This window comes from Ammodytes marinus (genome assembly GCF_949987685.1).
Source record: "Ammodytes marinus genome assembly, chromosome: 1".
Lineage (NCBI taxonomy): Eukaryota > Metazoa > Chordata > Actinopteri > Uranoscopiformes > Ammodytidae > Ammodytes > Ammodytes marinus.
The window spans coordinates 13,184,433-13,328,611 of NC_137230.1; the positions used below are offsets into that span (position 1 = coordinate 13,184,433).

Genomic DNA, 144,179 nt, shown 5'->3' on the forward strand with positions numbered 1-144,179 from the left:
CATTGTACGAAGCATTGTCCTTGACTTTCACCTTTATTTGATAATGCAGGGAGGGGGGACTGACACGCTAAACAAATGCGGCTGGAATCGAACTGGCGACATTTCTATTATATGGCATGATCCGTTCCCACTCGGCCATGGTGCTCCGTATTTGACTATCTTATTAAACAGGACTTATTCTGGGTAAATTAGATTTTTGTTTTTCAAAACACATGGACGATCCATCAATGTTGCTGCACCAAATGGTTCACTCCAGCAGCCTTCTGACCAAGGTCGATGTGATAAATAGCCCTACCTTGGTTTGCTTAGCACATATAGGAGTTTGTTCATATGGACTGGGACGTGATCTCGGGATGTGACAGTATTTGTGGTGTTATCTGCAGTGACGTGCTTGTGTAAACACAGTGGGGGGTGGGGGGGGGGCTGTGGGGATAAACTATACGTGTCACACTGTTTTTCAACTGTGTAAATGCCACATGGACTTTGAACATGCATGCAAACACACATGTAATTGCAAATACAGCACACACACCTCATCAGCTGGTTTTTATGGAGAGCGTGATGCTGTGATGAGCGTTGACAGAAGACAGGGGGGGAGGGGGGGGGACACAGAAACAGACCGAGAGAGGGAAGGAAAGAGTAGTGTGTTTGACAGGAAGAGACAGAAATGAATAGACAAAGAGTGATAAGAAAAGGGAGGAAGGGAATAGGAAAAAGTAGGTTTGTTTGAGAGCAAGAATGGAATGGACAGCGATAAGGGTGCATTCAGGCAGCGGTTTCACTCGCTCAGTACAGATTCCAGAAGTGTTTGTCAGTCTGTTGTTCAGTCAACTTCTGTGTCTGTGTGTGAACTTATTAACCACACTTTGGCGCCACATGAAACCTCTCTTCAAATTGCCACAATTTCAGCACTCACCTCCCTATCCTTGATTTTTTTTTTGTTGGCAAGTTGAGTTGTTTTTGCCTTTTGCTTCACTCTCCGGCTCAGGAAAAGGCGGCAGAAACCGTAACTGTGTGTGTATTTTTGATATAGAAATGGGCAAGGGTCCTTCATCCAGGTTAATTAAGCTCAAACACTGTGTGTCAAGGGGAGCAGGTCAAAAGATAAACTGTACATAATCACTAAATGAAAAACGAAATACATACTGTAAGGAAACCAGAAAGTGCCCATGATGGTCACATATGTATTTGATTTTCTAAAATGACATAATGTGTAAAAAATATAGTGTGCAGCAAAACGTGACAAATAAACAAGTCCCAACAAGTACACATTTTATATTTTTGGCAGGAACAGTTTTTGTCACCTTTTCTTGAGCCGGAGTGTGAGGCAAAAAGCTAAACATAAAACATTTTGTACTATTCCTTTAAGAATCATGTATATTATTGTCCTTTTTTGTTACCAATAGGATGAACTATGCCTCTGATCTATTCAGCGTGGCAGCATGCAAAATAGCAGGACCTTTAAACTGAAGCAGCAAGGCCCGTATGTAAGACAGTCTAAAGAACACAACGTTAACAGGAGGAGGATTTCAACTTTCACTGACGATGGAGGTTGTGGATCAAACTGGTGCAGTTTGAATGACCACGAATCAGTGTCACAGTCTGATGAATGGAGCAGGAGGAGCTTCAACAGTTGTAGTCGTCTGTGAAGTTTTGTTTCTCTCTCCTGTCACCCTTTCAATAACATAATTTATCTCTTAGTTTTCTCCTCTCTCTCCTCCTCTCCCATCTGTCCCTCCACCCCACGCTATTTTTTTTACTTTCTCTTGACACACACACACACACACGCACCCGCACCGAGCAGCTGTCCACACACATTGATTGGGTTTATAGCTTGTTAGGAAAGGGGAGATTGTGTTTCAGTTCTGCTCATTAAGAGTCAGCACTGATGTCACTCTGGCCCCTCTCCATGTTATGCAACACTCACTGAGACAGACATAAAGAGAGAGAGAGAGAGAGAGAGAGAGAGAGAGAGAGAGAGAGAGAGAGAGAGAGAAAGAGAGAGCGGCAAAGGGAATGGACTGGAGTTCAGCCTCAAACTGTGTGTATGTATGCAGATGTGACAGAAATGTTTCGCAATGACGCTCTCAACACAAATAAACTGCATGTCACATTTGTTTGAGCAAGGTCCCTCTGTGTCTTCCCTGTTTTCCACCACAATAATAAAAACGTCTATCTAACTGAGTACAAGTTTTTAATAAATCTACTGAAGGTGCAATTCTGGAGAATGTCAAAATCTGTGAATATCTCCTCAGGCTCCACCTGTCCCTACTGTGTGTGTGTGTGTGTGTGTGTGTGCAGAAAAGAAAATCTAGTGTTTATACGCAGCCTAGGCTCTGTAAATGAGTATGTAAATTAAGGGAAAATACATGTAGCATGTGTTGTATGTAGTAGCCTACTGTAGCAAGTGTGACACTAAGCCAGTACATATTTAAATAGGTGTTGAAGCCACATATTTATCAATGACAAAGTATAAGCCGTTCAGTAGCTTAACCATTGAGAGCATTGTTGCTAAATACGTGTGTCTGTTCGAGCTTCTTTGTTGAAATACCCATTAACAAAACCAAGGCTGTGTATAAACTGCAGCGGACGTGAGGAGATATTCACTGATTTCAATAAAAAAGTGATTTTGGCAACAAGCGATTTCCAGAATCGCTGACTCCACATTTAATTGTTGAACGGCACATTCTTTTTGCACAATATAATATTTACCACAGTTTTTTTTAAACGGGTGTCTTTTCACAATGATGAGTCTTTTTGATGGTGTGATTTAACATATTGATGTAAGCAGCCACTTCGGAACTCAATAGACTTTTCAACTTTCATAGCAGCTCAACAGGTGGCGTTACATGGTTCATTTATATAGCCCGGAGTATATAAAGGGCAGCATTTCAATACATTTGGACTACACATTTATTTATTTTTGGCATTCATATTAACATTTTGAGTCAAGTCAGGGCATGCTTCCCCTCGCCACCTCCAAGAACAGAGATGTGCTACTAACCAAAATGTCACATGGCATCCTTCAAAATAAAGCTCTTGCATAACCATGAGGGCCTGGAAGCGGAGAGTCTGTTTACAGTGATCCAGTCTGACGCTGGATGACTTTCTGAGGGCATCTGAGTGTGTGTGTGTGTGTGTGTGTGACTTGTCTGTTGTGTGTGTGTGTATTTCTCCATGCCCCCTGAACATCGCTCACATCTTATCCTCCCTCTTTTGATGTCTATCAGCTGAGCAGAGCATGGTTGTTGCACTTGGTTATCACTAAGCGCGCTGTCCAATTCCAAAACATGACGTAAGCCAAAACAACTTCAAAAAGAAGTACACAGTCAATTTGAAGTCGACACACAGCAACATGTTACTAAACAGACAACAACTTGCTCCTTTACAGCCCCTGGGCTCTTGCAACATGGTGGAGGTGAGAGGTTACATACGTCCAGGAGTTATATTTAACACACACACACACACACAAACACTTATTCCCAGTCCCTGAGCCATGAGCCCTCAAAATCATCAAAACACACAGCACGTATTATATCAAATATTCTTTATTTCTCAGGGTATACAACTCTTGTACAAACACATCTTTGATGCCCTCAGTTAAACAGGGAAGACTGCTGCAGAGCGCTCTCTGCTACAATGTTTTTTTCAACAAGCAGGAATAATGGAAACATGGTGCTGGCCGAGGGGTTGGGTTTCCCTAAGAGAAGTTCTCAGCTGGTGTCCCATGTGAGAGAGCTCAGGTGGGCTTTAGGGGGGCCTTAACCTTAATAAAACAATGTAATCTCAAGGCTGAAGCCTTCTGTCCCTTTCCCGCACGCTGTCTGCTTGTAATTAAACTCACTGAACTTCATGGGATATTCTTATGCAATAAACAGTCGGAGACATATGGGCATTTAGTGTCAAGTTAAAGTCAACTCAACACCGGTTTGCTTACAGTCAGTCCCTCATTCAGCAGTGTCAGTATAGGTGCTTGGCAGATCAACTGTCTTCGATTTCGATCCACTTGCAAAACCCATTCCAACACCAAATGAATCACCATTACTCAAGTCAGCCATTGCAGTAACTGTGTATCTTTCAAACCTCCCACAGTATATGTCATACACACTACAGTCCACATCCAGACTTTGCCCCCGTCCCAAACACTCAACATTTACATTTTCTTTCTGACCTTCAACAAAACACAAGACTTTGCAGCACAATGCTCACCATCACTTCTATTCTCTGACTGTCTTTATATGCCATGGTTCACTTTCAGGGACCTGTCTGTTCAACATGACCGAGCCATTCATCTGTCACACAGGACATGCACTGCAGCCTATTCCTCGAAAACAACTGGAACACTAAAGCAGGACTATGTCAGAAAAAAAAGAACGAACACAATCTTGTACATGAAAATATGAATAAACTCTTCATAAATTGGTGAGATTTGGTGCTAACACATTTCTTGGTCTGGTATGTTCGCTAGCTTGCTGTATGACTAACATCACCAAGTCAGCTGACTCTGTGACTCTTCTTTACTTGTGCTACTGTATCACATATTATTGCTTTTTTGCTATGCTGCTTTAAGGTATTTAAACAGAGATAACTTGACACGGGTTGATACTTTTCTTAGTATGAATGCAGGCCCGAATCACACACTAGACTATTGTACATCTTCAACGGCACCATGGGGAGAAACTTGCTGTGCTCTCCATAAATGATACTTAGGCCTTTAAGCAGGTAAGGATGAGAAAAGGCCGGCAGAGGAAATGCCAGCTATCATAAGGGTCTTTGTGTGACCTTTACTCTACTAAAATCCACCCTCAGCCAGGACTGCACACAAACAGCAAGACAAGCAACTTATTATGCCTTTTGCCCCGGCGAGAAACAATGCATTTGCTGAGTAAAACATGGACACAGTGAACCCATTCAGTCGCGGTTGTAACATCTTCAGCCAAAAAGCTACCAAACATCGCTGGCAATCGTCAAATCAGAAAGTCACAGTTTTATAGTTGGCACTGAACTTGTCATTGACAAACATTAAGGGGTGAGCTACAGTATAAAACAACACTATATGCACATTTGTGAGAAAACAACTTGTTGCCAGGTTGTGAAAAAAAAAACAGCTTAGGTTACACAAGGACATCTTCGCAGAAACGTCTGGTAGGAACCAAATTCTGGTGCCGATATCTGTCTGTGGAAACTTAAAAATACCCCAGTATGATTGTACAAGTTCTGGCGGTCTTGTCTCGGTTTGAACTGACCAAACAGAAAAAAAGGCTGCATGAACGCCAAACTGTGAAATCTGTTTAATTTTCATTTCTATTTTGTTACTTAAATGTTATATTACCGGGTGCGTCAAACAACATGTTTCCTACACAGTATAGTTGAATGTAAAATGTATTATTTATTCATTAAGTTTCAAGACCCACCACAGCTCACCACATTTCACACCAGAAGAGAACTGACATTGACCCACTCACTAAAAATAATGAATTGATGCTTGAGTTCATAGCTTCCTTGACTCTGAGCTAACAGCTGTTTCACACTCATAATTTAAAGCCCCCCACCCTGAGCCCAGGAAGGATCTAATAAATCCCCCTCAAGAGGAAAAATATTGATGACTTCTTCGGGAAAATCGTCAGAAACACAGAGTTAAAATAACTGGTGCGATTGACTTTTTTCTACATAGAGATATACCCAAGGCACTGTAGAGAAATAGCAGTAAATCATTGTGTTTCTTCTGTTTTAGTTACTACAATGTACAAAGGAAGGTGTGGCAGCTGGGGGTTCGACAGCCACACATTTTTATTTCTGTTGTGCAACACATAAAAAGCTTTAATCTGTTGGAGAGAGAATGGTTTAAAATGGCCAATGGTTCCCAATGTAATAAAACAGAAGATCATATTTTCTGTAGAGGGAACAAATGCAGAGCGACAAGATTAATCAAACTATGGCTCAAAACTACTTAAAAGGGATGTGTACATAACTCAAACTTCACAGTATTAGATATACAGTTGCACTGAAAAGCTAAGACATAAACCCATCTTTGTTTTTGCAAACCAACACAAACAAATAGCTGACTCAGTGCCATAGATTTAAACACATGCAAAGAGCACTTGGTTGATCTAATCCCGTTAAGTGCTCACAGTTAAGGCTGGTTGAGTGTCTGGGAGGATAAATCAAACGCATGGCAAACAGAACAAAACAAACGTCTGAAACCGATAAAGCATTTGCCTGCCAACAGATCCAAGAGAAACGTTTCGAAATCGTGGCATTTTCAGTTTTGGACTCAATTCTTTCTTTGCGTGTGATAAAGTCCTCCTCTACAGTAGCTGCTTGGCGATCGTACAGAGCAAAGTTGAGGGCTTGTGGAACAATGTGGTCATGATGTACAGGACAAAACACTAACATTACAAAAACTTCTCCCTGCCTGGTTAAGTGCAATACTTGCCAGAAGTCTGTGGTACTGCGGTCCACAGTACACCACAGTTGGATTATTGCTCTTTTTTTCTACATTTGTACGGCAAAGGCTGTATAGTTCCTCAGTACTGAATGTAGAATGGATGTGGGCAATGAAGATCAATGGCCAGAAGGGCTTTTTACCTTCACAGGCAGAAAAAACATCTGCAATTGTTCGGTTCGACATAAGATATGATAGGACACTAAAGACTGAGACTAACCAAACGTATCCCCATTCTGGGCTAAACAGCGGCCGAACATGAACACTACAAACCAAGGTAGACCTAGTTCAATACATAGTTCAGATCAAGACTAAAATACAAGTTAACCATTTCAGATGAGCTGTATGGGCCTTAAAGTAAATTGTAGGAAAAAAAAAAGCTCTAAAAAATCAACCATGAGCTGGATTTGTTGACTGAGTCCTGACTTAAATCATGTCCAGTGATTGTGTCATACAAAGCAAAAAGACTTCTTCTTTTCATGTAAATATGGACAAGTTTGGTCTGAGACTTGCTCTATATTCGGCCAGCAGTTCCTCTCAATCATGAATGTTGGAGACCAGACCAATTTTAGAAACAACCTCCAAGTCACATACCAAGGCTACAGAAATCTACAATACGTTGGTAAAGTTTTTCACCAGAACACCAGACTTAACACTATTCCAAATAACATTTTAAAGTTAAGCAAGAATTTCATAGTTCCTGTTCTTGTTCATATTTGGACTGGTCTGATCATAAACAACATTGTCACATCCACCATGGTATGAAGATGGTCTTCTGTTAGTCCCAGAGAATGTTTCAGACCAGTTAAACTCCAGGAAAGGAAGGAGAACCTTGTCCTGCAGAGGGCTCAAACTGGAAGCCGGCTAAGATTCAAAGGCTTTTGGTAAAGGGACATGGCAGGACTGCTGTGTTTTCAGAGCAGGATCTGCTAGAACCAGGCCGGGCTCAGTAGTAAAGCTTGATAAGACTCACAAAACAGAAAGAATCACAAAAAAAAAAAAAGTTTTTAGATCTGCGACAGTCTTACTATGGTTCCCTGCCACAGTCCGGTCGAGGTCCTGCTCAACATCAGGCTCCACTAGAGAGAGAAACCCAAACTGAAAGCCAGTCCAGACAGAACACTAACCCAGCTGATTCCAGACCAGGATAGAGTCAACAGAGGGTTGGAGTCTCAGACATTAGATTCATCCCAGATCTGCTCTAGGCCACGCAGCAGTACCTTTTCCACCACGACTTGGACAGACTCTTCATCTTGTCCGGTTTCTGCCTTTGCTTTTTCTGACGTTTCTGTTTCCCTCTCGGGTGCTTATGGGAGTTGTGGTTCTGCAGGCTGGCCAGTATGGCAGTGTCAAACACCTCTTTCAAGTTCTTCTGGGTCAGGGAAGAGCACTCCATGTAGGCCACAGCTCCTATCTCCATCGCACAGTCCCTGGCATCTGCGGGGTCCACTGGTCGCTCCCTGTACTTTGCCAGGTCAATGAGAACCTACGGATAGTAGTCGACACTATGTTAATACACTGCTTGAGATCTTGTATATGGAATTAGTGATTTATCAGTCATCAATGACCATTGTATTGGATCTTTTTTGAGCATTTGTTAGGCATCCTGCAAATAGATGGATCCTCACATGTGCTGCTAGATTGGCTTCAAAAAACAAATACAGAATTAAACATGGTTAAACATTACATAACTTGCAAAATATTGATATTGTGTATAAGGTTCTATTATTAAGGTTGCACTGTCTCACTGTGATCTCTCACTGGGACACTTGAACAGACCTTTTATGATTTTCTGTTCTTTTCTGACCCATAAATGTTGTTGTTAAAATGTTGGATAGTCTTACTCATGTTAACCAATGCCAAAGTGTCAAATAATGAAGTGCGCTGTTTCAACTCGGGCACACAGTGACATCATAGTGTTTCGGACTTCTTTATATGGTCATGTTGCTGCGCTGTTCACTTGGCTTCACATAGGACTGTTTTCTCAACCCAGTATGCAGCTGGATGAAAGGCTAAACTGTTGCTTTTTTACACAAAGACATGGATAGACAGTAGCAAAACAACATCCTCTGTTCAAGGACGGTGCTGTTGGGACAATAGCTTTATGACACATTTTATCAGTGTCCTACCTATGTTTATTTTTTATGTCAGTTATCTGACAAAGGGGGTTTTGAGTGTCAGTGTATTACTGTGCTTTTACTATATGAACAACTTTAAATGTTTGCTGTAAAAAAGGCCTAATATCAAAAAGTGATACAATAATCTGAACATTTATACCATGAAGACTTAAAGCCTGTATTTAATGCCAGTGGCATTGGTTTGTGTTGGTAAAAATAAAGTGATTCTTTGTCTGGCGTAGGGCAAGTATTTCTTATATGAGAGAAAGTCGATGCTCGTTCCTCCTGCCCTTACAGGTGCTACAAGGAACATTTAAACATTTCTGAAACAGTCAAATTTTTCCTCTGATGATCATAAATGACATGTAGCAAACGAGACCATCAGTGCAACTTGTGCTCATCTTATATATAGTTTTTCATAATGACTTTGTCATGGGTATACACGCTCACCCAGGAACTACAGCTGGCGTAGTAAAAAAAATACTTGTCCAAAGGGGTTGTGAGAATGAACACAAACTGAAAGTTCCTCGGAGCATCTTGAAGTGCTGCATGTATGACATTTTTATATCTGTTTCTCATCACACACAACCCCCCCCCCCCCCCCCCCCTCCAATAAAAACCCACCTTGACATCTTCTCGGAGGTCGCACTGCGTCCCGACGAGGACCAGCGGGGCGAGGGGGGCGTGTCTGCGGATCTCTGGGATCCACTTCTCAGGGACGTTCTGGAAGGAGGCGGGGCTGACCACACTGAAGCACAGCAGGAACACATCTGCACTGGTGTAGCACAGAGGCCGCAGCTTGTCAAACTCATCCTGGTGAAGGTTAAGGGGGAGAATTGGGCTTTTTAAGTAGCCTATAGTATTTGGACCAGAAATGAGTGCAGCAACACCATGTCAGTACAGTCTATCATTCTAACACAACAGAAGGATCTACTTTTAATGACGGATGAATAGCAATGACAGTTTGCCTCATCACACACTTTAGTCCTCTGCCCTCATTTCATACCTAAAAACTAAAAATTATACACACAAACTGCTGTTCCTCCACGGAAAAAACCTGGGTATACAACGCAATACAGTTAATTATCTGTTGTTGTTTTTTAAATCCGTTTGAAAAGATAACTATGACTGCTTTTGAGGTGAACATTTAGCTCTCGATGTAACCGTCAGTCGTAAGCAGAATGTCCTCCTATTGTCCTTGTATTATTTTCCAGACAAACAGCTGCTGTGGCTACAAACAGAGACGTAAGCTGCATCACTTCCTGTGTGCGAGATAATTTTTTTCCTAGGAAAAGACCCAGCAGATGGTTTCCTGGACAGAGACAGAGCCCACCGAGACTGGAACTAAATTTAACTGAGATATACTGTATTGTAAAGCATGAACAGTCTGGGACTAATTCTCATATGTGAACCAATTATCTATGAATCTTTAATATCTATTAAACTGTATTGTCAAAGATCTGTTGTGTAAAATGGTGCGTCCCCATGACAAAATATGTGGGAGTCTGTAAAGTTTTGGAAAAGACTATAGTTTTCAATTAAAAAAGGCTTGTGTGAGGCCTTGCTGTCTATAGTGATACCTCTTTTTCTCCCAACACTTCCTGTGTAGCTGTATCAGTTAAAAAAAAAAGATTTGACCCCCCCCCCCACCAAGTCAGAGGCATTGTTTCAGACACAAATAAACCTACAACAGGAAATGCTGCCTCTCGCTGTGTGTGAGTGTGCTCTTGTGTGCGTGTGTGTGTGTGTATGTTTGTGTGTGTGTGTTAGAGATCACTGACCTGTCCAGCTGTGTCACAGAGCTGTAGTTTCACTGGCTGTCCGTCCACTGATACCACCGCTGCACACACACACACACACACACACACACACACACACACACACACACACACACACACACACACACACAATGAGGAATAATTGAGCTATTCACTGAATAACACATTTCACACACAAGTTCCCTCAGTCACCTAATTGGTCATCGACATAGCCTAATAAAAGTCAATTTAATTTGATGAGCTTCTGTTTCAGTGATAAACAAAAACAAATCACAAAGATTTTGTATTCACAATCACAACTTTAAAGACATGGACTGTTTGCCTAAACTGAGAATGCTTATTTATGTAGGTTACAAGAAATAAACTACTGAAAAGTTTTTAAAAACACACATAAACAGTTCAGCAAAAACTATTGATAGCTGGACTATGAATACATTACCACAATACACACATTTTGTAAATTCTAATTCAAGATTAAAGCAGTTCTTCCTAAAAAGTAGGCCTATCCTATCTCCAGCTGATCGAAAGTCAAACCAGCAGCCTATTAAATAATTTTTTTTTTTATTATTTTACCTGAGAAGTTGTCAAAGGCGGTCGGGACGTACTCGGTGGGATACCCGTTGGTTGTGTAGCTAACCACCAGGCTGGTTTTCCCCACAGCTCCGTCTCCCACGAGCACACACTTGGCGCGCCTCTCCGCTGCCCCTGTCCCGGACCGCCGCGTCCTGCCAGTGCCCCTGTCCCGGCTCCGGAGCCTCCTGGGCGGGACAGGCGGAGCAGGGGACACCGGCGCCGGCTTGTAGCCCCCGTCGCCCCGCCGAGGCATCTGGCACGGAGAAGAGGGTGACATGGAGCTCGGAGTGACCCGGCCAGGAGGCTCAGTCCCGGTTTTGGCCAGTTCTTCTCACATCGCCCATTCTTCCGTTATCAGTCGGCGGGCCACGGCGAGGTTTTGTCAAATGACTTTTTTTGTTGTCGCTGCTGTCCGCCTTCTGTCACTTTCCATGGTTCAGATTAAAACTATTTGAACTTCTGCTCCCCCCCACACAACCAAAACACTGAAACTGTGTCCATTTCAAGTTCCGAGGTTAATTAAAACATGGATTAGCCTACTGTAAAGAGCATGGTTCAATTAGGCTACGTCAGCCGTTCGTTACAGTCTGTCGGTCCGGTTGTCCGATGCACAAAGCCGGACTCCCCTTCAGATGACATCACGGGGTGTGTGTGTGCGTGTGTGTGTGCGCGCGCGCGCGCGTTGATTTCCCATCCTTTAAAAGGCAAACCATCCAATGTTTTAACAGTTGTGAATATTTATGCTTCTGCCTATAATAAAAGTTTCCTCTCAGTTTCCTTCTAACTGTCCTTTCTTTTCCCCTGGATTTTATTCCCATTAGGAATGATAGCATAGGCTAATTATAACCATCATTTTCCACTGACTCTAGTCAAGTTCATTTAATACGAGGCTTTTGTAGTTTTGTTTGTCATCTGGATCAACATTATTTTTTTTATAGGCGAAAATACAGCCTGTAATATTATATTAGGGGAGAACGGGGGAATCTGAGGCATCAGGTAATTTGAGCCACCCCCTGTAGCCTATCTAGGCAACGGAAAACATTTGTGGTCATGTGAGATATATGTTTTCAAGCCCCTCTCATTTCCCCATGGCCCTGAAAGAGAGGACCTCATGGTGCTGTGGTAAGCATGTTTTTTTCACCAAAATAGGTATTTTGCATGTAAAAGTAAATTTTCTTGCTGTCAACTTAAAGACGACCTATGATACTTTTTGACTTTTATGACCTATACACGTTGTTATAATGATTTATAGTCATGTTTAACCATACTAGCGTATCAAATAATTACGTATATGCATTTCGACGTATTCCCTGCTGACCGTCTGGGGTGGCTATGCAGAGCACTAAAAACTATGGCAGCCGGTCGAGAAATAACTTGTTCAAATTTCCGGGTAGTTTGAGTCACGCACCCGCCACCCGGATGTTTCCATGTATTTTAATGCTGCTCAGGCAAGCTCCAGCTGCATGCCCCCACCTTCCTGAAAATCTCCCGCTGCTGGAAGGAAGGTAACCAATCACAACGGAGTGGGGTTTGCAGCAGGGGGGGAGGGGCGGAGAAGCTCAAAGCAGTGTGTAGAGAGAGACTGCTGTGCTCGCTAGGGTAAGAGGAAGAGTGTCCCGAAAATCTACATAATTTTTTGTGATGTGATTCGTGTCAGGTTGCTCTATAGCAGTTTTTAACAAGAAATTAAGACCAGAAAAGTAGTATAATAGGATCTCTTTAATCAACTGTTGTGCCAAAGCAAATGTATTCACGTAGAAAAACTTATATCATACGTGTTGATGAACTACCAACATATAAAACCATGTGATGATATTAGCTAAAGATTAGCCTGAAATGCTAAGAGAGGTAGTTTTTTCTCAAATTGTGGTGGTGGGGGAAAGTGAGCCAAATGCTGTTGGGGAAAGTGAGCCACTGTCTCACTTTTCCCCACCATGAGGCACAAGTTAAGTTTAGTCTTAAACATATTTTAATGTAATATTACATGACGTGTTTTATTTTAATGTCATACACATTGTAGAAAAGCCATCATGCCAAGGAAATACACCAGGAAGACGACCTGGGGTAACCACACGGAAAGAGCACCATCTCATCTTTCCCTGTAACCTTCAGGGCTGGAATGTAGAGTAGGCCAAGTTGTAGAGTATGACAGGCTGATGTTATCCAGTTGGGTCTTCTCCTGTGTTCTGAATCCCAGGCTGTTCTCGCTGGTTCTGATTTTCCTATGCTTTGACGCCCAGACACAAGCTGGCTCTAAGGGTCCTGTGTTCTGACCCCCAGACTGTGTTCTAATCTAACTGGTTCTATCTTTCATTTGAATCTTATTAAAACCTTTAGAATTATAATATTTTGTATTTGATTTTGTTCAGAGTTACTTTCAAGTGTTTAGAAAATTTGCTTTGCTTAATTGACCAAACCCCATCATTCTTTTACTAGTCCGACATTAGTTCTGGAATGTGAGGCTAGCTTTCAGGATACTTACTGTTACAATATGTGTTGTTATGGTAGTTTCAGAGTGTAAAAAGTAAGTGGATCAGTTTACCCCACAGCTGGGGTAAAGTGAGCCACATGACAACTTTTTTTAAAACAATCATAATTTCACTGCCCTTTGTCTTGAAAAAATTCTGCTAATGCCCATTTCTAGGAAACATCCTGAATTAATGGGAAATGTGTAAATTTGAGTGATAAATCATTTTAGCTCGCTTTGAGGGGAGCAAATGTAAAAAGTGTCTCAGATTACCCTGTTCTCCCCTATATATATATATTTTTATATATGGCCAATAATGGGCCTATATTGTGTTTTACTTTTAACATAATATAGCATAGGCAAAATATAGGAAGCCAAGTGTGTCGAGTTGTATAGGCTACAAAAATGCATCATGATTGGTATGAATAGGCTACAATATTTTGAATAACAAGTCTTAATCTGAAATGTAACAATGACACCTGTCAGTTAGATGAATGTAGTGGAAGTGTAGTGTGAGTATAAAATGGAAATATTCAATCAAAACACAAACACTTTATAATGATAGGCTACTGTAGTAGACTACAGTCATAGACTAGCTTACTGATAGGCCGTTTGCGTCATCTAGTGGACATGGTGAATAGGCAACTATGACTACACAGCACTTGTTAATACATTTCAATTAAAACCTTCGTTTTCTTTATTTCCCTATAAAAAAACAAAAATAACAACTAAAAACAAAATATACAAAAGAAGTGGCCTACTGTAGCCTTCTTGTTATTGTAGAGCAATGATAGCGTGATAATAGGCGCTACTGGTCCAATCATGTGGGTGGGGTTAACAGGTGCTAACAGCCCAATCAGGAAAGTGGGGTTTTGAGATAGATGACACCGCTTAGCTGATAGTCACAGGTGTTCAATCAATTAGAGCAGTCGGCTATTAACTAAAAGGTTGGATGTTCTGGCCCGCAGCATGGCAGCTTCATGTGACACAGTAGATTATCCCATGCCAATTGAAAATACAAAACAAAAAGAAGATAAATGCAGCTAACTAGCTTTCAAATAGGCCTACAACTGAAAGCTAAATAAAAAACTAACCATCATCTTCATCCATTCAAAATGTCTGCGATGAAAAAGATTGATTTACTCAATGAGATGTATTCCACCGATAAACCGTGTGCTGTGGACAGAGTGGGGAGAGTTGAACGATATGCAGTCCTTTGGCTCTCCAGGAGAGGGCACCACTACACTGACGAAGCATGTTGTGATTTATGGAGTGGAACTAGGAATGAGTTAAGGCAGTGGTTCTCAATTATTTTCTGTCATGCCCCCCCTAGGGGACAGACATTTTTTCGCACCCCCCCCCCCCCCTTCCTAAATTGAAATACTATTGAGAACCTGCTAATATTTATTTATCTATCTGTACAAAACCACCACTGTATGAGTTTCTGGCACGAGCATTCTGCATACAATCACCTTATTATCAAATTAGATAACAAAAATTAGCTGACATAACTTCTGCAGCAAAAAAAATCAAAGTTCAGTTTATTAGCTCAATTTGTAACATTTAAACAAGACTGCTCAGTCTGTGTGAATCTCAGGACAGAGAAACAAGAGCAAATGATTCACTGAGGTTTGCATTTCATTCAAAACATTTTTAAACTGTAAACATAGTTAAGTTGGTGTTTTTTTATTATTATAAGCCAATAGGCCTTCTGTGATGCAATAACCAATAATTCATTAATGTTATTATTAGTCTACTTGCTTGATTTCTTTTTAAATAGCCTGCAGAGACACTTGGAGTCACATGTGGACATTTATTTACTGCAAATCGCGGCCTTTCACGGGGATATGACCATACACAAGCACACATCGCGCATGTATGAGGATTTTCAATAATGAGGAATTTAGATAAATTGTGAAGCATACAAAGATCTTTAATATACTGTGTTAACAATATGCAAATTAAATAGAAATAATTAAAACAATGAAATGAGTGATTCTGTGAAAACAAGTCAAATATGAAATCTGTTATGCCTATGGAAGCTGTCAACTGTGTGACTTGGTCAGCCTATATTATTTATCATGTCATTTACATACGTATGATATGGGCTATTCATTCTGACTTTGTTTAATATTTTAAGCGTTATCATCCAGGGTAGCTGTCTGAGGTAAAAGCCTTATTTTTGGTAAATTCTGAGGGGCGGGTAGGTAATAACATAGCTGCTTCCAGAAAGAGGATGAGGTGGGCATGGAGTGTTTGCCTCTCCAGGTGACACAGTCTCCAGCCTCGCAGAGAAGCTGCAAGTCCTCTGGTAACGAACCCTGTCTTCAACAATCCTGTTGACTCTGTTTTGATAAAAACCAAGTAAGTTTGACTCTCCACAAGGGCTGTTTGGATGGCACTCAGCAGGCTGGACCCTCCTGGGCAGGGATGTAAAGAGTTGGGAACCAGAACCATGCTCCGACTTTGGTCTACACAGTCTAACACTGCCTCAGCTTCAGCTGCAATCAATCAGAGTTCAGATTGTACGTTACTATACTAAGATGTTATTCAAACTTTACATAAGCCATTCATTTCATGATTGATATTTTTGTACAAATATTGCATGCATTCTTTCATTATAATAAATTCAATACCATACCTTTCCCTGGTGAGATGTCACGATCAAAAAGACAGACACTGTAACCAAACTGCTCTTCCAAAACACTCTCCAGCCTTTCTCTTTCCTCTTCATTTAGTCCTGTGTCTGTGTCGCTCTCGTAAAACATCAAGAAGGCATCGTAGCTCTTTCCATCTAAGCAAACAAAATCAAACAGCAACAGCTTGTCAGTGCCGTCACATATACTGATGCAGTCATAGACTACATGGCTGTCTGCTTTCTTCAACAGGTAATCATGGGGTTATATATGTACCTGTTACACAATCGTTATTTCAAACAAATATACACTTTTTTTTAATCCCCACCTGAGGAGCTGCAATAGCAAGTGTTTCGCAGGAAAACGGTGACGTCCATTTTAATTTCAAACAAACAACTACTGTTAAAAAAACAATTATCACCACAAAGCCCACAATGCAGAGAGCCATGGAGAGGGACAATGGATAAGCTGTGGGGACATAAAGGACACACTACGTTGAAAATTATATTCGGTAGCAGATATGCCAGATGAAATTTTGCCGTCAAATTTAATGTGTGGAGTAGATATTTTCAGAACAAGTCCAACTGAGTGGATCAACAGCTGATAAGCCACTAACACTATTGCCAAAGCTCTGCCTATCCATTCATCTCGTTTACCTTTTTTGGCCAAGGTGATGGTGACAAAGTTTGAGGGCTCCGAAGCAGACTCAAGTTTACAGGTGTAATTTGTTGATAAATCGTCTTCTGACACTTGTTTGAAGACTAGAGATGCTGTCATGTTTATTCCTTCGCCATTATTCTCCCTGGAAATGAAAGAAAAGGACCAAGGAAGATTCAGTAACATAACAGTTCGCTATGATAGAACATGTCCACTTCCTAACCTACACTTGTAAGAGTGGGTACATCTGTGTGAAGAGTTTACCGTGTGTAATTGTAGAAAACTGGGAAGCTGTCGTCAGTTTCCACAAATGAGTTTCCACTCAACCAGAACACCTCATCAAATTCTGAATATATAACGGCTTTGCAATCAATCACCACAGTTGAGCCTATAGAAAAAGCAGAGTTTACACAATTTTTATTATTAGTTATTATTTTCAAAGCTATTGGCCATTGTGTATTGTAGACTGTCTGTTTGTACACATAAACTCACCCAAAGCTACATGAAATACATCATTTTCAAGAGGTGTAAGTATTATTGGTTGCCCAAGTATTTCTGTGCAACAGAAGGAAAACAACATGGAACACTTAAAAAGACAAACATGGGTGAGACTTTACAATAAGGGCATATCAATTAAATGTTAGTTAATGATTTGTTAATGTTATTAACAATTAGTAAATGCGTAGTTAATGATTATCAATCAGTAACTAACTGTTAAGCATTAGCTATGCTAAGTTAGCTAATACTTAGTTAAGCATTAACTAAGTATTGCGGTAAGTGAATGCTTAGTTAATGCTTATCAATCAGTAACTAACTGTTAAGCATTAGCTATGCTAAGTTTACTAATACTTAGTTAAGCATTAACTAAGCATTGCGGGAAGTGAATGCTTAGTTATTGCTTATTAAGCATTAACTTAACAGTTATTAACCATAAGGTAATGGTTAGTTCATGCTTATTAAGCATTAAGTAAGCATTAACCAACAGACACGTTAAGTGTATGAAGTATATGAAGATAAATATATGTGTTTTTTCATACTGTTTGGTTGGACGTCAAGCACCACTGTAAAGGTCATGTTATATGTTTGACCGTGATACAGGTAAGATCTGGTGCATGTGTAGACACCATGGTCACTCTTCTCCACACTTGAATAGTAAGCTTCTTCTGACAATGACTCGCCTTTCTGCAAGATGGAATATTAAGTCGGATATTTAAGCATTAAGTGAATGAAAATCAGTTTTAGCTTGAAAAGGTTGAAAAGCACTTTTATACATTGTAAAAAGTAATAATGTAAATTAGACAATATGCAGCTTCGTATGTCACAGTCAAATTTAACAATTAAATCATCTGATGTGTTTAAATACCTTGTGCCATATAATGCCCTTGTTGGTGATATTCTGAGTATTAACATCAGGGGTATTTACAGCAGGGCAATTCAGTCTGCAGGTTTCTTGTGTGTAACATATCACAGAGTATGTGGTCTTCTCTTCATACTCTCTGCTCAGTGTTGTGTATACTGTCAACCTGAACCAGAACTGGCTGAGGTCATTCCTGTCATGCCAATACAGAAAAGGTCCACATGAAGATTTAACGTTTAATCTTTAAACATTTGCACAGCATTTCAATGAGACTGGCTATACAATGATCAGTTTTAGAAATATATTTGTTCTTCTATCTGGTGTGGCAAGACAACAGTGAGAAAGTGTTAAGCAAGACCTGCTGTAGGTATCTACAACCACCACATCACAGCAGACCTTTAATTAAATTTTTCGTTTACTGAAACAGTGTTGTAGCCTACTGCAACACCCACATTACATCAGAACAATCTGGATGTAGGATCACAGCCCTTTTTGCGTTGTTGACTGGACCGATTTGGTTCCCATGAAATCTGATACAGACATCTATGCTCCCCTCAGAAGGAATTGTATTCACTTACGTTTTATCTGGAGTCCCCATCATGTCAAATGTTATCTTGTTAAACACTCTGGTTTATGACCAAATAACGACAAAAGTAACTATCCCATCCGCCTCCTATACTGTATGTGTTCAGTGCAACTTTAGGTCAATTAAGATTAAGATGTGCTTGGTAAACATTACTTGCTAAGCATCAACATGTTAAAGCATTGTTTTTTTTAGAAGGTTAGCATTCTGATGTTGGCAAGTACAGCATCATCACAGAGCTGCTAGCATGGCTGTACTTTTAACCTTGTTTACCATAATGGCAAACAACAAGTTCAATGGCTCACTGGTTGCACAGCATACTATAAGCGGTTGTTGATTGACTACTAGGGTAATCACAAGACCTAGGGTAAAACTATAACTCTGCGTTCAATAAGATGTACCTGCTAATAGAAGTAATATGCCAGATCTCATCCATCTGAGCTTTTACTTAGCCTAAAGCTTAATTAGCTCATTTGAGAGTAAAATATGTTTACATGCCTGAACTATTTACGCCACTTGTACAGTCTTGTTTAATGTCAGACTCATAAATGAAAGCCTCTGCAACTGAAATGTGTCTCCCGGGAGATAATGTGTTTTCCTTGTAAAAGAGGAATGCTGTTTATCAATTAGGAAATGTTTGTACTTTACCCCAGAGAGCATGAGTAATTCCCCTGATGGTTTGCAGAAGCCCTGAGAATCACAAGGCTCCTTCCATCAAGCAGCATGCCTGTCTGCCTCTGTTCAGCCCATGACATGTGGCTGGTCAGATTCCTTCCTCGGCTGATGCCACTGGTCCATATCAGCTCAACATCACCAGAGTTATTCCCTCTGTAACAAGGGCAATGCAGCGCCACCAGCTCACCTGCCTTGACATATATGTCTATGGGTCTCCGGGGACACACACCTGTGAATACGTGTCACAAATTTAGGTTGATTTAACGTTTTGAAACTACATAAACTGGTTTGTGAGGATGACATGTCCAAAATATCTAAATTGTATGCTCACAACGTCACTCAAGTGGGGCTAGTTATAGGCTTGTAATCAAAAAATCTGTCAATGGACAAAAGCTGGCTGTCAACGAATGAGAGAATTGTTCTTATTCTGAATGAACAAGACGTTAATTCAAGGGAATAGTTTGACATTTGTGGCCAGACGATTATAAATAGTCCTACACATAACTTGTTTACACTTGAATTACTTAAATGTATAGTTACAAGTAAAATCAGTTTAACAGGTTGATTTGTAGCACATTTTTTTACATGTTGAGATGACAACTTGGGTCTTTACACCACATATAAATATAAAATATATTGAAATTTCAGCAACAGTGGTGTTGGTAACAGAGTCAGTATCATAATACACAAGTATTAGTGTATTGTTAAGAATCAATGTGAGCAATCTGACCACATCCCAATTCCTTGGTAGCAATTTGATCTTGTGATGAATGACTTTATATAGGGAATGTGGTCATTTTTTGTGGAACCAGCACTGACCAATGCTTTGTTTGTGACATGTGTCATAACCATGTCGATAGTGAACAATGTGCTTGGCATGGCACAGAGTCACAAGGACAATCATCAGTTGATACAAAAAAAATCACAAAACTTAAGCATGGACTGTCTCTCACTTGTAGATTACAGATATGGTAAGTCTCTTGACAGTCCACAACCACATACAAAAAACGTATATGTGGTATGAATATATTCCTTGTGAAATATGTAATACTTTGAGCTTCATGTGTGTCTGTAAATAATTTACATTCTGACAAGATAAGAGGGAGAATGTATCAGTAGTTTATCGATATCTGAGATATGACCCAGGGCTGAGTAGGGAAGCACTGGTTAAATCTATTTTTGTGTACATGATTTGGTAACACTTTACAATAAGGTACACAAAATTGTAGTAGCTACTACATAGATATGTGTTACCTACTACATAGGTTTTTTTTGTGTTACCTACTACATAGAGTTTTTTTTGTGCTACCAAACACATAGGGTTTTTTTTGTGTTACCTACTACATATGGTTTTTTTGTGTGCTACCTAACACAGGGTTTTTTTGTGTTACCTACTACATAGGGTTTTTTTTGTGCTACCTAACACAGGGTTTTTTTTGTGTTACCTACTACATAGGGTTTTTTTTGTGTTACCTAACACATAGGGTTTTTTTTGTGCTACCTAACACATAGGGTTTTTTTTGTGTTACCTACTACACAGGTTTTTTTTGTGCTACCTAACACATAGGGTTTCTTTTTGTGTTACCTACTACATAGGTTTTTTTTGTGCTACCTACTACATAGGGTTTTTTTTGTGTTACCTACTACATAGGTTTTTTTTGTGCTACCTAACACATAGGTAGCACAAAAAAACCTATGTGTTAGGTAGCACACAAAAAACCCTATGTAGTAGGTTACACAAAAAAACCCCTATGTGTTAGGTTTTTTTTGTGCTACCTAACACATAGGGTTTTTTTGTGCTACCTAACACATAAGTTTTTTTTTGTGCTACCTATGTGTTAGGTAGCACAACAAAAACTATGTAGTAGGTAACACAAAAAAAACCCTATGTGTTAGGTAACACAAAAAAAACCCTATGTGTTAGGTAGCACAAAAAAACCCTATGTAGTAGGTAACACAAAAAAAACCCTATGTGTTAGGTTTTTTTTGTGCTACCTAACACATAGGTTTTTTTTGTGCTACCTATGTGTTAGGTAGCACAAAAAAAACCTATGTAATAGGTAACACAAAAAAAAAACCTATGTAGTAGGTAACACAAAAAAAAACCCTATGTGTTAGGTAACACAAAAAAAACCTATGTAGTAGGTAACACAAAAAAAACCCTATGTGTTAGGTAGCACAAAAAAAACCTATGTAGCAGGTAACACAAAAAAAACCCTATGTGTTAGGTAGCACAAAAAAACCCTACGTGTTAGGTAGCACAAAAAAACCCTATGTAGTAGGTAACACAAAAAAAACCTATGTGTTAGGTAGCACAAAAAAAAACCCTATGTGTTAGGTAGCACAACAAAAAAAACTATGTAGTAGGTAACACAAAAAAAAACCCTATGTGTTATTTAGCACAAAAAAACCCTGTGTTAGGTAGAACAAAAAAAAACCCTATGTGTTAGGTAGCACACAAAAAACCCTGTGTTAGGTAGCACAAAAAAACCCTATGTAGTAGGTAACACAAAAAAAACCCTATGTGTTAGGTAGCACAAAAAAACCCTATGTGTTAGGTAGCACAAAAAACCCTATGTAGTAGGTAACACAAAAAAAACACATATCTATGTAGTAGGTATGTAGTAGCTACTACAATTTTGTGTACCTTATTGTAAAGTGTTACCCATGATTTATCTAGAAAAGTATTGAGCTTAATAAATAAAGACTACAATATTGAGTACAGTTGAAGTGAATGTAGCAAAAAAATACCTCAAAACATAATTCATTCTAAAAAATGTATTATTTGTGAATTTATATGACAATTGAAACACACCTAATGGAACTTTGAATTGTGTAGGCCTATAATTAGACCTACAATAACAACATGTATACGTAGTCTGAGTTATTTATAACAAACAGATTTACACATTATTCAACCTGACGCTGAAGCATAAATGACAAAGTGTAATGAAGTGGTCATTGTCTTACCTGTGAATAGTGTTAAAAGAAGAAGCAGAAGGGACATGAATACTCTTCCATTCATTATGATGATAACACCTCAAAGGATTCAGAGGAATGGTGCGGTGCCTTACCGGATCAGACATGCTTTATATACTCTCAACAGTTTAAAGGCTGCCTTTCACTTCTGCCTCAGTGTCAACATCATGCTTGTGGAAAACAGAAACTAAAAGTGCAGATGGGAGATAAACACTGGTAACTGCATGCAAAGTCCAGTGACCTTTCAAATTACAGTGATTCATATCTTCTGTTCCTAAAAACACAAATATGTTTTTAGGAACAGTGCATGCAGACCGCGATGGCTCTGTCTCCTTCCTGACTGGTGTGATTTGAGATGTTACAAATGTGTCATGATCCTGCTTTGGCCTCAAGCCCTTGTGTTGTTTTTTTCCCCTTTCCCCTTGTCTGTGTTCTGGTGTAATTGCAGGGTTGGAGTCAGGTGTGCTGGAGTCAGTTACCAGCATTCACAGCTGCCATCAATCAACAATCAACTGCTCTTCATATACCCGGCCCTACCTTCCAGACACTGCCAGATTGTAAACTCTGTTACCCAGTCAGTAACTCTCCAGACACCTAGACCTTTTGTAGTTCCGCCTGCATTTAGCTTGCTGCTAAATTTTGATCTTTTTTGCCACAGTCTCCCAGCCTGACTCCAGCCACCAGCTCCAGCCCTCGTCAGCCAGCTCTCCCTCCCTGGACCCCTCTGCCTGCCTGCTCTTGCCTGCCTCTGCTCGTCTCCCCGGATTCTCCCCTTGGCACTTGACACTCCTGCTGATAATTACATAAGGGATTAAAAAAGCAGGCTACAGTTAGCAATTTCCCCTATATGAAATAGGCTGTGGTGTATAAGTAGTCTACAAAGTGGCAGGAAATAGAAATGCTCAAGTAAAGTACACTTAGCCTGATTAATATGCATTAATAATAATCCATTATATTGTTTATGATTGACAGGATGAGACGTGAAGCTAGGGGAGGTTAACATTTTTATTGTTTACGTTTTTAAATCAGGCTAGCCTACTATTAAAAAACTCTAATAACCAATATGCCCACAAGCACTCTCCTAAATTCCTTTTCTGGCGTTTCCAGATTGCATAGTGTTCTACATTATACATGATGACACCTGCTGCGAGATGATGAAACTTGAGCTAAAACAACTTCCTTTGTTGTGGTTTCCTGTCCACCGCAGTGACGGAGAGGCGTTAGGACGCACCGCTGCGCTGTAAAGAAAAACCCGGGTCACTGCGTGCCCTGCGGCCGGGGAGCTCGTCCTGATCTCTGCCAGTTCCAGCCACGGAGAGGAGAGGGAGAAGACATTTACCTGGAAAAAAAACTTTTTGAGAATTGTTGGTGATGACTGACATACTGCGACTGGTGTCCAAAGCGGACAGACGGACTTCACCCACACTCGCCCAGCACTCTGAAAACGGTCGGACAAAAACTTAATATAGGCTAATTTATTTATGTAGTCAGTGGCAATGTGCTAATAACACCGCTAATGAAGCCACAATGTCGCCATCTAACCAAATTTCAATATTTTTTTTTACAGATATTAGCTGCATTTGGGCTGATGTATCCACCTATATTGAACGTCAGATGACCTTACAGAAGGTGAGTCTATCTATCTATCTATCTATCTATCTATCTATCTATCTATCTATCTATCTATCTATCTATCTATCTATCTATCTATCTATCTATCTATCTATCTATCTATCTATCTATCTATCTATCTATCTATCTATCTATCTATCTATCTATCTATCTATCTATCTAATCTGAAATGGATTGATCCACGGGTATAGGGCGTCCACCTGGCAGGACTGGGGACCTTCACCTTCTCTCAGCAAAAGTTGGACATAGGACACAAGTACACAATGATCCAACGACCCATCTTCCTCCTGTCGGGGAAACTTGTCCAGTCCCTGGGTTTAAAGCAGGTCAGGCCACTGGCTGCAGGTGAGCCCATTCTACTGTATAAAGAAGAGTCAAAGGAAGTAACGCAATAGGGTCCATGAAGTCCCCATAGTTGTATTAGTCTTAATAAACAATAACTAAAGACAAAGTTTTCAGTGGCTTTAAGTCAAACTGAGTAAAATTGAATATGCTGGACATCTGCACTAAGAGATAGACTGTACAATAATTTGATTGGACTTTAAAAATGGAGTGGCTTTAAGAGGAATGTTTTTGACACATTACAGTTTTTCTCAGTCGCTTTGGTGCTTTTCTCACATCACTATTAACATTTGCACAGCAGTTAGTGCATTTCTCAAAACAAATAGTGCAAACTGCAAAACCTAGTGGATAACCTGCAAAAGTACGTCACTTGCTCAAAATGGATAGTCTATTCCTCAAAAGCAAGTATTCATGTCAATGAAACTGCCAGTGTCATCAAAATGAGAAGTCTTGACACCATCATTTATGAACAAGATAGTCAAATGGCTTTGTCATGTTTTCATTATGACAGTCTATTCTCTCAGTGTTTTCCAATGCAAAAAAAAGGTCAGAACTCGGTGACACTACCTGAAAATGCCCAACTTGTACAGCCATTTGAAAACTACAGTAAAGTTACAGATTGGTGTAGTTAGGGGAGTAAGTGAGTACAATGAACTGAATACGTATGTTTCACATTTTTACTATAGGGGAAGGTGGGGTGATTTGTGCATTTTGGAAGTTGCAAAACCCCTTGTTTCTAGAAAACCGTGGAAGAAATTGGAAATGTGACCACATATTTAAGAAGAGCCATCCATTTGACTCATCCTGTAAAGAAGGGAGACACAAGGAATAAGATATAAGCACATTTAAGCTCAAAAAACTGTGTTTTGCCTTTCAAAGTAAAATTTCCATGATCAAGGTTTTTTGATTATTGTGTCTGAACAATTATAGACACGTTTGAAAACATTTGACACATGTTTTAGTGCTTTGGTATGCTACACTTTGAGTCTATATAGTTAGCACAATGTCAACCCTAAATTGCTGCATCATGCCTATTATCCAAAATTCTGGGGATGGGGTGATTTGTGCTAAAGTGCCTAGGTGAGTTATAAGTAAGTAAGTAAGTAAAATGTATTTATAAAAGCACATTTATGACAGTTTGCACTGTCCAAAGTGCTGTACATAGTGCATTCAGTAGGTAAACAATGAAGGTAAAATAACAATAACCAAAATAAAAGACGTAAAGCCCATACATCCACATAAACACAGATAGTAGTGCAGAGGTAAGTAAGTAGTGCAGAGGTTAATGGGGAGGAAACACCAGGGTGTACATATGGGTTTTGAGCCTTGATTTAAAGGCAGAAATGTAGGGGGAATCACATTTGTCAGGTGGCAGTTGGTTCCACAAGCACGGAGCAACTAGTGCAAAGTACATTTCTGAGAGTCGTGCCAGTGGCATGGCTGTATACGCTGGTCACCAAAAGAAAGTGATTGTCTACAGTAGCTCAGAAGAGAGTGACATCTCAATTCCACTTAACGACACCACTGATGAGAGTTCAGATGGCCAGAAAGATGATGATGGTGACTTTGTCATTGTGACACAATGACGCACAAATCACCCCACTACGTGGGGTGATTTGTGCGACAAGACAACTTTTTTTCCGAAAGCTATATTTCTTAAACAGTTTATTCCAGATCCAAAGTTTTTATTGCCAGGGATGCACAACATCCTGAAATATATGTACATATTTGAGTTGGAGACATAACTGTCAAGGCCTCACTTTAAAATCACTTTGAGTAAAAAGTTGCACAAATCACCCCACCTTCCCCTATATGCTCTTTGCAATTCTACAGCATTGTGCAAAAGATAAATAGACTTCAGTCACTTATTTAGAACAAACATAAAAAAACACCCTTTTGGTAGAGCTGTGCACAAATGTGAACAATATAACAGGACATAGTGTAACTGAACTTATATAGGTAAATCATTCTGGCACATCCAGACGTTCCTGTCTGTCTGGCCACATATTTTCATCTACATCACAACAGATATTATCCCTTGCAATAGAAAGTATCTATGATAAAGAAAAGGTATACAATTTGCTTAACAGAATTTGATAACTAGTTCAACAATGTTGTATGTAATGACTCAAGCAATGAAATTAAGACAATTAGTTTTATTGGGAACGACTATTCAGCATCCATAAGTATAGTTCATTTTGACTGACATGACATAAGCAAATAACAATGTTGTAAAACAGCAGAGAATTGTATGAAAGCAACTGATACATGTCCAAAAGCATTTGCAATTTGTTCAGAGGAAGGAAAAATTGCTACTATGATGTGCTCAAATGACTAAATGTTGCGGAGGTTGAACTAATAGTTATGAGAATTTTCATTCTGATCTGAGAAAAGCACCAACGCAACTGAGAAAAACTGTAAGAAAAAAGACTGATGCGGATGTGTGTATTTGTGTGTCCCTTGCAGCAACACACCTACCAGTGGTGCAGCTAAACTTTGCAGCGGTGTCACAAGAGACTGCATTCGGTCGAGACGTGGTGGAAGGCTGCATTAGAGAAACTCTTGTGATCCTCTTCAAAGCCTTGGCCTCTGAACAAAGTGTATTCCTCACCTTGCAGGGAATTGGAGTTTTGTCCTTTAAGAACAACAAGGTGGCTCTCCTGCTCATATACTGTATGTATTATACTGTGATTTGTATTGTTTCTGCAGTTAAATGGAGTCTCATTTGATGTCATTCAAAGGCTCGGATGAAGTTCAACAGAGATTTTATCAACGCCATGGATGGATCTGGCAGGCTGCTGCTAGCCTTTAACAATGTGAGTATATGGAAGTCCATGTGTGTTTGTACGTTAGGCTACAGTACATACATTTTCAGTTTACATTCCCAAAGTTCATTGGTATTTTTGCCCCTGCAGAGACCGGGGAGCAGTGTCTCTTTACTGTCTGGTGGACTGTCCAAACCTCTGAGACCGCAGACTGCCAACCCCGTCACCCTGCCAACTGTCTGCTCTCCTCAGCTAGAAAACAAAGCCGCTAACAAAGATCTTTGGTGCTTGTCACCAGCTACAGACCAAAGGAATGCGGGAGGTGAAAGAGCTTCTTCTTTTTTTTGCACCAGGCTGACAATTTGGCATTTGATAGCCCTTTAATGAGTCTAAATGAAGTACTGAATCAAATTCAAATCCTTTTCGATACCTCTTATCAACTTGCTACAAAAAGAAAAAGACACGTGTTCCTTGCTGTGAGGCAGTAACTGTAGAATCTGAAATAAACACAATGAGGTGGAAATAATGGTAATTCTCATTTAACATATTGACAATGTGTATTTATTGTTTTATCTTTTTTGACGGAGCAGCTAAGTAGTTTTCAAATTAGGCTTATTTAATTTCTGGCGCAAATGTTAGCTGACTCTTGTATCTACAGCCTCAACCAATTAGCTTAGTTTAGTATGGACTGGAAGAAACTGGAAACGGCTAATCAGACACTGTCCAAAGATAACAAAATCCAACTACAAGCATATGTTAAAAACGCCAATTAAAATGTTATATGGTGTTAGTTTAATCTGATCAAAAAAAACCCTGTGTAAAAATTACAATTTGAAGTGTTGCAGTTTAGTTATGTGCTGAGCTATTTCTTGGTGCGACTGTCAGACTTTTGACAGGGAGGCAAAAAATTGTTTGCTTAGGCTCAATTCCCCTTTATGAAATAGAAACACAGAATATGTTTGTAACAGAGGTTGAGATAAAGGAAGGAAACAATAATCACCTATTGAGTGCAGTCTGACAGAGACAGTGTTGTGTTTCCCTACAGAATCTAAATCCCATCAGCCACTGCAGCCTGCCAAGAGGAAAGCTGTCAACCTGTCAGAAGAACTTAATCCAAAACCCCCTATGGAGGCCACAGACAAGTACTACAGACACAAGAGAACAGAGATAGATGAGCACACACACACACACACACACACTCACTCACTCACTCACTCGCTCGCTCTCTCTACGGAGAGGTTCAGTTTGCAGTGCACAGAGTTTGCAGGTAGACGAGACAGTGTGAGCTGAGAGCTCAGTGGTGGTCTCATATTGTTACTGCCCCACTGCAGCTTCCAGCACCATAAATGATGCACTACTACCTGTGGGACAGATTCCTTTTCCGTCAGCACATCTATGTCAGCTTACACACACAGACACACACACACACACACACACACACACACACACACACACAAACACAGGAAAATAATGTGTGAAAGGATGTGTTCACAAAAACAGATCACACAACATCGAAATAACAACCAATGATGAATTTCACAAGGAAGCTTTCACACTGGTCATACAATCCACTTTAAATAGAACACAACAAACTGCACATGCATGATAGAGTCATTCTCTCCTTTCCCAGGCCCACCAACTCCACCTCACCACCAGAGGTCGCTCCCACACTGGAGGTACCTGGCGTGAACATTCCCTGCTCTGGCCACACCAGAGCTGGACAGGTGAGTGTGTGTGGGTGCGTTCATGTGTCTGTGAAGTATAGGGGCACAAGTGTAGATGGAATCTGGCTTTTATAGTAGTCTCCATGGGTTAAGGGGTTCAAGGTGCATTCACTTCTTCACTATAGGGAATTATGTTTTATTCTTATTAATCTATTAGAATGACATTGTCATGGGTGTACCCTTTCTCTGATCCAATGTGTGCTCTGGCAGAAAACAGCTGTGGAAGAGAGGATAGGGATGTTCCTAAACCACAACAAATGCATTATAAACAAATCACTTACATCCAAACACCTGTGAGAAAAAAAAAACTATATGTTTAAATAACAAATGAATTACAGTGTATACTTGTTACTGTCTTGTGGCCTTGTCATCATAGGAGCTGTGCTACGTGTGTATGCAGCGAGGCCAGAGAAATGTTCCAGTTTACCTGAGGGAGCAGCAGCAGGCAGAGGAGAGAGCTCAGGAGAAGCTCTTACTGCTCAAAGAACAACAGAGAGACAAACAGTACATGGAAAAAGAACAGGTGTGCGCTTGTTTAGTTTTTTTTTCCAAGATAATTTTTTTGGGGCATTTTGCACTTTATTAGACATATTTGGAGAGACAGCGTTGAAATGGGGCAAAGAGGGGAGGACCCGGGTTCGCTGCGAGGCATTTTTTTGTGGTTCCTAGTCTAGACAAAAAATGGGATCAGAAATCACCACATAACACTGATTGAGGATGTAGAAACTGTTACACACCACCAGAAGCAGAAGTAAGACAAATCTCAAATCATTATTTCAAGAGCAAGTAAAAGCTTCAATCAAAATTCCAAACAACAACAAAACACATCTCAACAATGGAGGAGTTAAAGCTGGTTCCAAACAGGTTGAGGCCTTAGAGCTGCAAAAACAGTGTGGGACAGCAGTGTGATGACATGTGGAATATTTAAAATCAATATGAAACAACTTCAAGTGTGTATTGTTTTTGCCAACATGACATCATGGTTTCATAAAACAGCTTTTAAAACAGTTTCGACAATTTCCCAAGGCATCGATTATTAGGGGGTGGAAGAAACTTGTTTCCCAGTATGATATGTAAGGCTCTCAAATCTGTTTTCTTTTTCAGTCACTGTTATAATGAAAGGCGTGGGTGCATTTATGTGTTTATCTGGCAGGAAAAGCTGAATGAGCAGCGTGAGCATGCGAAGCAGGTCGCTACATTTAACCTGCAAATGTCCGAGAAGAAAGAGAAGATTTTATGTCCTGTCTTTCCTGTGAGTAACCCCTGGACAAGATGTCACCCTTAAGTCCTGGTAGCAAACACTCCTTGATAAGCTAATTTGTGGGAAATACGATAGAAGAGCAACTATCTGTTTCATGCTGCACACAATTTGTTTTAAAAATGATTACCTTAAAGCTATAGTGCGTAACTTCTGTCCCCCATGAGGAATTACAACAACACTGAGTAATTACAACATTACTGTTGCCGCATCTACAAGAGGTAGGTTTTTGTGATTGCATATGGATTTAATTCATTCTGCTGTACTTCCAGGTTTTTTCTTGGCAGTAGATTCGACAACTGATACATTTTGTGGGTGCTTCCTTCTTTCGTGAGCTCCTGCACCAGTGTCGAGGGTGACACATGTTTCGTAAACATTGCCATACTGTGACATTTAGACAGAAATTTGGGGAGCTGATATGTTTCAATCAACTTCAATTCATTTTGTTATGGCTTGAATTTAACCAACATTCATTTATATGAAAAAGTTAAGCACTATAGCTTTAACATCATGAAATAACACTTTTCATCTCTTGTCACACACTAAATCCTTTGGGTGTAACAGTGGCTTGTTGAATTTGAATGTCTTCCCTGGTCTGCGTGTGTTCAGACTTCCTTCATCTTCCCTGGTCGACCCCTGACTCCTGTCAGGGGCATTCAGCAGCACCGCTACATGGACGAGCTCCAGGGCCAGATAGAGGGCCGAAGGGGCCGCGAGGCTCGAGACCAGCACAACCGCCTTGTCTTGGAGCGTCTTGACCAGGCCAAGCTAGTACAACAGTGTGTTTCTGCTCAGGCATTTCAAATAATCTCTTTTTCAAATAACTGGCGTGTACACATAACATGTGTTTGTGTGTTTTAGGATGGCTTTGCAGAAGGCTCAGCAGCTTCAGCAGAAACACGAGAGAACTAAGAGCTACAAGAGCGCTCTGGACACTCAGGCAAGAAAGTTGACAATCAGGCCAGATCTTTGTGTTGTGCCTTTCATGTATTCCTCTCTGGTCGTACTGATTCCTCAAGAATCTCAGCTTGATCATTAGATCATGGATGTTGTAGGTCAAAGGAGGGCAGCAGAGTAAGGCTGCCACCCTGTTGGCCAGTTCATGCAGGCGGACTGCCAGACAAACCACTTGACATGTTTTTTTCTCTTTATCTCACAAGCAACGGCACACTTAGGGATGAACAAAATATCAGATATCTGACACTGTACTGTACTGCACATATGATGTTTTATTTAAACTTTAAATGCTGCTATTTAAAATATGGTTATGGTTACCTGGTTTATGGCACAATTTTTTTAACTATACATCAGTGTTATAGACGTTTTTTTTATATGAAGGACCAAAAGGAAGCTTGTTTGTTATTTTCAGCATGCACAGATGTTGAATGCACCTCTTCTCCAAAATAATGTAATTACGTACTTTATTATTTACATCTGGTGACTATGGTCGGCTCTGTGATAACCATACAATTACAATGAGCGTGTTATGTCCTTAAGATGGGAGATAAGAAGTGTGCAGACCCTCCAGAGTGCCAGGCTGACAACTCCGGGTTTGACCGCTGCGAGACACCAGCCAGCAATGCAGAGAGCCGAGAGAGGGCACACAAGGTCATCTCCGTTTCTTATTGCAGTCATTATCAGCAAAGTGTACTAAATGTATCCGAAGTAATTGTTTTCAATAATGCAGAATCCCTCCTTTCTGAGTGTTATGTTGTTACATACTATGTTATTTGATTAATATTGATGCATTGACATATTGTCAGTTACTGTAAGTCTCTAATCGAAATAGTTCTCCTACATATTGAAGTTGATGTGATGTTATTCTATGTGCTAGCAGCTCTTTCAGGTAAATTATAGTACTGCCACTCAGAGGAAGAAGAAAGAACTGCACAACCGCCGAGAGCAGCTGGAGAAAGAGAGAGAGACTCTCAAACACAACACAATGGAGTAAGTAAAGGTAGAGAGGGTAATGGGAAAACAATTTGAACTACGAGGATGTTAAGGGAAAAAAGAAGCCTGAGTCCAAAATATTTTCTCTCCATGGAATCTATCTCATATTGTCTTTTTATGGTACTATGTTTCATGTCCAGGTTAATATTGGGCCGCATTCACCGCTTTGAGAAGAAGCAAGAAATCGGTAAGTCACTGGAGGACGAGTGGAGCCGCAGTGCTAAGCTCAAACACCAACGAGAGGCAGAGGAGAGGCGCTTCCTGAGGTGTGTGGGTGTAGGATCAGCATTCTATTCATTCATATATTCATTCACATATCGAGAAGTTGGTTAAGTTGGTGTTTAATGTGACTGGCATTACAGTTGGTGTATGCTTGGGGAAACTGGCTTTAGGTAATGTTTCCCATTTTTAAGTTGCAATTTACGGACATATCTAAAACAGGCCCATTTTGTCCACATTTTCAACACTATTTTCAATTAAAACCCCAACCAACCAACCCAAAAACTGATTTTATCTAAGAACCATAATTGCACCTAACACTTCGTGAATATGCAATATTAGGATGAGTCGTGCAGTGAACGTCTTGTATTTTATGTATTTATTTATGTTGTGTATGATTTTTGTTTCTATTTGCCTGCTTTGCACTTTTCTGATGTTTGCACTGATTGGACTGCATCCGATTTCATACATGTGTACGATGACAACAAAGACTATTCTTCTATTCTTACATTCAAGAAATGAACGTTAATTCTGATCAAATTCTCTCCTGGCTTTTTTGATGTTTTTTCCTGGTAATTCATCCATCCCTCCATGCTTTACTGTGTCTCCCTTTTGGACAGGTCTGCTGGTCAGCTCCTGGTGGATAAGCTTGCAGAGTACAGGCGCTGTTGCCAGTGTAAGAGGAGGACAACCAACTGTGGAGAGAGCAACATCTGGAAAGACTCTCATTATCTCTCTGGCTCGCAGTTCATGATTTGATTAATTAAGTGTACGGGGACAGCAGCACTTGATCAATACCTCACAAGCCTTAACAAGACCTCAACCCTTGTAACTCATCTTGTGAGTTATACTAAAGATTCAAATATGAGAAGCACATGTGGATTTGATTGTGTGTAGCGTGTGTAATCCTCTGTTTTAATGAGAGATTTATTTTCTTGCTCCTCCCCTTAATAAATCCTTGGAGTTCAAGCTTGTTGTACTTTCATTTTATCTAGTACACTGTATGGTTGTAAGTTGGTGGTATTTATATGTCAATTTGAATGCATGTTACAATAGTCAATGTTCAATCAGTAAAATACGACACACACAGTTGATGGCGGCACTGATTCAAATAATTGTGTTCAGTTCTGGTCAAAGGTTTGTAATCACGGACTAGTTCACGTTTTCCCTAAGTTATGCACGTCTTCAGTACATACATCAGTACACTGTTCATTATGCCACAACATCCAGCACTGATTCTGACTTTACATTCAGTCATATAGCTGGGTCATAGTCAGAATAATACAAATACCGTTTACAGGATTAACAATTGTGTAGCTTTTTTTTTGCTACGTCAACTCATTTTAATGATTTGGCTTTCACAGTCTTGGAATAAGCTTTTTAACCAGAAGATTACAGCTGGGCTGACAACTGGGCTCTCAGCTGTGATTTATAGCAGCAATAGCCCTGAGTTAAAATATCGCAGAGGGCTGTGTTGGTGTTGGCGTGATGTTTAAGGTACCAGACAAGGATATACAATCCAGGAAGTCTAAAGGCGAATTAGACGTCAAAACAATCCAAAACTGTTTTTTTATATGCACAGACTTGAAAACACATGGCAACTATAAAATCTGTTGTTTGATCGTGAGGTAAATAGTATTATACTCCACCAACTGAGCCATGTTCAACATTTTTTGCGGGACGACCCTGCATTGTTTTGCATAGTAATCTGCATTGTGGACTAGTCCCATTCAAATAAGAAGGCTGTGGTTTTTCCAGTCTTAAGGCAGCCATAGTCACTTTTAGGGAAGCTAAAAGCAATGGATTCATAGAATATAGAATATATCTTTATTGTCATTGTCACAGGTACAACGAAATTAAGTGCAGTCCTTGTCATTCAGTGACAATGGATACAAACACATTTTAACACTTCTGTTTGTACATGCAAACTATTAGCTATAGTGTTTATGTAAGCTGATGTCAGTAGATCCCATTTGGAATGCTTATGTTTTGCTCAGACAAAGTAAAACAAACCAACAAAGCTATTACCTCTGAAAGGGGGATTTTTCACTTCATTACACATTTCCTCTTTGAAAATTAAAATTTTTCATCAGTGAAGCATAATGACAAAGAGTGTACTTGACCTAGTGCATAACATACTTTGAAGTCTGTCTGTCCCATATCTGACCCTGACAACTGATGGGGGAAGTTGTCTATATGATACAATACAGTACATACAGAGGAGATCATTACTTACACAGACATGAAAAGCAAGTGGGCCCCAACAGGGCCCCATGTTTGTTTAGACCGTCAGGGTATTACAAAAAAAACCTTTGGAAATCATTGCAGGTTTTTTCTGAAATCATTAAAGGCTGCGAAACAAATTGGAGAAAATAGAAAAGCAAGGAAAATATAACAAGTTGAGGATGAAAGTAGGTATGTGGATTTGATAAGGGAGGATGGGTTCATGCAATAGGGAGTTTCTACATGATAAATGTGTTGCAGGATCATGACAATATTCTGGCCCTGGTCCCAGTTCTCAGTGAAGCCAGAGCTCTCTTAATGAGCTCATGGAGGCCTTTTTAAGGTCTTTGTACTGAAACAGATGCACAGTAAACTGCACACTCTGGCTGATTAATGTACTCACTGACAGAAGGTTGTGTTCATAGACAAAGAGATGTCTGTTGTTGTGTAAATACTGTATTATGGCACAGAAACACTATCTCACTATGCAGTGTCTCAGGAAAGAGACATGTGATCTAGAAGAGGACCCACCCTGAAGCACATCTACAGACCACGGCACACACTGAGCCCTTTAACACATCATTAAACTTACTGCCAAATATACTGTATATTACTGCTGCAGACCTATACTGCAGGTCATTGGAGCACTTCAAAAACAATACTTCAGATATGTAGCAAAGTCAGCAAGGGAGACATTCCTGAAAATATAACACCACTGTTCTCCAGTCTCTGTGCTGCTCTGCCTCAAGTGTTTACATGCTTTCTGGGAATGACCAACCCATCGCTTGCAAATTTGTGTGGTGTGTTCAATCAAGGATTTAACAAACCCCTGTTGACTTCCCCTCAAGTCTTGTTCCAGTACGCAAAAGATTGATCACTGAAGAACTGATAGAGTCCTTAGCTCAGTTGGTAGGGCTTCCCCCCCGGGCCGGGCCCAGCAGCAGACCCGGGTTCGATTCCCACCCGCGGTCGTTCTCTGAATGTCACTCCCCTCTCTGCCCCATTTCACCTCTGTCTCTCTGCACTGTCAATAAAGCATAAAAATGCCAAAAAAATATCGTAAAATTTTTTATGAAAAATAAACTTGTGAACATGTCAATATGCCGATGTTACGGCTTTTGCTCAAGGGCAGGGGTGTTTCATTTTTAAACTCATGTCTCCCCGAAAATAGTGAACACGCCCAATGTAACACAAGCTTCATGCCTGTTTCATTTTTGCTTATCCTATTTTCTAGCACAGCTTACTTGCTCTCTGGGTGCCTTCTTGGACTTGGATGTTGAATTACATACTAAGGATTTTGGAATTGGAATCAAGGTTTGATGACTTAACTGATTTTGACTTTTATTAGGCTAAGTGAGGTGACGATGTAGTAATTGGAGTGCATTGTGGGATAAACAGAAGGGTTGAGGGCACTGCCTCATGATCCCCTATGAGACGAAGACAGCATGAGATCAATGACAACATACTTTACATTTGGTTGAAATGTGAACCTGTTTCCTCTGGAGAAAAACTGTGAAATTTAAGAAATGTATGAAACATAGGGAACACCCTCTGTTTTCCTTTGTCTCTTTCTCTCTTCCCTCAGCCTTTCTTTTGTGCGTGTGAGTATGTGTTTCCAGATTCCCAAGCTAGTAGATGTAACGAATATCCATCCTAGTTTTATTGGCAGTCAGATCATGGTTGGCTTTTTTACAGTAAGCGTCCAAGCTTCATTTCACCTTCAGATGTTCCCACCCGGCCCACCACACGCCATCCCACAATGACCAGAGTACAATCCCAAACAAACCCATTGTGAAAGTGGGTGGGCTTTGTCGTTGAATGACAACCGCCATAAAATGAGTTGTTTACACTCTGGGAGAAACTAATGTGGAACGACACTGTGTGTAAGCAGGCCTGCCCAGACAAATGACTGGGCCCCTGAAAAGGTCCAGTCATTGGGCCCCCTTTACTCATACTGAACTTGTATCAATGTGCATGATGTGCTTATTCCTACATAAACACATACATGTACACAGGGCTGGTTCTAGCCAGTTAGATTAGGGTGGGCTACTGGAAATAATAGTGGGCAGAGATACCGACGATGCGAGCGCGCACAGTGCGCAAGCAGAATTTTTTTGCCCTTGCAAGATCTCTGCACCTGCTTTTTGGCACATTTACTGTAACATTGACTGTAATGTAAGCTTTTAGACACACCAATGCTGTTAACCATGATAGCAGCACTGCTACCAGAAGCTTTCCTTATCAGTAGCCTATAACAACCATCTGCCACCTTCGTTTGAAGGCTAAATAGGGGAGAACGGGGGAATCTGAGGCATCGGGTAATGTGAGCCACCCCCTGTATCTAGGCAACGGTAAACATTTTTGGTCATGTGAGATATATGTTTTCAAGCCCCTCTCATTTCCCCATGGCCCTGAAAGAGAGGACCTCATGGTGCTGTGGTTAGCATATTTTTTTCACCAAAATAGGTATTTTGCATGTAAAAGTACATTTTCTTGATGTCAACTTAAATAACTGTTGTGCCAAAGCAAATGTATTCACATAGAAAAACTTCTATCATACGTGTTGATGAGCTACCAACATATAAAAACCATGAGATGATATTAGCTAAAGATTAGCCTGAAATGCTAAGAGAGGTAGTTTTTTCTCAAATTGTGGTGGTGGGGGAAAGTGAGCCAAATGCTGTGGGGGAAAGTGAGACAGTGTCTCACTTTCCCCCACCATGAGGCACAAGTTAAGCTTAGTCTTAAACATGTTTTAATGTAATATTATATAACATATGTTTTATTTTAATGTCATACACATTGTAGAAAAGCCATCATGCCAAGGAAATACACAAGGAAGATGACCTGGGGCAACCACACGGAAAGAGCACCTTCTCATCTTTCCCTGTAACCTTCAGGGCTGGAATGTAGAGTAGGCCTAGTTGTAGAGTATGACAGGCTGATGTTATAATCCAGTTGGGTCTTCTCCTGTGTTCTGAGTCCCAGGCTGTTCTCGCTGGTTCTGATTTTCCTATGCTTTGACCCCCAGACACAAGCTGCCTCTAAGGGTCTTGTGTTCTGACCCCCAGACTGTGTTCTAATCTAACTGGTTCTATCTTTCATTTGAATCTTATTAAAAACTTTTGAATTGTAATATGTTGTATTTGATTTTGTTCAGAGTTACTTTCAAGTGTTTAGAACATTTGCTTTGTTTAATTGACCAAACCCCATCATTCTTTTACTAGTCCGACATTAGTTCTGGAATGTGTGGCTAGCTTTCAGGATTCTAACTGTTACAATATGTGTTGTTATGGTAGTTTCAGAGTGGAAAAAGTAAGGGGATCAGTTTACCCCCTTGATTTTTCTGGTCTGTCTCAGTTTACCCCACAGCTGGGGTAAAGTGAGCCACATGACAACTTTTTTTAAAACAATCATATTTTCACTGCCCTTTGTCTTGAAAAAATTCTGCTAATGCCCATTTCTAGGAAACATCCTGAATGAATGGGAAATGTGTAAATTTGAGTGATAAATAATTTTAGCTCGTCTAGAGGGGAGCAAATGTAAAAAGTGGCTCATATTACCCCGTTCTCCCCTATGTAATTTTCAAATTTTCTTAGAAAATAATAGATAAAATATACAGAAAAATTTGCAGAACACCCTCACATAGACACCTCAAAACTTGATGAAATATCACAGTATCTCTGAATTGAAAATCCACTTCTGCTGGCAGAAATACTGATATTAAGGAATTTTCCGGGGTTCTAAAGCCCTTGAAAGTTCCCTCTTTTTTTTCCTTTCTTTTCTGGTACCCTGATGTATGTCCAGGTCCTGGCATCACTGAACTTGCTAGGTTAGCTTGCTCATCATCAATACATAGCTAACGCTTGTTTTGGTTGAAAAACTATATATATTTTGAGTTTTTCAATATAAAATGTGATATATTTTACCCAAGCAACAATTAATAAAATGTTTTCTTTTAAAAAGTTCTCTTGCGAATATAGCGTTCATAATAAAGGTTGGCTAAGTTAGGTCATCTTTCACACTTTCTACCCCTTATGTGTGTAAGTAAGAAAATGTGTTATGTATGAAGTGCTGTTGGAATTTAAATGAACAAAAATTGGTCCTTGTATTTTCATTTTCATTTAACTTTTATTTATCCTCGAGAGACCAATTGAGGGGTGACCCTCATTTTCAATGACGTCGAGTCAAAACAAATTCAAAACAACAATACAAACAAAATATTCAATGCAAAAACATCAAATACACAACAAGTGAAGAGAAGAAAAAACAAAACGATTGAAACATTTACAGAGTGGGGAAGAGTGGCAGCAATTAAAAGGCATAAAGTACAATATAGTCTAATTAAAACAGTTACAAGTAGAGTTTGGCAGATCCAAGATAGTCTGTTTAAATTGGCCAAAGGATATGAATGTATTTAGTTTAATTTTTAGCTGTAAGTTGTTCCAGGAGTCAGGTGCACTGAAGCTAAAAGCTGTCTTTCCCAGCTCAGACCGGGCTTGTGGGACATAAAGCATGAGCATGTCAGTGGAGCGGGTCTGATAAAGCCCATCTGAAACAAGCAGCATTTCTGTTAAATAACGAGGAAGCTTCCCAGTCAAGGCTTTGTAAATAAAAACATGCCAATGTGCATCACGTCTCTCTTTAAGGGAGGGCCACCCAACCTTCTCATATAAAAGACAATGGTGTGTGTCATAAGCATCTCCTGTGATGAACCTTAAAGCAGAGTGAAAAACTGAGTCTAGGAGTTTTAGACATGAATGTGATGCATGCCGGTAGACCACATTACCGTAATCAAGGACAGACATAAAAACTGCCTCAATAATCCTTTTCCTACTGAACAACGGGAAGGTGGCTTTATTCCTATAAAAATATCCAATCTTTTGTCGCAGACGACAGACAAGATTTTTTATGTGAAATGTAAAAGAGAGTTTTTCATCTATCCAGATGCCAAGATATTTATATTCAGTGACTCTTTCAATATGAGATCCATTATTTGTGTGAATAATAAGATCATTAAAATGTATAGTTTTTGCTCTGGAGAAACACATATATTTGGTTTTGTCTGTATTAAGAACAAGCCTGAGGTCCACTAGACAGTCCTGCAGGGTGTTAAAAGAGCTTTGTAGGTTCTCAATAGATAGTATAGTATAGTATATTCATGTAGTTCAGAAATAACCATGAATTCTGTAGCCTATCCACATGGAGAATTATTTTTTATTTTTTTGCTCCAGCAGGACATCTTTCTGGGTGTCAACCTATAGAGATAAGTGTTAGCCGCCGCTAGCCTACGAGAGCTAACCCCCTGTTAGTAAGTGCCTTATAATTCTCCGTGCCGCAGGGCCACAAAGCATGACTAAGCGCCAGGAACAGTGCCTTTGTCAACAGATGTGACCCTTCACACCAGGCCCCCTGGGGCGTGGAGCTCCATAGATGGATCCTGATCTGCAGCAATGGTTTTGGCGTGCTGTTTGGCCCTGCCATTATGCAGAGTTGGCTTGTTTTCAATTAGACAGGTAAGCAGCTTACTAACAGGGGGTTAGCTCTCATTGGCTAGCTGGCTAACACTGATATTTATCTCTATAGAAGACATTATTCATCGCCAGCTAACTGGAAAGTGCCTACCCTCGAGCAAATTACCCAATTATTCAGTTGCTGACAATACATATTTAAAACAACCAAAAGAAACTCCAATTAACATGACAATTGATCCTGAGCAGTGGCTGGCACTGGCAGTATGGTAGGAAACCCCACTGAACAATGTGTGTTTAAGAGCCAGGTTCGCTGGGGTGGATATGGTGAATCGCCACAGGCATCTGGTTGAAGATTAGCAAGTTGTGTATATGGTAGGCAGGATTCATTGATTATCAGCAGTCTGTCCTCAACGTAAACAGACTGCTGACTTGCTTGAAATGTGTCCTATAGAAATGAAACAAATGTAAAATATTAAACTGTATTATTAATTAACTAAGTTATAATATGTTGTCTTGTTCTCTCCCTCTCCCTTTTACCCTTTCCCCCAGGAGGTAATTCACCTCCTACCAGGCCATTGCTTAAATAAGACATTGTTTCTTAGCAATTTTTGCCTGTTTAAATAAAGGTTGATGATGATGATGATGATGATGATGATGATGATGATGATGATGATAATCATATAATATCCCAAAATATAAATAATTCGTATTAGCAGCATTGACTATAAACATAAAATACAACAGACTAATTACCATTTCACTTATATAAATAAAATAGGATACAATCAGCAACAATATTAGTTTGAGAGAGCAGGGGGAATATAGACATATTTGTACCACACTCTAATAACAAGGCAGCATGTGATATCTGGTGGACACTCTAGCATGTTACTTCCACAATAATGGCAATTACTATCGTAATAGCCTGACCGGTGAGAGAAGCTGCTAACCTTAAGCATCTAAAGAAAATAACAGGATTGCTTATTATATTCACTAAATAATACAACAGTATATCAGTAGCAAGGACAGATACTTACAACTAAAATGTACTCATCTGAACAATTTAACAGGTACAATACTTTCTAAACATCACTCCGCTCAGCATCAACTTGTTAATGCCGCTGTCGGCTGAGGCACGATCTGGAACGATCTAGAACTGCCCACGTATGGGCAATATGGCTGCTCTACCACTACACAAAACAACCAATAGAGGGAGCCTTTTCCACACCCACGCACAAACAAATGCAAAAAAAACACAGAAAATTAAACCTGATTCCGAAAACTTAAATGAAAGGCGAATATTTCGGGGGAAGTGTATAAAGGTGATTGACACAACAAGAGCTTCTATTTATTTTTTTAACGTGCGAAATTTCATACTAAAATTATACGGACTCAGTGTGCAAGAGTCTTTAATCTTGTGTTTCCAAAATACAACTGACAAATCTTTCTGTGCTGTATGCCTTCAACAATAGATCAAATGACTATGTGTAGCCTGATGTGAGATATGCTTATAGTAACAAAGCCACAGAGCTCTGCGTTTCAATATCTTTCAGCTCACTGTTTTGGTTTTTACGGCCTATGTCTTTAACGTTTTGTTTCGCTCGGTGCTCTCATGAGCCTTGACTCCAGCTGCAGCAGTCGGTTGGAATAAGAAATGACAAAATATCAGAAAGAATTAATGATGATAAAGAAAGGAATTCTTACTTCTCTGTTATTGATTAGAGGAAATCTTTCAGCATGTCTGGAAACTAAAAAGCTGTTGACTGGGGTGAAACCAGTGCAGTCCAGAGCCCTGAAACAACCACGCCTGCTCCCTCAACAGCATGTCTTACACATGAACACACTTTCTCCCACACACCAGAGGACCTGTGATCTGGTCAAACACTCGCCAGAGAAAAATGTTATTTCCTGATAAAAATACACTTGTACTGTTCTATTGAAGCCTCCTCCTTTCCTGTTCCTCTTGCGGTCATCAGGTACATCCTAATGGTTCACATATGAATAACCTCAATGGCACGCATACGCACTGAGATACAAACACAGAAATAATTTGTATTGTTTGAGGGCAGCAGTACATGTGATTTGGACTACATTCAATGCAGTCTGGAGATTTGATTTCTCCTCTTTGGATTTCCCCTCTTTTCTTGACTTCACCTCTTCCTGTTTTACCCACATTTGGCCTTTTCTCTGACCAGCTATAAAATCAGCCCTTCCTTGTCCTCTGCTTCTTCTTCTCCTGCTAATTCTCTCCACTTGTTTTACTGAATTTGAATGTTTTCTATCTAGATGGCTGCCTTTCATCCAGTGTCACTTCTCTACATATTGATCCCATCTTTTCACATGACTCCTCTGTGTTTGCCAGTCCCCAGTGTGTCATATCTGAGGTTCCTGTCCACCTTAACACAACTCACATGTCTTCAGTTATGAGCATAAGGACACAGCTGCTCCATGGAAGCCCTTCTTGGCAGCAGAAGGGAGGCCGACATGGATGAGCCAAAGTGTGCGTGTGTGTTGTGGTTTGTGGTGAAATGCCTTTAGATTGTACAGCACAGTAAAACGTGTTGTTGAAAACTATTTCTCAAGCTGACAGTTGCTTCTCAGCACTTTTCACTGCTGCACCACACACATAGCATAACGACTTCCCTATTAAGCGAAAGATAAATACACTTCTCAAACAGTATCCAGGCAGCATGGGTGGCATCTTGTTTTCCTTAACTTTTTTCTGCTAAAGGTTAACGGGTGGAATTTGCATTTTAAAGTCCTCAGAACTAAAAAAAGTAATTGTTTGTACTGTGGGTCTTTAAGGATGTAGTATACGTGCATTTACATGGCATGTTTGTGTGGAACTAAGGATTCAGCCATCTCTCATGCCTGTTTATGGTCAAACTATGCAAGTAGGGTATGTCAGTGTGCAACCAGTGGACATGGGAAAAAGGGGAGGGAGAGCTTGAGTGATGGAGAGAATGAGAGAAAATATAACCAGTGCCTATACCGTTTAGATGCCAAATGTCACTTCAACCTCAGTTCATCCAAATGTGTCATCTTGCCCCAAAACGTACAAGATACAAAGCTGGTTATACAACTCTAATTCCAAAAAAGTTGGGAAGTTATGTAACATGGGAATAAAACAGAATGTGTTAATTTCCTATAATGTGATCATTTCCCTGTAAACTTAGTAAACATTTCCTCATCCTCAGACAGGTTACGAGACTCCTGTCTATTGTTTAGTGTAAACCAGGGGTCCCCAAACTACGGCCCGCGGGCCAAATGCGGCCCGCTTTTTATTGGCCCGCGGCCGATTTTAAAAAGATAATGTAATATGGCCCTTTGAATTTTTTTTTTTTTTTTTTTTTGCATTTCTTAGTTAACCCACTAGTGCAGGGGTGTCAAACACTGATTGATTGGCCCGTGGCACATTTTAAAAATATAATGTAATATGGCGCTTTTAATTTTTAAATAATTTAAATGCACTCATTATATTACAGAGAAATATGTCCCATAAAAGAAAATGAGCAACAAGCCCATCCCAGAGGACCCTGCATAATATTTTATTTTAAATTAATATTATTATGGAAAATCTATGTGTCCTTCTCCAATAGCTTCTAATTCATCTGACACAGTGTCTCCATTTTTTTTTCATACAAAATTCTTCAGATTTAGCCTCTTAATTTCCCTCTCAAAGTGCACCAGATTCATGCATTTCGCTTTAAAAACTTTAAAAAATCTCCCGGGGGGGCATACCCCCGGACCCCCCTAGGAGGGTCGGGACCTCGGCTGGATACTATTTTCACCCTGATGGACATTGGACGCAAAGGCAGAAAACACTGGGTGTATCATTGGCATATAAACAAGAGGGGAAATGTGTGTTTAATGTGCAAGGAAAGTGTTGCCGTGAAGAAGGATTACAATTTACGAAGACACTATGAAACTAAACATCAGAGCAGCTACATGTCCTGATAAATGTGTTATTTTTGCAAAGTGGCCCGGCCCTTCGTAGATTTTTCTGTATGTGGCCCTCAGTGAAAAAAGTTTGGGAACCCCTGGTGTAAACCATGACATGACAAAGATGGTGTCATGTGATTAATGCTTTGTGTAAATGGTTTAAATAACTGAAGAGTATCTTTTCGTACTGTAAGCTCTGTCTGTACACGACGGAAAGATCCCCGCGAGAAACTATTGATTTGAATTAAACTCTCATGCTTAATCTTGATACAGCAAATGTTGTCTGGTCTAACTTTCTCACTACAATTGTTAAAGCAACAATTGTATGTAACAACATAAAAAGGAAACACTGTGATAACAATTCTATGTCCTATGGCTTGGTATTTTGAAATGAAATAAAAACTGAAACAAAAATTACTCAAAACACTGTGTGACTGTCATCAAGAAAGATAATGCCTTTTGAACACAATAACATAACAACCCTTGATAGAAAACAGTCTTGTGGCAATTAGGTTAACAAGCAAAGTATAGAAAGTTATTGGACACACACACACACACACGCATACTACATTGCTTGCATGCCAGTCTATGTGTCATCACTCGGTAATCAACGACAGTTTATTGGCCAAATCCCTCTGCACTCTTTCTCTATACTTTAATAACCAAGACAAAGGGTGTCCCCTGATATTATGAAGGAACAGGTCTCAGTGAGCTTCATATTCAGGTTGTGAGTGACAGCACACATAGGAGACATATGTTTTAATCCAACATGTTTGGCAGTTACTGTAACACAGGGAGGAGCCTCTGGAGATTTACCTATGATCCAGCTGCAAACTGTTCATGGTAAATGTAATGTAGCAGCATGGCTGATTAACTGCTGCTCTGCCTGAACACAAACACCTCCTTCAATGTCAGTGTGTGTGTGTGTGTTAGCTGTGTTTGAATAGGATTCAATACAATACTTTCATCCCAGTCCCTTAATTGTCTGCTGCTACCAAGTGGAGTCATGATAGATAATAACAGCTGGGAATAGAGGGAAAATCTAAAAAGATAGAATTAATATTGATAACAAAAACAAGAAGCGAGGCCACAGTGTGTGTGTGTGTGTTACAATGAGTCTCAAGAGACAAAAATGCTACCTAAAGCTGAGGGGCGCTGCAGAGTTGTGTGATAGTTCTCTGTGGGTTCCCGAGTGAAAATGAAATCAGCTTTAATAACCTTCGACCAAAATTAAATTAAACTAAATTGAACATTTAATGCTCCAGTGTAATGACCAAAATGTCCTTAAAACTTGAAACCACTTTAGCAGCTACTGAAGTCTGCTTGTTCTGCTCCCACCAAGTGGCCAAGGAGCGGCCATATTCATACATTTCTACAAGGAATAACTTTTAATATACCCTTTCATCGCAACTATAGTAAACCCCGACTGCATTTGTGTGTGAACTTGCGTATGTTTGTGGACTGTAGCTCAGGTCCAAGATCAGCACGGAACATATAGTTACTCGCTGACCTGAAGTTGAGCCAAACTGGCAGCAGGCCATTCCCTGCCGCAGCCGCTGATCCAGACTGCATGTATTACATATCACAACACTTCAACCTGAGCTTGATAGATTACAGTGAAATACCTAAGTGAGCTGCAATCAGTCCTCTTTCAAAGAATTTCAGACATCGATCCATGGAGGACATTTTGGATTACATGCCTATATCCTTCTGAGCGACAAACTGTTATATGTGAATCCCTCTTAGTCAAAAGCTATGTCTTGAAATTCATTTTTTTTACATTTTGCCAGTGGAGAAACTCCCTTTGATTGCACTGCAGTTTCACTTAGTCAGAAGTCATCAGGAACTTGGAATGAAGCGAGATAAAACTTACTTAAATGTGCTGATGTACTTGATCATGGTAATTATTGCAACAAGGGAAATTATTCCACAATCTAATATGTTTAAAAAAAAAATTCAAAGGGTAAAATGATATACCCTGTTAAGACACTTTGGTATGTGGCATCACACACAATAGACTATACTATAAAGGGCCCAAACAGGAAAAAGGAAAACCCCTTGAACATAAAAATGTCCCAAAGGTACTGTATGTACCAACATAACAACAATATGCCCACTGTCATCCGGACATGGAAAACCCCTTTGTCAGAATGACACAGAGGTCTCCCTCCTGCTGTGAACACACCCCTTCCCACATTAGCTCTCATTAACCCAAAATGCTCCACACTTCCTGCTTCTCGTGATCATTGTGCCCTGGTTAATTGCTTACTATGGCAACAGTTGTTTTGTGGGATAAAGGGCGTCTGGGTAGAGGGGGATGTCAGATGTTGTCTATAGAAAAATGGTTGTCTGGTGTGGCCACAGAAGCAGACTCCAATTTTCCTCACATAAGCATCATGAGCCTAGGTTTAAAAAGGCATGTTAAGCGATTGGAATCCAGAACACTTCTTGTCAAAATCCGCTAATATCTTCTCACAATCCGCTACCCGTCCATAGTGCGTGCACGCTGAAAACAAGTTGTGTATTTATACAAAGCCACGGCTCCGTTAACGGCGATCTAAAAGCCTGGTTCAGAGCTAGCAGCCGACCAGTACGTCAAGGATCAACGTTTTGGGGATGGCTGGGTCCAGGCCACTCGCTGAAACGTCGATGCCCGACGTAGTGGTACTTATAAACATGTACAAACATAAACAAACATTCTCTAGAGATCGCTTACCCCACCTTTACTATTTACCCGTTCACCAACTAAGTTTAGCCTGTTACGATGCTAATACCTGTATTTGCTAGTTAGCATTAAACAGAAAGTATAGCTGAGGCTGGCAATGGAATACGTTTTGCAGGTATTGGAGATATAAGATTTTAAATTTGATGACACATTTCTTTTCACCTGATGAGGGCATTAAATAAAAGGTTATGGGAAATCCGAAATTATTCAAATGTATCCTGAGGTGAACATAAACGTCAGAACCAAAGTTCATGCCGTTTCATGCAATCACAGAATGACTGTCCAAAAGACAAAACAAACTGATAAGCGTCAACACAAGGTCATGGCAATTATGGAGCTTTTGATGGTATCACATGATTTTCAGCAGATGGAGCTTGTTTGGAATCATGTAAGTCAAGATGTTCGAGTTCTACTTTTCTTAAGCAATTTAAGACTTCAAGTTGGTTTACAAAATGAGTTAGTTCCCACACAGCTAATGATAATCTCACCACAAGCGCCAGTCTTTAAGTGTTCTGAAACGTTAGATCACAACTGGGCAAATCCATCTGCTGAAAAAGATCTTATGATACCACTAAAATATCCAAAACAGCAACTAAATGGACCTTGTGTTTGGATGGTTTTCTCAAACAGCTTTCTCCATGGTCAAAAATGAACTCTCAACCTCATTCCACAGCAGCAATTACAGAAAAATGTGAACTCTGGCACTGCTCTGATGATGGATAAAATCATTTAAATATAGAGATTATATTCCATCACGTAATACATGAGAGCATAACAGGAAACCTTCTGCTGAACAAGTTATTGTACTGATGTTTTGGGTTCTCTGAGTCATACAGATAATTTCAATAGACAAACAGTGTCCCTGCAGCCCTGCAGTTGTTCAAGTGCACAAGGCTTCAGCCTAATCTCAAATGTATCTGATACATTACAACATTAAGCTCCATGATGTTTCCCTCCTTCTAAACACCAGCTGAGTTAATTGTGTTTATAACTGTGAAAGAGGCCATTATCCCATTCTCATTCATGAGTCAAACGTCTCAACCCTTCAGGAGACCAACAACGTCGCCTGGAAGCGCTACAGCACTTCTGCTTCTTCTCGTAGCAGATAACAACAAAAACATCGTCAAAATAATAGAAGGCCTATCTTTGCAGGGACTGTTAACAGCAACCTTCTAAAACGACTTCTACTGCCGCCTGCCTAATGGATGATTGAAATGTGGGAACTTAGGCTCATGCTACTATTAAAGACTATTGTTCTGATTAGGGATGTCAAGAGAACCAATTCTTCCGAAAGTATGCCAACATTCTGAAAATGTGACGGTACTCGTTTTTCCAAGTACCGTAAGTAGCGGGGAAGCAAATCTTTCGGATCTTACAGCGGCAGCATATACGCCTACAAGTGTTCTAGTCTTGATTCAAATGAATAAGACGGCTGTGTTATTTCAATCAGAGTTAATGTCTATGGGAACTAACCTTTAATGGAAGTGACTCACATGTCCCAAATCCTGATGACCATCTATCTATCTGAGCCGACCCACCTGACTCGGAAGTGACTCACAGTTCCCAGATCCCAACGACCATCGTTAACATTCTCCACTACTCCCACAGAGACACCCACACTCGCAAATACACACACACACACACACACACACACACACACACTTCAGTGCAAATTGAGATTATTTCATCAGTCAAAGTCCACAGAGGGACGACCAGTGCTTATTATCCACGTTCCAGCTTGTGTCCTGTGGTCAGACCATACTGGCTGGAAGAGTTTAACCTCTGACATCTGATCTGGGATATAATCAGAAATTACATAGAGGTGGACAGAGAAAGAGAGATCATTTTCTCCACTATCAGAAATGGGAGCATAACAGGAAAGCTGCGGCTGAATAAACAGACATTGTGCCGATGATGTTTTGGGTTATCTGAGTCACACAGATAGGCTCATTGAGAATAACATGCAGTGTCACAGCAGCTCTTGAAGGAACATATGGGAGTTTTAGTGTCTCATGTGCTACAGATGCAAATGTTTCTCATGGCAATATATGTCACACTAAACCACTTGTTGCTCCCTCAAAAGTCCTAATGAACAGGTAACCTACACATCTTGAATTGTCGTGGGACCATTATCTCAAGATGTGCTCTGACTATGAGAAATGAGTCTCTAAATCAGACATGACTGAGACAGACTTAAAGGTGAAGTGAGCGATTTATTTATGTTAATATAAGTGTTAAATCGCTCATTAAATCGCTCATTATTCATACAGTGATCACTTACATAATGTGCGCGTTTCATAAAGCCGATCTCTCAGTCAGCTGCTCTGCTACATAGAAGGCTACAAACCGACACCCGTCTCACTCATGGTCTCACTGCCAGTGCACGCCAGACCAAGAGATGGGTGAATGTTTATGCTCCTACAATGGCGGAGCAGGTAAAAATCCTTCCAAATGTCTGTTTTGATGGTTTTTATCATGTTTTATCACACTTATGGATCTGAGATGATGCTAGATAACTCTCTGCTTGAAGACCGCAGTGCATTAATGTGGTGACGTAGGGACGAGCGAGGGGACTGCTAACTGCAGTAACTGAAGTTAGCTGAAAGAACCATTCCGCTTACAGCACCTTTAAGGAAGACTATAATTTGCTCTGAGAATGAGACAATCCCTGGGTGGCAGCCAATAAAAATCCTTAGGGATGACTTGCAGTGTTTAAAGATGGATTTGAGTCACAGGGGTTGCTGATATCTGGGGTCTCTCTGTAGTTGACAGGTTGTCATTTTACTCAGTGTGTGGTTGTTCTCTCGGGGATGGGTGGATGCTCACAATGACTCAACTTGGATCAGGACTGGAGCACCCACATGCAAATAGGGTACATGTCTGAGTCACAGCGTCCTTTGGCAGGCCTTAGCGTTGGATGATGAAAGCAGGCTGCTGGTATTCTATGAAATTATTGTGAACAGCATGATAACAAATAAGTCATGCTTTTGGCTAAATTCGCTGTTCTGAATCATATCAAGTTCAGTGCTGTTGACAACTATCTTTATCTTTTGTGTTAAACAGAGGGTAGGCCTATCTACTTTTCTAGCTGTGATTTTATTAATCTATGTGGGACAGCCAGCTTGAATAATTAGTCAAAAACAAAAAAGAAGCCATTTAACATGTTTGTGAAAAAACACATTTGCCTTCTTTCCTAGAGATTGATGTGCAGTTTGACACTACTGTCTCTGTTTGATGAATATGAAGCTGAAGTCAGGGCAAGGTTAGCCTAGCTTAGCACAAATACTGAAAGAAGGGGGAAAGGGCTTAGCCTGGCTCCGCCCGCCCGCCCACTTCCGGCCAAATTTCATTTTCTCTTCAGTAGTCAAGTACGATGGTCTGGTTGGACCAGGCTAGAAAGGGCTAGCATGGGTGACCAGAATTCATAAATATGCCTACCTCTAAAGCTGACTTAATTACACTAAATGTATCGTGGTTTTAATGGTGGTTACATGTGGTCACTGTTTCATGAAGAATAGTTTATCCATTTATCAGAACTTCTGGAAGCAGCTGCCAGGACACCATCAAAGATCCCAGGAAGTCATAGTCCTTAGTTTTAACACTTCAGTTTTCTGGTTACTTTGGTTATCTGTGTGTCACTGTATTAGATTCAAAGGTTTTCTGGTAACTTTGATCTCAGCTATAAGTATGCTTATGGATAATAATTGTCATGTGCTTCATTATTTCATGATGTTACATAAGCCCCTTTTACACAGAGATTGCGGCATATTGACGGAACAACATCACTCCAATATGCCGGTTTTGCTTGCTTCTGTGTTATTTACACAGAACCAAGCAACGCCGGCCTGCTGGCGCATCAGTAGCCCCTTTTACACAGCGTTCCGGAATGAAAGAGGTGCTTGTAAACAGCGTCAGGTGTGACGTAAACATTTAGCGCCGCGCCGGTCAGCTGCTTTACAACAACAACACTGGCCGGTGAATTGAGAGCAGAAGTGCTGGAGCTTGCAGTAAGAGGGCCGTATTTTACTGTCCCCTCGATGTGCCAGTTGATCTCGATCGCTGCGTGCTGAGTCCAACATCACTGGGACTGTTAACCGAACTGACAAAATCAATCCGCTCACTGCTTGACCTCTGTCTGGGTTTGTGTGACATGTTGGCTGTGAGCGATTCTCTTTGTGATGGCAGTGCTCTGCCATTCAGACATAGCCTACACATACACATACACAGTGTGTGAAGTCACGTTAGCCTACTGTAGACAGAAATAAAGTGTGGATATACGCTCAGACGTAAGGATAATAATAGCGGCGGCGATCCGGTCGCAGACTAGCTTAGCATAGCAATAGCTTTCCCACTTCATTGTACAACTTTCCCCGGGCAGAAATAGACTCATAAACTCTGCAAAATGAAGCGTGGGGATTTGGATTGAGCAGTGGACTTTATGACCAGCTAGATTATACGCCGTTCCTTTATTTGGTGATTTTTACGGGACATCAGGCCGCCGTGTCTGTGTGTGTGTGTTTGTGTGACAGGTTGGCTGTGAGCGAGTCTCTTTGTGAGGGCAGAGATCTGCCAATCAGACATACACATACACACAGTGTGTGAAGTCACGTTACTGTAGGCAGAAATAAAGTGTGGATATACGCTCAGATTTAGGATAATAATAGCAGCGGCGATCCGGTTGCAGCCTAGCTTAGCCTAGCCTAGCTTTCCCATTGTACAACTTTCCCCGGGCAGAAATAGACTCATACACTCTGCAAAATGAAGCGTGGGGGTTTGGATTGAGCAGCGGACTTTATGACCAGCTAGATTATAAGCCGTTCCTTTTATTTGGTGATTTTTACGGGACATCAGGCCGCCGTGGTTAATGTTAAACACACGTCCTTCAACTGCTAACATGGTCGCATGTTTAGAACGTAGGCTATGGAACGTCAAACGCCCCCCTGTTCCGCATCAACAAGCTGGCCGCGTTTAAACAGAGAGGCGGAACTGATTGTGTCGGGAATCTTACTACCCCGAGGTAGTAAAATTCCCGGAACAATCTCTCGCACCTTTCTTCCCTCGTTCCACAACGGTCGCATTTATACAGCAGGGTGGAGGGCCGATCTTCCGGTATATTCCCGGCTTTCACTGGCTGTGTAAAAGGGGCTATAGCCTACTGAACTTGATGTCATTGGAAATGAGGGTTACCCCTCATTGATATATCGAGTATAAATAAAGGTTAAATGAAATGAACATGTATCTATAAATCGTATTCTAAAATCGGGCTAATTCAAATCTGTAATCTTAAAATGCGATAGATTTTGCTAATCTGAAGGTTTTAGAAATTATTTAGTGAATTAACCAGTTGTCCAGTTGTTTTTTAGTTGAAGGTAAACAAAAACGATTTGTTTTAATGATTTTATTTAACCATGCATGCCTTAAACATGGACTATGTTTAAATATTTCTTCAATTCATAAACTATGACCCTTTAACATCATTTCAATACAGCATTACCTTGCTAATAAGAGTTGCTGATTCTTTGCCACAAAATCTGCTGCCTCTCTGATACAGTGCCACCACTAACACTCATGTTCTCCTCCCTCAGATTACATTATTCATCATTTAGTTGGACTCAAGTTTTCTAATTATATTGCACACCCAGTTGTCCAATAAAACATGACTTGTATGAAGCAACACAAACATATTTCACATTGGAAAATGATGATGTAGGACAAAGAAAAATAAAATTAAAGCCCGCAAGTCCCATCATTTTGCAATTATTTGTTTAACTTTAACAATGCATACAAGGCCTCAATGGACTTTACAGGCACACACACACAAGCAATGGTTCATGACCCAGGCAAAGTATTCAAAGACGATAAGGACATACACCATGAGAAACCTCAGAAAGAAAATCAAATCATGCTCAAAAGAGGCAGCTCAAAGAGAGCCAAGGGTAAGAAAAAAGAAAGCAATTATTTTTTTCAACAATAGAGCGGCTCCTTCTCATCATTCCGTCTGCCTCCATACTGTTAGATCATGAGTCTGTTTGAAATACATATTGCCCATGACCAGCATTCCTATTACTGAAGGGTAAATACCACAGAACTTATTTATAATGAAAGACTCAGTGTTTAGATGAAATGACCCTTTGATCTGATAACACGCCTTGGCTGCAAGTGAAAATGACTTCAGAGGAGATGAGAGAGTTCAATCGATCTTTTCCTCCTGAAAGAAACAAAAATACATTTGTAAGGACATACGTACCATTGCATCAAAAAAGCAACAGCAAAAAAAAACTAGCAACAGACAAACAAAACTCCTTCTAGATGTCATAAATGATTTTCTGTATCTTTCACGAGGGAGTGAGTCATTTCCCAATGCGCCAGAGTATCACATGCCTCGCCAAGCCAGGGGTAAACCCATAGTCATGGTGCAAAGCTACTTTTCTGTAGCGAAAACTGTTTTGAATAGTTCAGTCATCAAAAGCATTTGTGTCTCAGAGGACACTGAGGATGAAAGAAAAATGCTATGACTGGAGACGCTTAACCCGTTATTATTATTATCATATTTCACATTTACCATACAGAGGGATGTGTGTGACTTGATCTAAGAATGTGAACAATAATGATAATCGTACCGGGCTGATCACTTCGTCTCTGGATTATCTACCACCTCTTATAACCTACGCATCACTGATGGGTGGGGTCGAACCACCTCAACTGGCTCCTTTCTACGCAAAGGAGTTGCGGCTCTGCCCAGAGTTCCTCACGAATGACTTAGCTTTTCCCATATCTCTAAGAGAGACAGCAGCCACCCTCCTTAGAAAACCCATTTTGGTCACTTGTACCAGCGATCTCAATCCTTTTGTCATGACCCAGCCTTCATGTCCATAGGTAATGTAGGAATGAAGATTGATCGGTAGATTGAGAGCTTTGCCTTCTAGCTCAATTCTCTTCGTCACAATGGTGCGGTACACCGAGTGCAATAAAGCCTCCGATTCTCTCACTCGCGAAAACAAAACCTAGAGGTACTTGAACTCCTTCACTTGAGGTAAGGACTCTTCCCTACTTGGAGTAGACAATCCATTGGATTCATGCTGAGAGCAATGGCCTCAAATTTGAGTAGGCTTTAACAGGGAGGCTGAGAAGTTTGATACCCCTGTAGTTGACACACACTCTCTGGTCCCCCTATTAGAACATTTTAGTCAGATTCAGGATTTCCTCAAAGTGTTCCTTCCACCGGCAGATTACCTTCTCAGTTGCGGTCAACACAGTCCCATCGTTGCTGTACACAGCTTGGATATTTCCCTGTTTACCCTTCCTAAGGTGCCGGACTGTCTTGCAGAAAGATTTTGGTCCCGAAAGTCCTTCTCCATGGCTTCTCTTAAACATCTGCAACACCCGCTGCTTTGGCTCTGACATGGCAGTTAAGTGTATTCAGGCTTCAAATGTTTAACAAGAGAGGCCAATACAACTTTGCTTTATTTGCCTGGTGTTAAATTACTCTTCAAAGTTCACCTATTATGCAAGAAGCAATTCTTCATGTTTTTTCAATGTTAATATACATTATATGACTAGAGACTCCCAAAGAATGCAAAAAAAACATCCCTCTCTCTTTCTCTCCACCTCCCCATTTCTGAAAACCAGAAAAAAAGTCAGAGGCTGTAGACTAAAAGAGGAGATTCAGCTGAAAGTTTTTTTTGGACACTACACCATGAACTTTGACTTTAAAGAGTAACTATACCCTCAAATGATTATAGAATCCTGTCTTCCAGCATCATTTAAATAATCCAAAACAGGAGTGAGGCATTATCAACAGTAGGATGGGGTGTGGCCCTAGTGTGTGAGACAGTGTCTGTGGGGTCACACAGGTCTCTTGTCAAAGCAAATCAGCCGTGAGAAGCTGCTATCAGACTATCTGTAGCCCCTTTTACACAGCCAGTGAAAGCCGGGAATATGCCGGAATTTCAGCCCTCCTCCCTGCTATATAAATGCAACCGTTGCGGAAGGAGGGAAGAAAGGTGCGAGAAATTGTTCCGGGAATTTTACTACCTCGGGGGTAGTAAGATTCCCGACACAATCAATTCCGCCTCTCTGTTTAAATGCGGCCAGTTTGTTGATGCGGAACAGGGGGGCGTTTGACTTTCCATAGCCTACGTTCTAAACATGCGACCATGTTAGCAGTTGAAGGACGTGTGTTTAAGATTAACCACGGCGGCCTGATGTCCCGTAAAAATCACCAAATAAAAGGAATGGCGTATAATCTAGCTGGTCATAAGGTCCACTGCTCAATACAAACCCCCACACTTCATTTTGCAGAGTGTATGAGTCTATTTCTGCCCGGGGAAAGTTGTACAATGGGAAAGCTAGGCTAAACTAGGATAGGCTAAGCTAGGCTGCGAACGGATCGCCGTCGCTATTGTTATCCTAAGTCTGAGCGTATATCCACACACTGTGTGTGTGTGTGTGTGTGTGTGTGTGTGTGTGTGTGTGTGTGTGTGTGTGTATGTCTGATCGCTGCTCTCACAAAGAGACTCGCTTACAGCCACCCTGTCACACAAACACACACACAATGGGAAAGCTAGGCTAGGCTAAGCTACGCTGCGACCGGATCGCCGCCGCTATTATATATTATTATCCTAAGTCTGAGCGTATATCCACACTTTATTTCTGTCTACAGTAACGTGACTTCACACACTGTGTGTATGTGTATGTGTATGTCTGATTGGCAGATCTCTGCCCTCACAAAGAGACTCGCTCACAGCCAACCTGTCACACAAACACACACGAAGCAGTGAGAAGCGGAGTGATTTTTGTCAGTTTGGTTAACAGTCCCAGTGATGTTGGACTCAGCGCGCAGCGAGATCAACCGGCACATCACGGGGACAGTAAAATACGGCCCTCTTACTGCAAGCTCCAGCACTTCTGCTCTCAATTCACCGGCCAGTGTTGTTGTTGTAAAGCAGCAGACTGGCGCGGCGCTAAATGTTTACGTCACACCTGACGCTGTTTACAAGCACCTCTTTCATTCCGGAACTCTGTGTAAAAGGGGCTACTGATGCGCCAGCAGGCCGGTGTTGCTTGGTTCTGTGTAAATAACACAGAAGCAAGCAAAGCCGACATATTGGAGTGATGTTGTTCCGTCAATATGCCGCAATCTCTGTGTAAAAGGGGCTTGTGTCTCCGCTGGATAGAAAGAATCTGGGGGGGATTTGACAGTCACTAGAAGCAAATCTATGGCCCTTTGAGTGAGTAGCCGGACTAGCAGATGTAATACAAGACGTTGTTTCTGTGGGGTAAAGCCAGTAAACAGTCCTAGCCATGCTGTTAATCACAGCTGACGTTATTGTTCCTCAGCCCTTGAATGACAAAATGTTGTCAGTCTCTGAATGTAGCACAGTCATCAGTGGGCCTATGTGTTGTGTTGCCACTGCAGTCAAACACATCATATTCATGTATGATGATATCATTTCTCTGACACTCTATGTTTGATAATCACAAACTGTCCTGCTTTTTATGTTATTTCAACGTCAGACTTGTGAGCTGGTAAACATGTCAGCTGAGCAGTTGCCGTAAAGAATTGCCAATTTGAGTTTTTGATAAATCATTACTACATAGTTTGTCCGCCAGAAAGCACTGACACATGTATTTTTCAAGTATTATATATCTGTCGGGCACAGCCCCTTAAGCCCACCTATCACTGCTTGGTTGATTGCACAACATTGACATTCCAGTGTATGATGACCAAAATGTTCAGTGTAAATAGTCTGCATTCAATATTTAGAGTGCACACCATGAAGTGATTGTTTTAGATAATGGGCTGCAAACAATTTAAGTATTAGAGTGCAATGTCACTATTTTCTGTGGGACAGCTAAGGGGAATTCTGGGTAACAGGAATTCACAAAATTACATAGAAGTACATGCAGGGCGGAGTAAGTAAATACAGCACTTTTATCACGAGCGCAAATGTTCTTTAACTGCAGCGGAGCGTGACGTGACCGTGTTCACCATCTTTACATGAGGCCTTCAAAGTTGTATAGGAAATGTGCTTGCCAACAGTCATATTATCTTCCTCCTGGCTTTGCCTTGAGCTTTACACTTGGCTGAAGTCCCTCCCTCAGATTTCACAGCGAATATCTCGTTTTGCCAAACAGCTGTTTTGTGGGCTCTGAGGACAAGCAAGAGAAGAGGTCCGGAGTGGGAGGGACCATTCAAAGGAGAGACGGAGAGGCACAGAGAAGGGACAGAGTAGACAGACAGAGAGAGACACAGGGACATAAAGAGAGAGGATTCAAACTCGCATGGTCGTCCATACTTGCTTGATTGTGTCTGTGGCCAGCAGCGAGAGGAGGACAGTGGGAGGAATAAAACAATTAACATGAACTGTACTCCGGGGAATGTGGGTTTCCTTGACAACAGCGGGCATAGCCAAACAAACGGGCCCTTTCATAACAACCCAAAACAAACACAAATGTCTCCCTTTTTAGCACCCGAGCATTAGTAAAAAGGGACATCCTAGTGGAGTAAAACATGTAAATAAATCAAAAAGTGATCTGCTGGAATAGTGAGAAAACATCTGCAGAGAATTTGTTTATAAAATCTCAGGAAATTTAGGGTTCATGTGAAAATGTGAGAGACCAGCAGAGACTGGCGAGGCTGCAGAGCTGATCAGAGTTAACGGGAGGGGAAGGAGATAAAACGCTTGCAGACCCTCCTGCCCTAGATACTTTTTCAGAGAGTGAGAGTGGTATGTGTGTGTGTGTGTTAATTGTAAGTATGTGTTGTGGGAGGGTGGGGTTTTGGGATATTCAGAGCAGTGTTTGATGAGCCAGCAGGTCCACCCTGTGTCTTGGCAAAGGTGCTGATCTGTAATCAGTTTCAGCAGACCTTGAACAGGATTGAATCATTTGAAAGCAAAAGCTCCAATAATAAATAAGCTTCTCTTGACGAGAGTTAGACGGAAAGATTGATACAATTTGAATGCCTGCACAATACACAGAAACAGAAAGCCAGCAAAATACTGTATATCTTGGCCAGGAGCCGTAACTTCCTAAAGTCATAATGACGGAGATTACAAGATTTAATATATTAATACTTTGGATTGTGTTACGCTGGTGTAGAGCCAAGCTAGCTCTTCTCCCCTGTCTGGTCTTTATGCTAAACTAAGCCAACCGGCTGCTGGCTCCAGCTTCCCAACAAAACTCATTCTCTTAAATAAAATATTGCTTTATTTCTACAGTAAAAAAACAACAAAAAAACAACAACACTGGATGTAGATGTGTTTCACGAGAATGCAATAATTGTTGGCCCTCAAATATTACTTACAACATGACTAAATTGATGCAGGACAGGGAGAAATGGGTGGAGGTTGGCTCACTGTTTAGCCACCCACTCACCAGCGCTCTTCTCCTCCCTGTCTTTCTGGTGGCAGTTGAGCCTACTGACACCAGTACATAGCATAACATCTACCAACAGCTTGCACATTTTTCAGCATGGGTGGGTCATGTGGAAAGAAAACTTCCCAGCATTGGCATCAGAACCACACTCTGCCCACCAAACTAATTCTTCACAAGAGACAGTCACAATAGCACAGTGAGATCGCTTTTGAATGTAAATGTCAGATTTGGAAGTGAATAGTCAAAGCAGCATGATGTGAAAAGAGTGAAGGGGTTTTTGTCGTTAAATAGACAGCTTTTCCCCCAAAATGAAGAGTCTTTGTGATCAAGGCCAAGGGTTGGGTGATCAAGCCGCTGAATCCGTATGAGGGTTTGTTTGGGCAAAACATTGATGAATGTGTGCTCCATAATTATTTAATGAGTTGTGTGATGGCGTTTGTGGATGCGTTTGTGTGACATGGAGAGAGTGACACAAAGAGAGGGAAGGAGGGGGTATCCGGACATGATGCCTAATCTGAAGAGTGAATGTGGGTCAGCATTTGTGTAATGACTAGGTCACATGTGCAACGCCGCAATTTTTTGTTTTCACTTAAACACAAAAAAAACATACACACAAAAGCTACACACTCATCAAGTTCCTTTTCCATCATCATCATCATCTCTGCACTGTCACATTTCCGCTCTTCCTTTCTCTATGACCTCGGTTTTGGACAGACAGCACACATCTCTTTACAACTGTTATGGCCTGTTCTGACTCCTGGTGATAATAAAAATTACAGTCATGTGGCTGTAAGTTTTGAGCAGCAACTCGGAGTTTGGGCAAATACTACATACTTTATATTAAAAGACTAAAGCTATATTGTAAGACTAAAGCAATTTAATTATGAGGCCACCATATACCTGCAAATACCAATAATAATGTAATACCTATACAGATATTGATACCACTTCCTTATAAATAAGCATTTATAACGTGTTTGTAAATTAGTAACATCATTAGAATAAAGGTAATTCCAATGGTTAATAAATCATGTTTTTGTTCAAAATAGATCAGTTATGAGCCATTATGAAGAACAACCTTTGCATTGCCAGGTTGTGGAAATCCCTGAGGAAGGTGTTAATCCTTCAACCAGACAATAGCTCTAGCCTCTAACAATGGACCACATGGAAACTCCCGCTGAGAATATGCAGTAATATCTACTAATTAACACCTATCCATCTATTAAGAAGAATAACAACTTATTTCAGTGTAGGCTATAACTGTACAAAATAGCTTAGAAAGTATGACAGCTATGTTTTCATGGATAACATGAATTATAAGCTATAAGTACCGAACAGTTAGGATAAACAGAGGATTTTTTCTCACAATCTGGCAACCAAAAGTGGTTCTAAATAATATCTAAAAGTTATAAGGCATTAATACATGAGAAACTATTCATTAATAACCATATTATCATAGATATTTTTGTGAAGATTAGTGGTAACATTTTTTGTCAATCCATAAAAAGTTAACAACTATTTCAGTAATATGCATTCATTGAATATGTTGTCATTGTTTTGAGTTTTTACTCAAGTAGATTAATCAATAAAGGAATCCTTAAGCAGCTCGGTGAGCCGTGAGGTGCAAAACACAGTGCATTGAAAATAATTGTGCTTCAACTTAAACTTAAAACTTAGACTTGCCGTCAATTAAATCAGTGTCAACTAAACTAGAATAAAATGAAAGAAAAAAAACCAGGATGAGCTGCAGCAAGTTGGTTACCAGCATTAGTGATGTGAAGTGTCACATGACCGGGTTGGAGTCGGATACACTCACACTGTATATCCTCATCATCGGCAGATGTGACACTGAGCGCAGACAGACAGGAGACCACCTCCTCCTCCAGCAGCAGCGCACAATGATCCAACTCTTGATCAGCTCTCGGACGACTCCAAACGGTCTCGGACTTAATAAAGTGGTGAGATCCTGAGGGAAGAGCAGAGGGAAGTCTATATTTCGCCGCAGGAGTGTACACCGGTCAAAGTCCCATCGCGGGCTCTGCCTGTTCTGGTTCGAGGGTTTTTCCCCTCTGTGTTCCCCCTCCGGCACACCTGCAGAAGCCAAACCATGCGCTCCCGGGCTGTGTTCCCCCGGTAAGTAAGTCCCCTCTGTGTCACGTTTGTCTGTGCGTAAAGTTGGCATTTACAGACGTTAGAAAAGTCAGTAATCTAACGTGGAAAACAACTGTGCTGGGTGGAGTTATTTATAAACAATAAATGTTAAATTATTTGCTAGCATTAGAGTGTTGCAGTGATACAATAACAGTGGATGAACAATATTTTAAAACGATCACCCCTAAAACAAATGATCTCAATATGGGCTTTCACTTGTGTGATGAGTTGCAAGATGCAGCTATGCGATGATATATATGTATATATATTGTCTTGCTATGATAACCATTTTATAAACATGAGACTTTATTTTATAGAGCTAGCCTATCTCCACAACAATTTGTTGTATTTCCGTATGTCAGAAGAAGACCTGAGAGAGGGAGGTGTGAGTGTGTTTAACATTGAAGACTATGGCTTGTATCACCCTTAACCCATTTACAAAAAAAAGGGGGAAAAAGTCTATATTCAGTGCAATGAATTATTATGGAGCCGCTCTTACAGGCTCAAGGCCAATCCCTCAGGCCACTTTAGGAATTTTCCATCAGAGCCTAGCACGGCCTGACTTTTGCCCTGTCTCCGTCATACTATTTGAAGCATTAAAAACAGTGGAAGTTCACAGCTGCCAAATTCCAGCGCAGATAAAAAAAATTCTTCATCTCGAAAATTGCTCTCCCTCCAATTCCCATGCTTGTAATTATGAATCTGTGACGCTGGTTTCAGGAATGAGAATGTTTTTGCTTCAGACAGACATCCGGTCACAGTTTAACAGGGCCACTAGAGTTCTTCAGATATGTTTGGGTCTGACAGTGTATTGGGGTCAAACACTCAAGTGAATCACACTTCATCTTTTAAAGCGCAGATGGTGGCCTGATCTGTCTTCCTTTCACTCCACAGGTTTACCTCCGTCCTATTCCTCCTGTCCCTTCCCCTTGTCTTTTCCTCCCCGCGTCCCCAGTGGATCCTCCAGCGTGTCCCTGTGGTTCTCCCACAGCAGACGGAGGCTCGACCGGCCCCTCACTTCCTGTCCCAGGCCCGCTTGAACGTCAGCTCCCCCTGTGACCCACAATGCCACAAGAGCGCCCCTCGCCCCAGCTACTGGGACCTGCGCAATTTCCTGGCCTACGAGACACTCCACGCCGATGGTCAACTCACAGAGACCGCCATTGGGATCTACGGCTTCAACCCCAGTTCCACAACCACCGGTCCGGCCACCTCCTCGGGGTCGCACGGGAAGGCTGAGAGGTCACACGTCAGGAGAAAGCGACAGATCTTTGGACACGATGGGCGTTTTACCATCGGAGGGCAGGACCACCTGCTGAAATACCCTTTCTCAGTGGCGGTCAAACTGTCCACTGGGTGTTCTGGCACGCTGGTGGGGGACCGTCACGTTCTCACATCAGCTCACTGTGTTCACGACGGTAAAAACTATGTGAAAGGCGCGCAGAAGCTCAGAGTCGGATTTCTAAAACCAAAGCACCGAGACACACAGCCTCCTTCGTCTTCATACCGTGCCTACAACTCCACCAATCACGGGACAGCTCCTTACGCCCCGCCGACCAACGACAAAATGAAGTTCCAGTGGATCAGAGCCAAGCGCACCCATGTGCCCAAAGGGTGGATTAAAGGGAACGCTAACGACATTGGGATGGACTACGACTACGCTTTGCTGGAGCTTAAGAAACCCCACAAGCGCCGCCACATGAAGTTAGGAGTCAGCCCCATGTCTCAGAGGCTGCCCGGTCGAAGGGTCCACTTCTCAGGGTTCGACAACGACCGTCCAGGCCATCTGGTGTATCGCTTCTGTCGGGCCGGCGAGGAGACTCCAGACCTGCTGTACCAGCACTGTGATGCTCAGCCCGGGGCCAGTGGATCAGGAGTCTACGCCCGCATGTGGGACGGGCGGCGCCGGCGTTGGGAGCGGAAGGTGATAGGCGTGTTTTCTGGGCACCAGTGGGTGGAGAAACAAGGGGCCTCTCAGGAATTTAATGTCGCGGTGAGAATCACGCCTCTCAAATACGCTCAGATTTGCTACTGGATAAAAGGAAACTTTGTGGACTGCAGAGAGGGGTGAGGAAAAAGGTGGAGACCTGAGGATAGGCATAGGCCCACCACTACATCGTCATACTTCCTACTGTAATATTGGGGCTGCAAAAATCTACACTTTTCACCCCACTACTTGTAGCACTGACATAACAATCATTATCAAGATTTAATGTGTTGCCCCCCCCCCCCCCAATCTCAGACGCCTTTATCAGTAATGTGAATACAGATCTGAAGATGAGACAAATCCAGTAATGACATACATTTTATAAAACAGCGCTGTTCATTTCCTTTAAGCTTAGTTTTGCATCTTCACACAATTTCAAACCATGAAAAGTTAAATTACATTGGATATAGCTTGGGAAACATTTAGGTCAGGTGGTTTTGCAGAACAGAAGCAGGCTTATCTTCTTCTCAGAAAACAAAGTTATCAGGAAGCATCCAATCTGGGACATGGATCGATATAAAACCATGTTTCGGACCAACAGGCGCTCCGCTTTAAAATGGGGCAGGACTGGGGAATGCGTTTCACTATGGATCATAGCCTTTTTATTCTGCTGATACTAAAGATTCCACTATCAGAAGTCTTTTTCTACTGTAAATGATGATTTCTGTGGATGAATGTAAAAGTCAACTACCAAAGGTGCCAAATGTTTTTCTCCAAACTATCATGTATCTCCTCTCAGTGAACACTAGTTATCTACAAGCATCATGTACTCACTCTGACAGCTAAATTAACAGTGTCTTGGAAGAACTTTCAACTTGTTGCCAAGAAAGATATTAAATGATTGCAGATCATTCTTGCAGATTACTTGTTTTGTAACCAATGTGTTGAATGTTTATTGATTAGCTCCCTCTGGTGGAAAAAATACAACATTGCAGGTGTCCATATTGAACAATCAGCAGATTTAGCCTATAAGACCAAATAAGCACTTTTTACTCTTTACTCATTTAACATTTGTGTGAAATGTGCATTACTTCTGTTTCAGAAACTGAAGCCTGTGACAAATGTAATGAAATACATGGTTTGATAAAAGGCAATTGTGTCACACATTTATGCTCAGTCTGCAATATACATCGTCTCTCACACATAAAACATTTTTGTTTAAACACCATTTTTTTTATTTCAGATGTCAAAATGCATTTTCAAAAATGCTGGGGGGAAACTGAACACTGTAAAAAGCCGAAATATGAGGACCAGCTCCTTTGACTTCTCCAGCACTGACACATTTAACAATGGGACTTTGCAACTACTGCATCCTGGGATATGGCACATAGAAAACAAACTCTGCTACTCAATTTGACAACTTTTCAGAATAAAGGAGGGCACAGATTAACATTGTCATCACCACCAATCAATGTAACCTAAAACCTGTCAAACTACATTAAGGCAAAAGGACGAGCAAGTTCCCTTCGGGAAAATGTGGTCGAAAGGAGATAGAATTCAACATCTTTCCAAATGTCATTCATTTCTCTTTTTTATCTGTGACCTTTATCTGCAAACTAAAGAAAGCATAGAGGATGTGCGCTATTTGAGCCAAGACTTAACATTCAACTGGCATAGAAGCAGGATTTAAAGCAGCCCTGCTTAATGTCCCCTTTCTGTGTTCTTGCGAAAAGGGCAATTTAAAAGGAGACATAACAGTAGCCCATCAAAACGGAAATTTCAGAGGCGATGGTCACGTTAAGGCTAGTGCTACTACCAACAAGAAAAAAAGAAAAGACCATGGGTCAAGAGCAACATTTAGCTGAAAGGAAAAATTGCTACATTCAAGTGGAAAATGGCTGCAATCAAAACACAAGCACCAAGGAGCTGATTTAAGGGCTGTTTGCGGACAAAGCTGTATAATTGGAACATTCATGTATTACTGAAGATTTCCTCACATTTCACTCACGCTGAAGCACAGGGCAGCATCTGGTGATCCAGATTTACACACACTCATCTCAAAAGTACTTTTCTACACCTCATTTGCACTCAACCTGAAACTTGAGGGAGTCGATATGAAATTCATGACAGCATGGGAAATGTTGTTTCTCAGATCTTCTTACTCAGACTTAACTCCCCTGATAAAAAGGCTTTTCTACTCCAGTTGTATTGATTTCTATCTGAATAATCCTCAATACTGTTTTACATTATGAACAGACTGCAGATTGGAGGGCGTTGAGAGTATGCCTTTTGCTTTCTAACTATGACTAAAATGAAAGGCAACAACACGCAAGGCAACCTGTTTGTAACACCTTTCTGGTAACTGAGAATACATGAAGAGGTAACAATGAGGTGACACAAGCACTGTTTCCAATCCAGCTGTCTTCACCCTTTGGTTTTCAACACCCATGGAAATGTCACTTTTAAACATCCTCTGCTGTCAAAGTCATACACGACTATGATGATAATGACTTGCCATGTGGAAGGGAAGGGTTGGGTTGTGGGACGTACCAGCAGAAAATGTTATTCTTAGCCACATTCGTTCTTTTTATCTACATCCAGACCACAAAGAGATGGGTCTGATGTGAAATGGTCACTCAATCCCCATTATGGTTTAAGAATTAGAGCACCTAAACAGTATAAAATAAACAGTGACTGTGTGATCTTTAACAACATGAATAAGTCATAGCTATATTATATAGCAAGACATTCTTAGCATGACAGAGTGTGGTAATAGTTTTTGACTTTAATAATCACCTGGTGACATCAGCAGCCTTTCAAACATTACACACAGGCAAGGAAGTATGACAGGTAAAAACACCCAGAGTCAAGTTTTTTTATTTAATTCTTTTTAGACATTTTTGGGTATGCTTTGAGTTTAAGGACACCAATGGTGTTAATCTCTTCTCCCTTATTGACAGCCCTGTGTAAGTTTGTAAAGACTGGTGCTGTAACTGCATCCCAAATAGCCAATGGTGTGAAACAAGCAGACAGTGATAGGTAAAACACATTAACAAAGTGAATGCAGAAGATAACAGCATTACCTAAGGTGTATTCCCTACAGACTAACCTCAAGTTAGTTTGTAGGAAGGTTTTGTTCGACTTGGTTGAAAAAGTCCACGCTAAGGCTCTGATTAGCCTAAAGTAAAAGTTTTAATTTTTTTGGAAATACATTTATCCACTTTCTGGAGACGAGTTTGATGGACAATTCGATATAACTCTCTCATCAGCCCATTTAACATGAAGCTACCACAGTCAGCCGGTTAGCTTATCTGGTAACACTGAAAAACATCTAGCCCGGCTGTCCAGCCTACAATTTTTGATTTATGGCAGCTTATATGACAAACAATTTGTTGGCCTGGTACGTTGACTTACTGGAATCTCTGTGGTTGCCTGGCAACTGCTCGGAGCCATTTGTCCAGCAAATCGTCACACTGTCCATTTTTGAGACAAAACATGTTAGCGAACTTTAGAGGTGCTGGTCGACAGATTTTCTTGTCAGACAGAGCAGGCTGACCGTTTCCCTGTTTTCAAACTTTGTGCTAACCATCTGTATACTGTAAACTCCTATTTAAAAAGGGACTGATATGAGAGGGGTACCTATTTTCCTTTTGAACGCTTCACCAGTAAGTGAAGACGTGCATTCATAAAATGTCAAACTTTTAAAGCTTCAAAATCATAGTTGAAAAGATGCAGGAGATGGCAGTGTTTGTGTGCTGCTAATCTCGCACACCCAGACCACACTACAGCTAGAAGTAGTGTCCTGCTAATGCTACCACATAGAGCTGCATCAGTTTCACTGTCAGATTTAAGCTTTGAAACAGCCAAATCAGGATACAGGATCCCTGTCTTCTTCCACTGCTCCAAGTCATTTGTTTGGTTGAAATGACTGTCAGAAGCCCATTCCTCTCTGTGATTGGCCACCTGCACTGAAAATATCTTTGGTGAAAGTCACCACCTGGCATTCCCTGACTTCCCTGTCGCCTAGCAACAACATAACACAACATGCTAATGTCGTCAGAATGGTAATGCCCGGCGGAACTCGAAATAGTATACAAAATAAAAATATTCTTTTAAATAGGTATATATAAACATTGCATTAAAAATAGAACTGTATCAAAACACGGTTATGAGTTCACAGTCTGTCCCTTAACCTCCAAGCGTGAGCACTAATCAACCGTCCTGTCGTTCACCAGACCTCCAGTGTTCGTAGGTGAGGTCTCTGTGTGACTTCACTGGGACTTGAGCCCCAAACCATTGGAGGTCAGAGGGTAGGAGTAGGCTTTGCCCAGTACGATACGGTCTCGGAGCAGTTTAAAAAGGACATAGTAATTGCAGCAGAGAATAAGGCCCAGAGACAAAGTGTGGTTCCAGCGCTCGGAGCGCAGCAGAGAGTATAATTGGTACAAAACCACACTGGACTCGATCCAGATCAGCAGGTTCAGGATCCGCAATGGCTTGTGGAACAGGAACTGGACCACCAACAAACAGGAAGAGGAGATCAGAAAAGGGAATGATTAGAGCCTATAGATGGTAAAGCTACAAAGATATTTGATTTACAGGGTTCGGATGCAATAAAACCCAAATAACTCAGTAGTAGTAGTGCAATATTATTCATATATGTGTTTTCCCTAATTCTGCCCAATCCTCCATTACATGTTTAACAGTCATTTACACTCCTGTTTGGTGGTGTTGAAATTAGATTGTTTCCATTATAATCTTTCACTATGAATCCAAGGTAAAGTAAACTGTCTATTCTGGTCCCCACAAAGGTGATTCACAGCGATGTCTGTCTCCACGGGTTACCAAAGCTTCGATCAATTGCAGGTAACTCTCATTGAAGCCAACAAGCCCAAAAAATTGTTGAGGGACAGCCCTTGTATTATGTTGTAATATTGTCCTTTTTAAATATTTTTTGGCCACTATTTGAGCATCTAAACAAATAATGCACAGGATAAATCCACTGTCACTGGAAAAAGTACAGATACTCACATAAAACCTTGCATGGGAAACATCAGAGGGCAGAGCGACATTATAGGGTCCAACTGCCTTATACAAACTTCGACTGTGTCGTACCAACACCCCCTGGGGCCAAATGGTATTTTCTGACCACCTGTAAAATATAGAACCAACACAGTTATACACAACCCATTAACAGAGACATTTTCAAACATCTGTGTGCAGAGGTGGAAAGTGAAAAATTACATTTACTCACGTTGCTGTGATTGAGTATTTTTTTGTTTGTTTACTTCTACTTTTTTAAGTGGCTTTTAATATGAGTAATTTTACTTTGCCGTATGACTGTGTGCACAAAGGGCCACTCACACATGCTGAGGTGCGTTGCTGTACGAGCCGTGCTCCAGTTTCTGCCAGCGGCCCAGGTGAGCCGCAGAGCGATGGAGCAGGTCGCAGTAGCTCGGGGGAAGCAGCTGACTCATCAGCATCACAAACGCATTGATCCACACCATGATCAGATGCTCACATGACCAGCGCATGTCATAGTACTGGGTGCTCTGTGGAAATAAAAGGAAGCGTAAAGTAAGCAACAACACGACAGAAGACTGTAATCAGTTAAAGGTGGTGTCAGCGATTCTGCAGAATGCTTGTTGTTAAAAATCAACCACCGTAGCGAGCAATATGCCCATTTATAGAGCCTTGGCCATGTGTATTAACAGTACAGGTAACGTATAGTGAGGTAATGTTAACTGATTTTGACAAAAAGTGATTTTGACAATAAGCGATCTCCAGAATTGCTGACTCCACCTTTAAATCTTAAAAAAAAGGTGAAAAGTCCCAATTGACAGATACCAACCTTGACGAAGCACAGAGGCAAGAAGGCGACGTAGTAAGCACTGAACAGCGAGTTGAACAGCACTTCCTTGATTCGCCGGTTGAAGTCGCTCTTCAGTTCCTCCACCTCTGCTCGAATCATATCCGGCGTGTGTGATTGTGTGTGTGGGGGGCAGGTGTGAATGGGCATGTGCGGAGGGCTGGAAAACTGCTCTTTGAGGTTCTCTCGCAACAGGAAGAGGAAGTCACGCGGTCGAAAGAACGGGGCCTCGGCCAGCTCTGTCTGCTGGTGGTGGTGGTCGGCTGGGTAATCGCAGTCAGCCGGCGCTGCTTGGCTTTTCCCTCCCTCCTGATGGAAACAGCACAGCGGGACGTACACACCAAACCTGGCATGGAAGGAGGGCGGTGAGGGAACGAGGGAAGAGAAGAAAGCACCAAGGTTCAGTTTTTGAATGGGGGTATGATGAAAAGGAGATTTAGGTATACTGTACATCACATCATGTGTAAGCATCATCAAGTGTGTTTGAAATTGTGAGACATTATGGGAGAACAGGTCCACAGCTTCTTTTCCATAAGCAAAAAAAAACTAACATGCTCCCAATAACAACATTCTGCATTACAATGAATGACCAGGTTAATTTGTTTTGAAAATATACACTCACCGGCCACTTTATTAGGTACACCAGTTCAATTTCGTGTTAACACATACAGTATAACTAATCAGCCAATGACATGGCAGCAGCTCAATGCATTAAGGCATAGACCTGGACAGGACAACTTGTTGAAGTTCAAACTGAGCAACAGAATGGGGTTGAAAGGTGGTTTAGGTGACTTTGAACATGGCATGGTTCATGGTGCCAGACGGGCTGGTCTGAGTATTTCAGAAACTGCTGATCTACTGGGATTTTCACGCACAAACATCTCTAGGGTTTACAGAGAATGGTCCGAAAAGGAGAAACTATCCAGTGAGCGGCAGTTGTGTGGACGAAAATGCCTTGTTGATGTCAGAGGAGGATGGGCATACTGGTTAGAGATGATAGAAAGGAAACAGTAACTCAAATAACCACTCGATACAACTAGGGGTGGGAATCTCTTGGCACCTCACGATTCGATTCCGAGGTCAACGATTCGATTCAAAATCGATTCTCAATGCATCTCGATGCAATTTTTTTTTACGTACATCTATGTTTGATTTTCAAAAATATATTTATATACACATCTGAGTTTGCTACTCAGAGTTTGCTAATCACTTCCTACTTTTGTGATGATCATTAAATACAATCAACAGATGAATTACCTTCTCTAATATTGTATTAGAGAAAAAGCTTTTCTTGTCACAAATATGACTTTCTATGACCAGTGCAATAATCAATGCAGCTTTCAACACAATATGGAAGTATGTAAAAACTAAACCGATTCAGTTTAATTTTCTTTCTACTCTTGTGAATCATGTTTCTATAGGATTTATTTTCTATTATTTTCTATGTCATTTCAACACATTGTGCAAAAAGTATGGCTTGGAATTCAGCTTTCATACAAAAATGTAAACAGACACAAAGCCAGTGCAGGTCATATGGGTTTGCTGCTCTCTGCCCTTTTGTCGCCACTTTTAACATCTCGCACTTGTGTGGTGTGCATGCGCAGTGGCGCAGGAAATACAAATATTAAATACTAGTAAAAAAAAATATATATATATATATATATAGGGGAGAACGGGGGAATCTGAGGCATCGGGTAATGTGAGCCACCCCCTGTATCTAGGCAACGGAAAACATTTGTGGTCATGTGAGATATACGTTTTCAAGCCCCTCTCATTTCCCCATGGCCATGAAAGAGAGGACCTCATGGTGCTGTGGTAAGCATGTTTTTTTCACCAAAATAGGTATTTTGCATGTAAAAGTACATTTTCTTGCTGTCAACTTAATCAACTGTTGTGCCAAAGCAAATGTATTCACGTAGAAAAACTTCTATCATACGTGTTGATGAACTACCAACATATGAAACCATGTGATGCTGATAACTGAAGATTAGCCTGAAATGCTAAGAGAGGTAGTTTTTTCTCAAATTGTGGTGGTGGGGGAAAGTGAGCCAAATGCTGTGGGGGAAAGTGAGCCACTGTCTCATTTTCCCCCACCATGAGGCACAAGTTAAGTTTAGTCTTAAACATATTTTAATGTAATATTACATAACATATGTTTTATTTTAATGTCATACACATTGTAGAAAAGCCATCATGCCAAGGAAATACACCAGGAAGACGACCTGGGGCAACCACACGGAAAGAGCACCTTCTCATCTTTCCCTGTAACCTTCAGGGCTGGAATGTAGAGTAGGCCTAGTTGTAGAGTATGACAGGCTGATGTTATAATCCAGTTGGGTCTTCTCCTGTGTTCTGAGTCCCAGGCTGTTCTTGCTGGTTCTGATTTTCCTATGCTTTGACCCCCAGACACTAGCTGGCTCTAAGGGTCCTGTGTTCTGACCCCCAGACTGTGTTCTAATCTAACTGGTTCTATCTTTCATTTGAATCTTATTAAAACCTTTTGAATTATAATATGTTGTATTTGATTTTGTTCAGAGTTACTTTCAAGTGTTTAGAAAATTTGCTTTGCTTAAAGCTGCAGTTGATACTTTCAGCCGTTGGGATCCCAACGGCTGTTTTCCCAACGCTCTACCTGCTGTAGCTCCTCCCTCTGAACGACAGCTGCGCGCGTTCATGTGAATTCAGTTACATTGACAGGAGACAAGCACCATGTCCGATTCCGAGGTGATTAAACATTAGTAATGATAACTACATCCGTACATATTGAGCATACATTTTAATCACAGACATACCATGTATGTTAGCTTAAAATCATTGTAAGTGTGCTGGTAGGCCTAACAAAAGTAGCTGTAACAGCCAGGCAAGATAGCAAACTAATTTTAACAGAGCGGAGAGGTGTGTGTGTATCTCCTACTATCTGCTCCTGCTCTGACCGCAGCTGGGAGGGGCTGCTCGGGCAGTGTTGCCAACTTAGCGATTTTGTCGCTATACAGGTCCTTCTCATATAATTAGCATATTGTGATAAAGTTGATTATTTTCCATAATGTAATGATAATAATTGAACTTTCATATATTTTAGATTCATTGCACACCAACTGAAATATTTCAGGTCTTTTGTTGTTTTAATACTGATGATTTTGGCATACAGCTCATGAAAACCCCAAATTCCTATCTCAAAAAATTAGCATATCATGAAAAGGTACTCTATACGAGCTCTTAACCTAATCATCTGAATCAACTAATTAACTCTAAACACCTGCAAAAGATTCCTGAGGCTTTTAAAAACTCCCAGCCTGGTTCATTACTCAAAATCGCAATCATGGGTAAGACTGCCGACCTGACCGCTGTCCAGAAGGCCATCATTGACACCCTCAAGCAAGAGGGTAAGACACAGAAAGAAATTTCTGAGCGAATAGGCTGTTCCCAGAGTGCTGTATCAATGCACCTCAGTGGGAAGTCTGTGGGAAGGAAAAAGTGTGGCAGAAAACGCTGCACAACCAGAAGAGGTGACCGGACCCTGAGGAGGATTGTGGAGAAGGGCCGATTCCAGACCTTGGGGGACCTGCGGAAGCAGTGGACTGAGTCTGGAGTAGAAACATCCAGAGCCACCGTGCACAGGCGTGTGCAGGAAATGGGCTACAGGTGCCGCATTCCCCAGGTCAAGCCACTTTTGAACCAGAAACAGCGGCAGAAGCGCCTGACCTGGGCTACAGAGAAGCAGCACTGGACTGTTGCTCAGTGGTCCAAAGTACTTTTTTCGGATGAAAGCAAATTTTGCATGTCATTCGGAAATCAAGGTGCCAGAGTCTGGAGGAAGACTGGGGAGAAGGAAATGCCAAAATGCCTGAAGTCCAGTGTCAAGTACCCACAGTCAGTGATGGTCTGGGGTGCCATGTCAGCTGCTGGTGTTGGTCCACTGTGTTTTATCAAAGGCAGGGTCAATGCAGCTAGCTATCAGGAGATTTTGGAGCACTTCATGCTTCCATCTGCTGAAAAGCTTTATGGAGTTGAAGATTTCATTTTTCAACAAGACCTGGCACCTGCTCACAGTGCCAAAACCACTGGTAAATGGTTAACTGACCATGGTATTACTGTGCTCAATTGGCCTGCCAACTCTCCTGACCTGAACCCCATAGAGAATCTGTGGGATATTGTGAAGAGGAAGTTGAGAGACACCAGACCCAACACTGTGGATGAGCTTAAGACCGCTATCGAAGCATCCTGGGCCTCAATAACACCTCAGCAGTGCCACAGGCTGATTGCCTCCATGCCACGCCGCATTGAAGCAGTCATTTCTGCGAAAGGATTCCCGACCAAGTATTGAGTGCATAACTGAACATAATTATTTGAAGGTTGACTTTTTTGTATTAAAAACACTTTTCTTTTATTGGTCGGATGAAATATGCTAATTTTTTGAGATAGGGATTTTTGGTTTTTCTTTACTTTTTTGCCAAAATCATCAATATTAAAACAATAAAAGGCTTGAACTACTTCAGTTGTGTGTAATGAATCTAAAATATATGAAAGTCTAATGTTTATCAGTACATTACAGAAAATATTGAACTTTATCACAATATGCTAATTATATGAGAAGGACCTGTATTTAGCTACTTTTCAGCCCCCCTGGCGACTTTTTTTTCAAAACAGCGACAAGCGACAAATCTAGCTTTTTTTCTGGTGTAATTGGTGACTTTTTCGCCGAAGCAAATATCACTTTTAACGCTTCTCAAAGAGCAGCGGGAGCCTCCTGGCCCGTCCCCCGTCACAGAGCACTGACAGACGGCCCGGTCCTCGCACAGCAGCCCCTCTCAGCTGCGGTCAGAGCAGGAAATACACCTCTCAGCTCGGGGCTGCTGCGCGAGGAGCGGGCTAGCGTGTCAGTGCTCCCGCTGCTCGTTGAGAAGAGATGATACTTGCTTTGGCGAAAAAAGTCACCAATAACACCAGAAAAAAAAGCTAGATTTGTCGCTTGTCACTGTTTTGAAAAAAAAAGTTGCGAGGTTGCGGTCGGAGAGGTCTTGATGTGATAGGGCAAGAAGACATGGCCGGTGTACTTTTTTTCAAGCTCTCTCCGTCTCCCTTTCAGCAGTTAACTTTTCAATATTCGTCTTTCCTCGTTTTTTTGCTGTCTTAGCGGTGTTAGTTGTTAGTATCCTGGGAATGGTAAATTGAGGGTTCGTTTGTGAAGACATTGCCACTCGCTGTCCGCCGTAGTAGCCTTGTACCAAACAGTAGGCTAGTGTCAGACTGCTAGGGTCGTGAACGCTCACGCAACTGACGCATCAACGTTGTTGCCAAGGTCCCACAGCCAATAAGAACGGAGAATCTGACCTCGCTCTGATTGGTCAAAATTAACATGAGCGGTGGCAATTTTGGGGGGCAGCACACAGAGGCAGGGGGGAGCAAAGTGATAAAAAAATATTTTCAGACGACTTCACCTACATATAGCTGAATGGCTATTATGACAGTTTTGCCAAATATTACAGTAAAAAAACTCTCAACTGCCGCTTTAATTGACCAAACCCCATCATTCTTTTATTAGTCCGACATTAGTTCTGGAATGTGTGGCTAGCTTTCAGGATTCCTACTGTTACAATATGTGTTGTTATGGTAGTTTCAGAGTGGAAACAGTAAGTGGATCAGTTTACCCCACAGCTGGGGTAAAGTGAGCCACATGACAACTTTTTTTAAAACAATCATATTTTCACTGCCCCTTGTCTTGAAAAAATTCTGCTAATGCCCATTTCTAGGAAACATCCTGAATTAATGGGAAATGTGTAAATTTGAGTGATAAATCATTTTAGCTCCCTTAGGGGGGAGCAAATGTAAAAAGTAGCTCAGATTACCCCGTTCTCCCCTATATATATTTTTTATTTTTTTATAAATAGATTATTAACTTTTATGAATCGATTCGGAATCGTTCGAGAGAGAAAAAGCGATTAATCGGAAAATCGATCATTTTTCCCACCCCTAGTTACAACCAGGGTATGCAGAATGACATCTCTAAACGCAAAACACAACCAACCTTGAAGCAGATGGGCTACAGCAGCAGAAGACCCCACCGGCTGTCTTAGCTGTCAGCTAAGAACAGGAAACTGAGGCTACAATTCGCACAGGCTCACCAAAATTGGACAATAAAAGATTGGAAAAATCTTGCCTGGTCTGATGAGTCTCAACTTCAGTTGCGAAGTTCAGAAGGTAGGGTCAGAATTTGGCGTAAACAACATGAAAGCATGGATCCATTCTGCCATGCACCATCAACCGTGTCACGTTCAAAGTCACTTAAACCCCCTTTCTTCCCCATTCTGATGCTCGGTTTGAACTTTAGCATGTTGTCTTGACCACGTGGCTAAATGCCTTGAGATGCTGCCATGTGATTTGCTGATTAGCTATTTGTTTTAAGAAGCAATTGAACAGGTGTACCTAATAAAGTGGCTGGTGAGTGTGTATACTGTATATAAAACATATTTCATGCGAATAGCTTTAATTATTTTCCCATCACTGTTCGAAATAAATCATGGTTTATGTATGAAAGCACTTTTGCATCTGGTTCACTCCTTTACCCTTTTTGCCAAATACACAGAATCAAAACAATCAAACAATCATCGGCTTTTGCTGCAGTTTGTAAAGTATACCTTGGTTTAAGGCTGTTAAACTAGCGTGTATAAACATGCAACATGGCTCCTTAAATGAAGCATTGTAATTTTTTGGCTGACAAAACAATGCAAAACAACTATAATGAGACAAAGAGTGTTCATTGACCTTGGATGGGCCGGGAATAATTATCGGAAAAGAATGCGCTGAGGTCATGACGCCAGACGTTTGTACTGCTACTAGTGCACATGGTTTATTCAGAATTTTCTGATTGACATTTAAACAGGAATATTCCCATGGCTGCTGTGCATATATACACCTTATTTGGAATATTGTCTTATCCGGTACATGGACCTTGGACATATGTAAAATAAGAATGATTTATTGCGTGTTCCACCGCTCCACGATGGCAGGGGTCTTCAAATGGGGCCATTCAGAACAGGTAAAAAACACTTCTGATTTAACAAAAGGTCATACAACAACTTGCACAAGCCCATTCTGGTCTGCTGTGGGCGGAGGCCAAAAGGGTATGAAAGACTCACGGGTATCCCAGGAAGAGCAGGTTGAGCACAGAGTGGTTTTTGCAGAGGTTGACCAGTGTCCAGCAGAGCACCCAGCCACACATGGTCAGCAGGGTGAGCCGAGCAGCAATCAGAACCACGTATCGGAGCAGTGAACCACCATTACTCTGAGAAACCTGGACAATATGACAGAATACATCACAGTTATTAGAAAGACTGTGGCACCGACACTGCCACCAGTAGGATCTGATTCGCACAGCGGCGGCTACGTGCAATTAGATGTGGAAGCTGATGGTGTATTGGTCTGTGTGTTTACCTCAGACACTATAGTCCAAACAAGCCTCCTGGCTAACATGACTGTGATGAAGATAGCCAGGTGGTAGTCCATCAGATGAAAGTTCTGTAGGAGCAAAGCAGATCATTTCATTCATTCATTCATCGGTAGCTTTCTACAAAGACATTTTTAGTAGTAAATAGCAAGTTGGACCTGCACCTGCCTGATAAACAATAACGTTATGTCATGTGCTTTAAAGAAACTAATCAGTGTGTGCATGGGTGAACTAAAACTTGCAAAACTGTCACATTTGACAAAATAGTTTAGGGTTAGGTTGTGTTGAATTTTAATTCCAAATAATCTGATAATATTAAATGTTGGTTTCAAATTGTTCCCCTCACACACAAAGGTTGTGTTTTCAGCTGCAAGAAGATAATGCAATATTGTACTTCAGCAAACAAGGTCTTAAATATAAATAATTAAAATTATATAAATGCGGGGCGCCCTTAGCTCAGTTGGTAGGGCGTCCCACCCCCGGGCCGGGCCCAGCAGCAGACCCGCCCGTGGTCGTTCTCTGCATGTCACTCCCCTCTCTGCCCCATTTCACCTCTGTCTCTTCAAAACTATCAATAACGCATGAAAAATGCAGAAAAAAAATATATATCTATATATATAAATACAAATAACAAAACAACAAAAAGTCGAGCATTTTTTTAAGAGCGTATTTAGATGTCGGGTGTTTAAATTCAGGGTTAGTTTGGGTTTATCATTTAAGAATTCCTTCAAGTCGCCACAAACAAAAGAGCTGATGCTGAGTGTGAGTGTGTGTGTGTGTGTGTGTGTGTGTGTGTGTGTGTGTGTGTGTGTGTGTGTGTGTGTGTGTGTGTGTTCTTGTGTTCTAACTTACAAGCGAGGTAGAGGCAGCAGGGTGGCTGTATGGGTACCACCACACCGTCCTGTAGATGTTTATGTACTGGACAAACAAGGCCACCAGTAAATAAAGAAAGAGCAGGAACTCAAACAGCATGCTGCCGTCCAATGGCAGCTCAGGGATCCTCGAGTGACGGACTGGCTCCGGAATAATGAGAGCAGAGAGGGGAGGGGCCGACAGACCCACCGAGTTACTGCTTCTGAGAGAAAGCACACACACGAGTTAATACAAACACTAGTAAATAAATACATCTGGGATCAGAGTGTTAGGAACTATGTTTGTGTCACATCACACCTACAGCAAGTTGGGTGTAATACACATTTTAGAATAATTTACACTGTGAAATGTTCCACATCTTAAACCTTACGGAAAGAGTACATTCAAGGGTCAGCATCACATTGTTTTGAGTCAATATCAAGGCCAAACCAATCAGTAACTACCGTACTTTCCGTACTATATGCCGCACTGGACAACAAGCCGCAGGTGTTATAATGTTTAATTACCATATGTAAGAGTTCGTGCACGGAGGGGATTGTCGGGAAAGAGATGGCTGCTTGAGGAAGCTCCCACATTTCAACAAACAAGTTGCATATTTGCATAACGTACGTAAGTGTTACCATTTTGTGCAATAGTAGCTATTAGGGATGGGCACGAGTGTTTTCGCTACTCGTGTGATCGCTTGCATTCCTCGAGGATCAATCATTCCTCGTTAAACTTTTTTCTATTTTTAGGACGCAACGCATCTGTCTACAGAACAACGGTTGACCGCAATAAAGCGCTCAATGCTTATGTCAAACAGTCACAGTTGCCATATGATATTAAGGATTTATTTTCCACAAGTTTAAAACACATTTTCCTAACTGAAAGTAATTAAATAAGCGGGCCACAATTTAAACCGATCGAGTAGGTCTGCGGTGGAGAGAGAAAAAAGAGAGAGAAAAAAGCATGGGCTGCAGTTGGCTAACATTCAAAATAGACATTTTAAATAAGAAGGGCAGCAAATACAATACAATTATTGTCCTACAATTTAAACACATAGATAGGCTAAATAACTCACCAAAGCAGTAGAAGTAGTAGGCTAGTATATCCAACCGCGTATGCTCACTCCTGTCCGTGACTAATTACCGCGACTAATTCCTCGTTAACGGAACGTTACATCGTCGGCTTTTGAATCTCAATCCTATATTCCATAATAAAGGCTTCTTATCGTTTGCTCGAATGTGCCCGAAGTCAGCCTGGCTTCTTTACGTGCCTTTCCAAGTTTTCCAGCACCGCATTCAGCTCCGCGGTGCTGTGGAGGCCACACACTGGCTGCGCTGCACGGAGGTGGCAGTTATTTGCGGTTTCTGTTTGACACAACGCTTAGTTTATTTAACTTGGATCAAAATATTTAATTTTGTTAAACTTTACATCCGTTTTGTGCCGTTTTGTACACGTATATAACATTTTAAAATAGGGGCGGCCCGCCGGCCGGCCTAAAGGCTACAAACACTAAAAAAAACAAAAAACGATTTTCCTCATCCACCAATCGAGATCATTTGAAACGAGGAGTACTCGAGTACTCGATTACTAACGCCCATCCCCAGTAGCTACAGAATATATACTGTGCTGTGTAATAACAGGGTCGAAAAACGGGGAAAAAGTCGCGGCTTGTAGGCCGAAAAGTACGGTAATTAGTTTAGCAAAAAAATATATGTGTTATTTTTTGGATGAATCAACTTATTGATTGACTCTAGTAGTTAGAATGGCTAAGATAAGATAAGATAAGTTAAGTCTAATTTAATAAATAAGATTTCCTAGAGTCCTGCAAAATGTACGGGCAAATAACCGACGAAACAAAGGCGGACAATAATACAGCGTTTCTTAAAAAGGTGAAGTAAGCGGTTCATTTATGTTAATATAAGTGTTAAATCGCTCTTTATTCATACAGTGATCACTTTCATAATGTGCGCGTTTCATAAAGCCGGTTTCTCAGTCAGCTGCTCTGCATGTAATCGGCTAATAAACTTTTCGGGGGATCCCGAAATTAATATCCAATCACCAGAGAGAACGCTACAAACCGACACGCGTCTCACTCATGGTCTCACTGCCGGTGCACACCAGAGCGACAGATGGGTGAATTTATGCGCCTACAATGGCGGAGCAGGTAAAAATCCTTCCCAATGTCTGTTTCAGACCTGCAAACTCATAGGAGGTGAAAAAGGTGACAAACACCCGTCCCTTCTAGGGGGGTCGGGTGTTTTTCGCTGTCCAAACGATTGGCTATTGTTAAATATCATTCACACAACCAGAGTTCTCCACTATTGCCTCCAATGTCCAGCTGGGTAAAAATAATAGCCAGCTGAGATCCTGACCCTCCTAGGGGGGTCCGGGGGTATGCCCCCCCGGGAGATTTTTTTTAAACTTTTTAAAGTGAAATGCATGAATCTGGTGCACTTTGAGAGGGAAATTAAGAGGCTAAATCTGAGGAATTTTGTGTGAACAAATAATTTGGAGACACTGGGTCGGATGAATTAGAAGCTTCTTGGATTTTCCATTAAAATGTCCATTTAAAATAAAATATTATGCAGGGTCCTCTGGGTTGGGCTTGGTGCTCTTTTTCTTTTATGGGACATATTTCTCTGTAATATAATGAATAGCCTACATTTAAATGCAGTGAGAGGAATGGAGCAGAAGAACTCTGTTGTCCAGCTATCTTTTTTTCCACAGACGAGGCTGAAATAGGTTATACAGTGCATGGGCATCTGAGCCCCATTTCCAAATGTTTTTAAATAAACTCAATACACACTGGACGTGAACGTGACGTGATCAGTTAAACTTGGATTACCTCCCAGATGAACTGATTAAATTATTGGGCTATTAACTAGGCTATCTAGATCAAAACATTGTATTCATTTTTTTGTATGATATAATAATATGATGTTAATATCAAACACACAAACTAAAAAATTAAAATTAAAATAAATTGGGGGAGGGCCTGTCGGTCGGCTCTGATTGTGAGCGCACTGCAGACACTTCATTTCTGCAATGTGCGCTCATTAAACTGTCAGCTTCACTTAAGAGTCCTGTGTGGGTCAACAGTGCAGTGCAAACTATGCAGCATAAAGTTATAACATTCGTCTACGACCGTGATGTTAAATCACCTTCACACAAAGTCTCCGCCCCAGCAAAGCAGCGAGTCGATCGCTGTGACGGTGAAAATCACCGGGACCCGGGAGACCCAGTGAGCGAGTGAGACGCCGCTCAGAAAAAACTCTGTGGTTTGATGGATGAAATCAGTCGGGGATATCCTGCCCGTTAACTTTGTCTACGGGAACGGCTTCCGCGATCTTTTTCTATGTCTCGAGTCTAACAGAGAGCCATGTCGGCAAACTGACAGCGCGACTAAATAAAGGGACTGTAGGCCTACAGTGAGCTGCGTCCCTCCGTATAGTTTCTGTTTCAGTAGGCTGTTACATTAACCTCTGAAGCATTGACAGTGTTTAATCAAAGCCTCTAATTTTTTATTATCAAAAGGGCTTTGATTGAGACTTTTAGCCAATTCTAAAGTCTGAACACACAGCGGCAGCAGTGCCCGATCTTAACGCTGATTGGACAATACTCATGACGTCTACCAAAGATGTTTTATTGCCAAGATAACGATATTCCCTTGTCTCACACTACGGTAACTCGCCCACACAGTCCAGTCTGGGAAGCGCTGGCTGACTTCTCTGGCAGCTGCCGCTACCCCCCCCCCCCTCCCAAAAACAAAAACTCTTCGGATCTATACGATTCACGTGGGTCATATATTTTGATTCTAAACGGCGATTTTCGCCGAAAAGCGACGAGTTTGCAGGTATGCTGTTTTGATGGGTTTTATCATGTTTTTAAATCACACTTATGGATATGAGATGATGCTAGATAACTCGCTGCTTGAAGACCGCAGTGCATTAATGTGGTGACGTAGGGACGACCGAGGGGACTGCTAACTGCAGTAACTGACAGGAAGTTAGCAATAAGAACTATTCTGCTTACAGCACCTTTAAGCCAGTCGGATTATAGTTTGTGAAACAATTCCCCCCTAAGTAGACAGTATTGCATTAGAGCCTTTAATGTCGCAAACTGTGAAACTGACATTGTGGATTCAAATGTAACACTGAAATTCATTAAGTTTGCGCACCTGTTTCTGAGGCCTGTGCCATTTCCGATGTTGCCTCCCACCAGAGTCTGCAGGGACGGCAGAGCAGAGCGACTTAGCTGCTGTCTGCTGGGACCCCTGCGACCTCCTGGCATGGTCGCCAGTTACTGTGGCAACCACAGACGCCACCCACCAACCGACAGCCACTGGGATTCCTCCCCTTGTCTTCAATGAGCCACCATGTACAGCCAGGCCACTGTGGAGGAGAATGAGAAAAGGACAACATTAAAACAATTCAGGTAGTAGACAAACAACTAAAAACCTATGAACCTGAGGCCTGATCCAAATGTGCAGTTCTATACAGCCTGGAGTCAAAAGTTACAGTTTTGCAAGACCGGTAAAGTCAACTTTGAATGTGCCTGCTACGCACAACAAACATTCTGAACATACTAGACTTAAGGTTTGACATCTTTGACATACCAGGCATAATATTCTACAGTAACTGTCGATAATTAAAACCAAACACAACAAAGCTAGAAGAAAATGACACAGCACCTGTGAAATCTTTTTTTTGCTGCACTTTAAGACATACAAACACATTCATGTTAATTCCTTCAGGGACTTAACAGAAATCCATGTCCCAGTTTGGCAATATTTTAAGAAGTGTTCATCAAACCTTATTTAAGATGAAATCGACATAGATGGGGCTTACAAAACAATAGACACGTCTCAAGACTACTCATACATGATATACCAGCTCCAACACAACCTACAGCTTCTAAAATGATCCCATAGCAGAATCAGCACCTTGTTGAAACAGTCTCAAAGTGAACATTATAGCCTCTATGATGGCAGCATTTATTGCAGGACTGTTGAATCAGACCGCATTAGGTTTAGCGAGGTGTACCTAATGACCCCTCCATTGCTTAACAAAGCAAACAGTGCAGCCGGTCACCAATCTACACCTAGGTAGAGTAGCAGACCCGTATATGTCCAGTCTGCCTGCTTAAGCTCACGTTGGGAAACGATCCCCTGGAAGTGTTTGCAGAGCCAATGGCAAAATCCATGTGTACGTCTCCATGAAAATGATTGACTTGGACTATGACGCACTCGATGAAAATAGTCAACATATCTTTGAGGTACACACATCAGTGCTAGGGAATATTTTCACTATGTACCTGTATGTTCATTAAAACTGTAAAATAGTGAAGCAGACACCCAAAAGCCAAAACACCATCTGAGGAAGACACCTTCACCTCTTCTTAACTCGTGGATCAGCAGATCAGAAATCTCAACAAAGGGAACAGGACTAATAAAAAATAATTAAAAATGTTGATAATATGCCATCTTCACAGGTCAAATTGTATCTTGTCGAGGCAGAAAAATTACAGAGAAACTAGAAAACAATAGTTATTCTTTGTTCCAGGTATGCCAGTGAGGCAGCCTGAACAATACTCAAGACACAGCTGAATAAAATGCAGGCATAAATCAAATTATTATGGACTACACTTTGGCTTCTGTGACATGTCAAATCAGTTGAAGCAACAAAGACCAATCAGTTCTCAACAGTGTGTCACCCTCATACTCGGACCAATTTTAATCCTCACAGATAGTTTTGGTTTTTGATCCAAACACATTGTCTTCTTTTTTTAACACCGTCATTGTTTCATATCAAGGCACAGAGTGGTCTTACGATACAGATGATTTGTTGCCATCAATATTTAAATAGAGCTATTTTGGGTTCATATTTCAGTACTTGAATAATAGTGTAATTATTTGATTTATTTTTTGGACTCTGATTAAAAGTATATAGAAGAGAGACCAGAAGCTAGGGCAGAGAGAAGTGGGGGATGATGACAGCACATGTCCCAAGCAAGCTTCGATGGGGAAGAATGTTGATGGTGGTAACAATTTGGATAAATCTACTGCTCATTTAAGTTGGGGGGGGGGGGGAGTGTGAATCTGCTCTCAGGTCCAGTGACTAATAGTGTATGTAAGGACTTTTTCAATTTTATCTTACTGGTTATCACAAACGTTTGGTGTTTGGAACAAAAAAAAGTGTCATCTTATGCTCTGAAAAGTTATGATGAAACATTTTACGGTTTTCTAACATTGTAAAATGTATTTTTACCATCATTAATTGCAGCCGACTCTGTAAATAGAAGTTACTCAAAACTGAAATCTTAAACCCTTGATAAAAAAGAATCTCAAATTACAGAAAATTGGTCCATAAGAATTTCCCACAGCCCTACATGACTCTCTGACCAAAAGTCCAAAATTGAAAGATCATAGGGTTAGAGAAAGAGCATCAAATGGTTAAATGGGAGAAACATGAATCATTTTGACTCATCGATTAATCTTAAAAGAGTGCAAAGACATTCTTGGTGCATCCCTCTAAAGAAATATGTATTTTGGATATAGATGGTCACCCTCCAAACTTTTAACTCGTTGGCTACAAAGTTGACCTCAATTAGTTGAAAAGATTTCATTTTTTACGGAAAAGACCAGACATGTTCTAGTTTTAGCTTCTCAAATGTGGGGATTTGCGCCAGTTCTTTATCTTATGTAACAGCAAACTGGATATTTTGGGATTTTGGACAGCTGGTCCAACAAAACAAGCTATTTTTAAAGATGGAAGATTTGACGATGGAAATACTACATGGTTTTGTCATTTTGTATCGAGAAATTAAGAGCTACAGGAAACTATATTAAATATATTTGTGAAGTACTAAGTGATTGTAACTGAAGTCCATACTATATTTAATAACTCATTTCATCGTCACTGCACAGTTGGTTGAAAGAAAAATTAGACCCGCCCACTTCATCAGCCAGTGATATGACCCTAAACGCAACACACAGAGGCAGATAACATCCCACCACTGTGTGCATCAACATTTCCTTTACCTCCTCATGTGGTTTATGAAACACAGATATGATGATTACACAGCACCATGTAGATACAATATTCAATAATAGTTAAGGCTGAATCTGCAACAGGAAACAGCCGTTAAAACAAACTAACACACACACGCACGCGCATACACACACACACACACACACACACACACATACACACGAAGTTGAAAGTGAAAAATGAAAACAGGAACTGTGAGGGAAAGACATTCACAAAAATGCATGGGATTGCAGGGTGCTATTTTGTAATCTTGTGAAATTGCATCGCGTTTCTAATTTGCACTTCAACACACCACCTTTAAAATGTTTATTTTATTTCATTTATTTCTATACCACCAAGAAGCGGGTGAGTGGTGTTTTGAAAAAATAAAGCCGTGTGTTTGTTAGACTGTAGCTACTGACTATTATTGGTGCTGTTTTCTTTTCTTTTTTTTGCAAGGACTTGCTAAGACATGCACAAAAGCTGCCTGTCTGAATCATGACATCAGGCAGCGTTGTCATAGCGCGGAAACTTGTGCGCACACTTTTTAACACAGACGCCCAAAATAAAAATAAACATGTAAGCGTGTAGCTACGGTGGTAGCTTCGCAGAAACAAAGCTAGGTAGTTTCTTGTAAAGCCACAGTTACTCACACAACAACGACAACATACGGGGGGGTGAAGTGAACGAGGATGCATCAGTCAGTTGTGTGGTATTACAGCCTGACGGGTCCAGACAGCACCGAGCATTTCTCCGCCTTCCAGCTTCAATATCTGCGGCTGCACTGGTGTGGCGACGAGCTACGGCGGCACCGGCGATACTGGAGGGTCGCTCCTTCTCCGGTAGAAAACATAAAACGGCTTTGAAAGTTAGCCCCTGGACACCATGAGCAACAGTGTAAATGCGCTGGCTGCACGGAGACCGACGTGGCAAACCCGCACCTCCTCTCACTGCGACGTCATCAGCGCGCGACATAAACCGAGACCAAACTGCACAGTCGCAGTTTTTTTTCTCTCTATTAAAAATACAGTGATAAATCCAAACATTTATAATTCATATCGAAAATTAATACAAGTATAAAAATAGAAAAAATATATCTATTTAAAAAACATTTAAAAAGAAAAAAAAGAAAGTGATAAAATAAAACAGGATATCTGGGGGGGGGGGGGGGGGGGGCAACCATAGATTGTAGGGGGCATGAATAGGCCTACATAGAAACATAACTTTAGAAATTCTTAAAATCAGAGCACAGTCTTACAGTCTTAATATTTTTTACATTTCTTTCTTAAAAGGATGCAAATTGGGTTTCAACATTTGTTAGATATAAATGCTAATAAGAATACCAGAAAATTATATTTTTTCATATGCTAAACCTTAAAAAACAAGGACATTTTCCAGTAAAATTAGAAATAATGTTATCGAATTTAAATCAACAAATATCTTTCCACAGTTGGCATTCGATTTATAGGCTTTATTTCTGGAAGAAATGGAAAAGGCTAAAGAGGCTTTAGTAGGCTATGGGAATCATGTAGGGCACTGTTTTTAATTTCTGAATTTGCACAGTCACAGTTCGACAAAACAAACAGCTGGTCTGGAGTCAGTGCTGCTGTCGTCCGTTTGACTTTTACTAACGATACATTACTTCCATTAAGTAACCAACGGCAGTTTTGGAAGGTATTCCTCCACATACTAGGCCTTCCCCTATAGGAACAACTCCTTGTACACTCATCTAATAATAATAATAAATTTTATTTATATAGCGCTCTTCTCTCACTCAGAGCGCTTTAAATCTACTACTTGAATAGCCTACTTCCATTCTATGCACGTTTATATGTATACTGCACTACATCTAGTAGGACAACTGTACTTTTTACTTCATTTAATCTCACAGCATTAGTTAGTTGTTACTTTTCAGATAACAATGCATTCATGTCTTGATCGTGTTTCTTTAGCTTTAGAATTTTTAATTTGAACTTTTTCTCTGACAGTCTATATTTCTGATGTATTATTAATATTTATCTCAGCTCATGAATAGTTCTTAAAGGATCACTAGTAAATGTCACATAGTTTGATGCTTCGCTGTTACAGTCTATAGGTGCAACATACTCATTCATCCACCAGTAATATTAATCTACACACATCATTTTAGTTCAATTAAGCTTTACCTTTCTAAATTGTAGTCATATAACTACCAACCTATTTATCCACAGTCTATGCTGCCAACACATTACATTTGTGTTTGGAAAAACCGTCAAATATAGGAAAAACAACAATTTACTGTTTTGTTATACCCCAAAAGGTAACAAGTTTATTAGTATATACAAACACTGTACATCGTAAAAAATGAAAAAGCGAAAATCATTTAAAACATCAAATACACCATGATACAAGCAAAAAGGCATAAAAAGAAACCAGGAACATTTGCAGAACATTGCACAGAAACAACAGGGCCTGTAAAGTTGTTGACATTACTTAATTTTCTAAATCAACACCATGCAATTTCCTTATTTACACGGACTGTTTACAGTTGTTAATAAGCAAGTGTAAAGACCGAAATCTTCTTATGTACATAGGTTTAAAAACAACTTCATCATTATCTAAGAGGCTAATGGCACGCACCTTTTCCTTCAACAAATACATTATAGTAACTTCAATGCATCCAGGAGATATGAAAAATAACTTAAACTATAAAAAGATCAAAACTAAACCAGCCTTTACAATGGTCTATTCATATGTATGTGGGTTTAAATAGTTGCAGGCTAATGTAGCAACAATTGGAATTTGTTAATTTACTGGCCTTGAGAGTAGTTTCTTCTGCACACATAATGGTTATTGTTTCATGGCTTTATTGATCAAATACAAGAATTAACTGTGTCAATGTCAAACTATTAGAGTTTTAACAGAAAAAACATTAATTCTGTAGCCACATGTACAAAATAATCTAACAGATGGCTTTTAGTCAAAATCTCCTCAGAATATCTTTATCACACTGATGAACCAGCAGAGGGAGCTATTATCCTACAAATCTCTTCAGTATTCACAGTAAAGGCTCAGTTGACATCTACAACAACAGAAACACATTTCCTTGTTGACATCAAAACATATTACTACATGCACACTTTGGAAGGAGGATTATTCCAAATTTCACAAGCTCTCAATGTCACATTGATTTATGTATCTTTCTGGTAGCTTATGACTTATCCAAGAGAGTAATAAGAGAACTGGCTCAGGATTCATGTTAAGAAGGAGTCAGCAAATTTGGAGGCTGTGTATTGACACTGTGTTTTTTTTTTTTGTTCAGAGCGCACACAGTATAGACAGGTCGCTGATCATTAGGAGATATTCACGGATTTTGACAAAAAGTGATTTTGTCAACAAGCGTTCTCCAGAATTGCTGACTCCACCTTTATTACATAAAAATGGTGGCAATTAGAAGTTTACCAGTAGCCAGACAACAAGTCCTCCAGTGCTAGAGAGGTGTGCATGTTCTCTGACACAGAGGTCACAGGGTGTTTCACAGCCGGACGGGCTCAGATGACGATGCTGGTGCCACCGCGAGACGTCTTGTCCTGAGAGAGACATACTACCTTTAGATTCACTTCACTAGCAATTAGCATCACTTTTTTTTGCTAGATTTTTTTATTTACATAATGACAGTGTGAAGTTTGAGAATGTGTGCATCTGTTTGGATGCAAATGCTTCAGTGTGTAGTTGCAATAGTCTGTGTCTATCAACTAATGCATTGTGTGCCTAACAGAGTAACACACGTTCCTCCGTTAGGCACACAGAGGAGACAGACATACTGCCATTAGAATCACTTCATTAGCAATTAGCATCACTTTTTCTGCTAGCTTTTTTGTTTTGTTTTTGTAAACGACAGCGTGAAGTTTGACAATGTGTGCGTGTTGTTTGGATGCAAGTGCAGTTGGAATGTAGTTGCAAGAGTCTGTATCTAATATACAACTAAAGCATCGTGTGCCTTACAGAGTAATGATCGTTCCTCCGTGCTCCTGCTTTCTGTCCAGGCTCGTACTCAGAGTAGCTGGGGGGGTTGTCCACCCAGAGTCCTCCTCCTCCACCTCCACCTCCACCTCTACTCTTCCCCCCTCCTCCTCCTCGCCTGCTGCTCATCTCATCGTCAGAGCTCCAGGAGCCTCTGGAGCGCCGTGACGCTGGTGGGGAGTAGTTTGCTCTGGACCTGTTGTCAAACATGTCGTCCCTGGATCTGGAGCGGGGCAGGTTCATGCCTCCTCCCTGTGGCCTGCTGCGACCCCGGCCGTCCAGTGACTCCTCACTGTAGCTCCGGGGGAGGCCTCTGGAGCGGGTGGGCGAGGGGTAACGCCTGCCCCCTCCACCTCCACCTCCTCCTCGGTCATCGCGACGACCAAAGCCGCTGCGGCTGCTCTCGCTGGAGCTGGGCGGGCGAGTCTTGGGCGCGGGCGGTGGGATCCGGCCCGCTGGCTGCTCTCTTATTGGGGGCAGCGTGATAACGCGGCGCTCCATCAGGCCGTCGTCCAGGGCAGATATCATGCTGGGAGGACCAGGGGAGAAAGGGACGGCGGGACGCATGTTCAGGGGAGGATGCATCTGATTCATGTGCTGGTTTGGAGGCATCTGATTCATGTGCTGGTTTGGAGGCATCTGATGCATGTGCTGGGGAAAAGGTGGCTGAGGCTGATAGGGAGAAAGAAAAACCAGAAGAAGAAGAAATAGAGAAGGAAATACAAATGAAAACCACTCGTACATTTTAGTGACATTCACATACACAAGAGCTGTGCCCCAGTTTGACAATAGGGCAAGAATCCAAACGAAAGTACAAACAAATTTATATAGAGTATACTGTTGGCTATGACTATATGAAAAACCCTAGAGAGCATGAGCGGCTACATACCTGTAGTAAAGGACTGGCCATCTCCATCCCCCTCACCTGGCCCTCCAGATAATCAAGCATGTGATTGCTGGCTTGGCTGTGGTTGCCAGGGCCACTGGGAGGGGGCATGCTGTAAGCTGAAGATTGAGGCGGAGGGAGTGGCATAGGCTTCATAGCCATGCTCTTCCCTGAAGCAGACCCTGGAGAGACAAAGACATTCAGAAAATAAAGTAAGGCGACAGTTGTGGAAGAATAACTCAACTGCGGTCAAAAGGAATTAAAGCCACAGTGCAGTTATTAATCGACACATGATGTGTGGGTTGGTTTGTGTGTGTACCTGAGTAGAGTAAGGGGTTCATCTGGGAGGAGGGGGGCCCATAAACCTGCTGTCCTCCTAACCAGGGAGCCATGGCCCTCTGAGCATCCTTCATCATGCGATGCTGCATCACCGCTGAAAGATCAGGACAGCATATTTTTTCAAATGCATCAATACAGGAAGGTCTTCAGTATACAGGCACTTGGACTGGCATGTTTCATGAACACACAATGTGGTTTACTTTATACCAAGAGTTCTCCAAAGCATTCAAGCTTTTTAGACAATGTTTCTATCTACAGGTTTATGACAGTTCAATATGAAATCCAACGTGTGGACATAATAAGGTTAAGATTTGAAATCTTAAATGTCTGTTAACATTATAGTGGATTGCAGTTGTGAGCACAAGTTCAGTTGATGCTCATGAACCATCAGAAGTTTGAGATGGTCCAATCCAGTGCGTAGCTTCTAAAGTAACAATGCGTTTAAAGTCAAATTCCCTTTTTGTTTACACATAGTTCTTTAGTTTTTTTTGCTGAACTCTGATGTAGGAATGACACACAGATGGAATATTGTATTGAAAACACGTTACTTATCAAACTGCCCTTTGATTTGACTATCCAGACTACTGAAGTTGTATTCGGCTTAACTTTAAAATGCAATTTAACACAGAACAAGGACTTCAGATCTCACCAGCCATCATCGAAACTGAATTTGCGCGAGTAAAAGATCTTTTCACGGCTGGTGTGGACGATATAAGGGATGATATAAGATTTTAAAGCAAATTTCTTTAAAACTCACAATATACTGATAGTGGTAATTACTCTCGTCAGAATAATAGTGAATATCCTAATGAGTGACTTCCCATTCAGTCCCCATAAAAAAAGGTAATTTTTCTAATATTTTCTGCTTGTTTTTCACTAGAAATGCAGCAAAAAGAAGAGTTTTTTTTTTTTTTTTTTTTTTTTTTTTTTTTAAATGGGGCCTGTTCTATACCTTTTTCTGGACAGCAACACGTCTGTGGACAGCAGGGACAGCGAACATAGCAGCAGCATTTCTGTGGGCAGCACTGGCAGCAGCAGACACCGAGGAGGATGATCAGAAGGAAGGCTCCGATGACGATTAACAACACCGTGAGCCAGTCTGGGAGAGGAGAGGCAGAGACAGGCTTGTTGGGGTGTGCAAAAACACATAGATATCTTATTTATAAGAATGTCTGCCCTTGATTCACAGTACATCCCTAAAGCAACACCTTTAGATTTAAAACGATGGCAATGGTAGAAGGTGTTGATATTCAGTGGAATTATTTGGGGCAACAATAAAGTCAGTGAGTGTATGTTTGACCATATATTTTCTACTTTTGTTTCTTACGGTAGACAAGGAGTTTGATTTCTTTGTCAGAGTCTCCAGAAGTGTCTCCAGCAGCATCGACGGAGCAGAAGTAAACCCCGTTGTCCCACCACATTATCTCAGTGATCACCAGATCTGCATCTGCACACACAGACAGACACACGCACACACATATGTACCTCAAATGAAATGGTCAAACAACATTAAAATTGGCTCTTTTTACTGAGATACAACTACACACCAAAACACAGATTAGCATTCCAGTAGCCACCTTTATAGACAGTCTATGGTAAACACAACCAGGGATTTCATTCAATAAAATAAAAAAATATTTTAATAGTAAAAAAAAAAGAATGATCAAAATGTTTACGCATTCAATTTCTTTATACCAACTAATTATTTAATCTAAATTAAGTGTTGGGAGTTCTGTCTCACATTTAGTCTTCAGACCTGACATTGTATCATTTTAAGCTCTTGACAAAAGGGTGGAGCGTGAGGCCTGTTGTAGTGCATAGGGGACCATACAGTGATTGCTTGAACTCACTATTTTGGATGGAGATCTTGCGCTGGCTGTATTCTGATCCCAGTGTCGGCTGGTTGTTCCCTCTCTTCTGGATCACTGTGCGTATTGTCCTCTGACGATCCGGACAGTCGTTGGCCGGGTCCTGTCCTAACTGTAGTGCAGACTGGTACGCTGCAAAACACAGAGGCAAAGTTTTCATTAAAGCATATAGATGACAATATTGCCTGTGATTTCCACCTCAACAACTTGTTTTTACTTCTGTTTGTTATTAATGACATTCCCATCAGTTTCCACTGCTATATTAGCAGATGTTAGCATTCTAATATGCAAACTAAGCGTTAGCATTTAGCTCAAAGCACTGCAGAGTTAAAGTACAGCCTCACAGAGCCACTAGCATATACTGTGTGTAGAAACTCTACTCCCTACATTATAAGTCAGAGGCTTAAGGTTATTGTTTACACATACAACAAACCATAATATGGGGTGATGCAATAAGTGTAAAGAAATAAGAATCAGAAAAATAAATACATTTATGTTAAAATGTATGTCACAATTGAAGCTGTACAATAAATAGTGAAAATGTTCACAGGATTCACAGAGGACAATGTGTCAGAAGATGCACAGAGTTTAGAGGACATAGGTCATCCTCCCAATGGCCTGAGGAAAGAAGGTTTTTTTTTTATATCTCGGTTGGACTTGCTTACAGAGGAATTTGCCAGAAGCTGCAATAGTCTATTGGGCAGAAAGATGACTTCTCACCCATACATTCATCAATAACACTAACATCACAAAATGTTTATTTGAAAAACAGAGGATAGTTGAAGCCTACATCGGATCCACCATCTTCATTCTTAGTAAAGTAACTGCAATATACTGTATATACCATTTTCAGAATGTATCTGCCTTCAGAGATGCTTGCATGACAAATCAAATCATGACTTATCTGTTCTTACCAGTGGAGTAGTACTCCAGCACAGGGTCCTTGCAGAAGGACTTGAACCTCCAGGTGACCAGAACATCTTGCAGACTTGCGGAGGTGGAGAAGTCACAGCGGAGGGTCACAGAGGCAAACAGCATTGTGCTGCGCTCCACCTCAGGAACAGTCACTTGAATGCACACAGACACTGTGGAGGGACGGAAAACAGGTGGTGACATACAGGCTAGAGCGAGGTTTGTGAATGTGTGTATGTGTGCGTAAGAAGGATTAAACTAAAGCATGTGCTGGAGAAGAAGCTGACAACTTAGAGAAACAGAACTCTAGGTATTATTCAAAAGACAAGGAAGAAAAGTGTGGCGGTGATGACACGGTGTGTTCCTCTCAACAAGGAGTTCATTACAAAGTGGAAGAACCAGAAAAGCAGGTGACTCAGACAAAAGGCACGGGAAATGGCTTACTGTGAAACTACCAAACCAAACATTTGAAAAGGTGGATTGAAACTCGAGATAATATGTCCCTCAGTGTAGACAGGACACAGGGAATCCTTACAATAAACTGGAAAACCTTAAATATTGAAGCTATCAGTTTTAAAACATGGACCAAATTACACCAACGTGTAGGCTAGACATACATTAAATCCTTCAAATCAAGACGATATATTATGTATAGATGAATTAGATAATAAATAACTACACCTTGGCAGGGTTTAACAGCTTACAATAATAACCCGACTAGGCTACATATGTGTCAAATAAACAAACTATCACGTTATTCGATAGAATTGTTTAATTTTTAAAAACATTTAATTCATGAAAATGTTTAATTTGCTGGTTTCATCACAACACGAGGCAATCATGTTAATAAATGTAAATTACCCTTCAGAAGCGACAACAGGAGGATCGCTGCAGGTAGTGTCCGCATGATGACCAAAAGCCTTCCGGATCCGGATAAAACGTGGGAAACAAAACTCCTTAGATGATAAAATAAATGAATGAAAAGGGGAAAAAACAACAGAAAAGAATCACAAACTATCTTTTCAAACTTCAACCAAAGCACAACCGTTTCGTCCTGTGCGTTTGCCTGAACAGTAGCCAAGCTTCCACCTGATACCGGATCGTCTCTGGCCACACCCCGAAACAGGTGAAATCATCCTCAACTGTGACGTAGCCATGCGCAAAGAAACCCCCTACAAGGAAGGCAACCAGGGGCGCAACTACCCACTTTCTGGGGGGTATGCAGGCACTTAGCAGGCGCCCCCCCCCCCCCCCCGCCCCAATTACAGACTTCCATTTTAAGTTGCATATTAGAGCAGGCGATCGGCTCAACCATGACATGTGTGCCTGCACTGATTCTCCCAAAAGTAAAGGACACAGTGAAGAACAGGTTGGTCATCAGAAATAAATTTAGGTTTTTGTGGCCTCATTAGTGTCAGGCATGCAAACTCATAAGACATGAAAATGGTGACATGTCCGAAAACAAACCCCTTTAGGGGGCTCTGGGGTTTTCCCCCCCAGATTTTTTTTGTGATTTGAACATGTAAAATAAGCAATTTGGTGTACTCTGGTGAAGAGAATTAAAGACAAAGAAAACTTTTATTTCAGTTCAAATGAATAGTAAAATAAGCCAACCTTCTTGACTTTACCCATACAACGTGTGAAGGTATTTACTGAGAAAAACGTAACAGCTCAGAAAAACGGTTAATTTGGAAAAACCACACTACAAACTGTGTGTGTGTGTGTGTGTGTGTGTGTGTGTGTGTGTGTGTGTGTGTGTGTGTGTGTGTGTGTGTGTGTGTGTGTGTGTGTGTGTGTGAGTGAGTGAGTGAGTGAGTGAGTGAGTGAGTGAGTGTGAGTGAGTGAGTGAGTGAGTGAGTGAGTGAGTGAGTGAGTGAGTGAGTGAGTGAGTGAGTGAGTGTGTGTGTGTGTGTGTGTGTGTGTGTGTGTGAGAGAGAGAGAGAGAGAGAGAGAGAGGTCTCCTTACAGAGGCAATGTGCCAGACTCACAATTTCACTTGATTAAAATGTATAAATAACTAAACATGAAAAGTTGAGGTTAAGTTTGTCTTAGTTTCTGTTTACAATTCACTGAACAAGATGATGGATTCGATTGGATGAATGATAAAGAGATATTTGAAGGTCCTGATAAGACAGTAGATAAGATTCCCAGGTAGTGTAAACCAGAACAAAAGGTTTTTCTTTGGAGCTATGAGTGTAACGACAAAAAAAATGTTTCTAAGGAAATGTTTTCTGCGGGTGAGCTGCAGGGCTTATGTACATGTATAGTGTTTGAAGTATGTTGTGCAATGCTAAGTATGATGTACAAGGCTAAGGAAGGAAGGGGGGGCACCACAAAGCATCACAATTCAGAATCCCCCAAAGCATTACAATTCAGGATCGGTTTGAATAGTGTGTAAGTTACACATACAGTATTACAGGAGAGAGAGAGAGAGAGAGAGAGAGAGAGAGAGAGAGAGAGAGAGAGAGAGAGAGAGTATATAATAGTTTATTGTAAGGGAATTTGGTGACAAACTTAACCTCAGTCTTTTCATGTTTAGTTATTAATACATTTTAATCAACTGAAATTGTGAGTCTGGCACATTGCCTCTGTAAGGAGACCTCTCTCTCTCTCTCTCTCTCTCTCACTCACACAACTCAGTCGTACGCTGGAATGGTGCAAAATATGATAATAGTGGGAAACAGGTGAGTGTGTTGTTTGGGCGCTGACCTGCTATAGGCTAATCACTACACTACCATTCAAAAACTGTGAAAACAGATATAGTCAAAAACTTGAGGTGACACGTATATCTGCAGTGACAATCCGCGAGTCGCGGCCGATAATCAGTGTGCATTAATCAATACAATCGGCCATATAAAACACGCAATCTTTCTCCTTATCAATTCTCAAACTCGTTTTCGGTTTTGTGCCCCCGAGAGCTTTCTTTTCTGCCTCTCCAACTTTAGGTCCCTGTCATCAGATGACAACACGATTCAAATGAAAGCGCTCGCGCTCCAGCGCGTGCTCGAGGGGGCGCGCACTGGAGCGCTTATAGTGTGGGGAGGAGGAGGCGAAGGAGCGGGGGGCGCCTAATCACTGACGTACCTCTGTTATTGATCATATCATTTACACAAACGCTGTTAAATACAGAAAAATGCCGACTCCAAATCATTTTCCCCCGATCGCTTTGGCGCCCCTCTAGCGCGGCGCCCCTATGCGCCGCATATAGTGCATACCCACTTTTTGCGCCACTGAAGGCAACTATAAAAAACAAAAATCTAAATTCCCTGATTTGAATGCAAACGCAACTTTGGCTTCATGACTAATCTTTTTATTGTAGTCTACTGGTTTAATTTCACACACTTTGTCCCATTGCCCAAACATAGGCCTACATCATTTTCTTTTCGGCTGAATTTAAATTGTTGCTATAGGCTTGATACTTTGAATCTTACATCAACAATAACAAAAAATAACCCCAACAACAATACATTTTCACACACTGGGCAACTTTTAGATGGCTATTTTGCTTTCATGTCTTCTTTCATTCTAGTAAATAAAAGGTCCACAATGTGCATTTAGGTGTTTATTTGACTAAACCTTGTCTGTTTCTGTTTCATTATTTCAACATTATTTTTTTCAATTCTCTGAACCAAAAATCTCAACGTCTAGCACTTACATAAACTAAACTTTCCATAGTCATTATTAGCACTATTCTGACTATCATTAAGGATTTGTTCCTGTTGTAAATTGTCTGATTTATGATACATTTTAGCATTTTTAAGTGCTGTATATAGTATTTTTATTTTATTTATACAATTAAAAAAGGTTGTTAAAACTTTGGACACTAATATCCAACGTCTAGATTTTAGTTTTTTAACAAGTTGCAAATTACGCATAATAAAATATTTCCAAATTTGCAGATTTATTCAAACATTTCGGGGAGAAATGCTTGTCCCCGTTTAACAGATGTCTTTTAAAGTTGTCTGAATATTTCAAAATGGCAATACGGCTTAAAAATCACCTTCACATTGACAAATTCACATAATTATAATGCTTTGGGACGAATATATTACTGTTGTTTTTCTCCAGGCATAGGAAAATACATTTTTGATCATGCTCCTTTGTTTCTAGACAGTGTCACTCTAAGGAGTGTGTAGTCTGGTTGTCTGCATTCTTTCAACACTAATAGGTGTAACTCTTTATCAAAACCACTAGATGTCACAGTGAGCTGAGGTTTAGTATTGTGGGATTTCTGTTCCAGAAATTTTGAATACCTTCTCCTTCAGTGAAATAATAAAATCCTCCTGTTTATTCAGTGGAGGAAAGACAGAACAGTTCTTTAGACGTGTCCTCCTTCATAAACGTCTGGTGCCATCTGCATCTCAATCAGATTACCTTTGTGTTTGGAGTTTAAAGTGCTTTCAGAGTTCTTCAAATTGTCTGAAAATTGTTTTCCAGCAGAGAAGCCCTAATATGCACCTGCAGCCCTTCAGATTTCCCTTTCCCCCACATGGAAACGAGCCTATACAGCCAAATACCTCTCTCTGTTTCCTACTTGTTCTCTCTTTGTATCCTGTCCCTCTGCTGAGGCCTGGAAGCACAAACACACACTACTTCACTCCTTGTTCACTCGGATATGATCACACCACGGTTATGCATTTGATTTTAAATGTAGCCTACATATAAAGACTTGAAAAAATTAAATAAAATGGAAAACCCTCTGTGTTACATTATTGGTTAAACTAAACCTATTAACATAATGCTGCAGCTGCTGTATCTGTAGTCATATCAGGTCTCAGATCACTTAAACATCACACACATCAATCATAGAAAAGTTGGTCCTAACATACATGTCTTCTTTTATGGGTTTCTTCCTTACACAGGTTTATTTATCAGGAATTTGGTTTAATACTTGGATGCAAAGAACTTCGAAACTAGGTTATTTACTTAAATACCCTACTGTTTTTGACTATATAGTATATTTACTGAACTTAATTTCAGAGGAAACTTATTCAATGCCAATACTTGTTCACTCTAACTTTAGTAAAATGTTGAATACATGACATCTGCTTGGAACAGAACGTGGCTACACTGGTATTGCTACCTATACATAAATAACATCTGAGCCCTGTCACTATGGTATTCAATTTTCTGCATAGTTGTCAAATCTTAACCATTTATCCAACAAAATAAGTAACATCAGTAGTTATTATTTAGGAGTATGAAACTAAAAACTGCTTCATCATCAGAGTAAAATGTCATCAGATATTGACAATGGTGATTGGTGCACAAAAGCACACCATTTCCACATCAAAACCAGGACGGGGAACACATACAAAGACACAAACAAACCTTTTAAAACCTCTGCGGTGTGATGTCATTTTTTTCCCTGCTGATGCTTCTGTAAAGAACAGGAGGGAGTAACTCAACAACATTCCTGACATACTCTCAAGCTGTGAGTGGTCACCGTCTTAGCCGATCCCTCCCATCACAAACATACAGTACACGAGCAAAAGGGAAAGAAAAAATAAATATAAGTAAATTAAAACGGTGGCAGAATTGTACTTGTTACACTAACTGAACAGTAGTTAAATAAATACTTTCCAATACGGCCTATATGACGTAATTACTCAGTAATCTGAAGTAAAATGTGGGTTTCATTATTTCTGCTCATTCTTTTTATTTGCTGAGAAGACAGAGATAAACACTTTTGGTCTTTATGTTTGTTTTATGCCAAACTGGATTTTGCTAGTTTAATAACAGATACTTGATGGACATGTTGTAACAAATTATGTATGAGGATGACACAACAACTGCCAGGCAGATATTTGAGGTTGAGCTGGCTGTACTGATATGTGAGTTTTGACACACAACTGTGTAGTAGAGACAGGCAGTCTGGAGAACAATGGACAAAGACATGACTCATACTCGATTACACATTGCCTCTTTTACAGAAATGTGGAGTCAACTCTCTCTCTCTCTCTCTCTCTCTCACACACACACACACACACACACACACACACACACACACACACACACACACACACACACACACACACACACACACACACACACACACACACACACACACACACACACACACACACACACACACACAGAGTTGTCAGTACCAGACATCAGAAACACAATGGATGAAAACAAAACACTGACATTAGACTTTTCTCCAACATGGAGGCATGAGTAATTAAATACTGCGCGGTATCATGGTAGTAGACTGACAGAAAAAAACAGTAGGCTAGTGTGTGTTTTGTATATGTGTGTGTGTGGGTATGTGTGTACAATTGCTGATAACACATGCAGGAGTTCCTTTAGTTATTGACTCAGCAGAGATAAGATAAAGCTGAATGACAGTAATCAAATCAAAGATACTTCAACTTATGTGCACAGTAGCATTGGAAAGCCTAGACAAACAATCATTTACAAATTATAACAACCATATCACACCACACACATAAATAGGTTAAGTTGCCAAGAGTAAAAAAATGTCTTCATATTGTAGTACAAAGAATCTTTGAAATGGACGTGGAGTTCAATAAGTATGAATAAAAAAATACAAAATGTCATCAGGTTTTAGTCCCTTGGAGCAAATAGCTACTTAGTGCAAACTAACATGAACAGTGACACACAGGGTTGAGACAAAATAATGTTAATGCTTCAGGAACAGGACCGTAATTTAGAGGTAACTAAATAAAATTTCATCGGAAACAGTGCAGAAAATGTGGGTTGTATTAGGGTGCACTCACACTAGGCCATCTGTACAGTGCCCAAGTACGTTTAACCCCTAAAGTCAACGTTTTTTTGACCAGTGTGAGTGCTCTGTTCCGTACCCGAGCACGGTACACTTCCTCTGCTCCGGCACATTTTGGAGAGGTGTGCTTGGGCATGGTGCTGATGCTAATGAGCCTCGGGTATGATATTTACCATCTTGGCCTCAGGCAATTTCAATAACTACATCTGAAAAAGGAAACGTGGATATCGGTGCATAGTGTGAGTGTGCCCATAGTCAGTCAGGGCGCAATCACACCAGGCCCAGTCGCCTGTACCGTGCCTAAGCACTGTCCATGCATTTGTTTAGGAAGCAAGTGACGAGTGACTGCAGAATGCATTGCGATGAAGCAGGATAGATATATGACTATGTAAGATTAATAATGGTAATATAATGATGGTGAAGCGGATTAAACTTGGATTTAGTACCGTTTGGAAAATACAGTCTGCCTGCCATAAAAAGTTCCTGGGACACCGGACCCGTGCAAAGGCATTAATAATAATTATATGAAAATAGAGTTGTTTTCCCTGATGGTCCCGTTTGCTGTTACAGGTCATTTTTGATCATACAAATGTCAAAGTTTCTTGTAGGAGGTTTGGAGCAACATTAATAGAGTTTTTGGACACATGGGGGCAGTAGAAGAAGCTGTTGTCATGGAGGACATTTCAGCAAACCTTTGCTTACTTAAGGCAGAAATAGAACATTACCATTTTTTCTGAGCCTTGTTAGAGTTCACCTGATGATGTGCACCATTCATTCTTTCAACTGAGTGGTGAAAGTGAAAACAGTTAAGAGGCCAACAGCAAAACCGAAACAATGATCCTAAAGACACATGCACTCTGTATAGTTGAGGGTGAACTGTAGAGTTCATGTAACACATAGTCATTTGATCCATTTTCAAACTTATTTTGCTTAGTGCAGCTTCAAGAGTTACTGTCCTTTCCCATGTGATGTTAACATTATTTTGTCCACATCATATCAACATTTGGTAATGTTTATCCCTACTCCCAGTTAGTTAGAAACACATTTTCCTGGCAAAAGCCATCTAAATGAGGTGTTCTTTACAATAATGATGTTGTCATATACCATCTATACTACAACTGTGCTTTTATTAAGACAGACAATCGCATCAAATGGGAATGAATGCCCTCATTGTGCTGGAAGTGTAAAGCCAATCTCTCCACTTCTGAGCCGTTCTGAGGGAGAGACGAACGGTGCCCTGTTGGGACGGAAAGGTCCAGGTCATACACCAGGCCCACATTAGTTCAGTGTTAGTCCAGCCGAGATATACATGAGGCAGTCAGAAAGAGAAACTGAAGAGTGATGACTTCACCGTTCAGCGAGGTCACAGGCAGAAACCTCTGTAACAGTCTCGATAGTAAAAGTCTGACCGTTCTGTCCATTTCTTTGTTCAGCTTTCCATCAAGGTCACTCGTTCTTTGCATATTCTCACAATCCACACTCAAAGATATTGCTATCACTTTTCATCAACAGGCATGCAGTTGCCCATAAGAGTCTGCTCTAAGTGCCCAGCCTTTGGGTCTTCCAGTCGATCAAGTGCCCAGCCTTTGGGTCTTCCAGTCGATCAGACGATGAGGGAATCCCGGCTGAGAAGAGTGCCCTGGTGAGGATAAAACAAATAGTAAGTGATCAAAACTGTTGGAGAGAGTTAAGTTCACACCAAAATATGAATACCATTTTTTCAGTAGAATAAGAGCATGATATATAGTAAAGATTAGCCACACAGGGTTATTGTGGTGAAGTAGAACCTGGGACAAACTGCATCTCAACGTGTTTTATTTATTTATTTATTTTCAAATGATTTGATTTGAAAAGATGTGATTAATGCCCCTGAAAGCATGGTTCTGATAAATGAAGTCATCTTGTAATGGAAGTCTATGATGTTGAATATATTTTTGACCCAGGTTAATCAGGGAGGGCACAGCCAGTTATTATTGTTATGGAGAGTAGTGGGATACAGAACAGAGGAGTCTACCTAGTTTTCACTGTGGCATCTGAACCTGACCTGTCAAAGGTACAACAACAACACTTACTGTAGGCCTACAAACCTTTGCTTATACTGTAAGTCAGAGTTTCTCAACCTAACCACTCAGACCTTAGGTATGCTCTACATACAAACAAGGTTTGAAATATATATTTTGTTCTGCATAATCCATTTTACGCTCCCTCTTACAGAGTGCCATAATCCAATTCACATGATAAATTAACTCACTCAAGTGTAGAAGTCATGAAAAATGTGGGACCTAACAAGGAGGTCAGAGGCCGGAGAAGGTTGAAAAACTGTGCTTAGAAATGTACAACTTGCAAATGACAAAAACGTGTGCACTAAACACGACACATTACAGATCTGCTTCATTTAGCTTTGTTTGAAAAAGAACCGTCTTAAAAAAACACAATTTCTTGTACCAAAACATCCTTCCGAATGTTTAGAGACTAATAACATTGACTAAAAGTACAGATCAATACAACTTAAAGCATGCAGCATAGTATTATTAATATTTGCAAGCACTTCCCAATACGATATGCAACACAACATATGGGTCACGAATCACGATACGATATATCACGATTCGGGCTGTCAACTGATTTTATTTTATATTCGCCATTTATCACAACATTTCCATAGTTAATCGCCATTCATCGCACATTTTTAACTCATGTAAAAAAATTATTTTTTTTTGCATTTCACAACAGACTGTAGAAAGGTATTTCGGTTGCTGGTAGATGACTTTAAAAAGCAGTGTTACGTACACTGGGTGTTAGCCTAGTGTTAACATTCTTCTGACAAATTACACACCAATACGTCTTCAATTGCTAATAACGAGGCTAAATGAGTTCCACCCACTTCTATATTGCTCATTAGCATTACCAGCATACAAACCTAAAGGCTTGAATGTAACTCACCACTTTCCGGGTCTTGTCTCTGGGTTCCTCTCTGTGACCGGGCATGGGTGAATGGTTGTGGGGTTGAGAGGAGCGAGTGTTTGCTGGTAGCGGCCGTGGAGAGGGTCTGTCACCTCTGCTTCGGTCTGTCTCCGAGTAGGAAGGAAGTGAATCTGCCTCGGGCCTGTTGCTAGGCGACCGGCTGCAGTACCGGCTAGATTCCCCACTGCTCTTTTTGGAGCTGCCCTTTGACGGTGTGTCTGAATCCTCCTTCCCGACCCCTCTCAGCTTGGCCTTGCGGTCCAGCAGGCTGTTGAGGAAGGTTCCGTCGTAGTCCCTCTCTTGAGAAGAGGTTGACGGTGGACTGACTCTGGGAGGAGGCGGCGTAGGGCGCTCGCCGTCTCGCTGAGTGCCCTTCCGTCTGGTGGGTGAAGAAAGCGGGCTGATGGTATGTTCGTCTTTCCTGTTTCGTCTAGGATGGTCTTCGCGGTCGCTGTCCTCTCGGAGCTCACTTTCATCGTTGTGATAATGCTGAGCGGGACAATCCCGGTAGGAAGGATATCGACTGAACTCCAGGAGATCCATCTCATACTCTCCCCTGTCTTCTTCCCTTATGTCTGCCGCTCTGCGCTCTCTGTGCTGGTAAGAAGCAGCAAACTCCTCCAGCTCATCCAGTGAGCCGGTCCGTCCTGCACTACGGTAGGTCTTTCTCTGCAGATGTTCTGAACGAGGGTTCCACCTGCAAACCACAGCACGAGGCCGAGAGAGAGAGAGGGAGGGAGAGAGAGAGAGAGTGGGAGACGACATGAGGAAAAGATACAGGAGAAGGTCAACAAGATTTTGAATATTGTCAGTAGTATATTAACCTGTTGTGGTTCTCCTCCTCGCTGTGATTCTCTAGCCGTTGATTCCGGCCTGGCCTTCGAGACTGTGAAGAGGAAGGAGGGTCGTCACTGTATCGCCGTGGGGGAAGGGGCTCTCCCTGGCAGCGCCGGGGTTCTGGGTCGGGCTCGTCACGATACCGTTGGGGGGAAGAGGGGCTGTCACGGTAACGGTGGGGCTCCGGGCTGCGGGTGTCACGGTAGCTTTGGGGTTCAGGCTGAGGGTCATGGTCAGGGATGGCGGGCAGAGCTTTCTTCTGGACGTTTCGGTATGTTTGGCGGAAGCCATTTTCTCCCTCGTGGAGGGAGCTCAGCTCGGACAGGCTACTGGCTGGATAGGTCAAAATGAAGGAATGAATATGCGAAAAACGACTTAAAAAGATAAATGAACAATCAAACAGACGATTCACAGAAATCAGATGATCTCAGATATCAGAAGAAAACAAGATTTAATAGAAACTTTCATAACGAAGAGCGTGCGGCAGAAGAAAGTCGAGATCTGCAAGAGATTGTGTTGGTGCAAGGATTGTTAAAACATATTATTTCAATTTCAGGTAAGTAGGCATGCACTCCAGGGGCCTCATTTATCAACCGTACTTACGCACAAATCTGTGCGTAAGTAGGGCGTAAGAACATTGCCACGCAAAGTATGGCATTTACCAAAATGTACTTAGACTTATGAATGTGTGTAAATGTAAGCACAACTCTGACCATGCTTACGAACATAATCTAGTGGTAGAATAGCGATATTACAAGCACAAAGCAAAGCATTTAAGAGTTTCAACGTCTGCATTAACACTAGAACCGCCAGCGTTCTCTTTATATCTATAATCGCCACGCGTCAAATCCACCCGTGCATTTCTAGGGTAATATAAAGTCATACATTTGTTTGTTTAATCATCATCTGTGTTTTGGACCTCTTGTTTTATAATCTAAGTTTCTTTAAGTACACTGATCACGACTCAGTAATGAAACTGAAGTAGATATAATATCGCCAATACATCAATGAAAACAGATGGTCAAAACAGCGTCCAAATGAGCTAACATCCTAAATGCAATAAATAGTTATATGGCACACTTATTTTTAGGTAAGCTCTAATTGATTATTCATTAAATGTGTCACGTTTACATGTTTTGAAGCGGAGGATCCCTCCGATGCTCTCTGTGCGTCTCAGCACTCAGCTGTGAGCTGGACGAGCCGCGGTGACTCGCCAGACTCGCCAATCACTCATTTCACTTAGTAGGCTAACTCTATTGTTGTTAGGAGCTTATCTTCATCTCTTTTTTATTGAAAGAGTTTATGAATGACTGCACGTAAAGTTGTCAGATCGCGGCAAACAATGCCGTTGCCTTACAACTTGCTCGAAAATATCACATTTTCCCATGCAGCAAGCTTTCTTTTGTTTTAATGCCTGCACTAAGTGCGCCAACAAAATATGTTTTGCTTCGATTCAACCTCGTTTACAAGGGTTTCCATTTCTGTGTTGGAGAAGTTTCTTTTCGTTACCCTCGGCTCTTTACCATTGTGGCGGAGAGGGGTAAAACACATTCAGATGGTTGATAAAGGGATGTGTTGTGACCATATATGGTTAATTGGAGGCGTTTCTGAATGCAAATGGGATGAGCGTGAACGAGCATGACACTTAAGAACATGTGGGATTTATCAAGATTGATGACTTACTGGTGTGCGTACGATAGGCCAGCGCACGTTTGATAAATACCGATTTTTTTGTACTTAAGCACATACTAAATTTCATTCGTAAGAGTGAATTTAGAACCTTTTCTACGCACTGTTGATAAATGAGGCCCCTGCTACTTTGCACATCTGAGCTACAGGAAAAACAATTTGCAGAATGCTCGTGCAGAGAGGCATGCAGAAAAAAAGCTCAAAAGAAAAAGCCAAGAAGACCATTCCGATAGTAAAGATAGTGCAGCATGCATTGTCTTTTCATTGCATTAACATGCTAAAAAAGATCTTGAGAACAATTCCACAGGGTGGCTTTTTGAAGCTTACAGTGGTGGCTGGTTGACCTGGCAGGGTTGAAGTGAGCCAACTGTTTCTCTACATACTGTAGCACCCTGAGAGAGTCCTGATCTTGAGGTGTAGGCACACGGTAGGGAACCCCTACAGCATGCATCGGCACTGCGGATACACACTTGACCCATCAGCATGGAGCACTTCTGTTTGTGTGTGTTGATTGTGTATTGAAGATCTATTTTATCTACTTCAATTTTACAATTTTAATCAAAACTGCAGATTAAAAAAGTAAACAAGCAGTAAAACAGACACGCACAACAATGTACATACTTTCTGAATACAGAACTTAAATGCCTGATGCAAAGCATTTTCATTATTTTGTAGATTATAATTAAAACCCTTTTTCCAAATAAAGAATAATCTGGTTTGAGTTTTTTCATAGGCTGATAGATAAAAACAAAAACAAATACAGTATACTCTGACAAACTCTGACATGGTGTTTTATTAATGCAGAGACATCACAGATTCGCACACACTCTAAAAAAAAACGAACTCACTTGTTGTGACTAGGCTGCCATCTGGAGTGGTGATTGAAGACATCTTGTCCACAAGGGAGGGGGGAGCGATGGGCACCATTGTCGGGACACCAGTGACAAAGTACGGAGGGTAGACAGGAGACTGAGGGGTGGATGTGCCCGTCTTTATACCCTTACCTGCCTCATATACTACAAAAAGGAACACACAATCCTATTAAGAATATCCTGAAAAACAGTGTCAGTATTCTGACAAAAAACCTTTGCACATCCATGTGTGTGTGTGTGTGTGTGTGTGTGTGTGTGTGTGTGTGTGTGTGTGTTTATACTCACAGTGTCTAGGGCAGCAGCATGTGTCGGGGCAGCACCAGCAGCTGACGTAGCAGCAGCAGGAGTGAGGACAACACTGACACCAACAAACCCCAAACAACAGCAGGAATAAGACACTGCCCAGGGCCACCGCCGCCACAAACACCCACTCTGGAAGTACACACAACACAGAAACCTGTACATTAATAAGCAGCACCAACACATATTAAAGTAGGAATAGTTTAATTTGATCAGGCTTGAAAATGGCGGTTTACTTAAAATAGTAATACACTTATTTAGAGAGGGGAACATAGGATCCGGGAACATAGGACCCTTTTTTGAAAAAGGGTCCTATGTTCCCTAGTCTGTTATTTTTTCCACCCTCTAATCCTAACCCTAACCCTAACCCTAACTCAAACTACCTAACCCTAACCGGCAAATAGGGCTATGTTGGCCTACAGGCTCTAACCCTAACTCTGTAATCTACTGTAAAAAAATGCTGAATTAAATCAACGAAAGTATAGGCTTATGTCATGCAATTCGGCAATAATGGAAATTATGGTGGAAAAAAAGCCCTTTCTAAATATTATTAGGACCTGTCAAGGAATTGCGGGGAACATAGGACCCTTTTTGGGAAAAACGGGGAACATAGGACCCGGGGAACATAGGGATGATCCCGATGCTAGCCTCTAGCATGGATTAAAAGCAGACTATATAGGTTTGGTAAAATCACTCATTGGTAACTACACACACCCAGATTTCTTCACTTTCGAGTTAAAATCCAGACAATTGATAAATTCTGACGCAGCTCTCTCAAGAGAAAAAAAGGCTTTATTTAACGTTTCACATCTGCAGTAGCACTAGGCTACTCAAGACCTGTAAATGGCATAGAAACGGTGGAGTTTCACTTGAAGTCTTGTTGTTATTGATTGATTGAACAAAGTCAATTGTTTAGATTGTGGAGTACCATGCAGATAAAAAAAACAACAGCTCCAAAATGTATCACTGGACCAAAAAGAAAGAGGAATTTATAGCTAGAAAAACAATAATAGGATTAGTTAACTGATAGAAGGTCACTTTATTAGATATTAGACAACCAATGAACTGTTGAAGGGCTGGGAACTTGTATAACATACAGTAATTGGTAACCACAATATCATTGTGTTATAAGAACCTTTAAGGGGTTCAACTTTAACAGCAACATTATTCATTCTAAATCCAACGTTATGCAATTTATCAAGCTTCACTCACTGTATAACATGGGAGCTACCTATGTCCTAAAGTGTGTTTGTGAAAGAGAGAAATCCCTAATAGGCTGACAGTATAATGAATCTAGTAAATCACTGTAATAACCAAAGAACACAGCCAAGATAATAACCAAGATGTTATCTAAATGAAGGAAATGTTTGAATATCAATAACAAAATTTATAATTTTAACCATGATATGAGTTACTACCAAAAATATTTAACTATACAAATCCGAGAATTATAGAGCGGAATTGAGTAATTCAACAGTACAACAGATAAACTACACGTATCTGTCTATAAGGACAAAGCAAAGGAAAGGGAAGGAGAGGGCAGATAAGGAAATCTTCAACAATGTAAAACCAAGGACAACATTTTCTCTCTAAACACACACTCACACATACACACACACGCAGGAAACCTGATTTTGCTACAGGAAGGAAAGAGAAAGATACGCAGCTCTGTGGGATACTAAAGATCTGGCTGTGACAACAAATTAGCTTGTAATCTATGCAATGTAATTTGCAAGCATTTATGTGACCCCTACTCACACACACACACACCCACCCACACACACACACACACACACACACACACACACACACACACACACACACACACACACACACACACACAGGATTGTAGTTTACCAAGACCAAGAACATTCAGACGTGTCAGAGCATTTTGGTAGTCTATGTGGAAAACATGTGCTGATGCAACACTAACACCAGAGATAACGCAGTAAGCACTCTGGCTGAGTGAATCATACCATGTCATTTTTTCGGAGCTATACTTCCACACAATTCAATTATTCATCCATCTCTTACCTCATACTCTGCGATAACTGAGTATGTCTTACAGGAATTTGATGTGACATAAACAAAGCTTCCCCCCCGGGCCTTTTGATCACTGGGTAGTGTCCAAATGATGTGGGATGACAAGCTCACCGCAACCCAAAATAACTGTAATGACCATAATAGCTGTTTTTCCAGCACAGATCATCTCAGTGGGAGTAACGACCAGCTCATTATGTGATGGGTGCGTATCAGTCTGTTAATGTCACAACGAGTCACAAACACCTGCTGCATGCAAGAAGAATAGGTAAGAACTCTTAGCATAGGAACCATTGGACACAGTGGTAAAAAGTTGTTTTTTAGCCTCTTATTATCAGATCATGTCTCCTGCAACAAATATGTTTTTACATGTCTTAGATTGTGTGCTAAAATTCCTCCCAGAGGGTAAAGGTTACCACAACCACGTTCCAAATGGTTCCTACGCCCATGCTTAGAGCAAGTAAGTAGGGTTAGTATGAATAGAAGGAACCAGGTAATGGGGGGGGGGGAGAATACATTATGCCCCTACCTGGCATAATCTTCAAGTCAAAGTCTGGCAGGAGATCTTCAGGCCCACCTGAGAAACCTGGAGAGAGACGGAGAGAATAGTGGAGAAGAGGAGAGGAGAGGAGAGGAGAGGAGAGGAGAGGAGAGGAGAGGAGAGGAGAGGAGAGGAGAGGAGTTGATATAAATTGGAATGATTGATTCGTGAAGGTTATTGATGCAGCAGCAGCATGCATGGAGACAGAGCGAGGAGACAAACATACAGAGAGACAGTAGAAAAAGAGATGTAATTAGATAAAAGTGATATTGCAACAGCAGCATGCACAAGAAGAAATTGTGGTTGTCTTGTTCCAGAAAGTCACCATATCAGAGCAACTAATAAGAAGGTCGATCATCTGATTTCTGATATCAATAGTAGAGTAAGAGCTTTCCGTCTGGTGGGCATACGGGCTGGACCATGAATCCTTCTCATGGAGACAACTTAACAAATAGACAGGAGCTGTGGGAAATGTTACATGCAGAGCTGCAAAAATCACATGTGGGAACATTCCTCACATCAGAGCCAGCCAATGGATTGCTGAGAAACATTGTGTTCCTGAAACTATTCTTTGTCTTTCTTTATTGTCCGGCCAGTGAAGAGAGTAGATGCTCCCGAATGAAACCATGGGCTTATTATTGCTCTCTATAATAATCTCTCTCAAATGTTATCAATCAAAGGTTGCAGCTGAAGTGGCACTCGACCTTACATTTTCATACACAAACACATCTTTCAGGTTTTAATTTTAATTTTTTTTTTGTAATTTGTTTTAGAAATTTTGGCTGTTGAATTGGCCAAATATTTATATTGTTATGTAGACCGTATAGTGAATTATATATAGGCTATATTTTTTAAAGGTCTCTAAAAGGTAAATACTGCTTTGACACTCCAAAAAAATAAGTGTTTTGGGAAGGAAAGAAAAACAACAACGCCAGAAAAAAAACAATCACATCTGTTAGTTGTTCTTCCTAGTATCAGGCTGGTGTTATGTTTTACTCCTTATTTTTTTTCTTTTAACAAAGCTTAAAGAGACTCCACACAAGGTCAGCAAATGTCTGAATGAAACATTAATATGATAGATAACGGGACATTGCGTCCCAAGCTGGTCCAAAAAAGTTTTGGGTTTTGTCTGAGTGCATACGTCCTTGTGAGTGTTGAAGTGAAAGTTGAAGCTATTATGAAAAGAGAAACAGCCATACAGTTGAGTGTGATGTGAGCAGATACCAGTGTTTTACTGTTGATAGCGTGATTATCGCGGGGAGACAGAGAGCAGTGCAGTGTGTGAGTAAGAAGGGCTGGTAATACAGAGAGCAGACTGGACTTTCTTGGCCTGACGCGGGCCGACAGTGCACATACCTCACTGAGTAGCTTTCTGGAAGGCTAAACATGTTCCTAGCTGAGTTAAAAAAAACAGAAGTGTATCAAGAAAAAGCTGAATCACCACATGAACAAACAGATGCAATTTGAATTATGTGCATCTTGTACATTTAAGACACCTCTAGTTTTGCAGTAAACAGCTGTTTTTCTTTCTATCTCCCTGCTGCACAAACAGTAAAAGGAAGGTCACTTGCGGAGTTCACACTCACTTGTGAATTTCACCAACTCATCCAGTTGGGTGGTGTCAAATAAACTCCTTCTACAGAGAAGCATTGTAAGGTTGCTACTCCACTTAAAGATTAACTATATATCTATTTTTTTTAGTTTGCAATTATTCAAAACAACAGGTAACGTGTGACTTGACACATGCACATTGCTTTGAAACTGGACCCATCCATTAACTTACTTTAATATTTAGTTTTATCATATCATATTTCATTAAACCCCATCAGGAAAATCTGTCTCTGCTTGCCCTCAGTTATAAGGCAGAGTCATGGTGGGCTACAGAGCTTTTGTTACATCCATGGCTTTGAGCCAGCTTAAAACTAATAAATGTGAAAAAAGAAATGTTTTGTTCCTGAAATTACAGAATAGTGCAGTGAAAGATCAATTCATTCATTTATCTTTTGTTCATTATTTAACTAATTCAATATGCATAATGTCCATTCCCTTAATCCATTCATCATAGGTTACACCATGTGTTTGGGTTGGGTCATCATCTGTTCATGGTTCATTCCTTTTCTTATTTATCAATTTTTATGTTGATTTTGTTTGCGCTTACTGCGCTTTGAGCACAGAATATTGAGGAACACTTTTGACATAACATTGAGCTCTTATTGCCATGTGCAAGGTTTTGCATAATAAGCGAATAGCTTCGTAACGATCAAAACTATCATAGACCACTACAGAAATCAGTGGTCCACATCAGTCGAGTCAGTGTCAGGCATGGTGTCAATCTATCCATTGTGTCACTGTGCTATGCTGTCCCTCCTCCACAACATTAAATCATCCCGGTCTCCTTTGCTGCGAAGCCGTCTGCTCAAAAGACAAAAGAGCCCCCGAGCCATTTCGCGGTGGCCCCCAACTTGTTGGTTGTTATGGAAACACAACAAGTACCTCACATGCCATATTAGCTACACCAAGACCACGAAATACAACGTTTCGGCACCATGGTCAATTAAGGGTCTTCATGCCGGGTTCAAGATTGCAAAGGGCAACTCGTGCAGGAAATTCATGCCATCTCCATTTGCCTGCAGCATGAGTCTATCACATCATTACCAATAACAAATTATCATACCAAGGCATACCCAACCTTTAACAGGATGCAGAAAGAAAGCACTCTTTGCAAACTGTAAAAGCTTATTGTCCAGTACTTGTGTGTAATTGTGAGTGTGTATGTGTGTGTGTGTGTGTGTGTGTGTGTGTGTGTGTGTGTGTCTTTTATGCACACACATAAGTCTCTAAGTGGCAGCCAAACAAAAGTTCAGCCTCAGAGTAAATGAGAGCCCAGAGAGCCTCATAGCCTCTCAGCTGCTGCTATGGTAACATTTGTAACTGAACACAGACACGTACACTGTCACTGTAAAGGTACAATACATTGCAAATACTTGAACAACATGACACACACGCACATACACACACACCCATACCCACACACACACACATACACACACACACACACACACACACACACACACACACACACACACACACACACACACACACACACACACACACACACACACACACACACACACAGGATTAAGTGGCATATAATTGTGAATGTCGAAGACCAAAAAAACAAGGGATGACATACTGCATTAACTAAAGTTTCAAAACCTCACTGTTGGGAGTAACAGTATGAGTAAATGCAATTGCTATGGTTACAGATTAGCCAAGACTGCCCGGGAAGTGCCACTGTTATAAATCAGCGCATTAATGAGCCTGCATTGTGCTGTGGGGGAGCAATAGGTCTGCTTAAAAAGGCCTTGGTATGCATCAGAAACTGGTAGAAATTTAAACTTTACAGTAAATCATGTATTCCTTTGTTTCTATGATTATTTATATTTAAATGAAAGGTTCGCTCAGACTTCTCTTTAGTCCTGCACTAGGTTCTAAAAAAGGAAATGAGAGATAAAAGTGTGTGGTGGTGTGTGATATTTATGAAAGAGAAGATACTGCAGTGTGTAGCCTGCCAGTCTAATACTGTACAAAACAAGGTAATGGGACATTATATCAATTGGTCTAGCACGTCAGAGTTCAACATCTAGTTCACATATTGAATATGCCTGAACATTGTTTTAGCTTAAATGAACGTCAATTAAGACACAGTGGAAATACTCTCAGAGTGATCAAGCTATATTATTACTTTTTTCAAAACTAAACTCCTTTTTTCAATAGGCATGTCGGTGAAGGAGTGGCGACTTACCAAGAACCAGTAGCTCCACAGAGGCTTCGTTCTGTCCCTCTAAATCATCAGATATAACCACTTTACAGATGTAGACACCACTGTCACCCCACTGGACCTCTCCCATGCGCAGGTCTGCCTCTGAATGAGAAAAATGGAAGAGTTTGTAAATGATAAACAAATCTTCACAAAAACATATTTAATCAACATATGATATCTTGTGTTGTTATTTACTTAGGTTGTGAACATAAATGAACCTGCCACTCAAAACAGTTTTTGTCTTCTAATCTTACCGATTTAAACTTCAACTTCTGACACTGAACATACAAGGTTCACTGAGACGTTTGGATTCGTTGAGATTAAATAAGCAACAACCTAATACTGAATTGGACATGCATCTTTCAAAAAGTGTAAATTGTGAATTTCTTGAAGTTATTAACCGCTCAAAGGATTTCACATTCAAAGTGTTTGCATTTCTGCAAACTTTATCTTAAAGCCTCACCATACACTTATATTGTAAAAATATGCAGTTAACCTCATTAGACTGCTGAACATCTAAAAAAAAACATGGGCCTTAATATGCTGCTGCTCTTCTGGGAGATTTTAACCAATTTGCTCAGATTCAGCCACTCGAGAATCAGTGAGGTCCAACGCTGATGTTCATAGGTGCCTCAGGTGTTAGATTGGGTTGAGGTCAAGAATCTGTGTAAGCCTGTTAAAGTCTCCAAATCAAACTCAGAAAACCAGACTAGCCTAAACAGTGTAACACAGCCCCAGACAGAAACTACACACAAACGCATTAGGACAATAGTGCCAACATACTTTTGGCATAAAAGTTACATTCCATTAGTTATTTTTCATGTTTTTCTATTTGTGGAAAAAGGGTTCCTACGCAATGCTGTTTCACAATACTGAAAAGCCATTAAAACAAATATAGCCTGGGTCGAGAATCCAACAGAGGTAAACAATACTGGGCTGCTGATTTCCATTGAATGGGGGTCACACATGTAAATACAGCCAACAGGAAATGGGTTGTTTAATTTCACTTCCTTTTCCTGCTAGCCTTAGGAAGGGGGAGGAGAGACAGGCTGCCCAGACCTGCATCACTGTGACCTGTCTCGCCTACAACAAAATAATGCCACCTTCAATTATAGAGCAAACAATCTTTTTAACCTAAGATTATTTTCCTTCAAAGCCATTTTGTAATAACATTTTAGTTTAGATTAACAAAACACCCCCTGCCCCAGTGCATGCTGGGACAGACTCCAGCCTCCCTGTGACCCTAAACAGGGTATCATGGATGACTGGGCGTCTCAAAAGGCAACATACTCAAAGCTTTCTTCCTTTTATGTCCAGTTACATTGCGTAACATTGCTGCACACTCATCTGTTTTATGACAGTGGGACAGAAGAAGAGCAAATGAAAAACAGTGAAAGAAAAGTTTTACACCGAGAGAAATGAGTGTGTGGACAGACGGTGGGATGTGACAAGATCTAGAAAGTCATGAATCAAAGCTGGACATTGAAGTACATCAGAGGGAAGGAGTGAGAGGTCAGGATGAATGAGAGAGAGGACCCGTTCTTTTGTCTGTGTTCCTGGCTGGCGAAGAGAAGGACCGTTCTTCAGCCAAAGATAGGACTCTATAAATCTGAGGCCCGTAAACAAGGCTACCTCTCTGTCTTCAACAAGCATGCGCACACATGCATGCACGCACAAGAACGCACACACACACACACACACAGAAGTGCAGGCATTTGTGGGACATGATGGTAAAACAGTAAGGGAGTGTAGGACTGAGGACATGGGGGCTACATTGGCATGAGTTCCTGTGTTTAATCCCATGTAAACAAGTGGCCTCAGATTTAGAAGTGCTGATTCTCATCCCAACCGCTTCACACTGGGCTGCGTACCAATCCAGTGAATGCTGAAGGTCACAGACCGATGATGCCATCAGGACCACATCATCTGCAAACAGCAGTGATGAGAACCCCAGCCCAATGTTTTGTAACCCCTTCCCTAACATCACACTATTTTTTCCCCATGCTGTAGCATTGGCAAATAGCTGTTTGTGGTGGGCAAGAATCTGTTTGTTCTGAAGGCTGAAAGAGGTGTTCAGGTTTCTCACCCTCCAGAATGGCTAGCGCAATGCTCAGATTTATGGCGTTCATTAATTTGGCAATGGAAGATTACAAATGATAGTTTGGATCAATTTAGTACAGTAGAGCCAGAGAGGCAGCTTTCTCTTTTATGCACCAAGGAAAGTGGACGCACCAAAGATTGACTCCTCTTAACCAACAATGGGAAGATGCTAAGTTTCATAGTGCTCTGGGTGGGGTTTATTTACAATATTTTCCAATTATTTAAAAGTGACCTATGCCTATACCTATACCTTAATGCACTTGTCCATGTTTTATCAATATTAATATGGGTCCCCGGTGTGACACACAAAATTAAATATGCAATGCTAAAAAACCAAACGCGTCAGCCTGTCTGCTTCACTGCATCACATGTTGACAGTGCTTGTCTTCAATAAGGCTCCGGCACAACTTGCAAACTGCAAGCAGGTGAAGGGAAATTCCTTCTAAAGCTGGTGAGCCTAAAGCTAAAGATGAGCCTGTAGCACTAAAATGAACTGTGTTGGCCTGGAGATACAGCTGCTGTGTGCTTGGAAAAGACAGACAGACAACCAAACCCGATAACTTTCACTGTGTGGACATCAAGAGAAACAGTAGCAGAAGTGAAGGTATAGCAGCACCCTGGATGTCTTACTGTTGATGATGGAGATGTCCCTGCTCTTGTAGTACTCTGACAGTGTCATTGCGGAGCCGGAGATGGAGGCCACTGTCCTGACCGTGCGGCTGCTGTCGGCACAGTCCAGGTAGCTGGCGGTCATCCCCGTATCGTACCCGCCTCCTCCACCCATTCCTCCGCTGGCTCCCGTCATCCCTCCTCCCCCTCTTCCTCCTCCCAGGCCTCCGCTCACGCTGTCAGAGTAGCTGAAGGAGTCGCGCGTGCGGTCGCGACAGTACGACTTGTAGACCCACTGCACCACGGCCGTCTGGGTGGACACGCTGGTGTACTGACACGGCAGCACCACCGACTGGAACAGCACGGCGTACCTCCTCTCGTCTCTTACAATGACGTGAACCCCTGAGCAACAGGGAGGGAGGACAACTGTGGGAGGATAGAGAGGAGATAATGAAGAAGGATATGTCTTTTAGTGTCTAAGAACAACATTTTTTTAAATTAGGAAGACAAGGAAATGCTGCATTACCAAAGTGTTAACTCTCGATTTAATTTCATTGGGGTCAACAATGAGTGATTATTTTGTGACTCTTTTAGAACAGATGTTTTTAAACGTGTAGGGGAGCTGGTATTTTAAAAACAACAGGAAGTAAGTTCTAGTGCTGTGACACAAACTTTGAGGGGGCCATTAAAGTACCTTAAAACCCATATAATCTGAAAAGGATACAGATATTTCTAGATTCAGCTTCACATACACTTTTCAATGATATCACCAACATAATCTCCTTAGCAACGTTCTTCAATCTGCTAAATCATTCAAAAAAAAACACTGTCCTTCAGTGCTTGCCTGAAATCAATCATATTTTTCTTCAATATCGAAGCACTGACAGTGATAGCTGTCTGTTACAGACAGGAACTGCTGATAGCTAATTGGGCATATCTTTAAATGGTGCCAATTTGTTGTAGGGAGAGGCGCAGTGGACCACTTAAAAAAAACCTCTGGCTTGGACAAACACAGCACAGATCTGGCAGTGCAAAACATGTTTCAGTAATAACTGGGATTGTGTAATGAGTTGGATTTGCGGATTACTACAGCAGGCAGCAACACACGATGATTCAGATGCTGAGTCAAGGTTAAAGGAGACACACCTGTTCCCTCTTTGCTCACTTTAAAAATATCCAATAAGTCCCATGCTCCCTTTCATTGCATCGTGGAAATGCAAGCAAACCTTTTGTGAATGTGAGCGCAGTTTCCCAAAAAAGATTCAGTAAAGCGGACATATACTGTATACCAAGATGAACACTAACTAGGACATATACTTAAATGTTTTGAATTTTCCTTTAAAGTGGAATAATATGAATCGTTTCAAGGTTTGGCAGGAGGAGTGTACAAAAACAAAAACAAAACTGTCCAGAGTGTGTTTTTGAGAAGTTTCTGCTCAGTGAAATCTAACTGTGAGCTGAGTTGAAGCTGTTGTTTTGAAGCTTCTGTAGCAGCAGGACTCTGGGTCACATGACGACCAGCAGCTCGAGCTCAGCGGTCCAACAGCAACACACACATACTAGAGAGGTGACCACGTGAGAAATAACACACCCACACACTCACACACCCTGAAACATCTGTGCTGTGTGTATGTGTGTGTGGGGGTGTTTCTCCGGATATAGCAAGAGGTAAGGTGTGTGACTGAACTGGATCAGTGGACAGGGATGGCTTGAGTGATTAGTGAGTTGCTCTATTAACCAAGCAACAGTTATTTTGGTCATTTATTAAACAAACATAGAAAATATACATACGTAAAAGCCACTGGATACTACATAGCTATCACCCCGGGCATTGTGGATTTTTTGCTTATTATCTTTTTAACCAGGGAATAATTCAATTATTACATTATGTGTCTCATCCGAAGCCAAGTTGGTTTTAAGTAAAAGTTTTGGATGGAGGGAATGTGGTTTTTGGTCAAATAAAAAGAAAAGAAAAAAGTTTCAATTGACAGGAATCAAGCTGACTAAAACATACATTCCACAGACTGAACATTGACCCCGACTTCTAGGAAATGGAACAAAAAAAAAAGGCCATGATGAGGTTGGTCTTCCTGGGATCACAGGCTGCGGGGCGATCCAGGCTTTATTAGTTTTCAGAAGAAGCCACCCCCGGAGGAGAAAATGAAAGCAGGAGGAAGAGGAGGAGGAGGGATAGCTACTGTTGTGTTGTGATATTGGATGGATGCATTTTTGCCGAACATTGTCTGTCAGATTTGAATGCAGTAATAAATACAATGTAATTTTGATTTGTCTGATTTCACGAGGGGAGAATAATCAAAGTCTTTATACATATTTGTCAGCAGACTATTTGACTGATGTGACATTACACTTGCTCTTGCTTTTCTTCTAGGTAAACACGTTATGTGCCTTTAATGAAAGCATTTTCTTTTAATTAAAAAGAACATAGCCTACTTAAAAGACCCATATGCCCAAATCACATTTATTTCATATATTTTTTTCGCACTATGTTTGATATTATATTATTAATAAGATAAAAGTCTTAAGTGTGAGTCCCACACCAAACAGCATTCAAATTATTATCGTAGCCTACTAGACTGAGAGCACCAGAAAATCACAGTTATGATATTTTTCTTAATGTAAAATGTTTTATTGATTATCAAAATAATTCCAGAATCATTGTTTGTTGATGATTGACTGATTAGTTAACTAATTGGTTGAGCTATAGGCTAATCTAATATCAGGATTAAGCTTCACTGTTGGTTTTGCAAACACATGTCATTAATAGCCATGCCTGTAGACTACCATTGTAGTAGCCAAGCCTACATAGCCTACTACTATTGAGGTTTTAAAGAGGTTTAATCTAACTTAAATAGTTAGTCATGTATGGGTGTACTTTTCTGAGGTTTTTGCCTGTGAGATGGTAAACTGACATTGTACGTAGGGACCTACTTGTCAGAAGTTAATAGCCTACCCAGGCCCACAACACAACCCCCCAAACGCTTCTGGTCGGATCATTCACACATGACTAAACCCCAGTCGACTGCAGCATACGGGACCAAAACCAAGCTACACTTTAAGAACATTCAAAAAATACTGCAGCTTTGGGAGAATAAAAGGGATGTTGATCAGACAAGGAAGAACAACATAGGCAGTTAGTCATACTCTATATACATACATATATATATCCAAACACTATAATATACATATTAAGCTTAATACGTCTGTTGTTGTAGTTACTTCAAACTTGAATCTAAAGTTAAACAACCTGTTACACAGCTCTACACGGGGTGCGGACTGGATTCCATCTCTTTTTCTTCTTACCTGTCAGACAAACGACAGAAGTCCACCACTTCGGCGAGAAAAACATTTTCCAAAACCCGAAGGATAATGTAATTAGAGAGTTCTGATGTATTTCGTCTCCTTTCCTCTTTCGTCTCATCCCTGTGAGCTGTGGTATATTCAGCCTCCCGCGGACAGTTAACTGGCACATAACGGGACCGCAGCGTCGAGCTTCATCAAAAAGAAAACTCAGAACTTCCGGTAAATGAGTTCAAAATAAAACGTTGTTAATCCAGTCAGTAATTTGACATTGACTGTATTAAGATTTTTAAATAATTTCACTATACCTTCTTCCAGAGATGTCAAGACATATTTGTACACCAAATTTCTTTATAATTTTATTCAACATAGGCTACTTCAACGTTTAGTTATTTTGTTCAGTGGAAGGGAAGTGCAAGCTGTGTGTGCCACATTACCTAGCCTACTGCAAGCTACTGTAGAATATAAGTAGACCAGCTGTAGTTGATGGTATTATGGTGTAAAGTAACATAAGAAGGCATTTTTTCTACTACATTTATTCAAATATTATATTAAAGTGGCTGTTTTGAAGTAGGCTACTTAAAAAAAGTGCTTGAATAGGCCTGGGTATATTATGGGCTACTCATTTTACTGAGCCACTACAAGTCAGAGAGAGGGAAATAGGCCTATTGTACTTTGTATTGCACAACAAATGACTGATGTGAAGGGCAGACTTTATAATGCCGTTTTTTTATCTGTTTCAGCCTTACACCCCTGCTCGGGCTCTGAGGTCTGTGGAGCAAAAACTGCTGATGGTTCCACGTACTCGTTTCCGGACCAGAGGTGACCAATCCTTCCAGGCTGTTGCTCCCAAGCTCTGGAACGATCTTCCAATATCTCTGCGTTCAATAGAGTCTGTTGACGCATTCAAACGTCAACTAAAAACCTATTTATTTGTACAGGCTTTTGCCAAAAAAATTCTTGGGGCTGCTATGTTTATCACTGTATTGTCTTGGGGCCGGTTTCCCAAGGCCTTCTTAGAGCCTTCTTAACGCTACGTCATTCGTAACCCCTACGTAGAGTTCCTACTTAACATTTCGCCTGTTTCCCGAAACGTTCTTTGCTACGAATCTCTTTCGTACGTCCTACGTTGGTAAGGTTGGTCTGGAGCGCCCGCAGAGCCTTCTTAGCTCTACCGTAGGGATGTTTCAGCTCTCATTTGTGTCATTTAACTAATAAATCTGACTGTATTTCATATCAAACGGACACAGCGATGACTGTATTAAATAACAAACTGTTAAAAACGATAACTGTATAGCGTACATATCACATTTAAAGTAAGATAGCAGAATACCATTCACTCTGATTCACAAAGTGTTCAAACTATAAGTAGCCTACATAGTCATCACAGAGACGGCTCGGTGCAACTCATAATAGAGACAGTGAGCGAACAGTGCTGGCTGCGGCAGCTACGCAGTGGGACACAGTGTAACCAAGTGATTAATTTATTGACGAGGAAAACACCACACAATAAACAGTGCTGTGCTCACATTTTCGCCAAAACACAAGACTCTTGCCGAGGTGACCATAGACATTATAAAGGAATTTATAATGTCTATGGTCGTGGATGGTCAACACTTCTTCTTCTTCTTTTATTTCCGGCAGACTAGGCAAGGGCGGGGCACTGCTGCCCCCGCCGCTTAAAAACAACAGTATAAGCGGAAATGATGTACGAGCTGATTTCCATATAGCGCGGGGAATTCGAATCCGGATCGCAAACGCGCATAGAAGACGCATTGTTAAGGCCAGGTGTGAACAAGCATATCACATTTACATATAACGATCGGATTCCTCAGAACCACATATTAATGCCAGGTGGAAACAGGGTCTAACTGACTTGACAATCAGCATTAACTGATTGGATGCGATGTCCGTCAATATGAAAATAGGCTACTATACGTGATACTCTACAGCCTACTGTCGGATCGTTTTTATCAGTTTGATATTTAATACAGTCATCGCTGTGTCCCTTTGATATGAAATACAGTCAGATTTATAAGTTTAATGACAAGTGAAGTCCCTGCGATCGCTGTGGCATCGCCAGAGATAGGCGTGGCTACTACAGACCCCCACATTTCCTTCCGTAAGCACCATGCGTAAAACGGACACGAGTGACATCCCTGTTGCGCATGGAACTGCCACAAGTCATTCATGAAGAAAATAATTGCTGGAAACAATCTTAATCTCCTCCGCTGTTTCTATATTTTTCTATAGCCTAGGCTACCTTTTTTAAATCAGTAGGCCTATAGGCTATGGTAATACGTTCGACCAAGGTTCACACTAGAACCATCACATTGTGTTCCACACACTGCGGAGCTGTCAGCTGAGCCGGCTCAGCTGACAGCTCCGCAGTGTGCGTCGGATTCTCCGCCTCAAAACATGTAAACGTGTGAAAAAATTAATGAATAATCAATTAAAGCTTACCTTAAAATAAGTGTGCCATGTTACTGTTTATTGTATTTAGGATTTTAGCTCATTTGGACGCTGTTTGGGCCGTCTGTTTTTATTGATATAGGCCATTGGCGATATTCTACTTTCAGTTTCCTTACTGACCCACCACGAAACGTGATTATTGTTCTTAAAGATACTTAGATTATAAAGCAAGAGGTGTTAAATAAATGTTTCGGCTTAGAAGGATTTCTAGTAATCTTTTATTCGCAAAGACTTGTCATGCAGCTTCGCATGAAATAAGCAGGAAATGGAAAATCGAACTCTGAGCCATCGATTTCAGCACTGGACAGCGCCGTGTACGAGCCACGTAGGGACTGTTTCTTAAGAAGACTCCTAAGACCGTTCGGGAACCACGACTACAGAGGTAAACAACTTTGGTAAGTCATAACGTAGGAGTCTTCGTAGCGCGCTAAGAGATGACGTTATCGGGAAACCGGCCCTTGGCCTTTTAAATGTATGTACATTTTTAATCTGTTGTTGCTTCCCATTGTGAAGAGCTTTGTGACCCTGGTCTGTGAAGGGCGCTCTATAAATAAAGCTTACTTACTTTTATTTTGAAGTCAAAATGACCCCATATCCGTTACTGGTTGTCAAGTTATGTACCTTCACGCAGCATGGGGTGGGAGGCGCCGACACTCATTCCAAAGACAATGGATGGTGAGGGGGATGGAGGGGGTAAAGTTAAGAAGACATTTTAACGACTTTAATTTGTTTTATAAAGTATATACAGCGATACAAAGTATCAGAAGCGAATGAATAGACTAGAAGAAAAAAAAATACAATAATTAAATATAAATATTAAGAATAATAATGAATGGCCTACTAAGACATAGGCTTACTGCTAGGCTACTAAGCTAGACCTTTAGTAATAAGAGGACTAGGCTATAGGCTAGGTCTATTCAAATGTTTACCCTAGATCCTATATCAGGTAGGCCTACTCATATGAGAATTACGGTGTTTGTGTAGTGAAATGTTGCCATCTAGTTCAGGAATCATGCAACTGCAAGAAGCTGTTTTGGTAATTTTAAATCAGGTTTATTTATAACAGCATATTTCATAAACTGAATGCATCTCAAAATGTTAAACAATAACAGAAACAAATGTATAAATCCCAGAGTAAAACTGATAACACCATTGCTGAGATGAAAAAATAATGGCATAGGCTATGTATACTGGCATATTTCACTGCATTGACAGAAATCTCTCCATAAAAGCATTTCAACAAAACAAAACACAGGCTATTTGAATGTGACATTACATAAGGAGGTTATGTAGCCTAATGGTTTAGGTTAAGATTTGTTAAATCATAATTTCCATTTGCGAAGAGGTTCTTGTTCTAGTTTCTATAATGTAAAGCTGAAAACCAACAGAAGCAAGCAATAGGGACACCATTAAAACAAGTTGATTCTCCATGTTTCTATACAATAATGATAAACAGTATTTAAGTCAAAACAAAACAAACCCATTAAGCACATTAGTGACACAAAGCTGAGCTTCCTTAAAATAATTAACTACCACCAGTTATACCCAAAAGAAGAGGCCGCCTCACATCAAGACACACATACAGGCAGACATTAAGTCTTGAATTCTTGTTACAACATATTGAGTTTTAAAAGTAAAATCCTATCTAATTTGGGATTAAGCAGATCCCTAAAAACCTGGTTTTCCTGGTAGGTTTTCTCCAGGGGAATTGTGAAACGTTTTTCTGGTTTCTTATGTTTGTATGCTGTGAGTATCCTGGGCAAAGTTTATACCTAAACCAGAGAGTGTGTCACTGTTGACGCCCCACATCCACTCTCTGTTTAAAATAGATCAGATGAGATTTGTGGGCACCGTTTTGGGTTCCCTGCCCTTCCTCAACTAATCCTCCCACAAACAACTTCACTATCAATATTGTTCTACCTCTCGAACAGAAAATGACACATTATGCTTATTGAAGTAAAGTTGCAGTGTTGGAGCCAAATAGGTGCAAGATCCATTGAGGCATAAAATCTTTCTTTGGAGCCAATTAGCTCACATGTTAAAGCTATAGTGTGTAACTTCTGTTGCCTCCATGAGGAATTCTGAGGAAATACAACAACACTGACGGCACATCTGCACGAGGTAAGCCGTCAATGATGCGCATCGCATGGATTTAATACCTACTGCTGTACGTCCAGGTTTTTTGCTTACCAGTAGAATCAACAACTAGGCATTTCTTGGGAGCCATTGTCGGGGGGGTGACACCAAACACTGCCATACTTAGAAATACGTAGAAATACAGAAAGAGTTTAGTGGAGCTGATATATATTTCAGGCTGGCTTTATAAACTTTATGACAAAACGTTTGGCGATGGCTTGAATACTTTAGTGTTTATGAAAAGGTACGCACTATAGCTTTAAGTGTGACTTAACCTGATGTCATTGGAGTTAAATCAATGGTGGTTGACAGAAGACAGAAGACGGTAGCTGATACAGGTTGAGGCCTTAGTCATCATAGTCCCTCCGTGCGGGCTTATCGTTGGCTCTGTCAGGATACCGATCATCAGCAGGCTCATCGTAACGACGCTCTCTGCTGTCGTCATAGCGGCGCTCGTCGTCATAGCGCTCATGACGGTCACTGGACTCTCGGCGGTCGGAGTCGTCACGGCGATCAGTGTAGTCGCTGCGGCGGTCATCGTAGTCGCTACGGCGGTCATCGTAGTCGCTACGGCGATCATCGTAGTTGCGCTCACTGCGTTCCTCGTAGCGGTCACTGCGTTCCTCGTAGCGGTCACTGCGAGCGGTAGGACTCTCCACTCTGGAGTCATCATAACCCTCTGGAGCATCGGTGCGGCGTCTCTCCCCATTTGCAGCTGGCTCTTCGTCAGCAAACGGTTTCTCTGGAACTCTGCAAAAGTGAATATAAAATGATCAGATGTGTGCGCGTGCCCTGAAACCGCCAAAGCGGTGTTGTTTTGGTTGGTTCCTCGAATTTTGGTAACAGCGAGAGTAAAAAAAAAAAAAAAGTGCGTCGCTGACTTCACTCAAGAGGAAGAGTTTGTCAGTCTGAATGATCACAGAACAGCAGAAAACAGAGAGCCGAAAAAAACTCTTACTGCAAATAAGGAGAGAGTGGAATGTTGTCAGAAAATTGGGCAATTAATTTATTTTACAGATCGTTCTCGGAGTGCGTAACGTGACATTATAAAGCAATTAAAGGTTGAACTCGGATTTAAACACTACACCATTTTAGAGCTGCAACGATTAATCAACGAATCGATTATTAAAATAATCGGCAACTATTTTGATAATCGATTAATCGTTTTGAGTATTTTTTTTATAAAAAAAAATCCAAATTCTCTGATTTCAGCTTCTCAGATGTGAATATTTCTGGTTTCTTTAATCCTATTATGACAGTAAACTGAAATATCTGTGTGTTTTGGACATAACAATACATTTGAGGACGTCAACATGGACGTCAACGTCAAATTAATAAAATTTTGATTTTGATTTAGGCTAATAGCCCTTTATTTGCATCTTATAAATACCATCAAAATAAATAGCCTAGATACAAAACCTGCAGTCTGCATTTTCCGGACAAATATGAATCTACTGTGAGAAGCTTAACCTGCGAGTCTGCAGCGACGTCCGAACTGTGACAGCTGTCACCTGTCACGTCCCAACTAATCGCTACTGATGAAAAGAAAGAAGCCTACAGTGAAATAATGTTGCAACCTGTGATTTTATAGAACGCTTCATTAAGAGCCAGTGTGTGTAGATTGCCAGGTAAAATCATTTGAGGTGAGAGCATAGAGTGGCGCTGCATATAGTAGGTCTAGGGTATTTTACATTTTCTGCATCAATAACTATGCATGTGGCAAAAAGCCGCAGCGCGATGTTACAGTTCACTCTAATGTAAGCCTTATGTCACGGCTTTGTTTCGTTCATTAACTTACTGATCAATACGTTTACTGATTTAACTAGTTTACTCAGTGAGAAGTATCGCTCAGACAATATAGTCAGGTCCGCGCCTCCGCGGGATTTCAAAAGGTGTAGTTTCCTTAAAGGGCAGCGCTCTAAGAGCCGAATTTAAGCTCAAACTCTGGAACATAAACTGGTCTGGGCAGGTTAGCCGTGCAGCCTCTGTTACCACGGTGATCTATCCAGGTAGAAAGAGAGCCACCTTTCGTGATACTGAAAACCCTTGCTTTAGACTCGACAGACCTCGCTCAGCCCTTAATCTCGCTTCGTAGTATACCCCTCTGTGCTTGCAGTGTCTTTAAAAGGGACAGAAACATTACCCCATGACATATTCCTCCTCCTGTTTCTTCTTCCTGCAACAGCAGCAATAGATGACAACGATGAGGACGACCAACGCTGCAACCACTCCACAAATGATTCCTGCAGTGGAGCCAACGTTCATGGAAGCTGCAGGAAGGAAAAGACACATTTGAAAAATAATAATAAAAATATAATAATAATAATAATAATAATAATAATAATAATAATAATAATAATAATAATAATAATAATAATAATAATAATAATAATAATAATAATAATAATAATAATAATAATAATAATAATAATAATAATAAAACAACTAAGATTTCATTTAAAATGTATTCTTGTAAATATGTTTTTATTCAAAAAACTAAATTCCCCGATTGTTAATGAAAAGCAGAAGAAAAGAAGGTTTCTCTCACGCGGCATGACTGAGAGGGTGACATTGCAGGAAGCAGAGCGGATCTTGTTTCTTGAGGTGCAGGTGTAGAATCCTGATGTATCTTTGGAGATGTTGTAGAGAGACAGGATGCCACCCTCTGGAAGAAAGAGAGAAACGGAGAGACAGACAGAGACAGAGAGAGTCACAAACACATACAGTATCACTGCTATCATGATTATGTTGTTTACTCTAATTAGAGACTATACATTCTACATTGCTCCTGCTCATAACACATCCAAGGGGGCTTAATCAATACTGTTTACTATAGTTCCTGAAGCTTTTAGACCTACAAATACAAAAAGGTGATAAAAAGGTTATATGAATTATTCACCCTGTAAAATCAATTGTCACTGTCTGTATGGACACTAAAGAGGAGCTTGACCAATGCATCAATCTAAAGGTGATGATGAAATTAATATTAGACAAAAACGTATTGGTCAGTTTCTACATTGGGGATGATCACACTTGGGGATTTTTCTTTTTTGGGAAGAGGGGAGTAAATGCCCCTAAATCTCCAAATTTGCTCAAAACTGTTTCTCTGTGTTCCAAAAAACAAACTTAAACTGCATTGATCTTTAAACATCAGTGTTTGAATTAAGTTTTAAGATGAATGTAGTAACACACACTTCCCCGTGGTTCACCTTTAAACATCAAATGTGGCTGAGAATGGCCTTGAAAGTGGCTTTAAGGGATTATAAACTATAAACTTGGATACCTAGTGGCGCAGAGGGTGAAACGATTTTTTCAACCAGATCTTGTCATAGTCGGTCTTTTGCAGAAGTAAGTAAACCTGTTTGCATCATCAGTAGACTTGTATTTTCCCAGGATCGATAAGGATGTCAGTGTTACACTGACTGAGTTTATATGCACGGCATATTCCGATCATGGTCCATATTCCAGTTAATACAATATTCCAAATAAGGTGTTTACATGCACAGCAGCTATGGGAATATCCCTGTTAACATGTTAATCAGCCTATTCTGAATAAACACGCGACGTACACTAGTAGTGGTAGAAGCTGCACATTCTTTTCTAGCAATAATTCCCCTCTCATCCAAGGACATTGGAACACTCCTTATGTCATTGTCTTGCATTGTTTTATCAGACATGAATTACAGCTCTCCTTTGAAGGAGCCGTGTTGCATGTTTACACAACTAGTCAAAAAAAGCTGCGAAAATGCCAGACGGAATATTAAGTGTGAAGGTGTAGGCTACACATGTCTCAATAATGCGACTAAGATCGGAATACTCCAGTCCACATGTCTTAGTACGATTATTTGTTTACTCCAAATATGACCCTATTCCGATTAAGGTGAGCCGAAACTGCTGTTTACATGGCAATGTCTTATTTGGAATATGGTCTTAACCAGGTTAATATCGGAATACTGCTGTGCATGTAAACGTACTCAGTGATACTCACTGTCGGTGGTCCTGGGGTCTGGAACACGAGGCATGCTCCTGACATCTTTACTTTCCCAAGAATAAGTTGGTGTTGGGGAGCCTTCCTCAGACAGACAGGTTAGGTTGATGTTTTTGCCGTACTCTGCCTTTCCCTGGATCGTACAGATGGGTGTAGATGGAGCAACTAGAAAAAAAGAAATTAAAAAAATATATGTTGTCTTTAAAAATTACAACAAAACACGTCTTATCTAAATCGAGGTAATAAAAAGGAAACTCTTACTCATACATGAATAAACTGATGCAACATATTGTCTAAGAAGAACAGTAATGTATTGTTATATACTTTAGAATGAATGATATAACAAAAAGATGCCAACTGGTCACAGTAAAGCAACAAAGTTGGTAAAACATGGATACCGCAGGAAAAGTCTTTTTGATTATCTACTTCCCCATTTCCTGGCAGGGTTTTTGCATTCTATTGCTGTAAGCATAGCCTGGTGCGCTATATAAGCTTTAAATGCATAAACATGACACTCAATGACTGAGACTTAATACTTCAAATACTTACAGTACAATACCTGATATTATGCTGAATGGAAAGCCAGAGACAACGATACATCATTCATTTCCCCCACTTTTAAAAACAACAAAAAAAATAATGTTTTGGTGAAAACAAATGTAATGTTACCTAGAACCACCAGACGTGTAGTGTCAGCTGGTTTGCCCTCATCGTCCGTTGGGATCAGCACACGACACTCAAAATTCTTGTTGTCTTCTAGTGTGATGGAGGAGAGCTTCAGGTCGGCCTTTCCCTTGGCAATATCTACATCCACCGATACTCGCCCTTCATACCGTTTTTTGATGTCAGTTATGCCATTAGGATGAAAATAACTGATGATCAGGGTCTGTTAGAAAATGACACAATCAGGGGAAAGAAAGCAAAGTCATTAGGTCTTCTTATTGTTCACATTCACAAATCAATACTAATGATTTAGGATACTTCTGATGATGGTACATAGATATCAGAGAAACACACACACACATGCACATACAGTATTTAAACACAGAAACACATAGTAGTAGTCTGACCTCTTCAGCGTTAGCTAGTACGCCTTCAAGAGACCATGAGATGACGACCAGTGGGGGGTTTGAAATTTTGGTTTGAAAGCTGCAGGGCAGTGTGATGTTGTCCCCTCTGGCACGCTCATATAGGTCCTCTGGGATGTTCACATCGAGTGCACCAGCACCTGACAACACTGTCATAGATTTGAAAACAGAAAGAGAAAATACTATTAATAGGCTCAAGACAATTGCCCATCGTGTATTAAAAAAAAAAAAAAAAAAGTGTCTTTACCAAGAATGACTTAGTGACTCAGTAGGGGGAACCTGAGATCTGCGCAAATAACATAACCTACTTTATCACCCCACCCTCCCACCCACACACAATACTTATCTGTTCACACACCTTTACATTTACTGAAATAATTCTTTATTGGCGGGAACAGAAATCGGCGACAATTTTTCTAATAGTTTGAGTGTAGCCTATTATAATTTATAATTATAAAATAGGCCAATATTCATTGTAAACGGCAAGAAATAACACGTAACAGCTCTTCAGATGTTATTTTTCTCAATCTTCTGTGATAAAAAAAACTCAATCTCTTTGGGATTTTTATTTTTTGGCATTTTATGAACCAAAGGTTTTACCCACACGGATCAAGAAAACAATTTGATGAACCGATAGTGAGGATAGTTGCAACCCTAGTTGCGTTATTCTTAATGTTGGTTGATCTAGCCTAGTCTTTTTATTTTGAAACAAGTTTCTTTTTTTTTCTTTTTTGAAATCAAACCCATTGGAGAACACCAAGTCTGCGTGAAAGAAAAACAGTAGGCGAGCAAAAAACTTCATATTTGTTTATGTTGATTTCAATATTGTGTTTCCAAATTCGAATTTTTAAAATATTTAATTTTAAAAAGAAACTTACCACAAAACTATTCAGACAGATCACCTGCATAAACAGGTAACCTGGACCTGTTCACTTTGCGAGTAGCCTAGCCTACCTTTGCGCAAACAGGTGTGGCCGCTCAGGAAGGCGCAAAGGAAAGAAGCAAATATTGTTGCTGGAATACTCACTCAGACCGAGCAGGGCCACGAAACACGTCCTCCCGTCCATTGCCATAACTTAATTTGTCTTCAAAAAACCGTCAATGGTTCCTCTTTTGGAGTTTTGTTTGTCTAGAATGAAAAGATGAATCCGGAGCCGCCCGGTAGGCTATTTGCATCGAGGTCGAAACCCAACAGTGTGCTCTGGGTGATGCGCCCGATGGGTGCGCCCGTTTAGATGACTGACAGCGCTCTCGGCCAATCACTGCAGCTCCTCCTGTACAGGTAACATTCTTGATGGCCGCTCATTTGACGTGTTTCGGCTTGTCCTCTGATCCAGTGTGCCTGACTTCTTCTCAGGAAGACTCCTTCCCCGGATGAGATTGCTTTTCTGAGGGCTGGTGCACATGTTGATTTTCCCTTTAACAAGACAATTTCTTGATCTCTAGATATTTCTTATTGTGTGTAGGCATACAACCCATGCAATCAACATACATTCCAAATACGTTTATTAATTTATTATCTATTAAAAATCAGTAGCAAATTAATGTACAAAATGTTGCAAGAGACCGAAAGAGGAAGGGCCTAAAAGGCTTTGAAAAACTGAAAACTTGATAGTGTGAACAACAGAGAAGCGTTTATTCCTGTCCGACTGGTTTGGCGAGGATATCTCGCCTAGAGGCACACACACAACAAACACACACACACACACACACACACACACACACACACACACACACACACACACACACACACACACACACACACACACACACACACACACACACACACACACACACACACACACACACACACACACACACACAGTGTGTCTGAAGTGTAAAGTATAGGCTGTTTGATCAGCCTTGCGTTGCACTGTGTGCAGGTGTCTTTTCTACTACAACACTGAGTGGATCTGACTGGAAGATATCCAACAGTATCCTACATCCTTTAGCACACAAGCATGAGCATGAGATAAGATATAACAAAAATCTTGTCCTTACAATAAAGCATTCACACAAATGAAACCCAGCTGCTCTAGCTATGTACAGATACAAGGCTGTTTTCTGGCAGGTTTGATAGGATCACTTTCATAGGCCTACCTATCTCTGTCTGTAATAAGGCTACAAGAAAGGGTGGTTAGCTTAGCTTTGCACATTGGGTGGAAACAAGGGGAAACAGCTTGCCTGCCTTGTTCGGTGGAAACGAGGCATAGAGGTTCATACCTGTGTGCATTCCATTACGTCTGTTAGTTTTTTAATTCAACTTGTATGTTTAGTCTCTGGTTTGTTTAAGACATGGTCCTATGTCCCACATTTCCTAAATTGATAATAAGGTCTGTATAAAATATTTTGACATAAGCTTCTACATCTGTCATACATTTGTCCAGCTCTCTCAATAGACATAGCCTACATTACGTTAATTTGACAACCACATTCCTCCCAAAGGACTTTGAATAAATGTATTCATCCTCTTTAAAAGTTAGATATCCTCGAAAGTTGAAATTGTGTCCTTCCTTCATCCTATAATAATTGTGCCAAACTTACAGTTTTCACTTCTTCCCCAGACGTGCCATCCTCCAACTCTCCACCAGATGCCCTCAGACCTTTCAGGCACATTCAACTGCAGCTGTTTCCACTTCCCTAAATTGCAGTGCAATCAGATGGCTCTCCCCATAATTCTCCACTCTTTTCCTTGTACTTTCCATTCGATCCGCCGTTGTCTCTGCGACATGCCTGTTAACTTATTCCTGACTGTAAATACAATTTCATTCATCAAATTATTGTATACAACCTGCTGCAGTCTGTGTCTGCGGTGGACACAGCTATCCAGTTAAAGGTCCGAGGTTTCCTACATCATTTCAACATGTTCATTTAGCCCATATAAATTTGCAGTAACTCAAAACTACACGGTGAGTCTGTTTGGTTTGAACTAATTATTAGAAGACATTTTCAGTTTATATTGTGTTATTTGTTTTGTGTCATTGCTGTAAGTGTTTTTTTAATGTGTGCTGTTGTATTTTAATTTATGTATTTTATGTAAAGCACTTTGGTGAATTTAGGTTCTTATAAGGTGCTATATAAATAAAAGTGACCTTGACCTTGACCTTATATTGGTCCGGCATTGCATGTTAAAGGTTCAGTAAGCGGAATGGTCAGTTTAGCTAACTTCCTGTCAGTGACTGCAGTTAGCAGTCCCCTCGCTCGTCCCTACGTCACCACATTAATGCACTGCGGTCTTCCAGAAGCGAGTTATCTAGCATCTTCTCAGATCCGTAAGTGTGATAAAACATGATAAAAACCATCAAAACAGACATTGGGAAGGATTTTTACCTGCTACGCCATTGTAGACGCATACACATTCACCCATCTATGCTCTGCACGTGCACCGTCAGTGAGACGGGTGCCGGTTTGTAGCGTTCACTCTTCTGATTGGTTATCAGTAGTGGGATCCCCGAAAAGTTTATTTGACGATTACATGCAGAGCGGGTGACTGAGAGATCGGCTTTATGAACGTGCACACTATATTTATGATTACTGTATGAATAAAGAGCGATTTAACACTTATATTAACATAAATAAATCGCTTGCTTCACCTTTAAGTAGGCCTAATTTAAGTTGTATTAATTGATTTTCTTTTGAGTTACCTTGCATCCTGGTCAGACTAAAAATGGGGTCGAGGGTGGAGACTGACCTTGTATTCTGCCAACAGCTGGGGGATTAGACCTTCTTTGTATGAAGTTACAATTTACTCTCTAAGTTGTCCTCCCCTGTGTGCTTTTTTACTTTGATCACAAGAGTATATTCTTCTCCCTCAGTTATTTTCTGGCAGGTCTCTTATTTGAATTAGCATGTGTTGTCCCAGTAAATCTCCATTTACATACGGTATATCATATCTAAAGGGCCTTATACCCATGTCCATTGTTTTCTTTTTCTTAAATACCAAAAAAACAAAAAAAACTTTGGAAACGTATACCTGCTGTGTTCCCCTTTTGCCTATACAGTTATTTTAATGTTTATTAAGCAACCAGACTTCCTAAGGGCTCTGGCCATATACTGAGGGGCACTTTACACGACAACAGGAAAACAGCAAACGCAGGCATGAAACCGCAGGTTTTTGAGATCACCTCCCAGGGAGGATTTTTTGGAAAACACAACGGTTTTGGTTTCATGTAAACACCGAAACCATTTCCCCTGGTAACGCTGACGCCACGGCTGCGCCCTCACACATGCGCATTGCGTTTGGAGATAAATGGGCATGCGCCGTCTTTGTAGGTCCATGTGCGCCAGTTGGAAAACAACAACAACAATGGCGGATCACCGAGCTTTATTCGCTGTGCTGTTGCTGATGAGTTTGTTATCGTGCCGACAATCGCTCCTACAACAAAATATGGAATTGCTGCACCAATGCAAAGCAGCTCCACCTCGTCGTCGGTCCAAACTAAACTGGTCGCCATGTTTGTTGTTGTTTTTCACAGAGCTGAGAAAAAGAATCGTTCTTGCGCAGGTGCGCCTTTTTATTCAATTCTTACAGCCGACACCGGATGCACCGGAAATGCTATTTACTACTTGTACCGCCAATTGCTGGCCTGGCATGCTTACTACATCGATTTCGTCCCGTTTCCTCTGAAAACATGTGTACGGGTGAAGATGTCAGATAAATTGTGTCTGAACGGAGTTTAAAAAAAAAAAAAAAACGGGAAAACTGTCACGTTTTCACCGTGAGAACAGGGCCTGAGAGATAGACCATGCATTTCCCTGTGAGGTGGCCTAGCCTGTCCACTGGCGTGAATCTGAGCCAGCTGAAGACCATCCCTACACTCCAGTCACCAGAAGCCGGCCTCAGATAAGCTTTAGCTGCCTGGTTGATCTCCTTGGCTTCATTATACGTGGTAACTGTAACACACATCATTGCTCCTTATTAAAGAAAAAGGTTGGTATAGTGATAAACAGCAGTTTTTATTTACATTTAAAGCTCTTTTTGGTAAGTGGCCACTTTATATTTCTGCCCAAGCTTGATTGGAAAATTGGATCTTGTCCTATCACGTTCCAGTGAGCTGCTCCTGCTCAAGGTTTCCTGAACTCACTCCAGGCTAGGAATGAATGGCTTTTCAATTAGTGCTCTGAATTCATGGAAAGGAGCAATTTAAAATGAATACTCCTTCTTACTTTTCATATATCCAAACAAAATTGTTTAAAAAAAATTTAATCAGTGTTATCCTTGATTATTGTGTGTCTCTTGCATTCAGTCACTGTAAATGATGGCTACCTCAGTGTATTGAGTTTATCTTTCCAAAATGGCCAGCAGTAACCACTGGCAACCACCTTCAAAAAAATCATGCAGCACTATAGCATCAAAAACATCTGAAAATAATTATTGACAACAGAATGTGTACTGTTACTCATGGGAAACCTGCAGCTTAAAATTGTATGTATCATTTCATTGTTAGGTTAGGTTTCTTTATTAGTATTTGTTGTGCAGACAGGATACAGCAATCCGAGGAAACAAACAACAATACACCATTTGTTCAAAAGAGTACGTATTTGTTATGAATTAATTAAAAAAATATTTGAGGAAAAAAAAGAGTAACCCATAACCTGTTGAATTCCTGAAACATCAAAACAAACAGACTTCAGTAGAATACAGAAGACAGCAATGGAACATATAACACCCACTGGAATGCTCAAATGTCTATAGATGCGGTGCATCCCTCATACCAATATTTTGTTCAGTAGCACAATTTCTGAAGGTACAAAACTATCTCGGTCATGCTTGGATCTAACCTTAGGAACCACATAATGACCGCCAGAGTGGCTGTCGGCATGGTTACATGAATGTTAAAATGGGACAACTTTCTAAGGCAAACACTGCTGGTGACCTTTTTGGAAAACTGCCTGACAATTCTTATTAAAGGTTAATTTAGAGTATGACTATCCCAAGATACATACACTTTTCAACACACTCCACTGGCTGGCCTTTGATTATTGTATGGGTGGGAGCATGCTTTCTTAAATCAATCATCAATTATATAATTTGTATTGAAATGTTTTGCTGTAAAAAAGAATTGTCACATCACACCAGCTTATACAATCATTAACAACTGGGCCATGGCTGAACTTATTGTTGTTTAGCACACTCACAACTATGTCATCTGCAAATGTCAAAATATGCCAGTTGTCATATTTTATTTGGCACTCGTCTGTGTACAGTATAAAAAAGAAGGCTGAGAAGATACAGGCCTGGGGGGATAATGGTTAATTTGGACCGTTTCAATGAACAGATAAAATACAGGAAAATAATCATCTGTTAATGTATTAAGAAAGTCAAACATATACGAGGCTGTTACATCGTTTACAAAGCAAAGCCAATTAAGCATAACATCAAACAAAGGAAATTACTCACGGTTCGTGGAGCATTGTGTCTCCGCCCGGGCCCGAGGTTTGTTTAAGGCTCTATGCCGCTAACGACGGTCTATGGCCTGCCTGGACATGTAGCTGGTATGGGTTCAGAAACGAAAGTGGGCTCCGCTGTTGGGCTGTTCGGTCCAGTTAAACCTTTTATATACTATCTTATTAAACCTATGGCGTAAGTACACTTTTGCGATAAAATATATGCTCACAAGTTTGCGCTCATTAATATTTATAGATGAAGGGGCATATCATGCAATTGTGGCTGTGTTTCCGCAGCTGTGTTATTTGGGGATATTACGACGGTTATCATATATACTGTATGAGTTAAAGGGACTCTTACCTTTGTTGCATTTTTACACTTTTTTTTAATTAGGTTAAAATGGTATTAATAAGGTAATTACACTCTAAAATATAAGACAGACCCACCAGGAGTAAAAACAAACAATGATTTCAATCTCATAATATTATGAAAAATATATATAAAATTCAACCAATCAAATCGTTCGGACCGAACGATTTGATTGGCCGACAGACCTGTCTGTTTGCGGTCTGCTTCTGTATTGCGCATTCTCAACTAGAAGGTTTGTTTTGATTCCACGGCAGACAGTAGCGAGTAGCGACCATTGTAGAAAAGGCCCCAACGTTCATAAGTTACAGTGTTGTTATTTCTTACAGTGTGTTAAAATGTGTTTTGTTCAGTGTGGATAGCAGTCGGTTAGGGCCGTGACGTCAGTCGGACAGAGAGCATGTTTAGTTTCCGTTCTCTTCTCCCTCGGTCAGATGTGTGAGCGTTGCCGCAGTAAGCGATCATTCCACATGGAAACGTGTTTATCTGAGTTTAAATGTGAATCACCCGTGTGTGAGTATGTACATGCAGTCCCGATCGCTGTTATAATATAGTTTGCATGCGATTCGCGGGTCGCAACAGCTGTTGTAACGTCTCCTCACGAGCGGAGTTTAAACCTTTGTTCTTTTCCCGCGATCTATATGCGACTGTGCCTGTGAAAGAAGGAAAATAAAGAGCGGATAAAACCCTACTCTTCCTCTCCTAGTCTCATGCTTAGGCCTATAGTCTGACGCCTTTGGCCATAAGTGGTATTCTGGCCGACAACTCTGAAGTGAAACCAGTGATACAAGCATGGAATGAGGGTGTGGGGACATTGGAGGGAGGCGGGATGGTATGATAGTGCTGTAATTCTCAATTGCAGGATCGGTAAGAGTCCCTTTAATGCAGATGTAAATATACATATGTATCTGCATTAACTCAAAAATAAATATACAATTGTCGCTGTTTCTTTCTTTATTCCAAATGTTATTTTTGGAAAAAAATTATTGATTGTCTAGTGCATTACTTTTATCTGACTTTCTGGATTGTTTGACTCAGTGGTTGTATCTTTGTCCTCTTCCAGGTTAACATGGAGGAATGAATGTGTGCCTCTGGTCTATGTGAAAGAGCGACGGTGTGGCCCTTCATCTGGCAGCATCTGAAGTCCACCTACATTCACACTATTCTCATCATATCTGCTTGTGATAATTGTCATTGATTGTGATCTTTTTTGATATATCTGGTTCTGCACTGTCCGTCCTGGGAGAAGTATTCCTGCTCTGTAGCTCTTCACCTTTCAATGTTTTTTTAATGTAAAGTGGTTTACAGCATGACATATGATTATATAAGAAACATAATTTTATTAATTGATAACTTAACAGACCCAAAAGTATTATCTTTTGAATATTTTAGTGTAATTTTTACATATGAAAATATGCCAAAAAAATGTCATACTTACAGCTTCTCCTATTACAGTGAGGCTTTTATTTTGAAACTACACATCAGAATGTCCTGAAACTTCTTGGGTGACCTCATGGGGACGTGAACGACCCTGGAGTGGAATGAGTCTGGAATAACAGGTAGTTTCCTTTTAAATTGAATCCAAAATCTTATAAAATGTGTCTCATATTTCAATATCTAGTGGGCTTTTAATTTGAAACTACACATAAGAATGTCCTGAAACTTCTTGTGTGACCTCATGGGGTCGTGAACTGTGACCATGGAGTGGAATGAGTCTGGAATACCAGGGCATTTCCTTATAAATTGAATCCAAAATCACATCTAATTTGTCTCATATTTTCAATAACTAGTAGTGGGCTTTTATTTTGAAACTACACATCAGAATGTCCTGAAACTTCTTGGGTGACCTCATGGGGTCGTGCACTATGACCCTGGAGTAGAATGAGTCTGGAATAACAGGGCATTTCCTTTTAAATTGAATCCAAAATCATATCTAGTTTGTCTCATATTTTCAATATCTAGTGGGCTTTTATTTTGAAACTACACATCAGAATGTCCTGAAACTTATTGTGTGACTTTATGGGGTCATGAACTATGACCCTGGAGTAGAATGAGTCTGCATTAACACGGCATTTCCTTTTAAATTGAATACAAAATCATATCCAATTTGTCTCATATTTTCAATATCTAGTGGGCTTTTATTTTGAAATTACACATCAAAATGTCCTGAACCTTCTTGGGTGACCTTATGGGGTCGTGAACTATGACCCTGGAGTAGAATGAGTCTGCAATAACAGGTAGTTTCCTTTTAAATTGAATCCAAAATCATATCTAATTTGTCTCATGTTTTCAATATCTAGTGGGCTTTTATTTTGAAACTACACATCAGAAGGTCTTGAAATTTACTGGGTCACACTATGGGGTTGTGTACTATAACCCTGATTTGGAATTAGTCTGTGATAACAAGGCGTTTCCTTTTAAATCTCCAATAAAGAAAACTATTGACATAATGTAATATTGACATAATATTGACAAATGCTTTTATTTTGAAACTATGGTTTTATTTTGAAACTAGTTATGTGGCTTTAACCGTAATGGCTAGTACAAACAGGTACAGCAAAAAAACGGGTCGGCTGGCTGGACTTTCGTTTTTGATGTGTTGGCTGGCTTGACCGCAGTTCTTAGGTGGCAGGATTTCGAGAGAGATTTTGCAATAAGCAGTGCTGACATTGTTTCTTGAGGTGCAGATGTAGTATCCAGATGTATGTCTGCAGATATCGTAGAGAGACAGGATGCTGCCTTCTGGAAGACAGAAAGAGAAAGTCACGTATCACTATCAGACAGTGTCTATCATCAGCTTTCATGATTTTATTATTTTTTCTTGTAGGCTATTTTAAAGACAACACATTCAGTGCTACTGTTAAGTAATCTGAGGATGCTCAATCAATTATTAACGCTGTTTATTGTACTTCCTGAAGCTTTTGATGTAGACTTTGGTGATATGAAGATGTGTCTGTCATCCTGTGTCAAATATTAACCCTATGAAACCTGTAAAATCAAATGTCACTGTCTGTATGGACATAAGAAAAGCCGAACCAATGCATCGGCATAGACAATTATACTGTCCAATTTTAGCTCATCAGATGCTGGTTTATATGTAATGAGAATATTACAAATTAGAAATGCCTTGTAGCCTACTGTATATGTTTGATGTAATTTAAAAATAATATTACCATTACATTTGAAAAAAATTAAAATAAATTAAATTAATGTCTTTGTTTTTTTAACAAATTCTCACATATCAAAATTAAAAGATGAATATAGACAAATAATATTGTAATGACCAGGTTCTACATTTGGGATACTGTACATACTCTAAATGTATTTTACATTTTTTGGGGAGAGCCAAGTATGTAAAACTATATGCATCGACAGTCCCAAGATTGATAGTGCTGTCAGAAAGTGTGTCAAAGATACTCACTGTCGGTGGTTCTAGGGACTGGAACACGAGGCATGTGCCTGACATTCAGTCTTTCCCACCTATAAGTGGGTGGTGGGGAGCCTTCCTCAGACACACACGTTAGGTTGATGTTCTGGCCATACTCCGCCATTCCCTGGATCTCACATATGGGCTCAGATGGAGGAACTAGAGAAAGAATGTATTTTGTATTTGTCCTTCTAACATTACAACAAAACATATCATCTCAATATAGGGATGATTAAAAATGAAAAACAAATAAAGAATAAACACATACAGTTTATTTTCTCTTACGGACATTAATGTGTTTTGAGAATGAGTGTTATAACAAAAATATGCCAGCTGGTAACAGTAAAGTTATAAAGTGAGTAAAGATGGATTATGCAGGAAATTTATTTTTGATGATCCACTTCCACATTTCATAGTGTGTGTGTGTGTGTGTGTGGGTGTGGAGAGTCAGAAACGACATGCAATACATCATTGATTTCACACACCTTTTACACCTGAAATAATTAAGTTTTGGTGAAAACAAATGTAATGTTACCTAGAACCACCAGACGTGTAGTGTCAGCTAGTTTACCGTCGTTTTCACCTGGGATCAGCACAAGACACTCAAAATGCTTGTTGTCTGCTAGTGTGATGGAGGACAGCTTCAGGTCTGCCTTTCCCTTGGCAATATCTACATCCAGGGACACTCGCCCTTCATACAGTCGTTTGATGTCAGTTAAGCCAGGATGAGAATAATAAACAAGGATCAGGGTCTGTTAGACAAGGACACAATCAGGGGAAAATTAAAAGAGGAAAACGAAAGTGGGGTGGAAACAATTTTTTTTTAACAAAGATTGTTAAATTAATACAATCTAATAATGAAGATAAACAAAGGATTGAAAAAGTAAAAAACAAATTGGAGAATGAATCAATATGATATTTCCCCAACAGATTGGAAACAAATGTGTAAAAATATACATGACACAACAAGGTCATGTTATTGGAGAAAATAGTCATGGAAGATTTTGATTATACTGTATATATTATAACACCACAAATGTATTTTGGTCATGTAATGTGATTCAATGTTTTGGGGAAAAATCACTGACAGAAATCTCCAAAATCGTTGGTACTGTTGTTAACAAAAACCCATTGTGTCTTCTTTTCGGGGAAATAACAAATAGAAATGAAAATAAATACTCCAAATAGTTTTTAATGATAAGGGTAGCAATAATTAAACAAATGAAAAGAAATTGGTTAAAAAATTATAACTTGCACAATGATAAATGGAAAAATCTGGTCAGGGAAATATATGAAGTGGAGAAGATCACAATGAGAATCAGAAATCAATTTAACATGGATTAAATATATAACAAAGGAAATATTTCCTTCTATTGTCAATATGGACAAACATCCTACATTGTTTCCCCCTATTACATGACTTTGCTCATTGTTCTATCTATCAAACTAGGGTCTGTCTATTAACTTATGAACTGCCTATGAATTGCAGATTCTTACTGTTATTTGTTTATTTTATTAACACAAATTAATGTTAATAAGCATCTAATAAGGTCCTTATTACCTATTAACTAAGGCTTACTACAAGAACCTTAGTATAAAGCGTTACCAATTTATTTTCTATTTGTTTCTAAAAATAATAAATAAATAAAAAAGGATAAAGCAAAGTTCTCGTCTCATTTTACGTGTTGCTAAAACTATACTTATGGACTAATATTGTTCTGATGATGGTACATAGATAACACAGAATCACACAAACATGCACATATAGAATTTAAACACAGAAATACATCGGTCTGACCTCTTCAGCGTTAGCTTGTACGCCTTTAACAGACCATGAGATGACAACCAGTGGGGGTTTTGAGACTTTGGTTTGAAAGCTGCAGGGCAGTGTGATGTCGTCCCCTCTGGCAAACTCATATGTTTCCTCCGGGATGTTCACGGTGAGTGCACCAGCACCTGACAACACTGTCATAGATTTGAAAAAAACATAACATTTTAGTTTTTTTACTAATTTGACTGAAATTCCCTATATTTATTTATTTATATAAAGTGTTTTATAAAATAAATTGCACTGCCTTACATGTGTGTAAAATCTTCCGACCTTCCCACCGGCATACAGCACAGATAACACTAAAAGGTTCATATACTTTATGTTATGTTGTTGACAGTAATTAGCACGGTGTATAAAGTAAAACAATTCAGGTTGAGCAAAAAAAAAACGCTAGCATTTCATTAGATCTTATGTTTCTAAATTCTTATTTTGTTTACTTGTACAAATATTTGTTATTATTTAAAGCAACTGCATAAACATTTATCTGTGTTAGTTCACTTTGAGAGTAACTTTGTGCAAACAGCAACTCTGGAAGGAACACTTTACAATAATGTACACAAAATGATTAGCCTGGCACCGCAGAAAAGCAGAAGAAAAGAAGGTTTCTCTCACGAGGCATGACTGTGAGGTTGACATTGCAGGAAGCAGAGCGGATCTTGTTTCTTGAGGTGCAGGTGTAGAATCCTGATGTATCTTTGGAGATGTTGTAGAGAGACAGGATGCCACCCTCTGGAAGAAAGAGAGAAACGGAGAGAGAGACAGACAGAGACAGAGAGAGTCACAAACACATACAGTATCACTGCTATCATGATTATGTTGTTTACTCTAATTAGAGACTATACATTCTACATTGCTCCTGTTCATAACACATCCAAGGGGGCTTAATCAATACTGTTTACTATAGTTCCTGAAGCTTTTAGACCTACAAATACAAAAAGGTGATACAAAGGTTATATGAATTATTCACCCTGTAAAATCAATTGTCACTGTCTGTATGGACACTAAAGAGGAGCTTGACCAATGCATCAATCTAAAGGTGATGATGAAATTAATATTAGACAAAAACGTATTGGTCAGTTTTTACATCGGGGAGGATCACTCTCTCTTGGGGATTTTTATTTTTTGGGAAGAGGGGAGTAAATGCCCCTAAATCTCCAAATTTGCTCAAAACTGTTTCTCTGTGTTCCAAAAAACAAACTTAAACTGCATTGATCTTTAAACCATCATCTGTGTTTGAATTCAGTTTTAAGATGAATGTCGTAACACACACTTCCCCGTGGTTCACCTTTAAACATCAAATGTGGCCGAGAATGGCCTTGAAAGTGGCTGCAAGGGGTTATAAACTATAAACTTGGATACCTAGTGGCGCAGAGGGTGAAACGATTTTTTTAACCAGATCTTGTCATGGTCGGCCTTTTGCAGAAGTTAGTAAACCCGTTTGCATCATCAGTAGACTTGTATTTTCCCAGGATCGATAAGGATGTCAGTGTTTCACTGACTAAGTTTACATGCACGGCATATTCCGATCATGGTCCATATTCCGGTTAATGCAATATTCCAAATAAGGTGTTTACATGCACAACAGCTATGGGAATATCCCTGTTAACATGTTAATCAGCCTATTCTGAATAAACACGCGACATACACTAGTAGTGGTAAAAACTGCACATTCTTTTCTAGCAATAATTCCACTCTCATCCAAGGACATTGGAACACTCCTTATGTCATTGTCTTGCATTGTTTTATCAGACATGAATTACAGCTCTCCTTTGAAGGAGCCGTGTTGCGTGTTTACGCGACTAGTCAAAAAAAGCTGCGAAAATGCCAGACATTAAAGGTGAAGTAAGCGATTTATTTATGTTAATATAAGTGTTAAATCACTCTTTATTCATACAGTGATCACTTACATAATGTGTGCGTTTCATAAAGGCGATCTCTCAGTCAGCTGCTCTGCATGCAATCAGCAAATAAACTTTTTGGGGATCCCGAAATTAATATCCAATCACAAGAGAGAACGCTACAAACCGACACCCGTCTCACTTATGGTCTCACTGCGGTGCACGCCAGAGCGACAGATGGGTGAATGTTTATGCGCCTACAATGGCGGAGCAGGTAAAAATCCTTCCCAATGACTGTTTTGATGGTTTTTATCATGTTTTATCACACTTATGGATCTGAGATGATGCTAGATAACTTGCTGCTTGAAGACCGCAGTGCATTAATGTGGTGACGTAGGGACGAGCGAGGGGACTGCTAACTGCAGTAACTGACAGGAAGTTAGCTAAAAGAACCATTCCGCTTACAGCACCTTCAAGTGTGAAGGTGTAGGCTACACATGTCTCAATAATGTGACTAAGATCTGAATACTCCAGTCCACATGTCTTAGTACGATTATTTGTTTACTCCAAATATGACCCTATTCCGATTAAGGTGAGCCGAAACTGCTGTTTACATGGCAATGTCTTATTTGGAATATGGTCTTAACCAGGTTAATATCGGAATACTGCTGTGCATGTAAACGTACTCAGTGATACTCACTGTCGGTGGTCCTGGGGTCTGGAACACGAGGCATGCTCCTGACATCTTTACTATCCCAAGAATAAGTTGGTGTTGGGGAGCCTTCCTCAGACAGACAGGTTAGGTTGATGTTTTTGCCGTACTCTGCCTTTCCCTGGATCGTACAGATGGGTGTAGATGGAGCAACTAGAAAAAAAGAAATAAAAAAAATATATACAGTCATATGAAAAAGTTTGGGAACCCCTCTCAGCCGGCAACATTGCACTGATTTGTTGAACCATGTACAGATACACAATCTGCAGCCAGATGTTCTTGCAGGTCTTTGGAGGTGATCTTTGGGTTGTGTGCAACCATTCTCACAATCCGCCGCATATGCCGCTCTTGTACTTTTCTTGGTCTGCTAGACCTGGGTTTAACTGCAACTGTGCCTGTGTCCTTCCATTCCCTGACAACGTTCCTTACAGTAGAAATTGACAATTGAAACCTTTGGGAAAGCTTCTTGTAGCCTTCCCCTAAACCATGATAATGAATAATCTTTGTTTTTAAGATATTTTGGGAGCAGTTTTGATGGTCCCATTCTGTCTCACTTCAGCAGAGAGTCAAAGAGAAGTGCAACTTGCATTTAGGCACCTAAAATACATTTTCTCATGATTAAACAGACATTTCTATGAGGTTCAAGGCTTAACAACATAATCCAACCAACTTTGTGTTTAAAGTCATCAGTTTTACATGCTGTTACAGGCATTAAAATCAACAAAACCACAAGGGTACCCATATTTTTGCACAGCCAGTTTTTCACATTTTATTTTATTTCACACAACCAAATACTGCTTTTCAAAAAATCTTTGTTTTGAAAACATCCCAGTAGTTACCTGTTCCTGGTAAATTAAAGACATACCACTTTTATCTTTTTTTTGTGAAAGCAGAGTCAATTATAATGCCGGCTGAGAGGGGTTCCCAAACTTTTTCATATGACTGTATATGTTGTCTTTAAAAATTACAACAAAACACGTCTTATCTAAATCGAGGTAATAAAAAGGAAACTCTTACTCTTACATGAATTAACTGATGCAACATATTGTCTAAGAAGAACAGTAATGTATTGTTATATACTTTAGAATGAATGATATAACAAAAAGATGCCAACTGGTCACAGTAAAGCAACAAAGTTGGTAAAAAATGGATACCGCAGGAAAAGTCTTTTTGATTATCTACTTCCCCATTTCCTGGCGGGGTTTTTGCATTCTATTGCTGTAAGCATAGCCTGGTGCGCTGCAGAAGCTTTGAATGCATAAACATGACACTCAATGACTGAGACTTAATACTTCAAATACTTACAGTACAACAATACCTGATATTATGCTGAATGGAAAGCCAGAGACAACGATACATCATTCATTTCCCCCACTTTTAAAAACAACTAAAAAAATAATGTTTTGGTGAAAACAAATGTAATGTTACCTAGAACCACCAGACGTGTAGTGTCAGCTGGTTTGCCCTCATCGTCCTTTGGGATCTGCACACGACACTCAAAATTATCGTTGTCTGCTAGTGTGATGGAGGACAGCTTCAGGTCGGCCTTTCCCTTGGCAATATCTACATCCACCGATACTCGCCCCTTCATACCGTTTTTTGATGTCAGTTATGCCACTAGGATGATAATAAGTGAGGATCAAGGTCTGTTAGAAAATGACACAATCAGGGGAAAGAAAGCAAAGTCATTAGGTCTTCTTATTGTTCACATTCACAAATCAATACTAATGATTTAGGATGCTTCTGATGATGGTACATAGATATCAGAGAAACACACACAAATGCACATACAGTATTTAAACACAGAAACACATAGTAGTAGTCTGACCTCTTCAGCGTTAGCTTGTACGCCTTCAAGAGACCATGAGATGAAGACCAGTTTGGGGTTTGAGACTTTGGGTTGAAAGCTGCAGGGCAGTGTGATGTCATCCCCTCTGGCACGCTCATATAGGTCATCTGGGATGTTCACATTGAGTGCACCAGCACCTGACAACACTGTCATAGATTTGAAAAAAAAAAAAGAATATATTTTAGTTTTTTTACTAATTTGACTGAAATTGCCTATATTTATTTCTTTATATAAAGTGTGGTTATGTTGATAAATGTATAAAATAAATTGCACTGACTTACATGTGTGTAAAATCACCCCACCTTCCCACCGGCATACAGCACAGATAACACTAAAAGGTTCATATACTGTATGTTGACTGAAATTAGCACGGTGTGTAAAGGAAAACATTTCAGGTTGAGCAAAAAACCCGCTAATATTTTATTATGCTGATTTCATTAGATCTTATGTTTCTAAATTCTTATTTTGTTTACTTGTACAAATATTTGTTATAATTTAAAGCAAAAGCATAAACACTTATCTGTGTTAGTTCACTTTGAGAGTAACTTTGTGCAAACAACAACTCTGGAAGGAACACTTTACAATAAGGTACACAAAATTGTTAGCCTGGCACCACGCGCCTACCTACCTCAGCTCAATTTTCCCCTCAGCAGTCAGTCTGGGTCCGCGCCCGCGGTAAATTTGCAGGTTTTTCTCAGCCAGATTTTTGGCTGTCCAATCAGCGAACAGAGGGAGCGACTCAGAAGCCCGCACATCATAGATATACTGTATATAGAACACTGTTCTATATACAGTATACACTGAGTGCACAATTATTAGGCAAGTTGTATTTTTGAGGATTAATTTTATTATTGAACAACTACAGTGCTCTCGGTCAATCCAAAATGTTAATGAACCTAAACCTGAATGTTTACGAAAGTAAAAGTGAGGTTTTGTCTTTCTTACGAGAATATATATATGTTTTGCTATTATTAGGCAACTATTAGTGTGCAGAATTATTATGCAACTAAATAAAAAAAAGAAAATTTTCCCATCTCACTTGTTTATTTGCATCTGTTA

General features: G+C 40.5%; 8 protein-coding genes across 11 annotated transcripts in view; 2 read left to right on the top strand and 6 right to left on the bottom strand.

Moving 5' to 3' along the window:
- Positions 1–3,564: 3,564 nt before the first annotated feature.
- Positions 3,565–11,483, bottom strand: LOC307249523 (rho-related GTP-binding protein RhoU-like). Its single transcript, XM_080026285.1, has 4 exons — positions 10,914–11,483; positions 10,344–10,402; positions 9,187–9,375; positions 3,565–7,931 (listed from the first exon to the last, which is right to left on the bottom strand). Exons 1-4 carry the CDS (start codon positions 11,188–11,190, stop codon positions 7,647–7,649), a joined length of 810 nt encoding a protein of 269 aa, XP_079882411.1. The 5' UTR covers positions 11,191–11,483; the 3' UTR covers positions 3,565–7,646.
- Positions 11,484–15,394: 3,911 nt separating this feature from the next.
- LOC307250983 (X-linked interleukin-1 receptor accessory protein-like 2) lies at positions 15,395–19,368 on the bottom strand (the record flags this gene model as incomplete). The annotated part of the gene is made up of 7 exons (XM_080028275.1): positions 15,395–15,881; positions 16,022–16,174; positions 16,673–16,818; positions 16,938–17,061; positions 17,711–17,855; positions 18,037–18,223; positions 19,262–19,368. 7 exons carry the CDS (start codon positions 19,366–19,368, stop codon positions 15,526–15,528), a joined length of 1,218 nt encoding a protein of 405 aa, XP_079884401.1. The 3' UTR covers positions 15,395–15,525.
- Positions 19,369–23,638: 4,270 nt separating this feature from the next.
- On the top strand, positions 23,639–32,916 carry LOC307250994 (coiled-coil domain-containing protein 81-like; the record flags this gene model as incomplete). The annotated part of the gene is made up of 16 exons (XM_080028286.1): positions 23,639–23,714; positions 23,835–23,896; positions 24,091–24,244; positions 26,708–26,892; positions 26,983–27,057; positions 27,157–27,371; positions 28,020–28,148; positions 28,637–28,730; positions 29,107–29,253; positions 29,884–29,982; positions 30,598–30,767; positions 30,850–30,928; positions 31,486–31,596; positions 31,826–31,935; positions 32,079–32,204; positions 32,778–32,916. The coding sequence occupies 16 exons, from the start codon at positions 23,639–23,641 to the stop codon at positions 32,914–32,916; spliced, it is 1,971 nt and encodes a 656-aa protein (XP_079884412.1).
- Positions 32,917–59,750: 26,834 nt separating this feature from the next.
- LOC307249353 (serine protease 23-like) lies at positions 59,751–62,889 on the top strand. Its single transcript, XM_080026024.1, has 2 exons — positions 59,751–60,033; positions 60,946–62,889. Exons 1-2 carry the CDS (start codon positions 60,008–60,010, stop codon positions 62,120–62,122), a joined length of 1,203 nt encoding a protein of 400 aa, XP_079882150.1. The 5' UTR covers positions 59,751–60,007; the 3' UTR covers positions 62,123–62,889.
- A 146-nt stretch (positions 62,890–63,035) lies between these two features.
- tmem39a (transmembrane protein 39A) lies at positions 63,036–84,111 on the bottom strand. 3 transcript variants are annotated; one of them, XM_080025997.1, is made up of 9 exons: positions 83,849–84,111; positions 80,327–80,540; positions 76,144–76,366; positions 75,279–75,362; positions 74,984–75,138; positions 67,830–68,193; positions 67,343–67,530; positions 67,010–67,130; positions 63,036–66,489 (listed from the first exon to the last, which is right to left on the bottom strand). In XM_080025997.1, exons 2-9 carry the CDS (start codon positions 80,437–80,439, stop codon positions 66,250–66,252), a joined length of 1,488 nt encoding a protein of 495 aa, XP_079882123.1. In that variant the 5' UTR covers positions 80,440–80,540; positions 83,849–84,111; the 3' UTR covers positions 63,036–66,249. The 3 variants fall into 3 exon arrangements, with proteins under 3 accessions (XP_079882123.1, XP_079882124.1, XP_079882122.1); XM_080025998.1 differs by having other exon boundaries at positions 76,144–76,363; positions 83,831–84,111; XM_080025996.1 differs by having other exon boundaries at positions 83,831–84,111.
- A 1,351-nt stretch (positions 84,112–85,462) lies between these two features.
- On the bottom strand, positions 85,463–92,250 carry LOC307254971 (immunoglobulin-like domain-containing receptor 1). Its single transcript, XM_080033554.1, has 9 exons — positions 92,046–92,250; positions 91,187–91,357; positions 90,255–90,404; positions 89,732–89,851; positions 89,357–89,503; positions 88,385–88,498; positions 88,069–88,247; positions 87,162–87,851; positions 85,463–86,746 (listed from the first exon to the last, which is right to left on the bottom strand). Exons 1-9 carry the CDS (start codon positions 92,089–92,091, stop codon positions 86,708–86,710), a joined length of 1,656 nt encoding a protein of 551 aa, XP_079889680.1. The 5' UTR covers positions 92,092–92,250; the 3' UTR covers positions 85,463–86,707.
- Positions 92,251–99,505: 7,255 nt separating this feature from the next.
- On the bottom strand, positions 99,506–117,163 carry LOC307252110 (immunoglobulin-like domain-containing receptor 2). Of its 2 annotated transcripts, XM_080029681.1 has the most exons (10): positions 117,029–117,163; positions 113,729–114,133; positions 110,981–111,100; positions 107,164–107,220; positions 104,580–104,726; positions 104,271–104,438; positions 103,750–103,878; positions 101,721–102,066; positions 100,876–101,593; positions 99,506–99,571 (listed from the first exon to the last, which is right to left on the bottom strand). In XM_080029681.1, the coding sequence occupies exons 1-10, from the start codon at positions 117,144–117,146 to the stop codon at positions 99,536–99,538; spliced, it is 2,244 nt and encodes a 747-aa protein (XP_079885807.1). In that variant the 5' UTR covers positions 117,147–117,163; the 3' UTR covers positions 99,506–99,535. The 2 variants fall into 2 exon arrangements, with proteins under 2 accessions (XP_079885807.1, XP_079885808.1); XM_080029682.1 differs by lacking the exon at positions 107,164–107,220.
- Positions 117,164–120,526: 3,363 nt separating this feature from the next.
- Positions 120,527–144,179, bottom strand: part of LOC307254373 (CD276 antigen-like) — a 25,656-nt gene continuing 2,003 nt past the window's right edge. The window contains 12 exon segments of the mRNA XM_080032736.1: positions 120,527–122,383; positions 123,777–123,903; positions 124,182–124,298; positions 125,622–125,786; positions 126,291–126,357; positions 137,493–137,642; positions 138,689–138,855; positions 139,334–139,450; positions 141,260–141,424; positions 142,700–142,856; positions 142,858–142,917; positions 143,100–143,266. Of these exon segments, the coding sequence (XP_079888862.1) occupies positions 121,981–122,383; positions 123,777–123,903; positions 124,182–124,298; positions 125,622–125,786; positions 126,291–126,357; positions 137,493–137,642; positions 138,689–138,855; positions 139,334–139,450; positions 141,260–141,424; positions 142,700–142,856; positions 142,858–142,917; positions 143,100–143,266 (1,862 nt within the window). The 3' untranslated portion in view covers positions 120,527–121,980.

Bases quoted from the DNA above. Each gene is read 5' to 3' on its own strand.
- LOC307249523 (XM_080026285.1), bottom strand. From the start codon at position 11,190: ATGTCACCCTCTTCTCCGTGCCAGATGCCTCGGCGGGGCGACGGGGGC. The intron at 10,403-10,913 runs GTAAAATAATAA...GTGTGTGTGCAG, and splicing joins CGCCTTTGACAACTTCTCAG to CGGTGGTATCAGTGGACGGA. The intron at 7,932-9,186 runs GTGGGTTTTTAT...TACTATCCGTAG, and splicing joins ACCTCCGAGAAGATGTCAAG to GTTCTCATTGACCTGGCAAA.
- LOC307249353 (XM_080026024.1), top strand. From the start codon at position 60,008: ATGCGCTCCCGGGCTGTGTTCCCCCG. The intron at 60,034-60,945 runs GTAAGTAAGTCC...TTCACTCCACAG, and splicing joins TCCCGGGCTGTGTTCCCCCG to GTTTACCTCCGTCCTATTCC.
- tmem39a (XM_080025997.1), bottom strand. From the start codon at position 80,439: ATGCCAGGAGGTCGCAGGGGTCCCAGCAGACAGCAGCTAAGTCGCTCT. The intron at 76,367-80,326 runs GTGCGCAAACTT...GCTTTCTCTCAG, and splicing joins GGCACAGGCCTCAGAAACAG to AAGCAGTAACTCGGTGGGTC. The intron at 75,363-76,143 runs GTAAGTTAGAAC...TTGCTCCTACAG, and splicing joins CTGCTGCCTCTACCTCGCTT to AACTTTCATCTGATGGACTA.
- LOC307254971 (XM_080033554.1), bottom strand. From the start codon at position 92,091: ATGCGGACACTACCTGCAGCGATCCTCCTGTTGTCGCTTCTGAAGG. The intron at 89,504-89,731 runs GTAAGAAACAAA...CTCCTCTCCCAG, and splicing joins AATCAAACTCCTTGTCTACC to ACTGGCTCACGGTGTTGTTA. The intron at 86,747-87,161 runs GTAAGGCACACG...TGTCTCTCTCAG, and splicing joins GGAGGAACGATCATTACTCT to GACAAGACGTCTCGCGGTGG.
- LOC307252110 (XM_080029681.1), bottom strand. From the start codon at position 117,146: ATGAGACGAAAGAGGAAAGGAGACGAAATACATCAGAACTCTCTAATT. The intron at 111,101-113,728 runs GTAAGACATCCA...TTTCTCATTCAG, and splicing joins GGACATCTCCATCATCAACA to AGGCAGACCTGCGCATGGGA. The intron at 101,594-101,720 runs GTTAATATACTA...TGTGGTTTGCAG, and splicing joins GAGGAGGAGAACCACAACAG to GTGGAACCCTCGTTCAGAAC.